General features: G+C 41.9%; 6 protein-coding genes and 1 pseudogene across 7 annotated transcripts; 3 read left to right on the top strand and 4 right to left on the bottom strand.

The window, feature by feature from the left end:
* On the top strand, positions 3,342–12,570 carry UBTFL1 (upstream binding transcription factor, RNA polymerase I-like 1). The gene is made up of 3 exons (XM_021102676.1): positions 3,342–3,425; positions 4,338–4,446; positions 10,534–12,570. The coding sequence occupies exon 3, from the start codon at positions 10,658–10,660 to the stop codon at positions 11,870–11,872; it is 1,215 nt and encodes a 404-aa protein (XP_020958335.1). The 5' UTR covers positions 3,342–3,425; positions 4,338–4,446; positions 10,534–10,657; the 3' UTR covers positions 11,873–12,570.
* LOC100737633 (tripartite motif-containing protein 43-like) lies at positions 30,647–35,905 on the bottom strand. The gene is made up of 6 exons (XM_021063940.1): positions 35,501–35,905; positions 34,411–34,506; positions 33,619–33,849; positions 33,148–33,170; positions 32,219–32,316; positions 30,647–31,140 (listed from the first exon to the last, which is right to left on the bottom strand). Exons 1-6 carry the CDS (start codon positions 35,903–35,905, stop codon positions 30,647–30,649), a joined length of 1,347 nt encoding a protein of 448 aa, XP_020919599.1.
* On the top strand, positions 41,987–48,201 carry LOC100737224 (tripartite motif-containing protein 64-like). Its single transcript, XM_021063939.1, is given in 8 exon segments — positions 41,987–42,281; positions 42,284–42,399; positions 42,914–43,009; positions 43,713–43,943; positions 45,322–45,344; positions 46,593–46,690; positions 47,700–47,984; positions 47,987–48,201. Coding segments are annotated over 8 exon segments (1,359 nt in total).
* Positions 52,476–55,457, bottom strand: LOC100737259 (annotated as a pseudogene).
* On the bottom strand, positions 58,038–64,243 carry LOC100524034 (tripartite motif-containing protein 64). The gene is given in 7 exon segments (XM_005667218.2): positions 58,038–58,255; positions 58,258–58,530; positions 59,546–59,643; positions 60,877–60,899; positions 62,284–62,514; positions 63,220–63,315; positions 63,830–64,243. Coding segments are annotated over 7 exon segments (1,353 nt in total).
* On the bottom strand, positions 91,543–100,395 carry LOC100623257 (upstream-binding factor 1-like protein 1). 2 transcript variants are annotated; one of them, XM_021062625.1, is made up of 3 exons: positions 99,052–100,395; positions 95,732–95,867; positions 91,550–93,488 (listed from the first exon to the last, which is right to left on the bottom strand). In XM_021062625.1, exon 3 carries the CDS (start codon positions 93,368–93,370, stop codon positions 92,162–92,164), a length of 1,209 nt encoding a protein of 402 aa, XP_020918284.1. In that variant the 5' UTR covers positions 93,371–93,488; positions 95,732–95,867; positions 99,052–100,395; the 3' UTR covers positions 91,550–92,161. The 2 variants fall into 2 exon arrangements, with proteins under 2 accessions (XP_020918283.1, XP_020918284.1); XM_021062624.1 differs by lacking the exon at positions 99,052–100,395 and having other exon boundaries at positions 91,543–93,488; positions 95,732–96,664.
* Positions 101,631–108,119, top strand: LOC100623167 (tripartite motif-containing protein 43-like). The gene is made up of 6 exons (XM_021063937.1): positions 101,631–102,336; positions 103,114–103,256; positions 104,456–104,708; positions 105,406–105,428; positions 105,940–106,037; positions 107,171–108,119. Exons 1-6 carry the CDS (start codon positions 101,926–101,928, stop codon positions 107,668–107,670), a joined length of 1,428 nt encoding a protein of 475 aa, XP_020919596.1. The 5' UTR covers positions 101,631–101,925; the 3' UTR covers positions 107,671–108,119.

The raw sequence follows: 112,133 nt of genomic DNA, 5'->3' as shown, positions 1-112,133 counted from the left end.
TCTATATTACCTGGTTTCCATAGAAAACTTTCTCAACACTCTCCTCACCTATTTCATGTAGTACTTCAGTAGCTAACAGACAAATTTCTTTATCAGTTTCTTTTGACAAATAGCATCTCTCCAGGTGATCTCAGATTTTGCATAATTTCATTTTATTTGCCTCCAATGCATCACTTCTTTCCATTTCCACTAAAGATCCTGAGTGCTCTCTGTGGACGCTAAAATTTCAGTGAGCAAGTTATTAAACCTTAAATCTCATAAGCTTAATTTTGCCTCCTTTCAAAGAAAATTTTACAGCTAATATTCTTATTTAGCTTTCATTTCATTGTAAAATACTGGAGGAATTAGCTACTATGGTCTTTTGGACTTGAGTTTTGACTAGAAGGTGAGGAAGATGCTTTGGATACATTTTCTTAACTGTAACATCAAAACTTCTTATCCTAAGCATGTTTCTACATCTTTCAGTTTTGATGACCTTTATGAGAATTAATATCATCTGGGGCTCACTTAAAATTGAGTAATGAAATCGGAGTAAGACCAATGGGAACACTAAACCCAGCTAAACCCGACCCTTGAGTCGTCTCATTCCCAGAAGAGGTAATTTATTTATTTGGCTGGTCACATTTTTTTTGGTCAGAAATTTTTCAGCAGAAGCTTCTTCATACAGAAGATGATCTATGGAAGTAGAAGTAAAAACGGATACAGAAAAAAGAGCATATGGGTAGTTTAAAAAAGGAGATGAGTTCCCCCTGTGGCACAGCGGAAAGAATCCAACTAGAAACTATGAGGTTTTGGATTTCGATCCCTGGCCTTGCTCAGTGGGTTAAGGATCTGGCGTTGCTGTGAGCTGTGGTGTAGGTTGCAGACGCAGTTTGGATCTTGTGTTGCTGTGACTGTGGTGTAGACTGGCAGCTATAGCTCCGATTAGACCCCTAGCCTGGGAACCTCCATATGCCACAAGTATGGTCCTAAAAGCAAAAAAAAAAAAAAAAAAAAAAAAAAAAAAAAAAAAGATGAGGAGTTCCCCCTGTGGCTCAGCAGGCAGGTTAAGAATCTGACAAGTAGCCGTGATGATGCAGGTTCCATCCATGGCCTCGCTCAGTGGGTTAAAGATCCAGCATTGCCACAAACTGTGATGCAGGCCGCAGATGTGGCTCGGATCCTGCATTGCTGTGGCTGAGGTGCAGGCTGGGAGCTGTAGCTCCAATTCACCCCCTAGCCTGGGAACTTTCATGTGCTGCAGGTGTGACACTAAAAAGAAAACGAAGAGATGCACACGTAAAAGGGAGAATGAATAAAGTGAGAAGAGAACATGGCCCACAATAGAATCCTGGGACAGCTGTCATTTTAAAGAAGCATTCTAGAAATGAGAGGAATAATGGCAAAACAAAGCAAATAAATGGTAATGAAAGGGTAAACTAGGTGTTTACCAGTGTGAGCTCAATTACACCAGTACTCTAGGGCTGACATTTATCACTGCAGTTAAAGATGCTAAGAACTAGTGGAGATTCCTCCTGTCACCTGTCCTTCGATTCCTTGCTAGTGACTAAGGATTCAAGATAATATGGTTACTGTTCCTAGACAGTGAAAAAGGCAGAAAATGTGATCTTTGTTCCTAGCACAACTCCTAATGTAAGTTTCGGTCTAGTCAAATTTCTCTCTCTCTCTCTCTTTTTTCTTTTTTGTCTTTCTGCCTTTTCTAGGGCTGCACTCGCAGCCTATGGAGGTTCCCAGGCTAATCGGGGTCTAATCGGAGCTGAGCTGTAGCCGCCAGCCCACACCACAGCCACAGCAACTCGGGATCCGAGCCGCGTCTGCAACCTACACCACAGCTCATGGCAACGCCAGATCCTTAACCCACTGAGCGAGGCCAGGGATCAAACCCGCAACCTCATGGTTCCTAGTCAGATTCGTTAACCACTGAGCCACCACGGGAACTCCCAGTCTGGTCAAATTTCATATCTCTTGATTCTTTGAATTATGTTTTTAATAGAATTTTTGAAAACATTTTATCTTTTAAGTTTCTACTCTTTTTATAGGATTTAATTTCCAGTCACCTAAAATGTTGGTCTTTTAAGACACAAAAACTTTCAAATGAGGGGGGGTGGTTCTGAATTCTGCAAGCATGCCATTGTTTCAAAGGGAAAGGCTTAAATTCATTGTATTCTTACTAGAGAAAATCATAAAGGAAATCATCTTTTTGAAAAGATAGAAAATCTATGAAAAAAAAAAAAAGCTGAAAGAGGAGGGACAAGCTGTGGCCATGTTGAGAGGAGATTAGTAGCAATTGTTTCCTTCAGTCCAATCTTGGGAAAAACATCATCCATTTATTATGTTTCTTTATCCCCAGCCACTGGGAATTCTTCCTTTGTGAGTTTCTCCCCTCACTTATAGTTAATTTCCAAAGATACCCTGGAAATATCCAGGACTAACCCTGCATTAACGTAATCTTTTGAGAAGAAAAATCACATTTATTGGAAGGAAGTTGCCTGCAAGAATTCAAAAAAGACGGTGGAGAAAAATTCGTGTGATTTTTATAGCTTTGTGCTTAGAAAACTAACACAGTTTCTAGAGAGCTGGAGTCCAGGGAAGATTACATGGAATGAAGGAAGTTTTGACTCAGCACAAGTTCAGACTAACCTGACATCATTTCTTAATAATTTTGTAGTAACACTGTTCTTAAGCAACCAGGTAAAAACATACCATAGAGTCTGTTTCTCTGCCTTAACATGCTACCCTTGAAACAAATCTCTAATTCTGTATATACCAAAAAGTGTATCTTTTCTTCTTTTCTTAGGAAATGGGTGGTTGGACTACATAACTTTTTTTTTTTTTTGTATTTTTCTTTCATACTGTTACTTATTTGCTTGTATGCTTACATTTGTATAAACAAGTTTTCAACCATCTTCTGCGTTACCGCTTTACATGCTCTAGATTTTACACTTTTAAGAACCAGTTAGTTTAGCTAAACTATTTTATGGATCTTACTGTCTGTGAAAATTCAATTAACAATCAAGTTAAAAAAAAAAAAAAGAGCATTTTTCTCAAGCCCAACAGAGGCATATAACCCAAGAGAGAGACTCTCAGAAGCTCTGAAAATTATTCTGCCTAAGTGAAAGGCACAGTCACAGACATTTTCAAGACAAAAGATCGTACATCAAAATGACATACTGGCATTTTATATAAAGTTCACCAGAGATTTATAGCCCAGGTAAGCCCGTACAAAGTGAGTAGTAAGTCATTATGACCCTCCCTACAGAGTTAAGAAAGAACTCTCCCCTTTAAAATTTACATTCCCAGCATTAAAAGAAAGTGGGAAAAAAAAAAAGATTTCAGGTGGACACACCCATCTTTGAGGGTCTGGTCTGATTCCTGTGGCTCCAGTTGCACCCTGAACAGCAGGGAGGAAGGAGGCCCAAACACAGGTAGAGAATTTTATGTTTAAATTTTCTTATCCTACCTAAAAATATACATTGTATTTCATCATTATCAATGTCTCATCTTTTTTTTTTTTTCATTAACTAGTGCAGTGGTTTCAAATGGGGGTGATTTTTCCTTTCAGGGAGCAATTGTTGCTATCTGGAAAAAATTCTTGGTTGTCACAACTGGAAGTTATCATTGGTATTTCATGGGTAGAGACCATGGGTTCTGCTAAACATCCTACAAGGCACAGGACAGCCCCCTAAGAAAGAATGAACCACTCCCAAAATCTCATTTGTTCTGGTGTTGAAAAAGCCTTGAAATAGAGAATGGATTAATAACAAGTTTTTTGTTTTTTGTCTTTTTGCCTTTTCTTGGGCCGCTCCCACGGCATATGGAGGTTCCCAGGCTAGGGGTCTAATTGGAGCTGTAGCCACCGGCCTACGCCAGAGCCACAGCAACGCGGGATCCGAGCCGCGTCTGCACCTACACCACAGCTCATGGCAACGCCAGATCGTTAATCCACTGAGCAAGGGCAGGGATCAAACCCGCAACCTCATGGTTCCTAGTCTGATTCGTTAACCACTGCGCCACGACGGGAACTCCACAAGCCTTTTTTTTTTTTTTTAACCAGTAACTTGAGAGGACAGGCAATCAGTTGAAGTTATACATAAATAGAAAGCTAAGAATGAAAGTAAAATGTTGATGGTCTAAGATTTATATGGGATTATCTGAAATCAGCTAATGATTAAAATCATATCTACTAGCAAACAATATTTTGATGGGATTTTGTCACTGTGATTTGAGATGGTCTGCCTTTGCCTTTTCAGATGTAAACATTTTTTCAGTATTGTGAAGAAGACATCTGAATGCATTCTTGGGTTATTTTGTTGCCTATTTATTACCATTTGTTTCAGGTCCCCAGGAGCAGCCATGAACAAGACAGACATGGTTCCTGTCCTTATGAAGGGTAGTCGGGGAGCAAGGCGTTGAACAAAGGCGACAGGACTTCTGTTTACAATTTGGGTCAGTATATGAAGGGGAAAACAGAAGGGAGTAACATGGGAGTTCCCTGATGGCTCCAAGTTAGGGATCTGGGAGCTGTCACTTCTGTGTCTGGGCCACTGCTATGGCATGGCACTGGTGGTTCAATCCCTGGTCCTGGGAATTTCTGAATGCTGAGGAACGGAGGGGGAGTGCACAAGTATAAATAAAGGGATATGTAATGACTGTAAACTTAGCCTGTGTAAGGAGGGAGTGGCATTTGAAGACAGGCTTGAAGGGTAAATAGGGTGGGGTGGGTGGGGGTCCTGAAGGGGGAAGGAGATTGTTACATTTCCGCACAGGGCTGAAAAAAGCCAGGGAATGGAAAGAGCAAGAAACAAAAGTGGAATGAGGTAAGCAGGGGCTTGAATATTCCAAGTTTTGTAGGTTTTCAAAAAGTCTTTTAATCTTGAATACATATGCCTTCCTCTTTTCTATTTTTTTTCAATAATTCGATGGTATAATAGGTTTCTTTTTCCTGTAAGATAATCATTCCCTATGGATTTCATCATATAAACAGTTGTATTTTCTTCTTTTGATTCTGTAATTTTGTTTCCTTCTCTCCTCGCCCCCATCATTTTCAAAAGGGTGCCACCTAGGACCTCCCATACAGTGTTGCGTGGAAGCAGTGATAGCAGCTGACTTTGTTTTTATTTCTGCTTTTAAGGAAAATGCTTCTAATAATTCCCTATTTACAATGGCATTAGTTATAATTATTTTAAGCTTATACTTTCTCAGATTTAAAAAAATTCCCTTTTATTTATACCTTTCTAAATTGTGACAATATGTCACATTATTTTAGATATTTTTTAGGCCCCAATAAATGATCAATATATGTTTGAGAATAATGTTTTGTAACTATTGGATTTTGTATCTGTTAATAAGGTTAATCTTGTTAATTGAGTCGTTCAATTCCCTGATGCCTTTATTGGATTTTTTTCCCTGATTGATTTATTCATAATTGAAATATGTTTATTGCTAACTATAAACATGAATATGTTGATTTATCTCTAGTTTGTCTATCTTTTTTTTTTTATTCTGAAGCTGTCAGATGTCTACATGTTTCTGTTTGGTATATATTATTGAATTTAATTTTTTTTTGTATATTGTCCTTCCAAAACATACTAGATATTTAATATTTTGCCTAAGAACAAACCAAAAATGTTATTTTTCTTTCATTAGCATTTTCTATTATTATATTTTTAAACTTCCTCCATTTGATATACTAGTGTCTCTTCCAAACAGTATGTAACCATTCATTCTCTTTTGTCCTGTATATGTATATTTCTTAACTGGTAAACTTAATCCATTTTTGTTAATTCTAATTAGCTTGAGTCTTTTCAGACTTGCTTCTTTCACTCAGCAATATGCATTTAAAGTCTCTGCCTGTCTATTGCTGGCTTGATAGTTCATTCTATTTAGCATTGAATAACACCCCACTGTTTTGAGGTACTGAAGTTTATTTATCTATTAACCTATCCTGAGGGACTTCTTGATTGCTTTCAAATTTTGAAAATTAGGAATAATGCTACTTTGCACATACATGTGCAACTATTTTTGTAGACATAAATTTTCAACTCATGTGAGTAATAAATACCAAGAAGTATGATTGCTGGATTTTATGTTAACACTATGTTTTGTTTATAACTAAAGCAGCCCTGGGGAAATTACTAAACTCTCTTCCAAAGCAGCTGTATCATTTCCCATTCCCCCAGCAGTCAATGAGAATTTCTGTTTTTCTGTTGTTCTGCATCCCTGCCAGCATTTGGCGGTGTTAGTGTTTTGCATTTTCATCACTTTAAGAAGTATGTAGCGGTATCTTTGTTGTTTTAATATGTAATACCTTGACGACATATGCTGTTGAATATCTTTTCATATGCTAATTTCCACCTGTATATTTTCTTTGATTAGGCGACTGTTCAGGCGTTTTGCTATTTTTTTAAAATAGGATTATTTTCTGTTGAGCTCTGTTGAGTTTTAAGGATTCTTTGAATATTTTTGAAAACAATGTTTTATTACATATGTTCTGTGCAAAGACTTTCCCCCCCGTCTTTGGTTTGTGTTCTCATTCTCTTGACAGTGGCTTTTGCAGGGTAGAAGTTTTTAACTGTAATGCAATCTACTCTATAAATTATTTCTTTCATGAATCTTACCATTGGCATTATATGTAAAAAGTTGTCACCATACTTAAGGTCATCTAGATTTTTTTCTTTGTTGTCTTCTAAGGGTTGTATTGTTTTACATTTAGATATATGATCTATTTCAAGTTAATTTTTGTGAAGTGGGTAAGATCTGTATTTAGATTTTTTGAGGGGTGGGATTTGGATATCGAGTTTTTCCCATAGCATTTGTAGAAAAGCCTATTTTTTTCTATTTTGTATTGTCTTAATTCTTCTGGTATATATATATATATACACACATTTTTTTTTTCTGATCTCTCTAGTCTCTTCCAATGATCTACTTGTCTATTTTTTCATCTATAACATAACTTTGTTTTTTTTAATGGCTGCACCTGCAGCATATGGAAATTCCCAGGCTAGGGGTCAAATTGGAGCTGCAGCTGCTGGCCTAGGCCACAGCCACAGCTACTTGGGATCTGAGCTGCATCTGCAACCTGCATCAAAGCTCACAGCAATGCCAGGTCCTTTTAACCTACTGAGTGAGGCCAGGGATGGAACCTGTATCCTCATGGATACTAGTTGGGGTCCCAACCCACTGAGCCACAACAAGAACTCCTGTAACATACTATTTTGATTACGGTAGGTTTTTTTGGTAAGTCTTCAAATCAGATAGTATCAGTTCTCCAAATTTGTTCTTATTTTTAAATATTGTTTTGGCCATTCTGAGCCTTTTGCCCTTCATAATAAACTTTTAGATCAATTTGCCAATATCCACAAACTATCTTGCTGAAATTTGGATTAGAATTGCATTGAATCTATATGTCAAGTTTGGAAGAACTGCCATCTTCCTATAAATGAACTTCCTATAAATGAACATGGGATATCTAAGCATTTATTTAGTTCTTCTTCCATATCTTTCATCAGAATTTTCTTTAGCTTTCTTCTTATAGATCTTATACATGGTTTTATTAGGTTTATACTCAACATCTTATTTTTGATTTTTTTTTTTTTTTTTTTTTGTCTTTTTGCCTTTTCTAGGGCTGCTTCTGTGGCATATGGAGGTTCCCAGGCTAGGGATCTAATCAGAGCTATAGCCACTGGCCTAGACCAGAGCCACAGCAACTCGGGATCCAAGCAGCGTCTGCAACCTACACCACAGCTCACAGCAACGCCAGATTGTTAACCCGCTGAGCAAGGCCACGGATCGAACCCGAAACTTCATGGTTCCTAGTCGGATTTGTTAACCACTGCGCCATGACGGGAACTCCTCTTTTTTTTTTGTCATAGCATTTTTTCATTCTGCAGTTGACAAGTTTCTTTTCTCTGGCTCTTGTCTATACCCATCACACACACCCTCAAACTCTGAGCTGAAAGCCTCTTCTCAAGATACACAAACACATTAGAAATCCTTGAATTTCTTCTAGAAGTTGTTTTCCCTTTCAGGTTCAGATTCCCACTATGGAGAGACTTTGGGTGCCTCCACTCTTTGTAGTTTCCCTTCATAAGACTGATAATATTGTTAATATCCCCTTTATTAAAATCTCCTGAGCTCTGTTATGCCATCTTTCCTGCATTCCACACTAATGGGATCTATTTTTAAAATCTATAAAACTGTCATCCTACCTTTCACTTCTATTTCCCTCTTCTTCCACTGAGTTTTAATTTTTCCTACTCTGTCTAATAGAACATTAATGTATCTTAGAGTATCTAATTTCTCTTTGGTTTTCCAAACAGTTCTTCTTAAAATCTTTTCTTTTGGTGTTATTTTTACCATCTCCGTAATTTGCAGAAGTAACATAAATTCTTTTCATTTTTTCTGCGTCCTCATCTATGTCCCGGGGTAATAATGAGTGTAAAACATTTGGAAAAATGCCTGGCTCATTGAAGTGCTACACAACAACAGCAGCACAACTGTATTTCCACCTTCATTGCTTTAAACACCTCGTCATATCTTTTAGAATAATTGGAAGGAAAGCATTTCTTCACCTATAGATTCAGATTCCAAATATTCCACTTTTTGTTAGTAAAAAATGATTTTATATAACTTTCCACTTTCTCCTTAGTTAGCATATGCTGAGAAGGCTTAGTTTTAGACCGAAAAATATCATCAGAGACTGTTCAAGGAGCTATCATGAGAATTTGGGACATGTCTTATCATGTCCCATAGATGTTAGGCTACCCAACTAATAGGATAAATGAAGGCAAGGAAATTGTGTACCGTTGTCGGTTCTACTTGTTTAAGTTCTAGTCAGTACCAGGTATTTTGTGGGAGTTTTCCAAAAAGAGCTAATATTTTCACTGTGCCTTAAAATGGGTAAAGTTAACCAAGTAAACAAATATTCTGCAGTTCTCATCGAATCCTTGCCATTTAAGGGCAGAAAAATATGGTTCAATAGAATGCATTTATGTGACTACACACAGTCCTGAAAAAAAATCTATAAATTGGTCATGTACTTATGGTTCAGGTTTTCATGACTAACATGTAAGGCACTCACAGCTGGCACATTTCTGTTTCTAGCTCCCGAATTGTACACTCAGTCCATGGCATTCTGGACTCTTCTTAGAAGGCAGCTATGCTTAAGAACCCTTGGAGTGCAACTTTTTAAGAGAAGTTCAGATTCACAGTAAAATTGAACAGAAAGAACAGAGTTCTCATATGTATATACATATATATATATATATCCTGCCTCCCCAACTAAACACACACAGTCTCTCCCACTATCACATACTGTACAAGGACGGTATATTTATTACAATCAAAGAACCTACACTGACACTTCATTATCACCCAAAGTCTGTAATTTTACATTAGTGTTTACTCTTGGTTTTGAACATTCTGTAAGTTTTGACTGAAGCATAGTGACAGGTACCCACCTTTATAATATGCCAAGGCATCACATTGCCCTAAAAATCTGTTGTGATCACCGATGCTTCAGCCTCCTCACCCTGGATCCCCAGCAACCACGGATTCTTTTACTGTGTCCATATGCTTACTTTTTCCATAATCTTTTATAGTTGAACTCATGAAGTGCATATATTTTTCAAATTAGCTTCTTTCACTTAGTGATTGCATTCAGATTTACTCTAGGTCTCCTATTAGCTTGACTGCTCACTTCTTTTTAGCACTGAATACTGTTCCATTGTCTGGATGAACCACTGTTTATTTACCCATTCATCTACTTAAGGACATCTTGGTTGCCTCCAATTATGACAGTTATGAACAAGGCTGCTGTAAACGTCAATGTACAGGATTCCGTGGAAATACAGGTTCAACTGATTGGGGTAAATACAAAGGGGCATAATTACTCAATTGTACAGTAAGAGGATATTTTGTTTTCTAAGAAACTACCATATTGTCTTTCAAAATGCCTGCACAATCTTGCATTCTATCCACAATGAATCAAAATTCCTCTTTCTCCACATTCTCACTAGGTTTTAGTGATGTCCCTGTTTGGGATTTTGGCCATTCTGATAGATGTGTTGTGGTATCTTATTGCTATTTTATGCTCTATTCCTTTTCAGGCATTTCTCTTTCATTTTAATTTTTTTTCCTTTATTTACTTGTTTATTTATTTTTTACTGTTATTTCCCCAGTACAATTTTTTTTTCTACTATACAGCATGGGGACCCAGCTACATACACATGTATACATTCTATTTTCTCACATTATCATGCTCCATCATAAGTGACTAGACATAGTCTTTTGTTCGATTCACATGCTGTGGTGAAGTTGAATGGAAGGCATGTTGGGATGAGGCCCCAGGACTTTTAATTTTGCAAAAGATTTGTAATGCTCCACATTAATCTCAAGTCAAAAATTGGACCAGCTTTTATTTACAGTTTTAAGAGTAAATTAAAGATAGAAGGTACATGTCCCAGTTGGGGTGCGCCTCTCTTATGTATCACATACAGGAGTAACTTTCCTTTTCTTTCTCTTCTTTCTTCTCAGAAACATAAAATCACTCACACAGCAGAACTTCCAGAAAAACTCACCAGCTGAGAGGGAAGAAGTGTGAGATTTTGCTGAGGTGTCTGAACTTCTGGGACCACATAAGTGCCCCAAAGACCTAGAAATGATGTTGTCTCAAGGGCAAGGTGACTGGTCCAAAGAAGACGTTGAGAAGTTACTGGAACGTATGGAGAAGAACCTTCCATCCAATGACAGCCACACATTCAAAACAGCCCAGTCACTGATGGACTGGGAAAAAGTAGCTTTTAAAGCATTTTCTGGACAAATGTGCAAACAAAAATGGTTAGAGATTTCTTATAACCTGAGAAAGCTTCGGACTCTGTCAGAATTAGTCTTGGAAGCAAAGGAAAATGTTCACAGTTCTCACAAAAGCAGAAAACTCGAGAAGCATCCTGATTTCCCCAAGAAGCCCCTGACCTCTTACATTCGCTTTTTCACGGAGATGCGACCCCAGTACCTCCAAAAACACCCTCAGCTGAGCAACCAGGAGCTGACCAAGGTCCTGTCTGAAGAATACAAAAAGCTGCCAGAGCAGATGAAGCTGAAATATACGCAAGATTTCCAGAAGGAGAAACAGGAGTTTGAGGAAAAAATGGCTCAGTTCAAGGAACAGCACCCTGATCTAGTCCGGAAGTCCAGGAAGTCTGCTGTCCCCAAAGGAAGCCAATCCAGACTCCAGGGCAATGTGCAAAAAGTGAGGTCTCCCCCCAGAAACAAGGTATCCATGACGATGAAGTTCCACGGAGAGCCCAAGAAGCCCCCGATGCATGGATATCACAAGTTCCACCAGGATTTGTGGTCCAGCTGGCAGCTGAAAGGGCTGCCCTATTGGCAGCGCATGGTGGAGATTGGTAGACTCTGGCAGCGGGTCCCCCAAAACGAGAAGGAGCATTACAAGAAGCAGGCTGAGCAACTGCAGAAACAGTACAAGGTGGACCTTGACCTCTGGCTCCAGACTCTGTCTCCTGAAGAATATGCTGCTTACAGAGAGCGAACCTACAGTAAGCGTAAGAACATGAGCATGCCAGGGGGCCCGGACCCCAAGATCAGAAAGATGGATCTGCAGTCCCCATCAGCAGGGAATCTGCAAGGAGGGCTTGGAGGGGACCAGGGCCTTCGAGAGACGGAATCATCAGACACTATTGGAGAAAATGTTTCACAGGCATCAGAGGAACAAAAGGACCTTAAGGAAAGGGAGGAAGGCAGAAACTCCTCAGACAGCAACAGGGATGAAGATGAGGATGGTGTTGTTGAGGGCAGTGGGGATGAAGATGAATATTGTGATGTTCAGCACAGTGGCCCCAACTCACATTCCTAAGGGGACTCCTCTGACGCATGTGCCAAATGATTTTTTTTAATCCCTTCAATAGTGTAACAGAGGACTTCCCACCAAAAGTCTAGGGATCGATGATAAAGGCAGGGAACTCTCCTTGAACGTTTCCCTCTTTCCTGCCTTCCTTCCCACTCTCCTTCCCTCCTCCCTTGGTCCCTCCCTCCCTGCCTCCTATTTTCTGCCCCTTCCTCATCCATATAAAGTAGGACAGGTTGGGAAGAAGAGAACTTGAAACAGTATTCTCTGCATCAGGTTCATAAACATGGCAAGAGGTAACACTACTGGGAGAATAACTGTGAATATGAAATGGTATTCTTCCCCTACTCTACACGCCAATACCACCCATCCCTCTTCATGGAAATGAAATCCATACAATTACGTTTCTTGGAAAACAAAACAAAAGGAAACAGTGAGATGATTGATTGGTTGGGGTGAAAATTGTTGTTCTCATCATTTGCCTATGGCTCATTACTTTTCTGTGGAACTCTCCTCGTGGACCCCTGTACTGGAACTGCAGTGGGGACTATTTGACAGGAGGTAGGGTAGGTGACTTTGAGAAAATTGCAAAATCTTTTTATCTCTTTTTCTTTCTTCCTCAACCAAGGAGTAGTTCATTAACCAACTTGGAGTTGAAGAAATTCATGTGGGAAGCAGTATATCCCTATGTATATTTAAATTCTGATCTGCCAATAAAATATTTCTTTCCGATTTAGAAAATAAAAATTTTAAAAACTCGTGTGTTTCATTTTTTTTAATTTTATTAGAGTATTGTTGACAACAATATTTTATTAATCTCAGGTGTTCAGTAAATTGAATCAATTATACATATGCCCATTTTTCCCATATAGGTTTTTACATAATATTGTGTAGATTCTCCTGTGCTATAAGTAGGTCCTTGTTAATTATCCATTTTATATACATTAGTGTGTTTATATCAATCCCATCCTCCTAATTTATCCCTCTCCCCAGTGGTATCTTCTTTGAGAACCATAAGTTTGATATCAAATTCTGAGAGTCTATTTCTGTTATTTTAAGTCCATTTGTATCATTTTTAAAGTTTCCAAATATAAATATCATATGATGTTTGTCTTTCTCTGACTTATTTCACTTACTGTGATAATCTCTAGGTCCCCCTATGTTCCTACAAATAGCAGTGTTTTATTTTTCTTTTATGGCGGAGCCATAGACAATGTGGTACCTATATACAATGAACTATCTACTCTTCCAATGATGGACATGTAGGTTGCTTCCATGTCTTGGACATTGTAAATAGTGCTGCAATGAATATTGAGGTATGTGTATCTTTTTGAATTATACTTTTCTCCTGATATATGCCCAGGAGTGGGATTGCTGGATCATATGGCAGTTCTGTTTTTTGTTTTTTGAGGAACCTCCCTCCTGTTCTCCATAGTGGTTGTACCAATTTACATTAGGAAGATTCCCTTTTCTCCACATCCTCTCTAGCATTTACTGTTTGTAGAATTTTTCATGATAACTATTCTGACTGGTGTGAGGTGATACCTTATTGCGGTTTTGATTCTCATTTTTCTATTAGGGATGTTGAACATCTTTTCATGTGTTTTTTGGCTGTGTGTCAGTATTTTTGGAGAAATGTCTGTTTAGATCCTATGCCTATTTTTTCTTTTTTTCTTTTTTTGAATAACAGACTGCATGAGATGTTTGTGTATTTTGGAGATTAATCCCTTGTTGGTTGCTTTGTGTGCAAAGATTTTCTCCCATTCTGTGTGTTGTCTTTTGTTTTGTTTGGGGTTACCTTTGCTGTGCAAAAGCCATTAAGTTTAATTAGGTCTCATTTATTTATTTTTGTTTTTATTTTCATTACTCTAGGAGGTGAATCATAAAAGACAGAGCTGCAAATTATGTCAATGAGTGTTTGCCCATGTTTTCTCTAGGAGTTTTAAAGTATATGGCCTTATGTTTAGGTCTTTAATCCATTTTCAGTTTTTGTTTGTATATGGTGGTAGAGAATGTTCTGACTTCATTCTTTTACAAGTAGCTCTCCAGTTTTCCCAGCAACACTTATTGAAGAGACTGTGTTTCCTCCACTGTATGGTATTACCTCCTTTGTCCCAGATTAATTGACCATAGATGCATGGGTTTATTTCTGGGCTTTCTCTCCTTTTCCACTGACCTATATTTCTTTGTGTGTGTGCCAGAACCATGCTATTTTGATGACTGTAGTTTGTAGTACAGTCTGAAGTCAGGAAGCCTGATTCCTCCAGTTCCAATTTTCTTTTCAAGATTGCTTTGGCTATCTGGAGTCTTTGTGTTTCCCTAAAAATTTTAAAGTATTTTGTTCTAGTTCTGTGAAGAATGGCATTAGTACTTGACAGAGATTGAATTGAACCTGTAGATTGCAGTGGGCAGTATAGTCATTTTGACAATAATGGTTCTTCCAATCCAAGAGCATGATATATATTTTCCGTCTGTTTGTGTCATCTTTGGTCTCTTTCATCAGCCCCTTAGAGTTTTCAGAGGACAGGTATTTGGCCTCTTTATATGGGTTTATTCCTATGTATTTTATTCCTTTTGATGCAATGGTAAATGGGATTGTTTTGTTAATATCTCTTTCTGATCTTTCATTGTTAGTTTATAGAAATGCAACAGAAGAGCTCCTGTTGTGGCACAGTGGTAATGAAGCTGACTAGTATCCATGAAGACATAGGTTCAATCCCTGGCCTTGCTCATTAGATTAAGAATCTGGCATTGCTGTGAGCTGTGGTGTAGTTTAATGCGTTGGCTCAGGTCTAGCATTGCTGTCGCTGTGGTGTAGGCCAGCAGCTGCAGCTCCAATTAAAGCCCTAGCCTGGGAACTTCCATATACCATGGGTGTGGCCCTAAAAAGACAAAAAAAAAAAAAAAAAAAAGGAAAAAAGAAAGAAAGAAATGCAATATATTTCTGCGTATTAATTTTTTATCCTACAACTTTACCAAGTCCTTTGAGGAGCTCTAATAGTTTTCTGGCAGCATCTTTAGGATTTCCCTATGTAGAGTATGATGTCTTCTGCAAAAAGTGATAGTTTAGGGAGTTCCTGTTGTGGCTCAGTGGTGAACAAATCCGAATAGGAACCATGAGGTTGCGGGTTCGATCCCTGGCCTCGCTCAGGGGGTTAGGGATCCGGCATTGCTGTAAGCTGTGGTGTAGGTTGCAGACGTGCTTGGATCCCGCATTGCTGTGACTCTGGCATAGGCCGGTGGCTACAGCTCCAATTCGACCCCTAGCATGGGAACATCCATATGCTGCAAGAGCAGCCCAAGAAATGGCAAAAAGACAAAAAAAAAAAAAAGAGTGATAGTTTAATTTGTTTTTTTTTCTGATTTAGATTCTTTATTTCTTTTCTTCTCTGATTGCCATGGATAGGACTTCCAAAACTGTTCAGTAACAGTGGTGAAACTGGACATCCTTGTCTTATTCCTGATCTTTTCTTTATAATGATTTTTATGTTTACAGTATTCTGTCTTTTTTCTACTGTACAGCAAGGTGACCCAGTTACACATACATGTACACATTCTTTTCTCACATTATCATGCTCCATCAGAAGTGAACAGATAAAGTTCCCAGTGCTGTACAGCAGGATCTCGTTGCTTATCCATTCCAAAGGCAATAGTTTGCATCTATTAACCACAAATTCCCAGTCCATCTCACTCCCTCTCCCTCCCCTTGGCAACCATAAGTCTGTTCTCCATGTCCATGAGTTTCTTTTCTGTGGAAAGGTTCGTTTGTGCCATATATTAGATTTCAGGTATGTGATATCATATGGTATTTGCTTTTCTCTTTCTGACTTACTTCACTTAGTATGAGAGTCTCTAGTTCCATCCATGTTGCTTTATTCCTGATCTTAGTGGAAATGCTTTCAGCTTTTCACCATTGAGAATGATGTTAGTGGGTTTCTTACATATGGCTTTTCTTATGTTGCGGTAGATTACCTCTCTGCCCATTCTCTGGAGAATTTGGTGCTACATTTTTGAAGCTTTTTCTGCATATATTGAGATGAACGTATGGTTTTTATCCTTCAATTTGTAATGTAACCTATCACACTGATTGATTTACAGATATTGTAGAATCCTTGCATCCCTGGGATAAATCCCACTTGAAAATGGTGTATGATTCTTTAAATATTTGTTGGATTCAATTTACTTATATTTTGTTGAGGATTTTTACCTCTATGTTCATCAATAATATGGGCTGGTAATTTTCTTTTTTGTAGTGTCTTTGTCTGGTTTTGGTATTGGGGTGATCTTGGACTCAGAGTGAGCTTGGAAGTGTTTCTTTTTCTGCAATATTTTGGAAGAGTTTCAGAAGAGTAGGTGTTAATTCTTCTCTAAATGTATGATAGAAATTTCCTGTGAAGCCATCTGGTCCTGGGCTTTTGTTGTTGGAAGTTTTAAAAATCACAGTTTCAACTTCAGTACTTGTGGTCAGTCTATTAATATTTTCAATTTCTTCCTGGTTCAGTCTTGGAATGTTGTACCTTTCTAAGAATTTGTTCATTTCTTCTTGGTTTCCATTTATCAGCATGTAGTTGCCTGTAGTCATCTCCTATGAGCCTTTGTATTTCTGTGGTGTCAATCATAATTTCCACTTTTTCATTTCTAATTTTATTGATTTGCGCACTCTCTTTTTTTTCCTTGATGAGTCTGGCCAAAGGTTTATCAATTTTGTTTATCTTTTCAAAAAACCCGTTTTTGACATCCCAGCAAAGTTCCTGGATGGTCGCAGCCTCCTGGCGCTGAGCACTTTTCCTGCCCGGCCAGCTCAGCCCTACGGACCAGGGAGAAGTTTCCCTAAAAAAAATGCCCGGCATGCTACAAGGCCCTGGAGCTGCTCAGAGCTGCTGCATGAGGGAGTAAACTTTTTTGGATAAAGTGGGGTATGGGGTATATGTGTGGTGCTCTGTGAGGGGCTACATGGAACCCCCAGCCTCCACAGAAAATGATTTGAACAAGCCTGCACTTTTTCAAGATGTCCTACAGTTTCACCCTTTTCAAGCACTCCCATAGAATGCTTATGGGATTCTGCATGATTTCTTTGTCCATGAACTTGTTGCATTTAATAAGCTTCACTGTGGGGGATTAAGATGGTGGAAGAGAAGGACTGGAACCCAACTTCTCTCCTAAAAACAACAAAATTCACAACTAAAGCCTGAGCAACCTTCACCCAAATGGACCGGAAGCCTTAAAAAAGATATCCTACTCCAGAAGACAAAGAGGAGGCCACAGCAAGAGGTAGGAGGGGTGATTTCACAATATAAACAAACCCCATACCTCCTGGGTGGGAAGCCCCACAGACTGGAAACAACTGGTTCACAGAGACTCACCTACAGGAGTGAGAGTTCTGAGCCCCACATCAAACTCTCATGTGTGGGGATCTGGCACTGGGAGAAAGAGCCCCTGGAGCATCTGGCATTAAGGGCCAGTGGGGCTTGTGTACAGGAGTTCCACAGGACTAGGGAAAATGGAGACGCCATTCTTAAAAGGCGCACACAGACTTTCATGTGCACTGGGTCCCAGGGCAAAGCAAAGTCTCCATAGGAATCTGGGTCAAACCTGACTGCAGTTCTTGGAGGACATCCTGGGAAAACAGGGGGTGACTGTGGCTTGTTGTGGGGGAAGAGCATTGCAAGTAGAGCTCTTGGGAATCTTTATCAGCATACATTTCTCTGGATGTGGCCTTTTTGGGAAAATCTGGCCCCACCCATAAGCACTGAGAAGCTCCAGGGCAAACAACAGTCCAGGTGGGATCACAGCCCCACCCATTAGTAAACAGGCTGCCTAAAGAGCCCCCAGGCCCACAGCCACCTCTAATCTCACCCAGAGACAAAGCCTCAGACCAGAGGGATAGGAATCATCTCCACCTACACCTACCAAGGGGCGGGCATCAGTCCCTCCCTTCAGGAAGCCGGCGGCAAGTCCCTGTACCAACTTCAGCCACAAGGGGGGCAGATACCAGAAGTAAGAGAGGTTACAACTCAATTATCTGTAAAAAGGTCACCACACCAAAAACCTATAATAATGAAAAGACAGAGAACTATAACTCAGATCAGGGAGAAGAAAAAATCTCAGAAAAACAGATAAGTGATCAGGAGATTCTCAGCCTCCAGGAAAAAGACTTTAGACTGTTGATGCTGAAGATAATGCAAGACACTGGAAATAAACTGGAGGCAAAGATGGATAATTTACAGGAAACACTGAGCAAAGAGATACAAGATATAAAACTTAAACAAGAAGAGATGCAAAATACAATAACTGAAATAAAAAATTCATTAGAAACAGCCAACAGTAGAATGCAGGAGGCATAAGAACAAATAAGTGAGGAGGAGGAAAGATTAGTGGAAATCATGGATGCAGAACAGAAAAGAGAAAAATTGAAAACAAATGAAGTCTCAGAGAACTCCGGGACAATGTTAAATGCGCCAACATCTGTATTATAGGGGTACCAGAAGGAGAAGAGAGAGAGAAGGGGACAGAAAAAATATTCAAAGAGATAATAGCCAAAAACTTCCCCAACATGGGAAATGAACCACTCACTCAAATCCAGGAAGCACAACGAGTACCATATAAAATAAACCCAAGGAGGAACACTCTGAGACACATATTAATCAAACTGACCAAAATTAAAGACAAAGAGAAAATATTGAAAGCAGCTAGGGAAAAGAAACAAATAACATACAAGGGAACCCTGATAAAGTTATCAGCAGATTTTTCAGCTGAAACTCTGCGATGAAGGGAAAAAACCTACAACCAAGATTATTTTACCCAGTAAGGCTCTCATTCAGATTTGAAGGAGAAATCAAAAACTTCACAGATAAGCAAAAGCTAAGAGAATTTGGCAACATTAAACCAGCTTTACAACAAATACTAAAGTAACTTCTCTAGGCAGAAAAGAAAAGGCTGCAACCAAAAACAAAAATATCACAAATGACAAGGCTCACCAGTAAAGGTATATACACAGTAAAGACATGAAATCATCCATGCACAATTATGCCACCAAAATCAGAAATCATGAGAAGAGGAGGGTACAAATGCAGGACAATGGAGATGCACTTGCAATTAAGAGGCCAACAACTTAAAACAATCTCCTTTCTATGTAGACTCACATCAAAACTTCAGAATAACTGCAAACAAAAAATCTACAATTGATACGCAAACAAATAAGAAAAATCAACTCAAATATAACACTAAAGATAGTCATTAAACCACAAGAGGAAAGAACAAGTGAAGGGAAGGAAAAAGAGCAAGAAAAACAAATCCAAAGCAATTAATAAAATGCCAATAAGAACATACATATCAATAATTATCTTAAATCTTAATGGGCTTAACACCCCAACCAAAAGACATAGACTGGCTGAATAAATACAAACAAGACCCATATATATGCTGTCTTCAAGAGACCCACTTCACTTCTAGAGACACATACAAATTGAAAGTGAGAGGATAGAAGAAAATATTTCATGCAAACGGGGATTAAAAGAAAGCTGGAGTAGCAATACTCATATCAGAAAAAAATAGACTTTAAAATAAAGAATATTTTAAGGAACAAAGAAGGTCATTACATAATGATCAAAGGATCAATCCAAGAAGAAGATATAACAATTTTAAATATCTACACACCCAACATAGGTTCACCACAATATATAAGGCAACTGCTTACAACCTTAAAAGGTCAAATCAACAATAACACAATAACAGTGGGGGACTTTAACATCCCACTTACAGCAATGGACAGATCAACCAGACAGAAAACCAATAAGGAAACACAGGCCCCGAATGATGCATTAAACCAGATGGACTTAATAGATATTTATAGGACATTCCATTCAAAAGCAACAGAATACACATTCTTCTCAAGTGCACATGGAACATTCTCTAAGATTGATCACATCCTGGGCTACAAATCCAACCTCGGTAACTTTAAGAAATTTGAAATCATATCAAGCATCTTATCTGACCACAACACTATATGACTGGAAATCAAAAACAAGAAGAAATCGGCCAAAAAAACACAAACACGTGGAGACTAAATAACATGCTACTAAACAACCAATGGATCACTGAAGAAATCAAACAGGAAATTAAAAAATACCTAGAAGCAAATGACAACAAAGATATGACACTCCAAAACCTATGGGATGCAGCAAAAGCCATTCTAAGAGGGAAGTTTATAGCAATACAAGCCCACCTCAGGAAACAAGAAAAAGCTCAAATAAACAAGCTAACTTTATAGCTAAAGCAGCTCGAGAGAGAAGAACAGACAAGACCTAAAGTTAGTAGAAGGAAAGAAATCATAAAGATCAGAGCAGAAATCAAAGAAATAGAAACAAAGAAAACCATGGAAAAGATCAATGAAACGAAAGCTGGTTCTTTGAAAAGATCAACAAAATTGATAAATCCCTAGCCAGACTTATCAAGAAAAAATGAGAGAGGACTCAAATCAAAGAAATTAGAAATGAAAAAGGAGAAGTAACAACGGACATCACAGAAATTCAAAGGATCATAAGAGACTACTATATGCAACTATATGCCAATAAAATGGAAAACCTAGAATGGACAAATTCTTAGAAAAGTACGATCTTCCAAGACTAAACCAAGATGAAATAGAAAAGATGAACGGACCCATCACAAGAACTGAAATTGAAACTCTGATTAAAAAACTTCCAACAAACAAAAGTCCAGGACCAGATGGCTTCACAGGCAAATTCTATCAAGCATTTAGAGAAGAGCTAACACCTCTCCTTCTGAAACTATTTCAAAAAATTTCAGAGAAAGGGGTGCTCCCAAACTCATTCTGTGAGGCCACCATCACCCTATACCAAAACCAGAAAAATACTCCACAAAAAAAGAAAACTACAGGCCAATATCACTGATGAACATTGATGCAAAAATCCTCAACAAAATACTAGCACACCACGTCCAACAATACATTAAAATGATTGTACATCATGATCAAGTGGGATTTATCCCAGGGATGCAAGGGTTCTTCAATATCCGCAAATCCATCAGTGTGATACACCACATTAACAAACTGAAGAACAAAAACCATATGATCCTCTCAATAGATGTGGAAAAAGCCTTTGACAAAATCCAACACCCATTTCTGATAAAAAAACCCTTCAGAAAGTGGGCATAGCGTAACCTACCTCCACATAATAAAGGCCATATAAGACAAACCCACAGTGAACATCATTCTCAATGGTAAAATGCTTAAAGAATTCCCGCTGAGATCAGGAACAAGACAAGGATGTCCACTCTCGCCACTACTCTTCAACATAGTTTTGGAAGTCCTAGCCCCAGCAATCAGAGAAGTAAGAAAAATAAAAGGAATCCAAATTGGAAAGGAAGAAGTAAAACTATCACTCTTTGCAGATGACATGATACCATACCTAGAGAATCCTAAAGACTCTACCAGAAAACACTTAGAGCTCATCCACGAATTTGGCAAAGTCGCAGGATACAAAATCAATACACAGAAATCAACAGCATTTCTATACACTAACAATGAAGGAGCAGAAAAAGAAATTAGGGAAGCAATCCCATTTACCATCACATCCAAAAGAATAAAATACCTAGGAGTAAACCTACCTAAATAGACAAAAGACCTGTACTCTGAAAACTATAAGACACTGATGAAAGCAATCAAAGATGACACAAATAGATGGAAAGATATACCATGCTCATGGATTGGAAGAGTTAATGTTATCAAAATGACTATACTACCCAAGGCAATGTACAGATTCAATGCAATCCCTATCAAATTACCAAGGACATTCTTCACAGAACTTGAATAAAATTTTTAAAGTTTGTTTGGAAGCACAAAAGACCCAGAATAGCCAAAGACATCCTGAAAAAGAAAAATAGAGCTGGAGGAATCAGGCTCTTGGACTTCAGACTCTACTACAAAGCAAAAATCATCAAAACTGTATGGTACTGGTGCAAAGACAGAAATATAGATCAGTGGAACAGGATAGAAAGCCCAGAATTCAACCCACACACCTACAGCCAACTCATCTATGACAAAGGAGGCAAGAATATACAATGGAGAAAGGATAGCTTGTTCAAGAAGTGGTGCTGGGAAAACTGGACAGCCACATGGAAAAGAATGAAATGAGAACACTCCGTAACACCATACACAAAAAATACACTCCAAATGGATTAAAGACCTAGATATAAACCCAGACACTATAAAATTCTTAGGGCAAAACATAGGCCAATCACTGACATAAATGACAGCAACATCTTCTCAGATCCACCTCTTAGAGTAATGACAATAAAAACAAAAAGAAACAAATGGGACCTACTCAAACTTCAAAGTTTCTGCACAGCAAAGGAAACCCTAAATAAAAAGACAACCCACAGAATGGGAGAAAGTCTTTGCAAGTGAATCGACTGACAAGGGGTTAATCTCCAACATTTATAAACACCTTCTGCAGTTCCATACCCAAAAAACAAACAACCCCATCCAAAAATGGGCAGAAGATCTACTCAGACAATTCTCCAAAGAAGACATACAGACGGCCAAAATACACATGAAAAGATGTTCAACAGCACTCATTCTTAGAGAAAGGCACATCAAAACCACGATGAGGTACCACCTTACCCCAGCCAGAATGGCCATCATCCAAAAGTCTACAAACAAGAAGTGCTGGAGAGGGTGTGGAGAAAAAGGAACCCTAGTACACTGTTGGTGGGATTGTACATTGGTGCAACCACTGTGCAAAACAGTATGAAGATGCCTCAGACAACTAAACATAGAACTACCATTTGGTCCAGCAATCCCACTCCTGGGCATCTATCCAGAGAAAACCATAACTCACAAAGACACATGTATTCTGATGTTCATTGCAGCACTGTTTGCAACAGCCAAGACATGGAAACAACCCACATGTCCATCGACAGAGGAGTGGCTCAAGAAGATGTTGTACATATACACAATGGAATATTACTCAGCCATTAAAAGGAATGAAATACCGGCATTGTTAGCAACATGGATGGACCTAGAAATTATCATGCTAAGTGAAGTCAGCCATACAATGAGACACCAACACCAAATGCTTTCACTGACATGTGGAATCTGAAAAAAGGACAGACTGAACTTTGCAGAACAGATGCTGACTCACAAACATTGAAAAATTTATGGTCTTCGGAGGGGAGAGTTTGGGGGGTGGGGGGATGCTCTGGTGTTGTTGGATGGAAATCCTGTGAAATTGGATTGTTATGATCATTATACAACTACAGATGTGATAAATTCATTTGAGTAATAAAAAATAAAATAAAAAATGATAAGCTCCAAAATAAATTTTTTTTAATAATGTTTTTTGTCTTTTTAGGGTCACATCTGTGGCATATGGAGGTTCCCAGGCTAGGGATCGAAATGGAGCTGTAGCTGCCAATTGGATCCGAGCTGCATCTGCAACCTACACCACAGTTCATGGCAACATTGGATCCTTAACCCACTAAATGAGGCCAGGGACTGAACCTGGGTCTTCATGGATACTAATCAAATTTATTTCTGCTGAGCCACATGGGAGCTTCAAAAAATAAGTTTTTAATTTCATTGACCCTTTCTATTTTTTTTGCTTCATCTCTATTTCTGCTCTGATCTGTACGACTTCTTTCTTTCTACTAACTTTGGGTTTTGTTTGTTCCTCCTCTAGATGCTTTAGGTATAAATGTAGGTTGTTTGTGATTTTTCTTGTTTCCTGAGGTGAGATTGTTTTGCTATAAACTTCCCTCTTAGAACTCCTTTTGCTGTCTGCTATAGGTTTTGGACTGTTGTATCTTCACTGTCATTTCTTCTAAGTATATTTTGATTTCCTCTTTGATTTCTTTAGTGAGCCCTTGGTTTTTTAGTAGTATATTCTTTAGCCTTCATGTGTTTGTGGGTTTATTCTGCAGGGTTTTTTTTTCTTGTGGTTGATTTCTAGTCTCATAGTGTTGTGGTCAGAAAAGATGCTTGACGTGATTTAAATTTTCTTAAATTTACTGAGATCAGATTTATGTCCCAAGACGGAATCTGTCCTGAAGAATGTTCCATGTGAAATTAAGAAGAATGTGTATTCTGCTGCTTTTGAATAGAATGTTCTATAAATATCAGCTTTGTCTATCTGGTCTAATGTATTGTTTATAGCTTGTGTATCCTTACTAATTTTCTGTTTAGATGATTTGTACATTAATGTCCCCCACTATTACTGTGTTACTATAAATTTCTCCTTTTATATCTGTTGACATTTGCCTTGTATATTGTGCTGCTCCTACGTTGGGTGCATATATGTTTACAACTGTTATATGTTCTTGGATTGGCCCCTTGATCATTATGTAATATCCTTTTTTGTCTGTTGTAACAGTCTTTAAAGTCTATTTTATCTGACATAAATACATAATACTCCACTTTCCTCTGACTTCTATTTTCATGGAATATCTTTTTCCATCCTGTCACTTTCAGCCTGTATGCCTCTAGATCTGAGGTAGGTCTCTTAAAGGCAGCAAATATACAGATGTTGTTTTTGTGTTTATTCATCCAGCTTATGTCTTTTCATTGGAGCATTTAATCCTTTTTACATTCAAGCTAACCATCAATATGTATGTACTTTTTACCATTTTCTGAATTGCTTTGGATTTGTTTTTGTTTTTTGTTTTTTTTGTCTTTTGTCTTTTTTGTTGTTGTTTTGTTGTTGTTGTTGTTGCTATTTCTTGGGCCGCTCCCGCGGCATATGGAGGTTCCCAGGCTAGGGGTCCAATCGGAGCTGCAGCCACCGGCCTACGCCAGAGCCACAGCAACGCGGGATCCGAGCCGCCGCGTCTGCAACCTACACCACAGCTCACGGCAACGCCGGATCATTAACCCACTGAGCAAGGGCAGGGATCAAACCCGCAACCTCATGGTTCCTAGTCGGATTCGTTAACCACTGCGCCACGACGGGAACTCCTGGATTTGTTTTTGTATGTCGTTTTTTCCTTAACATTCTACGTTGAATAATGCTCCAACCCCATTTCCCCCAGTGCTGTAAATGTGAGCTCTGAATGAATGTCTAAGTCTTCCAAGTTCTAGTCGGTTTTTAATAGGTAACCTTAGATAGTTACCATTTCTTTACAATTTGCCCGTCATTAAACACAATAAACAGAGAAGATAGATTAGTAAAGGACAAAACAGTATTACAACGGATGATTCACAGACATTTTGAAAACAGAAAATAAAAAATTTTAAAGTAACTTTTTAGAGAGAAATCTTTTGAAAGCTTTATTATACTATAGACTTACATATATTTTCGCTTTTTGAAATAAATATTAAAGCTTATTTTGAGTTTATATTGAACAAGAGGGCAAATGGTGCAAAGTTAAGGATGATATTAAAATATTTATATTTTCTTGACTCTAGATTCTTATAGGCACTTTTGGTATTTCAGTAATACCGAAACTGTAGACACTTTTGGTATTTTGGTAAGGATAACAATATGCTTTCTTTCTCTTAGGACTATGAGGAAATATCTGTATTTAAGTTAACTCTAAATAGCTGAAATTTTAAAAGTATTTGGGAAACTCTTTTGTAAATGATACCACTTGCTTCCCTCCCCAACATTAAGTTTGTAAAATTAGCACCAAGGACGTCATTCCCTTTATTTCAAGTAATAGGTAATAGAAGAGGCTCTTGCTACCTGGATATAGTAAGTTTTATAACATGGTCTAGATAGTAAATTTAATTAACCAGTATTAAAATACCTCTCATAACATATTCAGGAAGTATACTTAGTGGTGGAAATACAGCTGTGGATATACCAATCAGTATGAGACGAAAACAATTAAATCAAAAACCAGTGCTCTATTGTATGATAGTAACATGGGAACATACAATTTCCCTGCCCTACTATCCCATTCTTTGTGGTCCAAAAAATAAACCATGCTTTTTAAAATTTACTTTGCTAAAAAAAATTTAGTCCTTGTGTCCACACTCGTTAAGTACTGAAGTGCCTCATCTTTCTCAAGTTCTGTATGTACACCAGTGTCGCTTTTTGGCCTATCTAATCATTTCCCAATTTCTTTTCTGAATCAATTTCATTTGATTCAGAAAACTCACAAATTTTTTTTTTTTTTTTGTCTTTTCAGGGCTGCACCCACGGCATATGGAAGTTCCCAGGCTGGGGGTCAAATAGGAGCTGTAGCCACCGACCTACGCCACAGACACAGCAACACTGGATCCTTAACCCACTAAGCAAAGCCACGGATCGAACCTGCAACCTCATGGTTCCCAGTCGGATTTGTTTCTGCTGTGCCACAACAGGAACTCCCAGAAAACTCACAATTTTGAGGAGAAGTTTACCTCACTTTAATACAATATTTTCCCCAGTGATTGCATGTATTACCTAGTTCTGTGGTGTAGACTATTATCTCTCCTGTGTTTGCAGCCTGCTTCATTCACTTTTAAAGTTGACACAGCAATGCTGACCCACTGAGTGAGGCCAGGGATCAAACCTGCTACTAGCTGATTCTTAACCCTATGAGCCACAACAGAAACTCCTAAAAATTATTTTTTAAGCTCCGCATAAAACATAAAATACAATTTATCAGGCAACTGCTTTGAGTCCTTGTAATGGATAGGAATATCAAAGGGATGAATAAAATCAGAGAGCTAAAATTAAGCACGTGTTAATTCCAACACGCGTGCCAAGAAAAGGTAACAAAACAGGAATAGAATCGCTTCACTAAATTGATAAACAAGGTTATTTCATTGGAAGATCCTTACTTTGCTGGAATTTTTCCCAGGAGAGTCTCCGGAGCTGCTCTGTGGTGGATTTTGTACTCACCCAAGGAGCTGTAGAAACGATCTAAGCTGGAGAAGTAGGAAGGCAAAGTCGGCTCAGGGATCAAGGCTTCCAAGTGTGGCAGTGGGAGCTTTCGAAGCCTGCAGAGCCAGGCGAGCCCCAGATGCCGGCTCTCAGGTCTGGAGAAGAATGTGGTTTGGCTCCTTGAGGCTCCTTATATTGGGTTTCTGAAGACCACGCCCATTTGCTCAAGAGAGTGCATTTCACCTGTCCTCCAGTGGGCGTTCACTCGGATGATTAGATCCCTTAAACCTAGGACAAGATTGACTTAACACTTTGGATAATCTTCACAAACACATTACTGAAAACATCATTTCATCCAGAGAAACTGATTATACCCCTAACCCACCGACAAAAGCACCTTGATATCTGCCATTGTGGCTATCAAAGGCCTTTATTTTTAACTTACCAAAGAAGTTGAGAAGATTATTTCATCACTTAGAGAATTTAGTAAATCTCTTGGAAAACTTGGAAAGGTGTTCCCTGAGGTTTGTTTAATAAGTGCTATCCTGGAGAAAGTGCTTTATTGTATTGATTGACTGACTTTTGAATTTTGAAGTAAGCCTTCAATATAAGAACCCCTGTGGCCATCCCTCCAGAATGGAGATTTCTCCTGCCCTCACCTCCTGCTGCAGACCAAGCCCCCAAGCCCCCAACCCCCCAACAGCAAGACAGGAGATTCTCTGCCTGGTGCTCCCCCACCAGGCGCAGCAGGGACAGTAGAGACCCAGCTCAGAGACCCCTTTGGATCAAAGTCATTTACAGGTGGCTTTAGAATAAAACAGAAACAATAATGACCATAATGGGACAATTAGGACAAAAAAAATCTTCTTGAAGGAATAACACATATTTCCCACCTACCTTTCCTGTTTATTTCCCACCAAGCAACCAACTCTGAGAATGCAGCTTTTGGAAAGAGCAGGAATCATGACCATGTTTTGTAAGTCTTTCAAGACACACATCCCATATGTATCCAGAGTGGTTGATCCTAAGTGTTTATCAAGAAAGTTTTAAAAATGATTTTGAATTGTGAAAGTGCAACCTCTCTCTCATGGGGACCCACTGTTGATAAAAGCAATCCCAAGGTCATTATTTTTTAATTCTGAACCAATTTCCCTAGTGCCCTCCTTTCTAAGTGAAGTATGGTGATATATGTTGATTATTACAATAATACTACAATAATATATCTTGTTCCAACCAAGTCATAAAGTGTTTTTTGTAACGCTGACATGAAGGTGATTTTATTTCTCTGCTTTTCTGTATGTTACAAATTGCTGCAGTCACAAAAAACAGAGCACCAGACACAAGCATGCACTTTCGTCTTGGGGAGACCCTGGTGACTGGATCTCAGAGGAAGAGCTTGATGATAGAGCTCACGCAGAGTTCCCAGAGAGGATTAGATTGGGCTTGCGGATGTGCATTTAATTGGAAGACTACCCATCAGGCAGCAGCTCTGAGGATAAATAAGTGTAAACTCTCTAGCTTAAAATCAGGGTAAAAGACGTACATCTGCAAAATCCCTTCGTTGGTAGCACTTGCATTCGTTTAGCGTCAGATTGAATGATAAAAGGAGGTGTGAGATGCTACAAACTAGCTGCTGTCCTCACTTCCCACCTCATAGTCTAGCCGTGTGGAGCTGGCATGTCAAGAAGCCATCATGAGGTCATGAGCAACTAAACTTACCAAATACAAACATAAGTCTTCTTGTTCCATTGCAGGTATATATATATTTGCTTTTTAGGGCCGCACCTGTGGCATATGGAGGTTCCCAGGCTAGGGGTTAAATTGGAGCTTACATCTGCCAGCCACAGCCACAGCAACGCAGGATCCGAGCCACGTCTGCAACCTACACCACAGCTGATGGCAATGCCCCATGGTTAACCCACTAAGTGAGGCCAGATATTGAACATGCAACCTCATGGTTCCTAGTCAGATTCATTTCCCCACTGCACCAGGATGGGAACTCCAAGTTAAACAAATCTTAAAAGCTTCAAAATGGAGTTCCCATCATGGCACAGTAGAAACAAATCCAACTAGGAACCATGAGGTTGTGGGTTGGATCCCTGGCCTTGCTCAGTGGGTTAAGGATCTGGCGTTGCCGTGAGCCATGGTGTACGTCACAGACGCGGCTCGGATCCCGCATTGCTGTGGCTCTGGCGTAGGCTTGGTAGCTCCAGCTCAGGTTAGACTCCTGGCCCGGGAAACTCCATATACCGTGAGTTCAGCCCCCCAAAAAAAGACAAAAAAAAAAACCCCAAAAACTTCAATACAATGGTACATTCTATCATATGATCTATATGATCCATAACTACCGTATGATCCAGGAATTCTACCTCTCAATATTTATTAAAAGAAAACAAAATATCAATGGGAAACAAATATGTATCTCAATGATCACCGTAGCGAATATGATTTCCTTGTTCTTTCATCAGAAGTTAATTTGGCTTGGGAGTTCCTGCCGTGGCTCAGTGGTTAACGAATCTGACTAGGAACCATGAGGTTGCAGGTTTGATCCCTGGCCTTGCTCAGTGGGTTAAGGATCTGGGGTTGCCATGAGCTGTGGTGTAGGTTGAAGACGTGGCTGGGATCCCACGTTGCTGTGGCTCTGGCGTAGGCTGGCGGCTACAGCTCCAATTAGACCCCTAGCCTGGAAACTCCATATGCTGCAGGAGCAGCCCAAGAAATGGCAAAAAGACAAAAAAAAAAAAAGTTAGATTGGCTTTTTCTCTCGCTTGTGTGTTACAGAGATTTCTATTTAGTGAAGGATTCAATGCATAAATTGCTAGAAGACAGCTACCTATGTTTTAAAATATCCAAAATATGCAATTTTTTCTATTAATGTCATTTTGTAAAGATATGTGTACGTATAATTATTGTGTCTATAATAGACAATCTGCTGAAACTATGAATTTGAAACATAGCCTAAATTACATTTTTGTTAATAATCTGTAATTTTTAATGTGATTTTTGGTTACCTTTAAAATGCTTAACAGTGGTATAGGCTTTTAAATTTATTTTATTTTATTTAGGTCTTTCTGTCTTTTTAGGGCCGTGGCATATGGAGGTTCCCAGGCTACAGGTCAAATCAGAGCTGAGATCTACACTACAGCTCACAGCAATGCCAGATCCTTAACCAGCTTAACCCGCTGAGCAAGGCCAGGGATTGAACCTGTATCCTCATGGATGCTAGTCAGCTTCGCTAAACGCTGAGCCACTACAGGAACTCCGGATTTTTAAATTTATGACCTTGTACCTCTACTCATTTACTCAACTAGATCTATTTCATATAGGTAGTTTTGTGCTTTCTGTTTAGAATTTGTCTGTACATACTGCAGACATAAACCCATCTTCTGAAGGGTAAACTGGATATGAAGGTCTGTAATAGAATGTGAGTTTTACAAAGTATAAAATATGCTGAGTCCATACATTAAGAATCCCTAATTTACTCCAAAAAATTTAAAAACTGTACCATAAAGAAGAAATTTTAAGACTGAGCCAGGAAGGAATGTAATTTAGTTGATGCATAGAAGGGAAAAGAGTATTTCAAGTCTACCAATGAGAAGAATCCTGTGATCTTGCCTTAACTCATTAAACTAGGTAAACATATCCAGGTGTTCTTTTACTTTCAGTTACCCTCAAACTCAGGAAAAAATATAAGACATAAAATAAAGAATGTGCCATATGACCCAAGTTGGCCAAAAATAAAATAAATGAAGAATGCACAGTATGCCAAGAGAGATTATTTTTATTTGAAGAAAACTGAAAAAGCTTATACACTTAACACATCAAGCCTTTAACAAAACTCAATCAATACATTTCATAAAGGAAGGTGACGTTACAGAAAGTCAAGCAGGCACTAAATGAACAATCTCAGCTATGGACATTCCCTCCGACACCCGTGGTCACATTTCCAACTTGTCCCTGATCATGGGTGTCCAGAGCAAAGAAAAGCTTTGAGAGAAGAGGAGAAGGAGCAGGAGAGGAAACTACAAATGAGGGAACTGGTGGCCACATCGATAAAGCTCACGAGACCAGCTTCATGATCCAGGAACACCCCCACCTGGCCCAGAGGCCTTTGGACATATTGAGGGGTTAGTGGGGAGGAGGTAAAGAGACTGCACTGCTGATTCTCTTGGATACAAAAGAGGAGAAAAATGCCCTCTGACTCAAGTGCCATGTCATTCTTCTTTGCCCAGGAATCATTGCAAAGTCCAATGGCCCAGTTGCAACAGCCGGCCACATTCACCTCCCAGTAATGTTGACCGGAAGTGAACGACTCAGCTCCCCAGGCGAGGAAATATTTAAGTCTTGTTGGCGTGTAGTCCACACCAGGACGATCCGGACCAGACAGCCAGCGCTGCAGATCTTCAAACACAGGGACGTGACGAGTGACTGTTTCCTTATCTGAGGCGAAATATACTGCAGGACGAAGGGAAAAGTCATATTAACAAGGAGTGTTGAAAATTCCTAATGGACATGAGCTTTATGTAGTGTTTGGGTTTCCCAGCTTATTACTAGAAATAAGAGGCAGGCCAGCAAGAGAGCTCTAGAAGTCTTTTGTTGTCCAAGGTCTATTAGTCTGTCTTCATGATTATATTTTAACCAGACAAAATAGAAGAAATCTTAATTTAAAAAAAAAAATATATATATATGAAGAGGCATATTACTAAATTTGGGGCATTATTTTCCTTGGAACATTTGAAAATGGCAGTTTATAAACTATTGACAGTCAGAAATAAAACAGTCAGAAACTATCTCCTCAGAAAATGCACAATAATTAACAGAATAATTATTGTAACTCCTAAAGAGTGATTAATTTTCCTGACATAATATTTTTAACATATTCAAAACTAAAATAAAATGAAAGAAAAATTCATATTTCTTGACATGGTTTCTTTGTGAGAATTTTCTGCCATCATATTCTATAAAGAAAAGGTATAAATACGATGAAATAAGTTGTCAGCTTACTTTGCCAAAGTTGTGTATAAACTGTGTATAAATTTTCACATTATGTTTGTAATAATATTGCGGGTATAAGGTATTTGTATAGGATATGAATAAAATATATTCTTGGATGTATTCCAGGGAATATATTTTGTAGACCAGTTTAAAACTCTCTAAGCATCTCACAACCAGTGACAACTTCACGGACCCACAACTTGGAATGTACTTAAGGTACCAGCAGACGTATCTGTTTCATATGAGCAGTCAACACTGTATCTCACATGAGACTCATATGAGACTCATACGAGATTGCAGACTATCAAACACCTTTCCTATCACTTACCCTCCAGAAACTCTTACAACAACTTAGCATAAATGGCTTTTTTCCAGATACCAGTCAGTTCTTTTCATTATGCATTCTTCTTCTATAAAGATACATTTGCTCACAAAAGTTCCTAGCAAAGATTCCACAGATGGAACAACTGGGGGAAAGAGAACCCACAAGACACTAGCCGAGGGGAGTGTACAGCTCTCCCAGAGGGCTGCCTGTTACCTTGGAATTGTTCCAGCCAGCCCATCAGTCCAGTGATGGGGCAGGAACTGAGCTGTGGGACCACAGGCTGGGGCACGTGCAGCTGCAACTTCTCACTCCTGCCAGGAAGAAAATGGAGTTACACTTTAGGAGCACAAAGAGTTCATCACAAAGATTACAGCACATCCCTCTGGAGATAATTCATTTAAATCCTCATAATTAGCATTCAGGGTCATGAATGTAACTCCCCAAACTAGGGAATGCAGCAAATGGCCATTTATTTTAGGAAAATTTTCAGAAGGCTATCCTATGTCCTAGCACCGCAATCCTAGCATCCAATTCAGATTAATCGAGACTGCATCTGGTTCCTCTCAGCCCATCACAGAGCTTTGAAAAATGGCTTGAAATTGGGGACATTTGAAGAAAGGCACTGTGACTTTTAATGCCCATCCATCACCACTCAAGTGCTCGGTGTCCATAACCACAGCCAGAGGTGAGCAGCTTAGCTTGGCAGGGATCCTCTTCCCGAGGACTGACTTGCTCCAACTGCACCACAGTTTGCCTTTCCAAGTTCCCTGTGCTACACACAGAAACCTCACACCCTGATGATCCGCCTTGTGTCCACTTTCTCCCTGATTCCACAGGAGGTTTCTCTGAAATCCCTATTTCTTGCGCATAATCTTGTCCTGACCTTGGGCATATTCTCCCTGACTTTTCCCATTTCTAAAAACGAAAAGCAGGGAGGATAGTCGTGACCTCTGCATAGAATCCCTGCCCAGCTCCAATTTCGGGAAAACAACCAAGGGAGCTCTTCCTACCTTTAGAGAAATGAGAGCATACATGTGTTATGAAAGAGGTTATGGTGTCATGATAACTTATACTCCCAATTCAGCATCAACCGACTCATCACAGGGGCAATTCCCAGAACTTGAAAAGAAAGGCCAACTTACCTTTTCAACATGATTTCAAAACGCTGTGAAGAGAAACAGAAGAGATCGAGTTTTAGCACACTTCACACAATACACAGCGGAGTCTTAGTCTCTTATTATCAAGGGTGAGTGCATCCAAATTTCAGCCCATTATAACATGGAAGCAGTAAGGGGAGGTGTGTTGTAGAGATTTCCAAATTTCTCACTATTCTTAGGTCCAGATACTGACACATATATCCTCAAAGGAGCTTCTGTGGTTCAGCAATTGAATGTATATTAGGAGAATTTAAGAGGAATTATTCTCCAAGATTGCTTTTGCCTACTTTCCACAATCCCTAGTTATCCTTGTATTTTACAAAAGGGTCCTTGGTCATTAGCATTCCCCAGACATGTAAACGCATATCCCAACATCAAAGAGCATCATTCCCAACACATGGTGGAAGCAGAGAGATGATGCATATTAATCAGGCAGCACCATTCCTCAGTCCTTACCTGGATCATCTGCATGTCTGGTTTATGGCACAAATCCTTGAGTTCCTCATATAATCCTCTTAAGAGATTCCCCATGAGGTCCATGTTGTATTGACTTTCTTGGAGTTGTTGAAAAATCTCTTTGCTCTCCTCGTCTAGTCTCTGCAAATAACGTTTCTCCTCCTGGTCAAGGAGGCGACATACCTTCCAATAGTCAGAAACGACCGTCTTCTTCCACAGAGTCACATAATCCTAGATTGACAATGAATAAATTAAGTCATATAATCAGGTATATATCATCCAATGCAGTTATCTACTATTTGTATTCTGGTACTTAGAAGTTTGGTACATTCATTTTGAGCAGAAATTTGGGGACTCCTCCTATTTTTAAAATTCAACTCATGTTTTATTTGATTGCACCTGATGTCAAAAACTTGATTACAACCACTTTGCCTCAAATATCTACATTTTCTTAATAGGTACAGGTGATTTAATCACTGTGATCTAGAGTATAAAAAGAATTCTAGCTATTCAATATATTTAGTTTGTCTTATTTCAGATAAAATCTAGACTGACCCTATGCTTTTAGGAAATATTATCAAATATATTATTATTAAATCTTTTACCTTGGTGTTTTGATTTTAGAAAGAAATCCTAACAAAGGGAAGTACTTCATTGTACATGATTAGACAAAAGCCTTTGCTCTTGGAGCCACTCCGAGCAGACTCTAAATGTGATTTTTAATTCACGATTTTCTTGAATAATCCCTACATGTCCCAAGCTAGTGCTGAATGAAACCAGTTTCCTGCTTACCTCCCAATTCCTGATTTTGCTGGTTTCTCTGCGGAGATTTCTTTCATTTTGCTGTATCTTTACCCACAGAGACCTCATTTGCTTCAGAAGTTTTTGCTGCAAAAGAACCAACAATGTGTGTATCAGAGAAGCTGTTACTGAAAATTGCATACACCAACAGATGAAGGTCTGGGAATATCTCATCAATGATCATTAGAGAAGGCAAGGGGCCAACTTACTTTACTGTTAAGCCCAATTGTCTAATACGCAGGACTTTAAATTTTTTTTTTTTTTTTTTTTTTTTTGCTTTTTAGGGCTGCATGTGTTGCATATTGAAGTTCCCAGGCTAGGGGTCCAATTGGAGCTGCAGCTGCTGGCCTACCCCAGAGCAAAAGCAACTTGGGATCCAAGCCCCATCTGCCACCCGCACAACAGCTCAGAGCAAAACCAGATACTTTACCTGCTGAGCATGGCCAGGGATGTCACCTGAGACCTCGGGGATACCAGTACATTTCCTTACCAAGGAGCAACAAGTCACTAAAATGAACAGTTCGGTCCATATTGGTCTTACACTGACTCACCACAATTCCAAACATGATCAATTTCATCATCACCATCAACTCAACTTGTAAGATTCTAAAATGTAAAAACCTAAGTACTTAAGATTAAAAACAGATTGAAAACAGGAGTTCCCACAGTGGCTGAGAGGTAAGGAATCCAACTGGTATCTATGAGGACACAGATTCAATCCCTGGCCCAGCCCAGTGGGTTAAGGATTTGCATTGCCGTGAGCTGTGGTGTAGGTTCTGGATGTGACTCAGATCTGGTATGGCTGTGGCTGTGGCATAGAGCTACAGCTGAAGCTCCAATTCCCCCCTAGCCTGGGAATTTAAATATGCCGTGTGGGAGCAGCTCGAAAAAGTAAAAGAAAAGCAAAAGACTGAGACCATTTTGTATGCAATACTTTTCTAGGTCTTGGCATATAGTCCAGGTGAATATATAATGATTTCTATTCTACACGAATGAAGACTAATTATCTTCACTTTCTTTTGCACTCTTTCCCACATAAAGAGTCCCCCAGATTCAAACGTTCCCCTCAGCCATTGCTTACCCGGTATTCTTCAGCCGTCCACTCAATGGAGCAGTGAAGGTGAGCCACATGCTCCTTTGTCTTAGAGCAGGGTAAACAAAGCACATCCTTGGTGACCTCACAGTAGAAGTTCTTGGGTTTCATGTGTGTCTCACAGGTCTGTTCTTCAGGGCTTGGCAAGTCATAGGGTCCCGTTCGCCTGGCTAGGAATACTCGTGTCATCAAAACGATGTTGGTTTTCAAGTTCATTTGATGGGATTTTTCTTTGCACACAGGGCAGCGAGGAGGGTGTTGGGCTTCCTCCTCCCAGCTGAGACAGAGACAAGGCATACAGAAGCTGTGCCCACAGCCTAGAGTGACTGGGTCTATGAAATATTTATCACAGAGAGAACAGGTGAATTCATTCTGGAAGCTTTTGGAACCCATGATTCTGAGGAAGAAAAGAAAGAGAACATGATGTTGCCATGTGTCCTGAAGAAGTGTCTTTTCAAACCCAGTAAAAATATCAAGAGGCACGAGACTTATTTGCCTCCACTCATACTGGTAAGCTCATGTATAGGGCAGGACAGGCAAAGTATTGCATACAACAGAGAGAGGAGGCTGAGTGCTAGAATCCTCATGATATTCAGAGGGCATATTGATGTGACCAACACAGCGTCTCCATCAGGGTTCCAGCTCTCTAGTACTATCCCAATTCCCCCCTGCCAAGAGTGTGGGTCACAGTTCACCTAAACACCCCCCCCCCCATCACTCTGCCATTGCATTGATCGGTTATGTGGCCATTTGATTCTATTTGGCCAATCATGTTTGAAAAGATTATTCTTAGGCGGATTTTTTTTTCAAAATCTTCTTCCATCAGTAATAGAATTATGAGCAGAGTCCACTCTTTTATGTTAATGTGGACAGTGTTTTATGAGGATGAATGGGGCTGTCACTGTTTGCCTACAAAGCGCCCTCTTCTAGAGTCCAAAGCATACAACTGGAGGGTAGCAGAGAAGTGAAGGAGCTGGGTTTTTGACAATGCCATCCACGTGATAAGTTAACCGACTCTAAGACTGACAGTCAATCAATGGAAGAGGAAATCAAGGAAATAGAAAATTCACTTCACAAACTAATAATATATTCAGGGCAGAATCATCAAGACAGATGTGAAGACCCTTTGGAAAAAACCGGATCCGCCCAAAGATTATCTGTGAATAATTTCCTCACTTTGTTACCATGATGTCATGTCAAAACTGCTTATTTGAATTAAATAAGACATACTTTCAGTATCTTGCATTGTGACTAAATATTTTGTTTATTGATAGGATTACTATTATTTTCCCTGTCTATGAGAACTAGAATGGGAATGGCTACATTATTTCGAAGGCTGAAATTTATTTTTGTTCCAAAGTAGCCAGATAATGAACTGCGTAATCCAACAATTTAAAAAGCAGCCTTAAAAAATACCTTTTGACAAATGAATAGCAATGACGTGATGGTGCACAGATACATTTAAAATTTAAATTTTTTGAGAGAAGAAAAGCTACTTAACTTTATTGTCCCATATTACCATTAAAATTTCACTTTTAGGTTAACATTGCAGAAATCGTTGTACCTTGATCAGTGCTCACCTTTGGGTGGGTTGATAAAATGTTTCCCTCTTGTTCAGAACTAATTCTGTGAAATTCAGTTCAAGGCTTTCTTGGGCTCAACTCCTGGCAGCAGAAACTTTCCAAAGTCTCCACAGCCCAGCCAACTCCAAACACTGGGGCTCTGGGCTCTGGAGAAAAGGGAACTGAGCTCCTGGAGGGTTTATATACACTCGAAAGACCACTCCCACTTCCTCCAAGTGATTGTGTTATCAAACTCTGAAAAGGTATAGGTGCCCATGATTGGATTTTTGCAGAGTTAAACACATCAAGTCGAGGACTGAAGTAAAACCTTTTGACACTTGCTTAACCCAATCACCACAATCCAATCTCTGGTAAAATGTCACACCTTGATGTCACACAGTGTAGTCCATGAAGTTTTTTTTTGATTACTTAATGAATTTTATTACATTTATAGGTATACAACAATCATCACAACCAAATTTTACAGCATTTCTATCCCAAACCCTCAGTGCATCCTCCGACCCCACAACTTGACTCGTTTTGGAAACCATAAGTTTTTCAAAGTCTGTGAGTCAATATCTGTTCTGCAAAGAAGTTCATTGTGTCCCAAAAAGAAACTCAAAATGGATTAAAGATCTAGATATAAGACCAGACACTATAAACCTCTTAGAGGAAAATATAGGCCAAACACTCTATGACATAGATGACAGCAACATCTCAGATCCACTTCTTAGAGCAATGACAATAAAAATAAAAAGAAACAAATGGGACTTAATTAAAATTAAAAGTTTCTGCACAGCAAAGAAAACCCTAAACAAAATGAAAAGACAACCCACAGAATGGGAGAAAATCTTTGCAAGTGAATCGACTGACAAGGGATTAATCTCCAACATTTATAAACACCTTCTGCAGTTCCATACCCAAAAAACAAACAACCCCATCCAAAAATGGGCAGAAGATCTAAACAGACAGTTCTCCAAAGACATGCAGATGGCCAAAACACACAGGAAAAGATGTTCAACCTCACTCATTCTTAGAGAAAGGCACATCAAAACCACGATGAGGTACCACCTTACCCCAGCCAGAATGGCCATCATCCAAAAGTCTACAAACAAGAAGTGCTGGAGAGGGTGTGGAGAAAAAGGAACCCTAGTACACTGTTGGTGGGATTGTACATTGGTGCAACCACTGTGCAAAACAGTATGGGGATGCCTCAGACAACTAAACATAGAACTACCATTTGATCCAGCAATCCCACTCCTGGGCATCTATTCAGAGAAAACCATGACTCGCAAAGACACATGTATTCCGATGTTCATTGCAGCACTGTTTGCAACAGCCAAGACATGGAAACAACCCAAATGTCCATCACAGAGGAGTGGCTCAAGAAGATGTTGTACATATACACAATGGAATATTACTCAGCCATTAAAAGGAATGAAATACCGGCATTCTTAGCAACATGGATGGACCTAGAAATTATCATGTTAAGTGAAGTCAGCCATACAATGAGACACCAATACCAAATGTTTTCACTGACATGTGGAATCTGAAAAAAGGACAGAATGAACTTCTTTGCAGAACAGATGCTGACTCACAGACTTTGAAAAACTTATGGTCTTATGGAGGGATGCACTGGGGTTGTGGGATGGAAATCCTGTGAAACGATTTTGATGATCATTGTACAACTATAAATGTAATAAATTCATTGAGTAATAAAACAAAACAAGACAAAAATAAAATAGCATTTTAGAATCTAAAAAAAAAAAGTTGCCAGTTACTTTAGTTCCCTCTCCTTTTTATCCCCTCTCATTTCAGTCCACAAATCGGAATCCACCATAATGTGATTCAACCCCTGGGCTAGGAACTTCCATATGCCACACCTGATGCCCTAAATAAATAAATAAATAAATAAATAAATAAATAATTTCCTTCATGCATTTTGTTACAAATAATTATTGCTTATTATATTCATATTTGCCGTAAGTATACATACTGATGTTATATATGTCATATATAAAATTATTTTGTTTAAAGTTATTTACCAAAGTCTGAGTCCAAATTACAGATTTTATTTTTACATAAACTAGTAATTTGATAATAGTCATAAAATAGTGAAGGTAAGTAAAATTCTAGTACATGAAATTCCACCTTATATTACATATTCGTTTATTTAAACTACATTTAGTTGCTTAGTTGCACTTTTTTTTCCCCAATTTTTAGGGCTGCACCCGCGTCATATGGAAGTTCCCAGGCCATGGTCAAATTGGAGCTAGAGCTGCCGCCCTACACCATAGCCACAGCAACGCCTCTGTGACCTACACCACAGCTTGCAGCAATGCCGGATCCTTAACCCGCTGAGGCCAGGGATCAACCCGCATCCTTATGGATCCTAGTCAGTTCGGGTTCGTTACCTGCTGAGCCACGAAGGTAACACCCTTAGTTGCACTTTTTAAAATGAGAAATATATACCATGCAGATGTATCATTTATTCCAAAATTTTTTGTTGTGCCTAGTCAGAGAAACAATGGATAGAGACTCCTGGAGCTATTTAAAATTTTTAAAGTAAGAAAACACAATTTAAAATTGTGATGTCATTGCTTGAAGAATAAAAAAATCATGTCGTGAAATCCTCACTTTAGTTAAAATGTACTTTCAAAGAACTTTTGTCCAGTCAAACTTCTTGCATTTACCTTAAAAGAAATGTATCTTCTTTTAGGGTGTCAGCCCCCAAGAACTGTCTTCTCCCTGCTGTAAACCCAATCAGCCATTTTCACACCTTTCTGAGTAACCCCATCAATTGTCCATTTCCCGTTGAAGACGGAATCCAATCTCCAGAAGGAGGTGTGGCTTCGGTAAGTCTTGGCCTTTAAATAGCACCTTTGTCCAGAGGTGCTGACTTTTCCAGGTAGACGGAGGGCAGTTGCAGCTTCCAGGCTTCGAGAGTTCTTGTGCACCCTGACATCCACAGACTTCCAGGACGTGCAGCCTTCCAGAGGTAAGACCCCCTCCCAGTAGACTCTGCTGAGGAAGGCATTGACCATAAATATCTTCATGGCTAATTTTCCGATTTCTCTCATCCAAATGCTTTCCACTTACCTGTTGGCATACTTAGTTCTTATCCAAGTTTAATAAAATGACATCAGGGAATTCCCGTCGTGTAGTGCACAGTGGTAAACAAATCTGACTAGGAACCATGAGGTTACAAGTTCCATCCCTGGCCTTGCTCAGTGGGTTAAGGATCTGGCGTTGCATGAGCTGTGGTGTAGGTTACAGACTTGACTCGGATCCTGCGTTGCTGTGGCTCTGGTGTAGGCTGGTGGCTACAGCTCTGATTAGACCGCTGGCTGGGAACTTCCATGTGCTGTGGAGCGGCCCTAGAAAAGGGAAAAAGACAAAAAAAAAATAAAAAATAAGATGACATCAATATTTAAAATATCTGTAGCTAGAATAATTGTGATATGTTGGTATTTGCAGTATTCACATTAGTCATTTTTTTACTTCATTACCTTAGGATATTAGATGTTTTTAGTCTTAGAAGAATTTTCCCCAATTATTTTTAGTTATGGAACACATAATACCCCTAAATTATTCAACAGAATGCATACACATCATGGTCTTTATGCAGATCAATTTAAGAGTTAAATGTGTGGATCAATTAGAATAAGTTGTTGTAAGGTCTTATTTGCTACCTGTTAAAGTCTTCCATCTGCAGTCTAGATTTGAAAAAATGCTCAGAATAAACCCAATCAATTGGTAAGGACTGCAAGAACTAGCATTGGGAGTTCCCATTGTGGCGCAGTGGTTAGAATCCGACTAGGAACCATGAGGTTGCGGGTTCGATCCATGGCCTTGCTCAGTGGGTTAAGGATCTGGCGTTGCCGTGAGCTGTGGTGTAGGTCACAGCCGCGGTTCAGATCCCGTGTTGCTGTGACTGTCTCATAGGCCCCGGCTACAGCTCCAATTAGACCCTTAGCCTGGGAACCTCCGTATTCCGTGGGGCAAAAAGACCAAAAAAATAAATAATAAATAAATACAAAGAAATAGCATTGATCCCACGGGGAAATATTAGAAACAAAGGGGGTGTGATCATGTGTCCATTAAATGCGTCTCTGGATACTCTAGCGTAGAAAGGAAATTCCCATATTTATCCTAATGGATTAATTTCTCCTGATTATCACTGCAGCTTGAACACTCACCACTTCAAAATGTGAAGTGTTCAAAAGGCCTAAATTTAATCCGGGAAAAAGATTTTCCTGTATTAGAAATAACATAATTTTTTTTACCATTTTTCTTAAGAGGAAGAGTTTAAATTGGAATCCAAAACTCACCATTTATAATTTTAGGACTCCATAGTTGAAGTCAACACTGACTAAACAACTTAAATTATACATGAAAAAATTTATCTCTCTTTAAAAAGTGTTATCTGTCAGTGGGGAGGGCAGGATGCATAGAGACAATTAGCATAGAGAAAGTGTGGGCAAATATACCTTCCAGTCAGGGACTCATGGAGGAGGAGAAGCAGGAGAGAAGAAAGACACACACCCACAGGGAGACTGAGATTCTGTATGTGCTTCTATACCAATCAGCCAATAAACATCCAATAAACATAATCTGGAATCATCTTATATTTTACCTTCTGTGCTAATATTAAATTTTCCAAAGATGGTATGATTGAGAATGGTTTCATTTGAAATAAAAAAGATTCCAAGGACACACTTACCTTATTTTATCATTTGTATCCTAGGATGAACCCAATCTGCCTATATTCTCCATTTACAGTTTTGCACTGGGGATAAGCAAATGGGTAAATTAGAGAGTTCAAGCTTTGTCCAAAGGGTCTTTTTTTCTAACCAGGGTAGAAGCATGACTTTTTGCTTACTGTCTGTCTTTCTCTTTAATTTTCAGAAACATGGATTCAGAAGGATTCATGCACACCTTCCAGGATGAACTCAAATGCTCCATCTGCATGAACTACTTCATAGACCCCGTCACCACAGACTGTGGGCACAGCTTTTGCCGTCCCTGCCTGTACCTCTGCTGGGAGGAAGAACAAGCCCCAAAGAGCTGCCCTGAGTGCAGGGCAGTGTCAGAGAAGCCAGATTTGAAAACCAATATTGTACTCAAGAGGCTGGCTTCCCTTGCCAGACAGGCCAGAGCTTCCCACAGCAGCAGCTCTGAGGAGCAGCTCTGTGGGACACACAGAGAAGCAAGGGGCTCTTCTGTGAAGCTGACAAGACCCTGCTGTGTGGCCCCTGCTCTGAAGGCCCAGAACATGCTGCTCACAGCCACAGTCCCATCCAGTGGGCTGCTGAGGAACGCCGGGTAGGTGATGCTTCCGGGGCAGCTTGGAATCTATGGGCTCCTACATCAGACCAAAGTTGATGCGAATGACAATGCAGTTGAAGTGAGTAGAGATGGTGGGGCTGGTGGTTGTTCAATGCAGAGCCCAAGACATCCGTGGAGCTTTTCAACACTCTGACCAGCTGCCCAAATACGTGCAGTTGCTGCATCCTGGGACATGTGGCAGCACCAGGAATACAGGCCGCTCGCTGGTGGAAGCTTGACGATTTCTTAGTCAGGTTGTAGAAAAGGCTGAGTCCCAACTTTTAGGAAATGGACTCCACTATCTGTAAGTTCCCACAGTTCTCTAGTATATGTCTTATCATTTCTAATACCCTTAATATTAGAATCAAATTCAATGAATGTGGGAAAATATGACTACTTCATTCTAACGCGAGATGACTGGTTTCTCAACAACTACCGTTATCATAAATGAGAGGATGGAATTTACAGTATTAACCCTCCATGTCACTTAAAGCTCATGGGTATTTTGCAGGAGATGCTTCTAAAGAGAATGGACTCCTTATGGAAAATGACCCAAGAAATGCAAAACAATCGGAATCAGGAAACGAAGAAAATCCGGTCATTGGAGGTAAGAAAGAGCATGTTGTATTTTCTGTATGGAGATGGATACAATTCTAGCTTGACTTTTAGCGAAATTCAAGTTTCTACGTAAAGGGTAGTGGTCTTTTCCCTGGAAAATTAGCAGTTGCAAATGACCTATCGGTAATCATAAATATACAGCCAGTCCGAGCTAGTTCAAAGAATGCTAGAATATGGGGAAACCAGGCCATGAAAAGTATTACTAGCCCAAATTTCGAAGGTTTGGACAAACCTCTTCAGACACGGAGTATAAGTCTCCATTGCACGAAGTGTGGCTGTGAAGGAGAGAGAGAGGAGGACAGAGTAGCGCCTAGAGGAGAAATCGAGAATTTTTCTAAAACTATATAATGTGGGTTTTACCTCATTTTTAAACTATTTAGAAAGTTCAAGCAAGAGCCAAGAGGAAACAAGATTCATGTAAGAGGTGAAATAATTGGTGGGGTAAGAACTACGAAAAAGTCCTTGGGGAGAGAGTCTGGGAGCCCTCAGAGGGCTGGATTCCAACAGGGGAAGAGACTAGAAACATAGAGAAAGGGTGGACAGGAAGGACCTTAAAATACACTTAAAAGACACTTTGAGGTGTGAGGCAGAACGTTTATCCGGAACTTTCTGGGTGACTTCAAGGAAATAATATTGGAAGTTGTCTGTTGAGAGTGAGGATAGGTAATTCTTGGAATCCACCGTCTCTGCAGGACTATGTGACCTTAAGGAAGGTGATGATTAAACTTCAATACCAGAGGATGCACCTGTTTCTCCGGGAGGAGGAGCAATTCCATCTGGAGGCGCTGGAGAAAGAGGCGAAGGAGACTGGCCGAGACCTCAAGGAGAGTGTTTTCAGAATGACTCAGCAGAAAGAAACCCTGAAAGAAATGTACAGCATGCTGACTGAGCTGTGCCGCAGTCCTGACACGGAGCTGCTCCAGGTGAGAAGGGGGTTCCATCCTCGGAAAGGAAGTATTTCTCTGGGCAGTGTTGCCCTGCCATTGAATGTCACCCGCATGTACCCTTACTCTCAGATAAGGGATGATGCTCCTTGAATCCCATCAGGGCATGTGTCCAGTCGCTTAGTTCCTGACACGCTGGTAATTGTTGGGAGTTTTTTGCCCTTTTCCTCATTGACGTACGACAAAAGTATTTCAGTGTGATCAGGGATAGTATCCCCACGGATGATCCAATGGCAGCAAAATTCTGTGAACAGGGGAAAGTTAATACTGTTGTAGTAATTTTCAAAATACAGACTTCGAATCCATTGTCATGCTCTGTTATCCTACGCTTCCTGAAGACATTGAGGTGTTGCCTGTTTTCTAGGCAAGATTTTTAGAATTGATAATACATTTTAATGCACACTATAATCAGTTTTCTATGGTTCTTTTATTTGCTTTTTTGTCTTTATTATTTTAACGGCTACATCTGTGGTATACCTGTGGCATATGGAAGTTCCTGGGCCAGGGTTCAAATTGCAGCTGCAGCTGTGGTCTAAGCCACAGCCATAGCAATACCAGATCTGAGCCGCATCTATAACCTATTCTGCAGCTTTATGCAATGCTGGCTGGATCCTTAACCCACTGCGACAGACCAGCGAGGAACCCACATCTTTACCACCACCATATTGGGTTCCTAACCTGTTGAGCCACCATGGAAACTCCTCTGATTTGCTCTGATCATCATAAGTAGTGCAATTGCTCTTTAGGAACAAAGAGGGCATTGGAAACTCCCCTGTTGTTGCGTCATTACATCCACTCTTCCTGACCTCCTTCCCTCCTTCCCGCACCCCGAGGAAGCCAGTTATGTTCTGGTGTGGGTCCTGCTATTAAGATAGCCTCTGACTTTCTAAAATTAGGTTGTGATGATGGTTATACAGTGACAAATATAGTAAAATTCATTGAATTAAAAAATAAGGAGTTCCCATCGTGGCACAGTGGTTAACGAATCCAACTAGGAACCAGGAGGTTTCCGGTTCCATCCCTGCCCTTGCTTAGTGGGTTAAGGATCTGGCGTTGCCGTGAGCTGTGGTGTAGGTCACTGACGGGGCTCGGATCCCACGTTGCTGTGGCTCTGGCTCTGGCGTAGGCCGGTGGCTATAGCTCCAATTGGACCCCTAGCCTGGGGACCTCCATATGCCGCAGGAGCAGCCCTAGAAAAGGCAAGACAAAAAAATAAAAAATAAAAAAAGGGGCATGTATTTTTAAAAAAGATAGCCTCCGATGTTTCCTTAGAGGAGAATTAGAAAAAAAATAGCACGCACCTAAAGATGCAAAGAGACAGAACTCATGATTAACATGGTCTTCTTTTTCATTGCAGGACTTGGAAAATGTGCTGGAAATGTGAGTATTCACTAAGAATTTCTGATTTCTGAAAAGGTTGCTTTCTTTTGATAACGTGGATGCACAGTCATCACTCGGTACCTTGGGCAATTGGTCCAACCCCCCTCCCCCACAGCAAACTCGAGGAGGCCCACTCCCTTATACAAAATGGCACAATATTTGCTTGTCACTTGCAAGAATCCTCCTTTACTTCATCTCCAGACCACTGATTAACCACTAATATAATGTGAAATAAGTTATGTAACTAGTTCACTTGTGTGAGGGGTTTTCAAGTTTTCTTTTTTGGAATCGCCTAAAATGTTTTGTTTTATTTTATTGACAATTCACAGATGCAGTCCATGCCTGAACCTGTATGGGTGCCACCCGAAGATATGGGTGACCAACTATACCTGTTTTGAGCTAGTAATATCATCTTCGTAGATATTTTCTATTGTATTCTAGAATCCCCAAGGCCTTCTATTCCTTGATCTCCAAGGTCCTTTCTCACTTGGCCAAATTCAAACACTACTTGAAAGCCAGCTCACATTCTGGCCTTTGGCCACCCACTCACTGCATCCTTTCTTACTGAAAGGGATTTTTCGGAGCTCTCACAAAGGAAGCACATACCTGAGGGAGTCAGAAGGTGCAAAAGGCAGGATAGAGGCAGAGTCCCTAAGAATGGGAAGAGGACCTGTGATTTTGTTGTAGTGGTAGCAGCAAGTGACTCAGCCTGTTCCATCATGACAAGCCCCCTTGCTGGCAGGACTGCAGAGGGAATGGCTCCCCAGTGCCCACTGGCAAGTTAGACCTTCAGGACCATGGCAGACAGGCTGGAACTGGAATCTTGCTGGGCTGAAGAGAGAAACCTGTCTGGCTCAGCGGAGTCTTCCTTTTAGACACTGATTGCATCATGGGTGACGGCTTGCTGACTCAAGTTCAAAAGTTTTGCCTGATTTTTCTGTTCTCTGTAAAATGCCTAGGATCTTTGCTTTACCCGAGATGGAAGAAAGGAGGCAAATGAATCTCAGTCATTCTAGAAAGGGAATAATGTCTAAGGGAAGTGGGGAATTTGAAATTTGGTATAATTCATATGTAGGGAAAAATATGTCAACTTGTTTATGTCCCCAAGAGTATCGACTATGATACCTGCCCAAGGAACCCCAAATGGGAGAATTCTGATGAAACAGCTTGGATTAAAAACTGCTCATTTTGTAATGGTTGTGTGATTAGCCTTTGGTCCTGACGTCTAACGGATGTCCTTCTTTACAGGACTGAATTGGTACAGATGCAAAACCCTCAGCCAGTGAACCCAGAGCTCACCTGCTGGCCTGTTACTGGGATGCTGGATATGCTGAACAACTTCAGAGGTGAGCGTCAGCCCTTTGGTGATCGGGTCAGTTCTTTGGTGGTTCTGGGAAGGAGGCTTCTTTCATTGTAATTTTGTTTTTTCTGTCTTGAACAAGGCACATAGTTTTCCAAGGTTCCTATGTCTTTTCTGCCTGTTTATTCATATTAACAATAAATAAGTCTGGACTTTAGAGCAGATATTTAACTGCAAATGCAAAGCAGGATACATATTTTTAGTTACCTCTTACATTGGCTGAGCAAGAGAACCACCAGGTTGGTCAGGTCGTTATAAAGAGAGAGAATATTTAGTCCTCAGCCTAGCGATGACTTTGGATGTTCATTCAGTTTTATCTCGCTCTTGAAATGTTAAATGTGACACTGATGGCTTTTACTTTGTTCTTTATTACAATTTCATTCATCATGCAATGTACAAAGTATATTTATTATCTCTAAGACCACTAGCTTTTGATTTAAAAACGCCTAAAAATGCCTTGGGCAGAGTAATTAGATCAATCTGAAAACAATGGAGAGGCAAAGGATATGTGAGGAGATTTTGCCAGAATTTTCTTCTCAGAAGTTTCCAAACTATTCATTGCTGGATGTCCATTAAATTTTTTACCTTTGAAAGTGTAATATGTAGAAACTATAGCCCGATCTATACCCATAATAGCAAAGTGCTCTCTCTATATTTGAAGGGATTGCAGACAAAAGAGACAAGAACAATTTTGTAAAGAAGAAAATTTCACGGGTGTCCTGAAATATACTAACGAGTAATGGACAGTCCAACAATTTCACACCATTCACATGTCTGAAGGACTTCCTTTTTCCATATAATCTGAGGCGTTGCTGTGTGCTGTAGAGATAGTGATACCTCTTGCTCTTCACCGAAGAGCCAGTCTGGACTCGCTGCTGTCTTTTCCTTTTTCACTTCCTTGGAGGAGAGAAAAAGGAAAGACTCACTGGGGGGAGAGCCCCTGCCTGCCTCTCAGGATGTGGGATCCCTGCTGACCTGCTTGTCTCTTTCCGCAGCGGAGAACGTTCTGAGTCAGAAGATGAGCATTCACAGCGTGAGGCTCTCTGAGGATGAGGCGAGTGTGGTGTTTGAAGACGACCCCCAGGGCGCGTCCAGCGAGCCCCCGAGCGAGGAGAGATTTGTGGCCTGGGGGGCTCAGGCCTTCACCTCCGGGAGGCACTACTGGGAGGTGGATGTGACCCGGTCCTCCAACTGGATCCTGGGAGTCTGCAAAGACATCTGGACAAGCGACACCGACATCAGTGTGGATTCTGAGGATGCCTTTCTTCTGTTCTCTATGAAGTCAATGATCAATATACTCTCTCCACCAACTCCCCGCCCTTAATTCAGTACGTGCAAAGGCCCCTGGGTAGGGTTGGAGTGTTTCTGGATTATGACAATGGGACCGTGAGCTTCTATGATGTTTGCAAAGGCTCCCTCATATATAGTTTTCTTCCTTCCTCCTTCTCCTCCCCTCTGAGGCCTTTCCTTTGCCTTCGATCCCCAGGGAACTGTTGAGTTCTGTGACCATGTATTTGATGAACTTCTGCATCTGAGGAACCTACTGTCCTGCACCCTCCTGTGGAGCAACCGGATGATACCTGACTGTCTCTGAGCGCATTGTCACTTAAGGGAACACAGTTATTGTACATTTATGCAATGGCATGGCCACATTGAATGTAAAAACTTGTTAATAAATTTTCTTTTAATAAAAATTATTCTTTATGGAGTACTTTGTAGAATATAATCAATGGCTTTTTTAAATAATGGTTTTATTAAAAGTTACGTACAATGAATTGCCCCCTCTTTCAACTATATAATTCAGTGTTTTTTAATCAACGTGTGGAAATTTGTGAAATCATACTAATAATTCCAGGACATATCCATCACCCTGGAAAGAAACCAAGGCCCGTTACCTTCCTTCTTGCTCTCCCTCCCCATTCCCAAGTTCCTGTCTGACCATCTTTCAGTCTCTATTGACCTTTATATTTTATGCTTTATATAAACAGAATCACATCTATGTGTCTTTTTGTACCTGGTGCCCTTTTGCTGAACACAATGCTTTCAAGGTTCATCTACATTGTAAGCGATGTGTTTTAGTTGCATATCTGAACCAGATCGGGGTAGAAGAATGAAGTGGAATACATACCAGGTTAGTGGACTCTGAACCCTACTCATCTAGTACATCTCAACAAGTTTTTACAGGACATTTTCCATGACTCCATAGACCAGTACGGTTCCTCTAATTACCTACTCTCTGAGCATATACCACCATCTCATCCTAATACTCAGCAAAATTTCCTCAAATTAGTGGATACTTTTACCACTTGACCAAAATTCTAAGACAGCAGGGCCAGTATTTATTTCTCTCTCTCTCTCCCTTTTTTTTTTTTTTTTTTTTTTTTTTTGCTTTTTAGGGCCGCACTTGCGGCATATGGAGGTTCTCAGGCTAGGGGTCCAATCGGAGCTCACACCCAGTCTACACCACAGTCACAGCAATGCTGGAGCCAAGCCGCGTCTGTGACCCACACCACAGCTCATGGCAACGCCGGATACTCAACCCAATGAGCGAGGCCAGAGATTGAAACCACAACCTCATTGTTCCCAGTCAGATTTGTTTCTGCTGTGCCATGATGGGAACTCCCAGCATTTATCTTAATTACTACTTTGTTTCCATTATCCAGTGCAGTATTTAGAACATAATATACAATAAATATAAAGTGAACCAATGAAGGAATACAAGAATCAAAGAATTACTACAAACAAATATTATTCTGGCATTGATATAGTTTTCTAATATGTACCTAATATAATAGACATAAAACACTAGAGGATAATGTCAGCGAAAGAGAAGAAGATGCACAGCCTAAGAAAATTCCATTACTTTGAGGTTTGCAGTAACTATTGCATAAATTACTACTAAGCATAAGGTAGAATAATACCCCTAGCAATGGAAAGGTGAAAACCAATTTGCATTTGAAAGAATAATTCAGATGATAGAAATACAGAATTCTATGATATAATGCAATATGTAAAAAATATTGTCATTACTCTGTAATGCTTATTATACACTGATCACCTGGAAGCAATTATTTCTTTAATAATGAATAATTCTAAATACTACTGCTGAGGCTTGCATGCGAAGTTCGAGCTCTTGTTGTTACCCTGTATGACTGGAACCTTGTAAGTTACCCCAAATCCTACAAATGCTGCTGCCAAACGGTCAACACCATTGGTCCAAAGATGGCAGTGTGAAATTACTGAAATAGACAGAGAGTAACCTCCTGCCCAAGAGCTGCCACACATTTAAAACAATCCAATCACTGATGTGATGGGAAAATGTCGTCTTTTAAGACATTTCTGGAGAAATGTATAAACTTGAATGGTTAGAAACTTTTGATAATGTTCAAAAAATTTTCACTTTATGGTGCTGGGAAAACTGGACAACCACATGTAAATCAATGAAACTGGAACACACTCTCATTCCATACACAAAAATAAACTCAAAATGGCTTAAAAACTTAAACATAAGATAAGACACCTTCAAACTCTTAGAAGGGAACATAGGCAAAATATTCTTTGACTTCAACTGTACAAATGTTTTCACAGGTCAGTCTCCCAAGGGAACAGAAATAAAAGCAAAAATAAGCCAATGGGACCTAATCAAACTGACAAGCTTTTGCACAGCAAAGGAAACCATACACACACAAAAAGACAACCTATGGAATGGGAGAAAATAGTTTCAAATGATGCAACTGACAAGGGCTTAATCTCTAAAACATACAAACAACTTATATAACTCAACAGCAAAAAATCCAACAACCCAATTGAAAAATGGGCAAAAGACCTGAATAGACATTTCTCCAAAGAAGATATACAGATGGCCAACAAGCACATGAAAAAAATGCTCAACATCACTGATTATTAGAGAAATGCAAATCAAAACTACCATGAGGTACCATCTCACACCAGTCAGAATGGCCGTCATTAATAAATCCACAAATAACAAATGCTGGAGAGGGTGTGGAGAAAAGGGTACCCTCCTGAACTGTTGGTGGGAATGTAAACTAGTACAACCTCTATGGAAAACTCTATGGAGGTACCTCAGAAAACTAAATATAAGACTACCATATGACCCAGCAATCCCACTCTTGGGCATATACTAGGCCAAAATTTCCTTGAAAAAGACACATGCACACGTTTATTCACTGCAGCACCACTTACAATAGCCAAGACATGGAAACAACCTAAAGGTCCATTGACAGATGAATGGATTAAGAAGATGTGGTACATATACACAAAGGAATACTACTCAGCCATAAAAAAGAACAAAATAATGCCATTTGCAGCAGCATGGATGGAACTAGAGACTCTTATACTAAGTGAAGTCAGGAAGAGAAAGACAAATACCATATGATATCACATATCTGGAATCTAATATACAGCACAAATGAACTTTCCATGGAAAAGAAACTCATGGACTTGGAGAATAGACTTGTGGTTGCCAAGGGGAAGGGGAGGCAATGGGATGGACTGAGCATCTGGGGTTAATAGCCGCAAACTATTGCCTTTGGAATGGGTAAGCAATGAGATTCTGCTGTCACACTGGGAACTATATCTAGTCACCTATAATCGAGCATTATGGAGGATAATGTAGAAAAAGAAAATATATATGTATGCATGACTGGGACTCTTTGCTATACCGTAGAAAATTGACAGAACACTGTAAACCAGCTGTAATGGAAAAAATAAAAATCATTTAAAACCTTTTTTTTTTTTTTAACTTTAAAAGAATTAGTCCTAGAAGTTAAGGCACAGGTTAAAAGTCCTTACAAAAGAAATAAGAAAAAAAAAAAAAACCCTCAAAACATCCTAACTTACTCAAGAAGTCCCTGACAACTTGCAACTACTTTTTAAAGGAGCTGTACCCTTGGAGTTCACGCTGTGGTGCAGTAAGTTAAGAAGCCCACTGCAGCAGCTTGGGTCACTGCAGAAGCATGTGTTCCATCCCTAGCCAGGAACTCTATTCAATACTCTGCAATAATCTACATGGGAAAGAATCTGAAAAAAGATGGGTATGGATATATATATTAACTGCATCACTTTTTTTGTATAGTAGAAATTAACGCAACATTGTAAACTCATTATATTTCAATAAAACTTTAAAAATTAAAAAATCCCTATATTCATGGATGGAATATGAAAGAAAAAATCAGAGTAAGAGGGAAAAGTAGAAAAAATGAAAGAAGAAGGGTAGAAAAATGAAATGGGGGGGCAGATGGGGCTCTGACTCCTGTGTCAAGGGCATGGGGCTCACATACACTCCCTGGTGCCTCAGCTCTGACCCTGTTCTTTTGAATCTTCTTTCTTAATTAGCTGGGGGAGGCTTCCGCAGTGAGGGCCCAGTGGTGGCCCATGCCTCTGTCATGGTGGCTTCCACCTGAGTTCCCTAAGGCCAGTCCTGTGATGGACTCTCTACCCACAGGGCTAGCTAGACTCCTGAGGCCGCCCTGATTGGATGGAGCCCTGGCCTGGCGCTCTTTGCCTTCTGTGACCTTCCACCAGCACCTCTTCTCTTCCTGCCTGCCCAGTCTTGGCACTTCTAGTCGGCTCTGCCCTCAGGTCACGCTCCCTGCAGTATGACCACCCATCCTGGGTGGAGCAGAGGGCTGTCCAGTCTTGGTGTTCTTTGCAAACAAATTGGGGCAAAAGTGGCAAAACGAAATAGGAGGTTTGCCCACACACCTAACAATGATGCCAAGGATATTCCCACTTCCCGAAGGGCCCCTTGCTCAGATCCCGGCAGGGTGGGGGGTAGGCCTTGGTGCAGGACTTGTGGTGGTGCAGCACCGGCTGGCCGCCATCACCGCAGAGGAAGCAGTCATCTCAGACTGCTGCTTCCCCTTGCTGGTCCTGAAGCACCTTCTGGTTTTCTTCTTGGTCTTTTTGCCCTTTTCCTCGGAGGAAAGTGATGCTGAGGTCTTTGGCCTGTCGCCAGAGAACCCACTGCCGTTGGAAGCAATCTGGTGCTTCATTTTCTGAATATTTGGGGGGCACATTTGAGGGAGGGCAAACTTCAGCCGGCCACCACCTGTTATTGCCAAGCTTCACCCAGATGATGTCCGGAAGTGCAGCTTCTTCCAGGCCCTACAGTCGTTGCAGAACCAGCTGCCATCCAGCATCTCCATGTTGAGGCAGTCGGGGTGGAGGGTGGCCAGGCAGGACTCAGGGCAGAGCAGGCTTCCCACGTTGGAGCCCAGGAAGCACCAGCTCATGCTGACGGGGGCTTGGTGCCTCTTGTCCTTCCAAGCAGTGAAGCGGGCCTTGCAGATGCTGCTGCTGGACCCAATCACCGAGCGGCCCGCTGCCAGTCACGCACTGCGGCTGCAGTAGGCGACCAGGCAGCAGACGCACCGCATCGTTTTACCTTTGCATGGCCTCGCCTTCGCAGGGTTGGATGCATGGCAGCTCACAAAGATGTGCGGGGTGGCGGGGGGTGGGGGAGCAGCGGAAGCCCCGGCTCTCAAACACCATCAGCAGGAACCTGCGCGCGCAGGCCTCGTGGTGGACCTTCCTGCGCTGCTACGCAAGGCAGCACCGACGTCCGTCTTACTCTCCTTGCACACCAAGCACGAGGGAGCCCCTGAAGCGCTCTCGCCGCAGGTGAGTCTCCGCTCTGGCCAGCGGGAGAGGCCCAGGCAGGGCAGGTGGAACACGCTGCAGCAGGGGCCCTGGCACAGCCCCAGGCTGCCCTTCTTCTCCACAACCTGACACCCCTGCTCCTTCTTGGCCCTGACTCCTCGCTCAGACCTTGTAGAGGACAAGGCCATCTCAGTGAGTTTTATTCGAATTCTAGTCCGGGGACTCCAAGGGCTTCTCTCCCGGACCGTCCATGACCTCGTTCTCAGTTAGCGATTCAGAAGGAGAGGAGGTTTTTGAAGCCGCCCTGGGGGCGCAGGGCCGGTGCTGGGGGCGTGCGGGGGTGGAGCCGCTTCTTCAGGGGTTTGCACACTTCCTGCTGAGTGTGTGCGGCCCTCTGGTCGGTGACCTTCTCTCTCTGCTGAAGACTGTGCCTGTCCGTCCTGAGTCTCTACCTGGGGATGTCCTCAAAGGAAATGTCTTCTGTAGGGTCCTGGGTCCTTTCATGTGTGTATTTCCCCCCCCCCCCATTTAAGTTACCAGATTCTTCCTCCGACTGGAAGGAGGCCACAAGGCCAAACCTGGTGCTTTCTGCTTCTCTGTGAGCCCGTCCCACTGCATCCCCAGCAGCTCTTCAATCTCCTCGCTGGTGGTGTCCTGGTGCTTGGTGACAACCTGGTCCCTGTGCTTCTGATGGAAGACCAGGAACTGGGCTGCCTCCTGGCTCTCCCTGCTTTTTGGAGGGGAGGCCAGGGCCCCCGTGCTCCAGGGAGGAGCCCCCACTCCTTTCTACGGGGGCAGCTTCTGCTGTTTTTTCTGGAGAGGTCCTTCCTGTCCCAGGGTCGCAGTCTGGGTTCTCAGCAGTGCTAGAAAGCTTGGCTGTCCACCTCCTCTTGACAGGAATGCCGTGCTCTCCTGGTGGATGTGGAGCCATCAGCAGCTTCTTCCGGGACTCCTGAGAAATCCATGGCAACGCCTGACTCCTTAGCCACGTGTGGTTTTAGACGGAGCTGGTCTCCCATGTAGAGGTGGGTGAACTTGGCTTTCTGCTCCTCTACCAACATGCTCACAGGTGCTTCTGCCTGAAAGATTGCCCATTTTCCCACTGGGCCCTCAGTTTCCCTCAATTAATTTTTTGTTTTGTTTTGACTTTTTAGGACAGCCCCCATAGCATACGCAGGTTCCCCAGCTAGGAGTCAAATTGGAGCTGTAGCCTCCAGCCTATGTCACAGCCACAGCAACACCAGATTCGAACCACATCTGCAACCTACACCACAACTCATGGCAACCCTGGATCCTTAAACCCACTGAGCAAGGCCAGTGTTCAAACCTACATCTTCATGGATGCTAATATGTGATACTTGCTTGCTCTCTTTTTCTGACCTTTCAGTTTGGTGTAGCGGGCAGAAGTGGATCTGTGGAGACCATGCGTGGTCACTGGGGGTGACCAGACACCTTGCAGCACACCAGTTCCCCAACTTTGTACTTCAGCAGCTGGTCTTTGTCTCTGCTGCTGTTTGCACAGGAGTCTCTTCATCTGAGAGGCTGGAGATCCTGGGCACCAGGGCTGTTTCCACAAGGCCCTGCTCCAGGAAGGAGTCATATTTTATGCTTCTCTTTCTGTTCCTCCTTGCCTTATTTTCCGGTTTTGGTCCACTTTCTTCTGAGTGGGACACAGAGGCAGCACCATCGCCACCTATGGACGATTCATAGAAAGGTTTCACATTCACGTCTGTTTTGGTGATTTTCAGCTTAGTTGGTAGAGAGCCATTGTTGACAGGGGTGGTGTTGGGTGGTGTTGGGTGGTTTTCCCAGCCCCTTCCTTTCCTGGGACTCAAAACGCCACCTGGATTCATGAGCGCTAGGCTCTCTGTTGAAGACACGGAGGTGAGATCTTTCAGCGTCTCATCTGGGATAAAGGGAAGCGTATCGTGGCCCTGAAACTTCTGCACGACCCCCTCTTGCAGACTGGCTGAAAGCTGAGCTTTGCTGAGAAACTTGGAGCACTTGTGACTCATGTCACAGTTGGAAGTCTTTCCATTTGCGTTGCCAGGGATTTCTGGTGCCTGCTTCATCATCATGCACTTTACAACCTTTGGAACAGAAAGAGGGCTTTTCTTGAAGCTAAATTCCATGCAGCCCAGACGCTCCTTTTCTTAGTTTTTCATCTTTTTCTGTTTTTTTTTTTTTTTTTTTTTTAAGGTCTACACCCAAGGCATATGGAGGTTCCCAGGCTAGAGGGAGTCGAGTTGGAGCTATAGCTTCCAAACTACACCCCAGCCACAGCCACACAGTATCTGAGCCTCCTCTGCAACCTTTACCACAGCTCGTGGCAACCGCTGGATCCTAACCCACCGAGTGAGGCCAGGGATGGAACCTGGGTCCTTATGGATACTAGTTATGTTCCTTAACCAGTGGATGCTGCCCTTCGTAGATCACTGTCAGTATGGTGCATCCTGCGGAGGCAGCGGCGGTGGCTTTCCCGAGCTGCAGTTCTGCAGGCTGCCAAGGGAAGGGGGCCCTGGTGGGCGTGAGGAGGGGGGGGTGGGGGCGGAGGTGGCGGGGAGCTCTGCCAGGCCAGGCTCTCCCCTTGCTGTGGGTCCTGCCCCCCCCACCCCACACCTCCCTAGCAGCCCCCTGACTGGGTAATTTTGAATGTGCAGGTGTCTTTGGCCAGGAGATTATTCTCCATCCATTCTAGGACTTCATAACTGTCATCTTTGGACCGGTGGTGTTAGCCGCTGGGGCAGCACCATTTCTAGGATTTGAGGCCAATTACAAGGTCCCAGTTATGCAAGCTGCGCAACATGAGATCAAACTTCTTCACACTCAAGACTCAGGAGGTGAATAATTTCTGGACGTTCTGTAGTGTGTGTTCTATGTTTCTGCAGCAAAGGGAAGAAAAGTGCTTTCTGCTACGCCATGAATGAGATAATTGCCCTCACCAGTTATACGTCAAGTCTATAACTTAATTTACCCTTAAACTAAAATAAAAAGTGCCTGAACTTCTAGCTTGAAATTTATGTTTGGTTTTCAGATGCATCATCTAAACTCCTCAAAATCCCTGTCATCTCTCCAGCCTGCCTTCCACCCAGGGCTTAGCATAAAGGGAACAGTACAGGAAAAATAAGTTATTTGATGATGCAATCTAGATAAGAGAAATGGCCCAGAGAAGTGGAATAAAATGATCAAAATGAAAAGAAAAATTGGGGGAGTTCCCATCGTGGCTCAGTGGAAATGAATCTGGCTCGTAACTATGAGGATGCTGGTTAGCTCCCTGGCCTTTTCAGTGGGTTAAAATCCTGCATTGAGATGAGTTCTGGTATAGGTGGCAGATATGGTTCCTAACCCGTGTTGCTGTGGCCGTGGCATAGGCTGGCAGCTATAGCTCAGATTAGACCCCTAGCCTGGGAACTTCTATATGCTGCAGGTGGGGCCCTAAAAAAGCAAAAATAAATAAATAATGAATAAAAATAAAAAGAAAGAAAAAGAATTGGGAGTTTCCTCGTGGCACAATGGGTTAAGGATCCAGCATTGTCACTACAGTGGCTCTGGTCACGGCTGTGGCATAGGTTTGTTTAATTTCTGTCCAGGGAACTTCTGCATGCCATGTGGAAAGAAAGGAAGGAAGGAGAGGGAGGAGTGAGGGAAGGAGGAAAGAAGAAAGGAAGAGAGAGAAAGAGAGAGGGAGAGCGGAAGGATGGAAGGAAGGAGGGAGGAAAGAGAAACGGCCAAAAGCAAAGGACTTTCACTCCAGGGTGCACCGAATGGCTTCCTTTGAGCTGCAGGCCCGAAGGTACAGCGGAGCTCCTGATTACATCATGTAAAAACAGCACAAAATACATCCAGATCTTGAGTTTTGTGAGTTGGAGATTCTAAGTTGAACTTGAGGAAATTATGGTCTTATGTTTTACGTTCTTCTGGACATGTCATGAGAATGAATATTTTCTTGTGCAACATTGTGCTTCTGCTTTCAAATAAACAGAGTATAATGGACATTTTATTTTATTTTTTGGCTGCTGCCAAGGCACGTGGAAGTCCCCAGACCAGAGATAGAATCCAAACCACAGCTGCCACCTAAGCTGCAGCTGCAGCAATGCAAGCTCCTTAATGTACTGTCCTGGGCCAGGAGTTGAACTGGCACCTTCGCAGCAACCTGAGCAGCTGCAGTCAGACTCTCAACCCACTGAGAAACAGTGGGAACTACAAAAGTGCTTTTTTGGGGCCACCCTTAGGGAATTTGGAACTTTCTGGGCCAAGGATCAAACCCGTGCCACAGCAGTGGCAACGCCTCATCGCCTCATTATTTCACCACTACGCCACCAAACTCCTTTTGTTTACTAAGCTGAGGTCTATACCACTTCACTCGTCTACCCAATGATGTTCAAATGCACAAGTAAAACTCTTTGCTTAAAATGTAGATGTACCTTGTGGTGTGTAACTTTTATTTCACTAAGCTCTTATATAAAAAAGAAAATCCATTGATTACATACTAGGAAATGTGCCTTCATAAAAATTTATTAATAGATAATTCAATTAACAAATGTATACATTCAACAAGGTCGTGCCACTTTATAAACATACAATAGCTATATCCCCTTAAAAGACAATGTTCTCAGAGACAGGTATCATCCCTTGGCCTCAGATGAGGGTTCAAGACAGTGGTTCCTTAGATGCAGAAGTTCATCAAATACATGGCCACAGAACTTGACTCCTTATGGGGAACTAAAGAAAAGATAAGGCCTCAGAGGGGAGGAGAAGGAGGAAGGAAGAAAACTGTATATGAGGGAGCCTTTGCAAACATCATAGAAGCTCACGGTCCCATTGTCATAATCCAGAAACACTCCAACCCTACCCAGGGGCCTTTGCACGTACTGAATTAAGGGCGGGGAGTTGGTGGAGAGAGTATATTGATCATTGACTTTCATAGAAACAGAAGAAAGGCATCCTCAGAATCCACACTGATGTCAGTGTCGCTTGTCCAGATGTCTTTGCAGACTCCCAGGATCCAGTTGGAGGACCGGGTCACATCCACCTCCCAGTAGTGCCTCCCGGAGGTGAAGGCCTGAGCCCCCCAGGCCACAAATCTCTCCTCGCTCGGGGGCTCGCTGGACGCGCCCTGGGGGTCGTCTTCAAACACCACACTCGCCTCATCCTCAGAGAGCCTCACGCTGTGAATGCTCATCTTCTGACTCAGAACGTTCTCCGCTGCGGAAAGAGACAAGCAGGTCAGCAGGGGATCCCACATCCTGAGAGGCAGGCAGGGGCTCTCCCCCCAGTGAGTCTTTCCTTTTTCTCTCCTCCAAGGAAGTGAAAAAGGAAAAGACAGCAGCGAGTCCAGACTGGCTCTTTGGTGAAGAGCAAGAGGTATCACTATCTCTACAGCACACAGCAACGCCTCCGATTATATGGAAAAAGGAAGTCCTTCAGACATGTGAATGGTGTGAAATTGTTGGACTGTCCATTACTCGTTAGTATATTTCAGGACACCCGTGAAATTTTCTTCTTTACAAAATTGTTCTTGTCTCTTTTGTCTGCAATCCCTTCGAATATAGAGAGAGCACTTTGCTATTATGGGTATAGATCGGGCTATAGTTTCTACATATTACACTTTCAAAGGTAAAAAATTTAATGGACATCCAGCAATGAATAAATAGTTTGGAAACTTCTGAGAAGAAAATTCTTGCAAAATCTCCTCACATATCCTTTGCCTCTCCATTGTTTTCAGATTGATCTAATTACTCTGCCCAAGGCATTTTTAGTCGTTTTTAAATCAAAAGCTAGTAGTCTTAGAGATAATAAATATACTTTGTACATTGCGTGATGAATGAAATTGTAATAAAGAACAAAGTAAAAGCCATCAGTGTCACATTTAACATTTCAAGAGCGAGATAAAACTGAGTGAACATCCAAAGTCATCGCTAGGCTGAGGACTAAATATTCTCTCTCTTTATAACCACCTGACCAACCTGGTGGTTCTCTTGCTCAGCCAATGTAAGATGTAACTAAAAATATGTATCCTGCTTTGCATTTGCAGTTAAATATCTGCTATAAAGTCCAGACTTATTTATTGTTAATATGAATAAACAGGCAGAAAAGACATAGGAACCTTGGAAAACTATGTGCCTTGTTCAAGACAGAAAAAACAAAATTACAATGAAAGAAGCCTCCTTCCCCAGAACCACCAAAGAACTGACCCGATCACCAAAGGGCTGACGCTCACCTCTGAAGTTGTTCAGCATCTCCAGCATCCCAGTAACAGGCCAGCAGGTGAGCTCTGGGTTCACTGGCTGAGGGTTTTGCATCTGTACCAATTCAGTCCTGTAAAGAAGGACATCCGTTAGACGTCAGGACCAAAGGCTAATCACACAACCATTACAAAATGAGCAGTTTTTAATCCAAGCTGTTTCATCAGAATTCTCCCATTTGGGGTTCCTTGGGCAGGTATCATAGTCGATACTCTTGGGGACATAAAGCAAGTTGACGTATTTTTCCCTACATATGAATTATACCAAATTTCAAATTCCCCATTTCCCTTAGACATTATTCCCTTTCTAGAATGACTGAGATTCATTTGCCTCCTTTCTTCCATCTCGGGTAAAGCAAAGATCCTAGGCATTTTACAGAGAACAGAAAAATCAGGCAAAACTTTTGAACTTGAGTCAGCAAGCCGTCACCCATGATGCAATCAGTGTCTAAAAGGAAGACTCCGCTGAGCCAGACAGGTTTCTCTCTTCAGCCCAGCAAAAGATTCCAGTTCCAGCCTGTCTGCCATGGTCCTGAAGGTCTAACTTGCCAGTGGGCACTGGGGAGCCATTCCCTCTGCGGTCCTGCCAGCAAGGGGGCTGAGTCACTTGCTGCTACCACTACAACAAAATCACAGGTCCTCTTCCCATTCTTAGGGACTCTGCCTCTATCCTGCCTTTTGCACCTTCTGACTCCCTCAGGTATGTGCTTCCTTTGTGAGAGCTCCGAAAAATCCCTTTCAGTAAGAAAGGATGCAGTGAGTGGGTGGCACAAAGGCCAGAATGTGAGCTGGCTTTCAAGTAGTGTTTGAATTTGGCCAAGTGAGAAAGGACCTTGGAGAGCAAGGAATAGAAGGCCTTGGGGATTCTAAAATACAATAGAAAATATCTACGAAGATGATATTAATAGCTCAAAACAGGTAGAGTTGGTCACCCATATCTTCGGGTGGCACCCATACAGGATCAGGCATGGACTGCATCTGTGAATTGTCAATAAAATAAAACAAAACATTTTAGGCGATTCCAAAAAAGAAAACTTGAAAACCCCTCACACAAGTGACCTAGTTACATAACTTATTTCACATTATATTAGTGGTTAATCAGTGGTCTGGAGATGAAGTAAAGGAGGATCTTGCAAGTGACAAGCAAATATTGTGCCATTTTTGTATAAGGGAGTGGGCCTCCTAGAGTTTACTGGGGGGGAGGGGGGTTGGGCCAATTGCCCAAGGTACCGAGTGATGACTGTGCATCCACGTTATCAAAGGAAAGCAACCTTTTCAGAAATCAGAAATTCTTAGTGAATACTCACATTTCCAGCACATTTTCCAAGTCCTGCAATGAAAAAAAGACCATGTTAATCATGAGTTCTGTCTTTTTGCATCTTTAGGTGCTTGCTATTTTTTTTTTTCTAATTCTCCTCTAAGGAAACATGGGAGGCTATCTTTTTAAAAAATACATGCCCCTTTTTTATTTTTTATTTTTTTGTCTTGCCTTTTCTAGGGCTGCTCCTGCGGCGTATGGAGGTTCCCAGGCTAGGGGTCCAATCGGAGCTATAGCCACCGGCCTACGCCAGAGCCACAGCAACATGGGATCCGAGCCCCGTCAGTGACCTACACCACAGCTCACGGCAACGCCAGATCCTTAACCCACTAAGCAAGGGCAGGGATGGAACCGGAAACCTCCTGGTTCCTAGTTGGATTCGTTAACCACTGTGCCACGATGGGAACTCCTTATTTTTTAATTCAATGAATTTTACTATATTTGTCACTGTATAACCATCGTCACAACCTAATTTTAGAAAGTCAGAGGCTATCTTAATAGCAGGACCCACACCAGAACATAACTGGCTTCCTCGGGGTGCGGGAAGGTGGGAAGGAGGTCAGGAAGAGTGGATGTAATGACGCAACAACAGGGGAGTTTCCAACGCCCTCATTACCCAGTCTCGTTCCTAAAGAGCAATTGCACTACTTATGATGATCAAGCAAATCAGAGGAGTTTCCATGGTGGCTCAACAGGTTAGGAACCCAATATGGTGGTGGTAAAGATGTGGGTTCCTCCCTGGTCTGTCGCAGTGGGTTAAGGATCCAGCCAGCATTGCATAAAGCTGCAGAATAGGTTATAGATGCGGCTCAGATCTGGTATTGCTATGGCTGTGGCTTAGACCACAGCTGCAGCTGCAATTTGAACCCTGGCCCAGGAACTTCCATATGCCACAGGTATGCCACAGATGTAGCCGTTAAAATAATAAAGACAAAAAAGCAAATAAAAGAACCATAGAAAACTGATTATAGTTTGCATTAAAATGTATCATCAATTCTAAAAATCTTACCTAGAAATCAGACAACACCTCAATGTCTTCAGTAAGAGTGGGATAACAGAGCATGACAATGGATTCGAAGTCTGTATTTTGAAAATTACTACGACAATATTAACTTTCCCCTGTTCACAGAATTTTGCTGCCATTGGATCATCCGTGGGGATACTATCCCTGATCACACTGAAATACTTTTGTCGTACGTCAATGAGGAAAAGGGCAAAAAACTCCCAACGATTACCAGGGTGTCAGGAACTAAGCGACTGGACACATGCCCTGATGGGAATCAAGGAGCATCATCCCTTGTCTGAGAGTAAGGGTACATGCGGGTGACATTGCAATGGCAGGGCAACACTGCCCAGAGAAATACTTCCTTCCCCGAGGATGGAACCCCCTTCTCACCTGGAGCAGCTCCGTGTCAGGACTGCGGCACAGCTCAGTCAGCATGCTGTACATTTCTTTCAGGGTTTCTTTCTGCTGAGTCATTCTGAAAACACTCTCCTTGAGGTCTCGGCCAGTCTCCTTCGCCTCTTTCTCCAGCGCCTCCAGATGGAATTGCTCCTCCTCCCGGAGAAACAGGTGCATCCTCTGGTATTGAAGTTTAATCATCACCTTCCTTAAGGTCACATAGTCCTGCAGAGACGGTGGATTCCAAGAATTACCTATCCTCACTCTCAACAGACAACTTCCAATATTATTTCCTTGAAGTCACCCAGAAAGTTCCGGATAAACGTTCTGCCTCACACCTCAAAGTGTCTTTTAAGTGTATTTTAAGGTCCTTCCTGTCCACCCTTTCTCTATGTTTCTAGTCTCTTCCCCTGTTGGAACCCAGCCCTCTGAGGGCTCCCAGACTCTCTCCCCAAGGACTTTTTCGTAGTTCTTACCCCACCAATTATTTCATCTCTTACATGAATCTTGTTTCCTCTTGGTTCTTGCTTGAACTTTCTAAATAGTTTAAAAATGAGGTAAAACCCACATTATATAGTTTTAGAAAAATTCTCGATTTCTCCTCTAGGCCCTACTCTGTCCCTCCTCTCTCTCTCCTTCACAGCCACACTTCGTGCAATGGAGACTTATACTCCACGTCTGAAGAGGTTTGTCCAAACCTTCGAAATTTGGGCTAGTAATACTTTTCATGGCCTGGTTTCCCCATATTCTAGCATTCTTTGAACTAGCTCGGACTGGCCTGTATATTTATGATTACCGATAGGTCATTTGCAACTGCTAATTTTCCAGGGAAAAGACCACTACCCTTTACGTAGAAACTTGAATTTCGCTAAAAGTCAAGCTAGAATTGTATCCATCTCCATACAGAAAATACAACATGCTCTTTCTTACCTCCAATGACCGGATTTTCTTCGTTTCCTGATTCCGATTGTTTTGCATTTCTTGGGTCATTTTCCATAAGGAGTCCATTCTCTTTAGAAGCATCTCCTGCAAAATACCCATGAGCTTTAAGTGACATGGAGGGTTAATACCGTAAATTCCATCCTCTCATTTATGATAACGGTAGTTGTTGAGAAACCAGTCATCTCGCGTTAGAATGAAGTAGTCATATTTTCCCACATTCACTGAATTTGATTCTACTATTAAGGGTATCAGAAATGATAAGACATGTACTAGAGAACTGTGGGAACTTACAGATAGTGGAGTCCATTTCCTAAAAGTTGGGACTCAGCCTTTTCTACAACCTGACTAAGAAATCGTCAAGCTTCCACCAGCGAGCGGCCTGTATTCCTGGTGCTGCCACACGTCCCAGGATGCAGCAACTGCACGTATTTGGGCAGCTGGTCAGAATGTTGAAAAGCTCCACTGATGTCTTGGGCTCTGCATTGAACAACCACCAGCCCCACCATCTCTACTCACTTCAACTGCATTGTCATTCGCATCAACTTTGGTCTGATGTGGGAGCTCATAGATTCCAAGTTGCCCTGGAAGCATCACCTACCCGGCGTTCCTCAGCAGCCCACTGGATGGGACTGTGGCTGTGAGCAGCATGTTCTGGGCCTTCAGAGCAGGGGCCACACAGCAGGGTCTTGTCAGCTTCACAGAAGAGCCCCTTCGCTTCTCTGTGTGTCCCACAGAGCTGCTCCTCAGATCTGCTGCTGTGGGAAGCTCTGGCCTGTCTGGCAAGGGAAGCCAGCCTCTTGAGTACAATATTGGTTTTGAAATCTGGTTTCTCTGACACTGCCCTGCACTCAGGGCAGCTCTTTGGGGCTTGTTCTTCCTCCCAGCAGAGGTACAGGCAGGGACGGCAAAAGCTGTGCCCACAGTCTGTGGTGACGGGGTCTATGAAGTAGTTCATGCAGATGGAGCATTTGAGTTCATCCTGGAAGGTGTGCATGAATCCTTCTGAATCCATGTTTCTGAAAATTAAAGAGAAAGACAGACAGTAAGCAAAAAGTCATGCTTCTACCCTGGTTAGAAAAAAAGACCCTTTGGACAAAGCTTGAACTCTCTAATTTACCTATTTGCTTATCCCCAGTGCAAAACTGTAAATGGAGAATATAGGCAGATTGGGTTCATCCTAGGATACAAATGATAAAATAAGGTAAGTGTGTCCTTGGAATCTTTTTTATTTCAAATGAATCGCATTCTCAAGCATACTTAAATTACTTGAAAAGCTTAAAAATTAGGGCAGAGGGTAAAAGACGGGATGATTCTGGAGTTCTGCGCATTAGCTGATGGACACAGAAGCACAGAGAGAATCTGTCTCTCGCTCTTTCTTCTCCCCCTTCCTCCTCCTCCACCTTCTCATCCTAATCCTTCTCGTCCTCCTCCTTGTCCTTCTACCGTGATCTCCTGACTGGAACACACACTTGCACTGCCTCTATGCTAATGGTCTCTTTGCCTCCCACCTGACACAATTTTTTAAAGACAAATCAAAATGTTCACATATAATTTAAATTTGTTTAATTAGTGTTGGCGTCAACACTGACTTGGAGTCCTAAAACTATACACGGTTGAGTTTTGCTTCCAACTTAAATCGCAAAAACTCTTCCTCTCCACAAGAAGGTAAAACATTGTTATTTCTAACACAGGAAAACATTTTTCCCCAGACTGAATTCAGATCACTAAGCGCACTTCACATCTTGAACGGGTGAGCTTCAAGCAACGACCATAATCAGTAAAAATTAATTGACTGTTTTTTAAACGACCAAAAACGCTAGGATGAACATGGGGTGTTCCTCCCTACACTAGAGCATCCAGAGATGTAGTTAATGGGCGTTAACCATGGAGATATGTACGGTCAATGCCTTCCTCAGCAGAGTCTACTGTGAGGGGGTCTTACCTCTGGAAGGCTGCACGTCCTGGAAGTCTGTGGATGTCAGGGTGCACAAGAACTCTCGAAGCCTGGAAGCTGCAACTGCCCTCCGTCTACCTTGGAAAAGCCAGCACCTCTGGACAAAGGTGCTATTTAAAGGCCAAGACTTACCGAAGCCACACCTCCTTCTGGAGATTGGATTCCGTCTTCAATGGGAAATGGACAATTGATGAGGTTACTCAGAAAGGTGTGAAAATGGCTGATTGGGTTTACAGCAGGGAGAAGACAGTTCTTGGGGGCTGACACTCTAAAAGAAGGTACATTTCTTTTAAGGTAAATGCAAGAAGTTTGACTGGACAAAAGTTCTTTGAAAGTACATTTTAACTAAAGCGGTGATTTCATGATATGATTTTTTTTCAAGCAATGACGTCCCAGTTTTTAAAATGTGTTTTCTTACTCTACTTTTATTGCTTTTTAAATTTATTTATTTTACTTTTTTTTCTCTTTTGTCTTTTTAGGGTCTCACCCGAGGCATATGGAAGTTCCCAGGCTAGGGGTCCAATCGGAGCTGTAGCCGCCGGTCTACACTACAGCAAAGCAGGATCTGAGCCTCGCCTGCCACCTACACCACAGCTCACCGCCACGCTGGATCCTTAAGCCTAAGAAAGGCCAGGGATCAAACCCCGTGTTTCCTAGTCAGATTCCTTTCTGCTGCGCCACGATGGCAACCTCTTACTCTACTTTTAAAACTTGTAATAGTTCCTGGAGTCTCTAGACATTGTTTATCTGATTATGCCCCAAAATAAATCATTCATTGGAATAAATGATGCATCCGCAGAGTATACTTTTCTCATTTTAAAAAATCCAACTGGGGAGTTCCCGTCGTGGTGCAGTGGTTAACAAAGGTTCGATCCCTGGCCTTGTTCAGTGGGTTAAGGATCCGGCATTGCCGTGAGCTGTGATGAAGTTTGCAGACGCGGCTCATATCCCCTGTTGCTGTGGCTGTGGTGTAGGCCAGTGGCTACAGCTCCGATTTGCCCCCTAGCCTGGGGACCTCCATAGGCCGAGGGAGCGGCCCAAGAAAAGGCAAAAAGACAAAACAAAACAAAACAAAAATCCAACTAGGAGTTCCCGGGGCTCAATGGTTAACCAAACTGACTAGGAACCATGAGGTTGTGGGTTTGATCCAAGGCCGCGCTCAGTGTGTTAAGGATCCGACGTTGTCATGAGCTGTGGTGTAGGTTGCAGACGCTGCTCGGATCCCGCGTTGCTGTGGCTCTGGTGTAGGTCGGAGGCTGTAGCTCCCATTCAACCCCTAGCCTGGGAACTTCCATATGCCCAGGGAGCAGCCCAAGAAATGGCAAGACAAAAAAAAAAAAAAAAAAAAAGAAAGTCCAACTAAGCACCTGAATGTAGTTTAAATAAATATTTGGTGGAATTTAATGTGCTAGAATTTTACTTACCTTCAATGTTTTATGACTATTATCAAATTAATAGTTTATGTAAAAGTAAAACCTATGTTTTGGACTCATACTTTGGTGAGTAACTTTAAACAGATTAATTCATATGTGTGTAACATAAATACATATAATTATATCAAAATATGAATATAATGTAGTAAATACTTACACTATAATCATGTGAATAATTGTTTTTAACAAAATGCATGAAGTAATTGCTTTTTTTTTTTTTTTTTAGGGCTGCAGATGCAGCATATGTAAGTTCCCAGGCTAGGGGTTGAATCAGCGCTATAGCTGCCAGCCTACACCACAGCCATAGCAATGCTGGATCTTTAACCCACTAAGCGAGGCCAGGGATTGAGCACACATCCTCATGGATACTAGATGGGTTCGTTTCTGCTGAGCCATGATAGGAACTCTGAAAATAGGATTTTTTTTTTTTTTTTTTTTTTTTTTTTGTCTTTCTAGAGCTGCACCCACTGCACATGGAGGTTCCCGGGCTAAGGGTCCAATCAGAGCCGTAGCCGCCAGCCTACACCACAGCCACAGCAAGGCCAGACCCGAGCCCTCTCTGTGACCTTCACCACAGCCGGATCCTTAACCCTAAGCAAGGCCAGGGAGCCAGCCTGCATCCTCATGGGCATCTCATGGATACTAGTCGGGTTCATTAACTGCTGAGCGACAACAGGGACTCCAGATTTTTATTGATGTATAATTGACACATAACATTATATAAGACTCAGGTATACAACATAATGTTTATTTGTATGTATTAAGAAAGACACCACAGTTTAGTTAACATTCATCAAACTATGTAGTTACAAATTCCTTTCCTTCTGACGATAACTTTTTTTTTTTTTTTTGTCTTGTTGTTGCTATTTCTTGGGCCGATCCCGCGGCATATGGAGGTTCCCAGGCTAGGGGTTGAATCGGAGCTGTAGCCACTGGCCTACGCCTGAGCCACGGCAACGTGGGATCCGAGCCACGTCTGCAACCTACACCACAGCTCATGGCAACGCCTGATCGTTAACCCACTGAGCAAGGGCAGGGACCGAACCCGCAACCTCATGGTTCCTAGTCGGATTCGTTAACCACTGCGCCACGACGGGAACTCCCTGATGATAACTTTTAAGACCTACTCTCTTAACACTGTTCAAATATGCAACCAAACATTGTTAACTATAATCGCAGTCCTGTACACTGTAGAATATTATTTTAAACATAATACAGGTGCCATATTACCTGTATTTTGCTGACACCTATCACAGTCTAACAAATCTCCCATGCTTACATGTACATTGTTTCACTAAGTTATCTAATGTGGGGGAATTTGGGTCCAATTTTTATAAATAGATAGAAATAATCTAGGAATTTCCATTGTGGCTCAGCAGGACACGGACATGACATAGTGACTGTGAGGATGCAGGTTTTGATCCCTGGCCTTTCTCAGTGAATTAAGGATCTGGCATTGCCACCAGCTGTGGTATGGGTTCCAGATGTGGCTCAGATATGGTGTGGCTGTGGCTGTGGCACAGGCTGGCAGCTGCAGCTCTATTGGACCCCAGCCCGGAAATGTCTATATGCCTTCAAGTGCAGTCCTAGAAAGAAAAAAAAAAATCGAGTCTCACTAGAAATTTGAAAAGTGAAAATAGGAGTTCCCCCTTGTGAGTCAGCAGGTATCCTTGAGGATGCAGGTTCAATCCCTGGCCTTGCTCAGGGGGTTAAACGATCCTGCATTGCCAGTAGCTATGGTGAAGTTCACAGGCGCGGCTTGGATCCGGAGTTACCGTGGCTGTGGCATAGGCCTTGGCTACAGCTCCGATTCAGTCCCTGGCCTGGAAACTTCCACATGCTGGTGCAGCATCCCCCACCCCCCAAAAAAGCAAAAGTATAAGTCAAGTCACCTTTTAAGATTTATCAAAATGAGATCCGTCGTGGCAGTGGTTAACGAATCGACTAGAACATGAGGCGGGTTGGTCCTGTGCTCAGTGGGTTAACGATCGGCGTGCGTGAGCTGTGGTGTGGGCAGACGCGGCTCGGATCCGCGTGTGGCTGGCGTAGGGGTGGCTACAGCTCGATTGACCCTAGCTGGAATCATATGCCGAAGGCAAGAGATAAACAACAAAAAAAAAAAAAAAAAAAAAAAAAAAAGCATAAAAAACAGTATATACAAAAAGATTGGATATAGTTAGAAAAAGAATGTGTGTGTGTACACACACACACACACACACACACGTATATATATGTGATTGGGTTAAGACACTGGGAGCAGAAGTTGACACAACAATGTAAATCAACTATATTTTAATTTTAGAAAACGGCTAAAAAAATCCCCAGCATATCTTAGAAAGACATAAATTAGTTGGTCTTTTATTTTGTGAATAGGATTGTAAGTTAATGTCTCATTTGACTAGAAGTTATACTTCAAGTAATGTCTCCTAAAGATGCTAAGGAAAAGAAATAGTATACATATTATTTAGGTATGTGTATATATGTCTATGAGGACTTTTCCTGAAATTTAATTTTATAAAATTGAAAATACCAAAAACATGAACCAGAGTTGTCTACGTTGGGGAATCCCCCTCTGGGCCCTTTCCCATGAGTGGCTTTTCACTTCTTTCTCTATGTACATGCTTTTGATCTTAGTATAAAGGGAATATTTATGTCATTTCTTTAATTAATTTACTTAGCTCTATTTAAAGTGGTTTTAGCATTGGAGAACAATGGAGGAGAAATTTCAGTGAGTTCCCATATGACTCTGGATCCCCACTTTCTCCTACCCTCAACCACCCCAGGTGCTCCTGTTATTAACAGCATGCATGACTCTGGTACTTTGGTTATAACTGATGGACCAATATTGATACATGTTTCACAATAAAGTCCAGCAGTTCCCTTTGTGGCTCAGTGGGTAAAAGACCCAGCACTGCCACAAGCTGCTGCATGGGTCATAGGTGCAACTCAGATCCCATGTCGTCCTGGCTGTGGCATAGGCCAGCAGCTGCAGCTCTGATTCCACCCCTGGCCCAGGAACTTCCATAAGTCACAGGTGAGGCTGTAAAAAGAAAATAAATTAAGTTCACCTTGGAGTTCCTGGCGTGGCTCAGTGGTTAATGAATCCAACTAGGAACCATGAGGTTGAGGGTTCAATCCCTGGCCTTGCTCAGTGGGTTAAGGATCCAGCATTGCCATGAGCTATGGTGTAGGTCGAAGACGTGCCTCAGATCCTGCATTGCTGAGGCTGTGGTGTAGGCCAGCAGCTACAGCTCCGATTAGACCCCTAGCCTGGGAACCTCCATATGCCATGGGGGCAGCCCTAGAAAAGACAAAAAGACAAAAAAAAAAAATTAAGTCCACCTTAGGGTTCATTCTATGGGTTTTCATAAGTACTGAAAAGAAGTGGTTAGAGGACACGCTTCTGCCTTTTCTCCCAACTGTAGCAGAAAATCATTTAGTTTTTCACTGTTGAGTATGATGCTAGCTGCAGGGTTTTTGTAAATACTCTTTAACAAGCAGATGAAGCTCTCCTCTTTTCCTAGTTTGTTGAGTTTTTCTTTCTTTTTTTTCTTTTTCTTTTCTTTCTTTTTTTTTTTTTTTTTTGTCTTTTTGCCTTTTCTAGGGCCGCACCCATGGCATATGGAGGTTCCTGGACTAGGCGTCTAATCAGAGCTATAGCCGCCGGCCTACGCCAGAGCCACAGCAACACAGGATCAGAGCCATGTCTTCGGCCTACACCACAGGGCACGGCAATGACAGATCCTTAACCCACTGAGCGAGGCCAGGGATCGAACCTGCAACCTCATCGTTCCCAGTCAGATTAGTTAACCACTGAGCCACGACAGGAACTCCTTTTTAACTTTTTTATGGCTGCACCTGTGGCATGTGGATGTTCCTGGGCCGGGGGGTAGAATCAGAGCTGCAGCTGGGACCTACGTCACAGCCACAGCAACACCAGATACAAGCCACATCTGTGACCTATGCAGCAGGTTACTGCAATGTTGGATCCCAATCCCAGGATCCCAGAAAGGCCAGGGATCAAACCATTGAACCCACTTCCTCAGAGGGAGAGGGTCACTGAGCCACGAGGGGAACTCATGATTAATTTAATTTTAACATTTTGATGGATATACGAGTATTATTTAAAAATTGGAACTTTTCTGTTTCAATCAATGGACAGGAGGAGAGAAAGGCCTGTCATATAGAATGCACTATTGACCCTAACACTCCCAGTGACATCTGGCAGGGATTCTCTTTCTGGAAAGAGATTCACACACTGGCAGGGTCAGCAACCAGGACAGGGAATAGGGTTGAATCCATATGCCCTATTGAGCTAAGTTAAATAACTGTTCCTATCTCAGCTGGAGCTCTTGCACCCACTGCGTGGGAGACAGTGGAATTATTCATGTTCTAGATGTTTCTACTGGACTGTGTGTGTCGGTTACAGTTTATAAAATGAGGAAAGCATCACAGAATCTAGCTTTGACTCATGGTCACTGGGAGCTTCTGAAAATGGGACGGGTCAAGCTGTCAACTGAAGTAAATAAATACACTTCTCATATATTAAAAAAAAATCAGGAGTTCCTGTCGTGGCGCAGTGGTTAACGAATCCGACTAGGAACCATGAGGTTGTGGGTTCAGTCCCTGCCCTTGCTCAGTGGGTTAACGATCCGGCGTTGCCATGAGCTGTGGTGTAGATTGCAGACGCGGCTCGGATCCCGCGTTGCTGTGGCTCTGGCCTAGGCCGGTGGCTACAGCTCTGATTCGACCCCTAGCCTGGGAACCTCCATATGCCGCGGGAGCGGCCCAAGAAATAGCAACAACAACAACAAAAAAGACAAAAAACAAAACAAAACAAAAAAAATCAAGGTGAACTGAAAGGAGACGTTCATACATTGTTTTCTCTTAGTCTCTGATTTTGAGCTTTGACTATGATGTGCCTGTTTTTCCATCTTGGTTGGAAACAAAATACAGATGATCTTTTATCTCTTCATTTTCTCACCTTTGGATAAATTTGAAAAACACAGAGTAATATCATCTAAAGGGGAATTACCTCATGAAAATATATGGACTTCCATCTTTATATTTTTTAAAGCTTTTTCTGGGAATTCCAGTGAAACAATATTCTGTCAAGGAAATTTGGCAAATTAAGAGCAAGCAAAGGAGTTCCCGATGTGGCTTAGTGGTTAACAAATCCAACTAGGAACCATGAGGTTGCAGGTTCGATCCCTGGCCTTTCTCAGTGGGTTAAGGATCCTGTGTTTCTGTGAGCTGTGGTGTGGGTCGCAGAAGCGGCTCGGATCCCAAGTTGCTGTGGCTCTGTCGTAGGCTGGCGGCTAGAGCTCCCTTTGGACCCCTAGCCTGGGAACCTCCATATACCACGAGTTTGGCAGAAAAGACAAAAAACAAAAAACAAAAAAAAAATCAATATTTTTTGGCAGAAAAGACAAAAACAAAAAACAAAAAAAAATCAATATTTCCATTGTGCATATATACTGAATAATAGAATGAGAGTGTATGAGATAATACGCAGGGCACGAGGAAAAGGGACAGATCTTAGAGAAGACCCAGCAACAGCTATTGTGTGTGTAGCTGTAGATGAAAAGGAGCAAATCAATTGTATGCTTCTAAAAAGAAAACAAAAAACTCTCGGAGGGAAGAATTTCATGGCGAACTCATTGAAAAGTACAAAATTTCAGAGAATTTTTGTTTGGACAAGGTTGAAAAGATCCTTAAAAGAGAAGAAGGCTGTCTCTCTCTCAGAGCAGTAAGTCATATTATTGTGCAGTTTGGGAGAACTGTGTTGAAACTGGAACATGAATGAGTCCTCTTTCTTATAGAAGAATCAAGAAAGAAATGCATGCAGATTCAGACAGTTAACCAAATATACTGGGTGGTAAAAGTCACTGCAATTAGGACTGAAATATAGTTCCTTAAATGAAGATACGAAATTGTTATATTGGGTATTCTTTTAATTTAAAAACAACATCTCCACTGATTACAAGTGTGGACTCAAGGTGTGACCTTTTTACCAAGAGATTGGATTATAGTGATTGGATTACGTAGGTGTCAAAAAGTTTCACTTCAATCCTCGACTTGATGTGTTCAACTCTGCAAAAATCCAATCATGGCCGCCTATACCTTTTCAGAGTTTGATAACACAATCACTTGGAGGAAGTGGGAGTGGTCTTTCGAGTGTATGTAAACCCTCAATCAAAGGGCTCGGTCCATTCTTCTCCAGAGCCCAGAGCCCAGAGGACAGAGCCCAGAGCCCGAGCCCCGAGCCCCGAGCCCCTGTGTTTGGAGTTGGCTGGGCTGTGGAGACTTTAGAAAGTTCCTGCTGCCAGGAGTTGAGCTGGAGAAAGCTTTGGACGGAATTTCACAGAATTACTTCTGAACAGGAGTGGAACACTTTATTAACCTGTACCCAAAGGTGAGCACTGAATAGGGTAAAACTGATTTCTGCAATTTTCACTTTGAAGAAATTTTAGTGGTAATCTTGGACAATAAAGATAGGTTTTTTTTTATCTCAAAAAATTTTATTTATAAATGTATCTGTGCACCACCACATCATTGCTATTTTTCAAAAGCTTCCTTAAAGATGATTTTTTAATTATTGGATTAAGCATTAGCTCAATATCCGGCTACCCTGGACAAAAAATATATTCTCAGCCTTAGAAATGTGTAGCCTTTCCCATTCTAGTTCTCATAGACAGGGAAAATAATAGTAATCCCATCAATAAACAAAATATTTAGTCACAATGCAAGATACTGAAAGTATGTCTTATTTATTTTAAATAAGTGTTTAAATGACAGATGGTAACAAAGTGAGGAAATTATTCACAGATAATCTTTGGGCTGATCCGGTTTTTTCCAAAGGGTCTTCACATCCATCTTGATGATTCTGCCCTGAATATATTATTAGTTTGTGAAGTGAATTTTCTATTTCCTTGATTTCCTCTTCCATTGATTGACTGTCAGTCTTAGAGTCGGTTAACTTATCACGTGGATGGCATTGTCAAAAACCCAGCTCCTTCACTTCTCTGCTACCCTCCAGTTGTATGCTTTGGACTCTAGAAGAGGGCGCTTTGTAGGCAAACAGTGACAGCCCCATTCACCTCATAAAACACTGTCCACATTAACATAAAAGAGTGGACTCTGCTCATAATTCTATTACTGATGGAAGAAGATTTTGAAAAAAAAATCCGCCTAAGAATAATCTTTTCAAACATGATTGGCCAAATAAAATCAAATGGCCACATAACTGATCAATGCAATGGCAGAGTGATCGGGTGGGGGGGTTGTTTAGGTGAACTGTGACCCACACTCTTGGCAGCGGGGGAATTGGGATGGTACTAGAGAGCTGGAACCCTGATGGAGACGCTGTGTTGGTCACATCAATATGCCCTCTGAATATCATGAGGATTCTAGCACTCAGCCTCCTCTCTCTGTTGTATGCAATACTTTGCCTGTCCTGCCCTATACATGAGCTTACCAGTATGAGTGGAGGCAAATAAGTCTCGTGCCTCTTGATATTTTTACTGGGTTTGAAAAGACACTTCTTCAGGATGCATGGCAACATCATGTTCTCTTTCTTTTCTTCCCTCAGAATCATGGGTTCCAAAAGCTTCCAGAATGAATTCACCTGTTCTCTCTGTGATAAATATTTCATAGACCCAGTCACTCTAGGCTGTGGGCACAGCTTCTGTATGCCTTGTCTCTGTCTCAGCTGGGAGGAGGAAGCCCAACACTCTCCTCACTGCCCTGTGTGCAAAGAAAAATCCCATCAAATGAACTTGAAAACCAACATCGTTTTGATGACACAAGTATTCCTAGCCAGATTAACAGGCCCCGATGACTTGCTAAGCCCTGAAGAACAGACCTGTGAGACACACATGAAACCCAAGAACTTCTACTGTGAGGTCACCAAGGATGTGCTTTGTTTACCCTGCTCTAAGACAAAGGAGCATGTGGCTCACCTTCACTGCTCCATTGGGTGGACGGCTGAAGAATACCGGGTAAGCAATGGCTGAGGGGAACGTTTGAATCTGGGGAACTCTTTATGTGGGAAAGAGTGCAAAAGAAAGTGAAGATAATTAGTCTTCATTCGTGTAGAATATAAATCATTATATATTCACCTGGACTATATGCCAAGACCTAGAAAAGTATTGCATACAAAATGGTCTCAGTCTTTTGCTTTTCTTTTACTTTTTCGAGCTGCTCCCACGCAGCATATTTAAATTCCCAGGCTAGGGGGAATTGGAGCTTCAGCTGTAGCTCTATGCCACAGCCACAGCCATACCAGATCTGAGCACATCCAGAACCTACACCACAGCTCACGGCAATGCCAAATCCTTCACCCACTGGGCTGGGCCAGGGATTGAATCTGTGTCCTCATAGATACCAGTTGTATTCCTTACCTCTCAGCCACTGTGGGAACTCCTGTTTTCAATCTGTTTTCAATCTTAAGTACTTAGGTTTTTACATTTTAAAATCTTTCAAGTTGAGTTGGTGGTGGTGATGAAATTGATCATGTTTGGAATTGTGGTGAGTCAGTGTAAGACCAATATGGACCGAACTGTTCATTTTAGTGACTTGTTGCTCCTTGGTAAGGAAATGTACTGGTATCCCCGAGGTCTCAGGTGACATCCCTGGCCATGCTCATCAGGTTAAGTATCTGGTTTTGCTCTGAGCTGTTGTGCGGGTGGCAGATGGGGCTTGGATCCCAAGTTGCTTTTGCTCTGGGGTAGGCCAGCAGCTGCAGCTCCAACTGGACCCCTAGCCTGGGAACTTCAATATGCAACACATGCAGCCCTAAAAAGCAAAAAAAAAAAAAAAAATTTTAAAGTCCTGCATATTAGACAATTGGGCTTAACAGTAAGTAAGTTGGCCCCTTGCCTTCTCTAGTGATCATTGATGAGATATTCCCAGACCTTCATCTGTTGGTGTATGCAATTTTCAGTAACAGCTTCTCTGATACACACATTGTTGGTTCTTTTGCAGCAGAAACTTCTGAAGCAAATGAGGTGTCTGTGGGTAAAGATACAGCAAAATGAAAGAAATCTCCACAGAGAAACCAGCAAAATCAGGAATTGGGAGGTAAGCAGGAAACTGGTTTCATTCAGCACTAGCTTGGGACATGTAGGGATTATTCAAGAAAATCGTGAATTAAAAATCACATTTACAGTCTGCTCTGAGTGGCTCCAAGAGCAAAGGCTTTTGTCTAATCATGTACAATGAAGTACTTCCCTTTGTTAGGATTTCTTTCTAAAATCAAAACACCAAGGTAAAAGATTTGATAATGTATTTGATCATTGGAATAGTTCCTCAAAGCAAGGTCAGACTGTAGGTGAAATCTTATATAAGACAAACTAAATAGATTGAATAACTAGAATTCTTTGTATGTTATAGATCTCAATTACAAAGTCACATGTACCTATTAAGAAAATGTAGATATTTGAGGCAAAGTGGTTGTAATCAAGTGTTTGACATCAGGTGCAATCAAATAAAACATGAGTTGAATTTTAAAAATAGGAGGAGTCCCCAAATTTCTGCTCAAAATGAATGTACCAAACTTCTAAATACCAGAATACAAATAGTAGATAACTGCATTGGATGATATATACCTGATTATATGACTTAATTTATTCATTGTCAATCTAGGATTATGTGACTCTACGGAAGACAACTATCATTGCTGAATATTGGAATATATGCCAGTTCATTGACCAGAAAGAGAAACGTTATTTGCAGAGACTAGACGAGGAGAGCAAAGAGATTTTTCAACAACTCCAAGAAAGTCAATACAACATGGACCTCATGGGGAATCTCTTAAGAGGATTATATGAGGAACTCAAGGATTTGTGCCATAAACCAGACATGCAGATGATCCAGGTAAGGACTGAGGAATGGTGCTGCCTGATTAATATGCATCATCTCTCTGCTTCCACCATGTGTTGGGAATGATGCCCTCTGATGCTGGGATATGATATGTACATGTCTGGGGAATGCTAATGACCAAGGACCCTTTTGTAAAATACAAGGATAACTAGGGATTGTGGAAAGTAGGCAAAAGCAATCTTGGAGAATAATTCCTCTTAAATTCTCCTAATATACATTCACTTGCTGAACCACAGAAGCTCCTTTGAGGATATATGTGCCAGTAGCTGGACCTAAGAATAGTGAGAAATTTGGAAATCTCTACAACACACCTCCCCTTACTGCTTCCATGTTATAATGGGCTGAAATTTGGATGCACTCACCCTTGATAATAAGAGACTAAGACTCCGCTGTGAATTGTGTGAAGTGTGCTAAAACTCGATCTCTTCTGTTTCTCTTCACAGCGTTTTGAAATCATGTTGAAAAGGTAAGTTGGCCTTTCTTTTCAAGTTCTGGGAATTGCCCCTGTGATGAGTTAGTTGATGCTGAATTGGGAGTATAAGTTATCATGACACCATAACCTCTTTCATAATATATGTATGCTCTCATTTCTCTAAAGGTAGGAAGAGCTCCCTTGGTTGTTTTCCCGAAATTGGAGCTGGGCAGGGATTCTATGCAGAGGTCACGACTATCCTCCCTGCTTTTCGTTTTTAGAAATGGGAAAAGTCAGGGAGAATATGCCCAAGGTCAGGACAAGATTACGCGCAAGAAATAGGGATTTCAGAGAAACCTCCTGTGGAATCAGGGAGAAAGTGGACACAAGGCGGATCATCAGGGTGTGAGGTTTCTGTGTGTAGCACAGGGAACTTGGAAAGGCAAACTGTGGTGCAGTTGGAGCAAGTCAGTCCTCGGGAAGAGGATCCCTGCCAAGCTAAGCTCCTCAACCTCTGGCTGTGGTTATGGACACCAGCACTTGAGTGGTGATGGATGGGCATTAAAAGTCACAGTGCCTTTCTTCAAATGTCCCCAATTTCAAGCCATTTTTCAAAGCTCTGTGATGGGCTGAGAGGAACCAGATGCAGTCTCGATTAATCTGAATTGATGCTAGGATTGCAGTGCTAGGACATATTTTCCTAAAATAAATGGCCATTTGCTGCATTCCCTAGTTTGGGGAGTTACATTGTTGGCCCCTGAATCTAATTATAAGGATTTAAATCAAAGAGTTTTCGGAGGGAGGTAGATGTAATGATTGTGATGAAAACTTTGATCTCTAGAAGAGTAACTGTTTTCTTCCTGGCAGGAGTGAGAAGTTGCAGCTGCACGTGCCCCAGCCCATAGTCCCACAGCTCAGTTCCTGGCCCATCGCTGGTCTGATGGACTGGCTCCACCAATTCCAAGGTAAGAGGCAGCCCTTGGAGAGCTGTACACTCCCTCTGTTAGGGTCCTGTGATTGCCTTTTCCCATTGCTCCATCTGTAGATTCTTTGCTGGGAACATTTATAAACAAATGTACTATAAATAATGGTAAATATAACTCCTAAACAGTGATTACTTTTCCTTACATAAGGATTTTGCATTTCATACATGCAAAGTTACAATAAAATGAAAGACAAATTCTTATTATAGAAGAGTAATGCATAATAATGCATAATGAAAAGAGCTGATTGGTATTTGGAAAATAGCCATTTATGGTAGGTTCCAGTAGGGTTTCTGGAGAGTAAAGGGTAGAAAGATAACTGATGGTCCACAGGGCACTAAGGTAGAGTGTTGAATGCTCACATGAAACAGGTAACTGCATGTACTCTGGGTACATTCCAAGTTGTGGGTCATCGAAGTTACCACTGCTTGTGAGATGCTCAGCGTTTTAACTTGGTTTACAATATTGTTTGTAATACATCGCTTTTACAAAGAGCCTATTTAATTCACATAATGCAAATGCTTTTATGATAAATTTTATTAAAAACATAATATTAAAATGTAGACACATCAGCAAAGTAAGCTAACAAGTTATTTCATTAGATTTAATCATTTTTTCAAGATATGCTGGCAAAAAATTCTCACAAAGGAACCATGACAAAAATATGAATTTTTCTTTCATTTTGTTGTAACTTTGCATGTGTGAAATGAAAAATCCTTGTGTAAGGAAAAGTACTCACTGTTTAGGAGTTATAATTACTATTATTTTAATTATTGTACATTTTCTGAGAAGACGGGCATGCTACTTTTGCTTCTGAATATCAATATTTTATCAATTGCCAATTTCAAACATGCCAGGGAAATAATGCCCACAATTTGGCAATGTGCCACTTCTCTCTATCTAGTGTATGTGTGTGTGTGTGTGTGTGTGTGTGTGTGTAGTGTGTGTGTGTATAAACACACATATGTATAAACACACACAGATGTATATATTTAAAAATTAAGATTTCTTCTATTTTGTCTGGTTAAAATATAATCATGAAGACAGACTAGTAGACCTTGGACAACAAAAGACTTCTAGAGCTCTCTTGCTGGCCTGCCTCTTATTTCTAGTAATAAGCTGGGAAACCCAAACACTAGATAAAGCTCATGTCCATTAGGAATTTTCAACACTCCCTTGTTAATAAGACTTTTCCCTTCGTCCTGCAGTATATTTCGCCTCAGATAAGGAAACGTCACTCGTCACGTCCCTGTGTTTGAAGATCTGCAGCGCTGGCTGTCTGGTCCGGATCGTCCTGGTGTGGACAACACGCCAACAAGACTTAAATATTTCCTCGCCTGGGGAGCTGAGTCGTTCACTTCCGGTCAACATTACTGGGAGGTGAACATGGCCGGCTGTTGCAATTGGGCCATTGGACTTTGCAATGATTCCTGGGCAAAGAAGAATGACATGGCACTTGAGTCAGAGGGCATTTTCCTCCTCTTTTGTATCCAAGAGAATCAGCAGTGCAGTCTCTTTACCTCCTCCCCACTAACCCCTCAATATGTCCAAAGGCCTCTGGGCCAGGTGGGGGTGTTTCTGGATTATGAGGCTGGTCTCGTGAGCTTTATCGATGTGGCCACCAGTTCCCTCATTTGTAGTTTCCTCTCCTGCTCCTTCTCCTCTGCTCTCAAAGCTTTTCTTTGCTCTGGACACCCATGATCAGGGACAAGTTGGAAGTGTGACCATGGGTGTCGGGAATGTCCATAGCTGAGATTGTTCATTTAGTACCTGCTTGATTTTCTGTAACGTCACCTTCCTTTATGAAATGTATTGATTGAGTTTTGTTAAAGGCTTGATATGTTGGAGTTCCTGTCATGGTGCAGTGCTTAACGAATCCGACTAGGAACCATGAGGTTGCGGGTTCAATCCCTGGCCTTGCTCAGTGGGTTAAGGATCTGGCGTTGCCATGAGCTGTGGTGTAGGCCAGTGGCTACAGCTCCGATTAAACCCCTAGCCTGGAACCTCCATATGCCGCAGGAGGCGGCCCTAGAAAAGGCAAAAAGACAAAAAAAAAAAAAAAAAAAAAAAAAAAAGACCAGAAAAAAAAAGAGGGGTGGTGGGCTTGATATGTTAAGTATGTAAGTTTTTTCAGTTTTCTTCAAATAAAAATAATCTTTCTTGGAATACTGTGCATTGTGTTTATTTTTCTTTTTTGGCTGCCCTATTTTTAATTTTATGTCCTACCTTTTCACTTGATTTTGATGGTAACTGGAAGTAAAAGAACTCCTGGATATGTTTACCTTGTTCAATGGGCTGAAGCAAGATCCTGGGATTCTTCTCATTGGTAGACTTGAAATTCTCTTCTCCCTGCTACTTATCAACTAAATCACAGGCCTTCATGTCCTAGTCTGAAAATCTCTTTTTCTGTGCTACTGTTTTTAAAGTTTTTGGACTAAATGAGGGCATCTTATTGCACAGATGCAGTACATCTTATACCTGTCATTATAAAACTCATAACCTACTACTGGCTTTCACATCTCGTTTACCCTTCGAAAGATGGTTTATGTCTGCAGTTTGCACAGACAAGTTCTGATCAAGTAGCACAAGACTGTATAAGTGAAATATATCTAGTTGAGTAAATTAATAGATATACAGGGTCATAAATTTTAAAATGTTATAACGCTGTTAAAAAGCCTTTTAAATATAACCAAATCAGGTGAAACAATAGAGATTATTAACAAAAATGTAATCTAGGCTATGTTTAAAATGTATAGTTTCCGCAGACGGTCTATTACAGACACACAATAAATCCATGAACACATATCTTAACAGAATGACATTAATAGAGAAAATTGCATATTTTGGATATTTTAGGAATTTTTAAAAGGAAAGCTATAGTCAGAAATCTCGAATTTTCAGTTTGCAGATGAGACATTAAACGTTTTTCCTGGGTAAGAGGAAGAATGCTCAAGACAAAAAGTGCGCTTCAAATGTTTCTAAAGTTAAGCAAATCTTAAAAGTTTCAATACAATGGTACATTCTACCATGTGATCTATATGATTCATAACTACAATATGATCCAGTACTTCTAATTCTGGATTATTTGTTTGAAGAAATCAAATATGTATAAGAAAACAAATACGTACCTCAGTGATCATGGCAGCGAATATGATTTCTCGTGCCCCTTCATCAGCAGTTAGTTTGGCATTTTCTCCCCCTTGTGTGCTGCACTGTTATGTATTGAAGGTTTCTATGTATAAATTGCTGGAAGACAGCTTTCTGTATTTTTGAGATTCAATTTATAAACATACTCAGGTGCCTTGGCTAATTTCCCCCCAGGTTATAGGTAAGAGAGGCAAGTACCTCAGAGAACTGGGTGAGTAGAAGCAGACAAGCAAAGAAAAAAGTTAGAAATATTCCCCAGGTGGAGTTCCTGCTGTGGCACAGCAGGTTAAGGACCAAGGGTTGTCTCTGTGGAGGCTCATGTTACTGCTGAGGCTCTAGCTGTATTCCCAGCCCTGCACAGTGGGCTCAGAATCCTGCACTGCCACAGCTGTGGTGTAGGTCACATCTGTGGCTTGGATTCAATCCCTGGCCTGGAAACTTCCATATGCTACAGATGTGGATGAAAAAAGGGGGGAGAGGGAGAAAGAAAGAAAGAGGGAGGAAGGAAGGGAGGGAAGGAAGGAAGGCAGGCAGGAAGGAAGGAGGATAGGTTCCCAAGGAATGATACAAACCTGTCTGATGTTTATGCAGGTGCACTATCATATGAGGAAAAGACTTTGATGAAACCAATTCAGGTCATTGGCAAACACCATAATAAACCTGTGGCCCCCATAGGAGAAACTTTGCAGGAACCCTCTTTGCAGGAATGGTCAGAGCCACTGTCCATGAACCAGCCTCTGTACCTGGAATTCAGTGCAGGAACTGTCGCTGCAGTGATGGACAGGCTTGGCCACTTTTGAGGTGAGTGCAGCCTGTTGGTGGGACCACCCTTCCACGTCCTTCAGTAATGGTTTCGCATCAGCACTCTGCCTCTTTATTGGTCTGCAATTTAGGAGAGGAAAGCAGCCTGTGAATAGGCATTTATACAGTGTTCCACAATGATAATATGGACATTTACAGGAAATTTTAATTTCTTTTCTAATGTTTTTTGCTTACATAAAAAAAAAAAAAAACAGGAGTTCCCGTCGTGGCGCAGTGGTTAACGAATCCGACTAGGAACCATGAGGTTGCGGGTTCGGTCCCTGCCCTTGCTCAGTGGGTTAATGATCCGGCGTTGCCGTGAGCTGTGGTGTAGGTTGCAGACACGGCTCGGATCCCGCGTTGCTGTGGCTCTGGCGTAGGCCGGTGGCTACAGCTCCGATTGGACCCCTAGCCTGGGAATCTCCATGTGCCGCGGGAGCGGCCCAAGAAATAGCAACAACAACAACAACAAAAGGCAAAAAGACAAAAAAAAAAAAAAAAAAAAAAAAACAACTTCTGAGTGGGGTTTGTGTGTTCTTTAGTGTTAAAAGTAGAGCCGTCAGTTTCTTGATGTTGCCGAGGATTCCCTCATACTCAGATGAGTCCTTCCATTTCCTTGTCATGTGCTATTCTGTGTGTGACTTCTGTTGTTTAAAATTATTTTGGTGAGGAGTTCCCACCGTGGCGCAGTGGTTAACAAATCCGACTAGGAACCATGTGGTTGTGGGTTCGATCCCTGGCCTTGCTCAGTGGGTTAAGGATCCGGTATTGCCGTGAGCTGTGGTGTAGACCAGCAGCTATGGCTCCGATTGGACCCCTAGCCTGGGAACCTCCATATGCCTCAGGAAGCGGCCCTAGAAAAGGCAAAAAGACAAAAAATTAAAAATAAAAAAAATAAAATTATTTTGGTAAAGTTCGTCCACTCTGTTGCATGTAGTAATTGTTTTTATTTATTTCCTAGTACTTTACTACATGAGTATGCCACAATTTATCCACTCTGCTGCTGATAAACATGTTTATTTCCAATCAGGAAAGCATAAATACTGCTACCAGGGAGACACTGCGCATATCTTTTTATTGATCATATGTACCTTTGCTACTAGGTGTGTAACTAGGAGTGGAATGGTTGAGGCATAATGCATAAGTTATGCTTAACAAAGAGTTTTCCAAAGTGACTCCCAGTTTAGACACTTTTAAGCAATAGATTATTATGTTGCTTCCTCCATTCTTTTGCCACCACTTGCCATTACATTTTCACAGTTTTTGCCACTTTGTGGTTTACATTGTGGTTTTAATTTGCATTTACCAGATGACAAATGCAGTGGAACATTTTTCATAGATTTATCAGCCATTGGATATGCCTTTTTGGTAAAGTGAATGATCAATTCATCCTTCCCTCCATTTTTCTACTACTTTTTTATTTTTTGGCCTCATCCATGGCTTGCGGAAGTTCCCTACAGGCCAGGGATACAACCCACACCACAGCTGCAGCCAGAGCCACTGCAGTGAATCCTTAACCCTACTGCACCACCAGAGAATTCCAATTTGTCTTGTTTATGTTTTGTTGTGTTTTTATTGGCATTTGGGCTTTTTCCTGTCTCCTCTATAGAATTATTTGCTGGATGTAGATATGTCAAATACCTTCTCCCATTACTGTCTTGCATTCTCAGTGGTCTCTCAATGCACAGAGTTCTGAATTCTAGTGCAGTCCACTTTATCTTCCTCTATGTTTAGTAACGTAGGAAAACTACTTAGGAAAACTTTCTCTGAAAACGACCTACTCTTAAACTTTTCTGAGAGCTTTACTTTTTTTTCCAGTTATGATTGCAATAATGTAGAATTTTTTACGCCATGTGATGAAGGTTAAGACACATTTTGGATCTGGCGTTGCTGTGGCTCTGGTGCTCCAATTAAACCCTTAGCCTGGGAACCTCCATATGCCATGGGTGTGGCTCTAGAAAAGAGAAATAAATAAGTAAATAAATAAATTTACATTTTAGTATAAACAATTCTAGTCTCCTCTTTCATGACTTTATGACACTGTATGCTTTTCTTAAATTGAATGGATTTATTATTTGTGGGTTTTTTATGTTTCATTTAGAAACAGTTTTCACTGCATTTACTGTTTCATCTTTTCTGAGATCAAGGGCTCCTGCTTTTTAACAGTAACAATATGAATTTTTCTTTTAAAAAACAAAAGTGTCTAGAGAAAAATGTAAGTGGTGCGACAGAAACATATTGAATCAAAGATAAGTTGCAAAGGCTTCTGGTCCCTGGATCATGCAAAAGTCCTTCAGATGAAGTCCTACAGCCCAGAATTCCTGGTCACTTGGGCGGGAGTGAGAACAGAGCCGGCCTTCAGACCCTCTTACCCTGCAAGTTTGGAGACTTCCAGCCCCAGCCTCTCCTCTGTTCAATGTCCCGCTTGGAGATGGACCTTTCCAAGTCCACGTGGGAGCTTAGGCTCTGTCCTTGGTTCTGGCACGATGGCTCCAAGGAGCTGCCTCCTTCTAAAGAAGCCCACAGTCTTGAAGAAAGCCATGCCTTGTAGGGAGAACGTATTCTGATGGCGAATCAGAGCATTCAGGGCCATCGCCGGATCCCGTGGGCTCTTGCTCTCAACCACAGAGAGTACCCGACTGAGGGAGAAGGGCTGGGCCGTAGCAGCGCTTGGAAACCCGGTTTCCAGGAGTTTGGCGAGAGATGCTTGTCGTCCCACTGATTCCAATTTGGTCTGGAAAAAGCACGTTAAGTCTTTAAAAATAATAAGCTCTCATATAAACCTAACAGGGTTCAAAGCCCAGGGAAATGGGAAAGAATCTGTTTCTCAACCTGACAAGGAGGTTGCAGTAATTGCAAATAAAAGCAAACTCTAGGTCTTTCCCTTAGAGATTGAGATGTAACTATGGTCCACATTTTGGAAAGATTATCTGCCTAGGATCCAAAACATTATCGCAATGTCCTGGCCTCTCTAAAGAGCAACGCAACACTGACAGGGATAAAATACCTAAACCTAAGTCTGACACTTCATACTGTGTAGACAGCCATAGACAGCTGATGATGTACTTGTGAGAAGCAAACACTGCTTTCCACGGATCAATAGGATTTCAGCAGAAGGGCAAGGGTATTTTAATTGGGAACAGCTTGCCTTATGGTAATGTGATCATTAAGTACCTACCACTGTGCTACTTCTATATAGATACTCTTTTTTGCGTGTTTTGTTTGTTTGTTTGTTTGTGGTTTGTTGGTTTTTTTTTTTTTTTTTTTTTTTTTTCTCTTTAGGGCTGAACCCATGGCATATGGAAGTTCACAGGCTAAGAGTCCAATCCAAGCTACAGCTGCTACAGCTACAGCCTCAGCAGATCAGGATCCAAGCCACTTCTGTGACCTACACCACAACTCAGGGCAGCACTGGATCCCCGACCCACTGAGTGATGCCAAGAATCAAACCAACATCCTCATGGATACTAGTCAGACTCATTTCTGCTGCACCACAATGGGAACTCATTTTCTTCTAGAGCCCATACTGTTATCTCTACTTCTAATTATATGAACATTTCTTACATGTTCAAATAATCCCACGCCAGAAGTGTAAACACCTCCATAGTGTAAGTGTAAAAACATGAGAAATCATATTATGTGTTTACCCACTGCAAAGAGAAAGCCATCATTTTACTGTATTGTTTTGCTCATCCTTTTATTTTCCCACATTTTTATTTTTAAGCTTTCCAAAATGTTATGTATCTATAATTGAATTTTGCTTTGCGATTTAAGTTGACAATTTTTTCTTTTAATAGGAGAGTTAAATGCATTTTCTTTTTTTATGGCACAGCCAAAAGAAAAAAAAAAAAAGGATTGAGGGAACTAATACGAACTTACATGGATGACTATACACTAAGTTAAAAAATAATTTATATACTCATGTGTCCACATTATTGTAAAAAAAAAAAGAAACAGCAATATATGGAAATACCCTCAAGCAAACTGGGTACAGACCTTAAGACATATCCAGATCGAGTAAATAATTCAATAATTTAACTTTATGCAACCCTGAAGGCAGGCAGCTGGAACTGTCAACCACGGACAGGGAGCCTCAGCTGCGCCCAGGCAGCAGGCGGCCCGAGATCACCGTCGGGCCTGGGGTCACAGGCGTCACCACCACTAAGAGGTGCCAGCCTCCCTCTGATATGCGGCGAGCGCCCCTGGGACCAGGGCCAGGGGAACCCGGCACCAGTTAGTCTCGGGCTCGGCCGGGCTCGGCTGGGGCTCAGGCGGCCTCGGGTGAGCTCGGACGGGCTCGGGCAGGCTCGGGTGAGCTCAGGCGGGCTCGGATGGGCTGGGAAGGGTTTGGAAGGGCTCAGATTTTCCAGGTAGGGAGGAAATCCAAAGGCTCCCCAACGCGGGCTGGGGCCGAGGCTCCCTGGCCCGAGGTCCTCCCCTCTCCATCCTGGAACTCTGCCTGCCCCCAATTTTTAAAATATGATGCAACTTCCGGGAGTTCCCTTATAGCTCAGTGGCTTAGGGATCTGGTATTGTTGCTGCTGTGGCTCGGGTTGGTGCTGTGCCTGGAAACTTCCACATCCCAAAGCTCAGCCCCCCCCCCCCAATATATGCAACTTCAGATCTTTTTCTCTTTGTTAAAAACAGCTATAGATATTTGCCCTCAAAAATCTCCATTAGTGGTACTATATTTTAATATATGTTTTAGTTATTTTTATAGGGTCAGACCTGCAGCATATGGAATTTCCCGGGCTAGGGATCGACTGGAACCACAACTTCGGCCTACCTCACAGCCACAGCAATGTAGGATCCCAGCTGCTTCTGCGACCTGCACCACAGCTCATAGCAACGCTAGATCCCTAACCCACTGAGCCAGGCTAGGGATCAAACCCACATCTTCATGGATACCAGTCAGAGTCATTTCTACTGTGCCACAAGGGGAACTCCAAATATATTGTTTAAATTTTAAGTAATATGTCAGATAATAATCATTCTGATTAAATTGAAACTAACTACCAAGCCTCTCTGGACATCAGGCACTAAAATGAACCCACTTCCCTCTCATAATCTCTCTTCTCCTGAAGTAGGAGGGGGTCACGATATTGACAACTGACTATGAGACATCTCAGTTTCTCCACACTGTCCAATATGTAATATGTATTTGATAAATGAGGGGAAAACTAACTGAAAAGTAATTAATCATAAAGGAGTGAAAGCCCCATTTTACAGATGGGGAATCACAGTCTCAGCGAGATTAGGGGTTGATCAAGACCATTTAGCCAGCTTTTTCTGCTACACTATGACCTCTCAGAGATTCAGGACAGAGAAGATGGAAGGAAAGAGAAGGTTATATGGAGAACAAAAGGGTGGCACTGGGGATGCTAATAACATCTATTGAAATTTCTAAGTACCTGAGGACATGCCTTCTTTTATTTACTCCTCTTAACAACAGTGTGAGTGAGATACTAGATACAGATGAGAAAATGAAGGCTTCAAGTATATTACAGCAAAAATTAAGAAGTTCTTTTAGTCAAAGGAAACCATTATAGAAGTTCCCTGGTGGCTGAGAAGTTAAAGATCTGGAGTTGTCACTGCTATGGTGCAGGTTCGATCCCTGGCCCAGGAACTTCCACATGCGGCAAGTGCAGCCAAAAAATAAAAGCCAGAAGGAAGGAAGAGAGGGAGAGAGAAGGAAAGAGAAAAAGAGAAAGAAAGAGAGAATGAGAGAACAAAAAGAAAGAAAGAAAGAAAGAAAGAAAGAAAGAAAGAAAGAAGGAAAAAGGAAGGAAGGAAGGAAGGAAGGAAACTATTAGAATAGTAAAAAGGCAAGCCATGTAATGATGTAGTGGGAGAGGTTATTTTAATACATTTATTCCACAAGAGCCTTATATCCATAATATGTGGTTGTCCGATTGTTCCCGCACCACTTGTTGAAAAGATTGTCTTTTCTATATTGAATTGCTTTTATACCTCTGTCAAAAATCAGCAGATCATGCTGATTGTGGGTAGATTTTGTGGGTATATTCTGGGGTTGACTATTCTGTTCCATTGATTTATATTTACATAATGTAATTATTGACATCTTATGACTCAAGTCTACCATTTATTGTATGTTTTCTTCTTGTTTCTTCTGAGTTTTTTCATCTCTGTTTTACTTTCCTAGCCATTCTCATGGATAATAGTCAGGTTCCACATGCCATGGGTGCAGCTGAAAACATATCTTGAGGTTCCCTGATGGTACAGTGGGTTAACGATCTGGCATTGTCCCTGCTGTGGCCTGGATCAATGCTGTGGGATGGGTTGATCCTGCTCCCTCACTCATGCCCTGAATGAGGAGTGACTCATGCCCTGAATGAGGAGTGCAGGCGATAGGCATGGAGAATGGAATTCTAGGACCAGGGGTTCAGCAGGCAGACACAGCAAGACATAGCCAGAAAGCAGGCTGTATAGGAATCAGAGTGCAGTGGGGAAGCCTGGGAGCAGGTTTAGCAAAGGAACTAGAGCCCTGGGTGGGGTGGGCATGGAGAGGAGGGCAGTGATTCCAATCAGTCTTCCCCAGTGTGCCCGAGCCTCCAAACACACACACACACACACACACACACACCCAGCTTTCACGGGTGTGATTCCAGATTCCTCTCCTGGTTGCAGAAGAGGCATGGAGCCATGTGATAGGTGAACCTGCAGGGACTTGGCTTCAGAGGCCAAGGCAACCACAATTAATTCTTGCGACTGAATTTGTGGCCTGGACATTTCAGCATTGTCATCACCTACTAGTCTGCTAACTTAGGGTCCCACGGCCCTAACCTGGGGACAGACAGAGCTCCTGGAGGTTCCTGAAAAGTTCTTAGGGGGCTGGTACTATCCGTGGCTGGAGAAGTTGAGATGGCCATCTGCAGCATTTGCAGATGGCATGTGAATTATCTTTCAGTTGAAAAGGATATTAATCTGTGTTATTCTATTATTCTTATTTAGGTCTTGTAGAATAAAGCTAACTAATTTTCTTCATACCTCATGAGAATACTAGTACTTCAGATTGCTTTTCTTTTGCATAAAAACTTGACGTCAGCCCACAAAATGGGTTAGAACTGATCTACAGGAAAATTGATGTTTTGTTGTTTAACAAGAGCTTATTTCTGCATCCTACATGGTGGGTGTGGTTTAAAGAAGAAATAGCAGAATAAATAAATGATTATGTGGCCCACATCAAAACACTTCCAATCTTTTGCAAAAATTTGTAGTCTGGTATTCATTGTCAAAATGTTATTCAATGTATTTATATTTTATTGTCACTTTTTATTATATTTTTATTTAGACACACATAATTAAACTTTTATATTAGTTTGTTACATTTTAAAAACATAAATCAAATAAATTGCCTTTAGCTTTATATATTTTCTTTGGAAAAAAAAATTTTTGTAGTGTTGATGTGGCATATGAAAGTTTCCAAGCCAGGGATTGAAGCTGCACCACAGCAGTGACCTGAGCCACTTAACCCACTGCACTACAAGGAAACTCCAGTTTGGAAAAAAATATTTAACTACACATAAAATCAACCCCTGGAAAAATATTGTGTTTATAAAGTTAGACTTTGTCCCCAGATTGTACAGGGGCCATACAAGGGAACATGCACCTTGGATTTCTCCTGTGGCACAGTGGGTTCATGATCTGGCATTGTCACTGCAGTGGTTTGGGTCACTGCTGTGGCATGGGTTTGATCCCTAGCCTGAGAATATCCACATGCTTCAGCTGCAGCCAAAAGAAAAAGGAGGGGAGCACATGCCCCTCCATAATCTGGCTCAGGGCTTAGGGTCATGCGGGTCCAGGGCAGATGAAGGCCAAGTTCACCAGGAGGCTTAGGTACTGCCCCTGGTTCCAGCATCCAGCTACCTGAGGGAGCCTGGCTCCAATAAGTCCAGCTCTAGGCTCCATGGTAATGAGGAATTTCCGGCCTCCTGGAGCAAAACACTGAGATCCGCATCTCACTGAAGCCGCCTGGGCATCGCAAAGTTATTAGTAGGAGGAGCCAGGGGCCTGGGCACCCTGCCCTTTGAGCTGCAGGGCCTCAGACACCTGCTTACTTAGAGTACCTGGTGGTAGGAGAGCGCTCCCATCTCCTAAGGACTGCATCTCAAGACGGTCTAAGGAGAAGGCTTCTGCTCCATTAGCCCTGAAAAATCCCCAGGAGTAGCCAAGGCCCCAGGACCAGCAGGAAATTTAGGGCCTAAAAGGAGCAGTTTTCGGGAGCTCACAAAATGTCCTGGGTGCATGCAGCAGCTCCTGGCAGTACCAAGGGATCCTGGTGGCTTCTTAAGGGACTGGGCACAAGAGGAAGGTGATCTGGGTGGCCTCACAAAGGCAATCTGCCCACAGGGAGGGCTGGGCCCCTGGAGGCTCAGCTGCAGGAAGGCAGGCTTCCCACAGGGACACCGCTTCTGGGCCAGCAGGGTCCTGGGAACCTCTGCGGTGGTGATCCTGGGCTCCCTGTCCCTCCCTGCCTCTCTGCCTCTGCAGGTGCTCAGACTTCGACAGCTCCATGTGGTTTGCTCCAGAGAGAAAGCTTTTCTGTGGGAACCCGAGCAGGCTCCCATACTTAGCAGGACTGCAGGGAAAGCAGAGAGCAAGGCTCTGTTCACCCAGAGGTCACCAGTGGTGCATGTGCGGGAGGGAGGGTGGGAGTGGCAGGGGGTCCTAGAGCCACTCCCCTCCCCTGTTTTTTTCAAACACACGGAGTCTACACCACTCACCTCCAGTCCCTGCAGTACCAAGGACAGGGGCGGGGGTCACAAGGCTGCTCCACTCCTGGACAGAGCAGGCAGATTAGGAACGCCTCACATCCCAAATTGTTCTAGAATCGGAGCCCCAATGAAAGAGCAGCTCAGGAAGAGAGAATCCTGTAAGGTGGATCCCTGGCATCTGCATTTTTTTCCGTGAATGCCCAGCGCTGATCCGTTTAAGGTGAAAAAATCAAAAGTTTAGGCTGAGAAGGTTCTGGAAAGCAAGGTCTAATTCAGTGAAGCATCTTAGTCCCGAAGCCAACAAGGCAGAAATGCCTCTGGGGATGAGTTGCTAGATTTCTGGCTTCAGTTGAATTTCTAGGGTGAAAGGAAGAAGCCGTCTGGGCCGGCAGTGAGCAGTGCCTCCCACTCTTCTCAGGGAGTTTTTTCAAACTATTTTTAGATTTGGCAGGAAAAGAGAAATCAACATAACACTTTTGTAACACTCTTGTATATGGGAATCAACTGTGAGCCAGGCATTTTCTAAGCACTAAATCTAATCTTAAATTAGATTCTATGTGATTGCAGTTTTACTCCCATTTAGGAAGGGGTTGGGGCAGAAACCAGAATAAATTGAGACATGGCCTCAAAAATTAGTGCCCAGGAGTTCCCATCATGGCTCAGGGGTTAGCAAACCCGACTAGTAACCATGAGGTTGAGGGTTCGATCCCTGGCCTCGCTCAGTGGGTTAAGGATCCGGCGTTGCCATGAGCTGTGGCATAGGTCACAGACGCGGCTTGGATCCCAGGTTGCTGTGGCTGTGGCATAGGCCAGCGGCTACGGCTCAGATTCAACCTCTAACCTGGGAACCTCCTTATGCCGCAGGTGCGGCCCTAAAAAACAAAAAGACCAAAAAAAAAAAAAAAAATTGTGCCCAGAGGCAAAGGGTACTGATAGAAGAAGAAACTAATTCAAATGGAAAAGTTCAGATTTTAATATTTTAATTTATAATTTTCGATAACAGTACAAAAAGTCTCATTGACAGCTAAGAGGATAAATATACAAAGGGAAAAGCCGCTGCCCCCATGCCCCGCCCACTTGCAAGACAGGGAAGAGACAGCGCCTCGCTTCGGAGAGCAGGGAGGTTGACAGCAAAGGCAATTGTCCCACGCGCAGTCCATCAAATCTTCCAATCCCCAGTTCCCCTGCAGGAGTCCCGAGGGCCAGGACCACCGAGAAGGGAGGAGTCACAGGCCCCTGGAGGTCCCTGACACCTCTGGCAGCCAGAAGGTGAGGAGAGCAAAACGTCTCAGTCCAGGCGACACAGTCGAGTCCAGGGCGCCCCCCACAGGCCATTCAGCGCATTGTTTGTTCCAAGCTTCAATGCAGGAACTTTCTCTGGGAGGAGACCTGGGGCAGAGGGAGGAGCCAGAAACTCCTGCACCAGAAGCTTCTTTCCAACAGGTCCTACTCTGCATTGAAGACGGAAGGGAAGAAGGCAGGCAATGAAAAGGGACAGGGAGAGGAGCCCTTCCATTTGAAGCCGATGCCATGGCCTTTGGCTGGAAAGTTCTCTGTGCCGCCCTTTTGATTGTGAACAAAGCTCAGTTGGAATCTGAGTCCGAGGAGTCCTCTGAGGAAGAAGAGCTGGAGCTACTGTCCTGAGACTCACGATCCTCATCTTCATCCCTGTTGCTGTCTGAGGAGTTTCTGCCTTCCTCCCTTTCCTTAAGGTCCTTTTGTTCCTCTGATGCCTGTGAAACATTTTCTCCAATAGTGTCTGATGATTCCGTCTCTCGAAGGCCCTGGTCCCCTCCAAGCCCTCCTTGCAGATTCCCTGCTGATGGGGACTGCAGATCCATCTTTCTGATCTTGGGGTCCGGGCCCCCTGGCATGCTCATGTTCTTACGCTTACTGTAGGTTCGCTCTCTGTAAGCAGCATATTCTTCAGGAGACAGAGTCTGGAGCCAGAGGTCGAGGTCCACCTTGTACTGTTTCTGCAGTTGCTCAGCCTGCTTCTTGTAATGCTCCTTCTCGTTTTGGGGGACCCGCTGCCAGAGTCTACCAATCTCCACCATGCGCTGCCAATAGGGCAGCCCTTTCAGCTGCCAGCTGGACCACAAATCCTGGTGGAACTTGTGATATCCATGCATCGGGGGCTTCTTGGGCTCTCCGTGGAACTTCATCGTCATGGATACCTTGTTTCTGGGGGGAGACCTCACTTTTTGCACATTGCCCTGGAGTCTCGATTGGCTTCCTTTGGGGACAGCAGACTTCCTGGACTTCCGGACTAGATCAGGGTGCTGTTCCTTGAACTGAGCCATTTTTTCCTCAAACTCCTGTTTCTCCTTCTGGAAATCTTGCGTATATTTCAGCTTCATCTGCTCTGGCAGCTTTTTGTATTCTTCAGACAGGACCTTGGTCAGCTCCTGGTTGCTCAGCTGAGGGTGTTTTTGGAGGTACTGGGGTCGCATCTCCGTGAAAAAGCGAATGTAAGAGGTCAGGGGCTTCTTGGGGAAATCAGGATGCTTCTCGAGTTTTCTGCTTTTGTGAGAACTGTGAACATTTTCCTTTGCTTCCAAGACTAATTCTGACAGAGTCCGAAGCTTTCTCAGGTTATAAGAAATCTCTAACCATTTTTGTTTGCACATTTGTCCAGAAAATGCTTTAAAAGCTACTTTTTCCCAGTCCATCAGTGACTGGGCTGTTTTGAATGTGTGGCTGTCATTGGATGGAAGGTTCTTCTCCATACGTTCCAGTAACTTCTCAACGTCTTCTTTGGACCAGTCACCTTGCCCTTGAGACAACATCATTTCTAGGTCTTTGGGGCACTTATGTGGTCCCAGAAGTTCAGACACCTCAGCAAAATCTCACACTTCTTAGCTCTCAAGATGCAGCAGGTGACTGCCTGCAGTGTGTGTGATTCTGTTTCTGGGGAGAAAGAAAAAGAAAGTTACCCTCCTATGTGATACCTGAGAGAAGCACATGCCATTTGGAATATGTCCTTTCTGTTATTTAATTAACATTTTAAAATGTAAATGAAAACTGGCCCAACTTCTGAGCTGAGATTAATATTGAACATTAAAAAGCATTAAAAAGCTTTTTCTGCAAAAATAAAAATCCCTGGCCAAGGATTGGATCTGAGCCACAGCTGCCACTGAGGCCACAACTGTGGCAACACCTGATCTTTTAACCCACTGCACCTGGGTGGGACTGCACCCATACCTCCATAGTGAACCATGCTGCTGTAGTCAGGTTCTTAACCCACTGAGCCACAGCAGGAACTCCTAATATGTTATGTTATATTAGATATAGCATAAGGAAAATTAAAACTCAACGGAAGATGAGAGATACACAAGTGAAAGGTAGGATGACAGTTTTCTATGTATTAAAATAGATGCCAATAGTGGGAAAAGCAGAAAACAGCACAGAGCGCTCAGGAGATTTTAATGAAGGAAATACTAACATAATTATCACCCAGCAAAGGGAACCTACAAGCAGTCGAGACACCCTAAGTCTCGCCACCATGGGAAGATGAACCTGAAATGGAAAGCAACTTTTAAATGAAATTCAGGAATGACTAATATGTTTGTATATCTTGAGAAGAGCTTTTCAGTTCAGAGAGTTTGAGGGTGAGGGTGTGGTGGGCATAGAGGAAGCCAGAGAAAAGAAACTTGTCACCTGCAGAATGAAGAAATGCTATAAGAAAAAGGAAATGTACGCACAGCACACCTCTTGGAGGAGCTGTGCTTTTTTATGAAAAGATGGTAATTGATACAACACATCTAATCAACACACAATGGAAGTCCGATAGGATGATGAAGGGAAGAGAAGTGTAACCGTGTGCGGTCAGGGTCAGTGCGGGAAAGGGCTAAATATTTCATTTCCGGAACAGTCAATGGACAGTATTTATATGAATTAATATTAAAAACAATCATACACAGTGAGACTGCGACTCTGTTTGGTAGAGATGTAAAGATGAGGAAAACATATCTCTCATCAGAGACTCACGGATGTGAACAAATAAAATATCAAAAAAAACTGGCATTATGGAGAAATGTGCTGGTACTTTTGGAGCTGGCAGAGAAAGCTCTCCTCTGCATTTTGTCTCCTACACCCAGGCACAAAATAGTCTTCTTACCACCCCCTGAGAGAAAGTGGTAGCATACACACACACACACACACACACAGACACACACACACAGTATATCTAAACTCAACGAAGTTAGCTACGTTCAATATTCCATTTTATTCTCTTAAAGAACTCCCTGGTGGAGCAGTGGGTTAAGGATCTGGTCTTGTCACTGCTGGTTTGATCCCTGGCCTGGGAACTTCCTCATGCCACACACCCAGTCGAAAAACAAAAAACAAAAACAAACCAAAAAACCCTCCCATCTTTCTCCAAGAAAAATAATTCGCATTATATTCATCTTTGTGTAACGACAATCTTCATTTCTGAGACTTCTAACAAGTGGCTTTTCTCTTTGACATTGACACCTTTGCCTGAAGTGACCTTCGTATAATGGGTGTCCCCTGCTTAGACTAGCAGATTAACATATTCTCATTCATGTCAGGTTGACTGTCCTGTTGGAAATGTTTCCACATGGCAAATACATACATCCCAAGTTAAAATAAAAATCAGTGCCATCGAATATACTGTGCTTTAAAACAGAGGACCGAAGGTTGTCCAAACGCCCCTTTAGATCAGAGCGAGTTCCTACTTGTCTCTGCATTCGGCTATGCAGTGTGTCACCAGCGTTATCTTTTCACATCCATCAGTTCCTGGATTGTCACTGGGACCTTTAAAGACCAAGGTTGCAACCTTTCCTGAAGAAATAGGACTCTTCACATTCTTCACAAGTTTTTGCACTCAAGTTTTAGGTATCACGCCAAATGTAAAACTGCCTATCTAGGATTTCCCGTCCTGAAGACCACTCTGCTTTTGCAGCCAAGAAGTCATGTTAACAGAAACATTTACACTCATTTCTAAATTTCAGACATTTGTAGATATTAAAATTCTATAGCTCCAGAGTGAACTGAAAATTAATTACATAATTCTTATGAACTAGGACTATTTCACCTGCTTAAGAAATTCTTACGTTGGCTGACTGTTAAATATTTTTATTTTCAAGGAAAAGAAACACGTATTCCTCTATGCAGAACTCTTTACTAACCAGAAGATTATAGAATCGGTCTCATCAATACCGGGTGGAAAGTCCATCCAAATGGGTCAGGACTTCTGTGTTATTCAGATGGGGCAGCAGCTGAAACTCGTAGAGTTTTCCACGGTCTGGCCAACTCCAAAGGTTTCTGAACGAAATAAACATTGCTTTGGAAATGGCTTAATATCAGGATTCTGAAGCCCCGCCCTGATTAGGTTACCTCAGTTCCCTTGCATACCCCAATCAACACTGACTGGATTAACACCTTTCCTAATCTCCTAAGCAACCCACTTCCAAAGTTTCCAGGGACTGGTTTATCCTATTCATTGATTTTTATAATAAACACCCATTCATGTCTGATTTTGAGGGTCCCATGTGCTTCTCCAATTCCCTCCGCACTTGATTATCCTACTTCATCCTTCCATGGCTCCATCATTTCTGCCCCCTTTTCACTCAGACCTAGGAACGAATAACACATCATGTTAGACTGGCCAGTTTAAATCCCTTCAGTTCTGATCAATTTTTGCCACTCTGGATCGCTTCGTATACTCAAAGGTTAGATTTTGAAACACTATTTATAGGTCAAAAATTGGAGAGAACAGGGCAAACCACAATAAAAGACATTAGCACAAGGAGAGCATATGGTGATAAACACAACCTGTAGGGTATCAATAAGCAAGTGATATGAAAGCCAATGCTTATAATTAGACACAAATTGTTTCTTTCAAAATAGTAATTAAATTCGGATTATTTAAGTATGCATCCAATACAATTTAAAAAGGCATTAGGTATTGATTCTTGCTGACAGAACACTTAAAAGTAGTCAAAGGCAGAGTTCCTGTCATGGCACAGTGGAAACAAATCCAACTAGGAACCACGAGGTTGGAAGTTCAATCCCTGGCCTTGCTCAGTGGGTTAAGGATCTGCTGTTGCTGTGAGCTGTGGTGTAGGCCGTAGACGCGTCTTGGATCTGGCGTTTGCTGTGGCCATGGTGTCGGCCAGTGGCTACAGCTTTGGTTCGACCCCTAGCCTGGGAACCTCCATATGCCACAGGTGTGGCCCTAAATAGACAAAAAACGAACCAACAAAAAATCAAAAACACACACACAGAAAAGACTAGTCAAAGGCAGGGCTCACCATATGGGCTTGAGTAGGCAGTCCCCACTAATTAACACAAAAAATCCCCTATGAAATTGTAGTGATTTCACACTTGAACTCAGTAACACTTCTGGATTGTTTCATAATGTATGCTTAATAGAGATGTTCTCGAGTGTGTTTTTAGACCAGTAGTAGCCGCAGCAGCTGAGACATGTTGAGAAATTTAATTCTATAGCTTCATCTCAGAGTTACTGAATTGGAAGCTCTGCTGGCAGCGTCCAGGAATATCTGTTGAAGTCAACCCTATAGTAAATTGCAACCCTTGCTGCAATTTGAGAAACACTAACCTAAAGCTTGTCTTCTCTCAGTCCATCAGTACACACACACACAGTCATGTATATTTACACTCATGTATGTCAATCAAATATCATAGAGAAGAACATTTAGTTCAGCCTCATCCAGATGCTTCTGCTTTCCTTGGTGCTAATACTGAGAAAATTTTCAGCACAAAGAAAAATCATCACCAGTTGGGCATCCTATTTAGAGGTGGGGTAATTTTGGGGAGTGTCTGACTTATCCTTCCTAGCAATTGGTTTCTTTCTTTCTGTCATCACCTCTGATTCTTGGGGGAAAATGTCAATCTTCTTTGTATGTTGGTCTTTTGCAAATTAGAGACCAACTGTTAGTATTGCTAATATATATATATTTTTTTGTCTTTTGTCCTTTCAGGGCCGCACCCGCGGCATATGGAGGTTCCCAGGCTAGGGGTCCAATCGGAGCTGTAGCCACCGGCCTACACCAGAGCCACAGCAACACCAGATCCGAGATGCATCTGTGACCTACACCACAGCTCACAGCCATGCCGGATCCTGAACCCACTGAGTAAGGCCAGGGATCGAACCTGCAACCTCATGGTTCCTAGTTGGATTTGTTAACCACTATGCCACGACGGGAACTCCAGTATTGCTAATATTTAATCTTTAAGGATCAGTCTCAGTGCACTGGGCACAGAGACATTGATGTCAGAACTGCTGCTTATCATGAGAACGCTGCAGGTTCTACTTCCTTGGACATTTGTTTCACCACAGCAGCTTTCACAAGACGGGACACAGTGCACCCACACAACTGTTTCTCCTGCAGCTGCTGGTCTACACCAGAGCCACATCAGCAGCGTGGGATCTGAGGTGAGTCTGTGACCTACACCACAGCTCATGGCAATGCCAGATCTTTAACCCTTAACCCACTGAGAGAGGCCAGAGATCAAACCTGCATCCTCATGGATACTAGTCGGGTTCTTAACCTGGTGAGCCACAGTGGGAACCCACTTTGTTTGTTTGTTTGTTTGTTTACTCTGCTCCTTAAGAAATAGAAAAATTTGGAATTGCCATTGTGGCTCAGTGAACCCAACTAGTATCCATGGTTAACGAACCCAACTAGCATCCACGAGGATGCAGATTTGATCCCTGGCCTCGATCAGAGGGTTAAGGATCCAGCATTGCCATGAGCTGTGGTGTAGGTTGGCACAGACATGGCTCGGATCCCAAATTGCTTTGGCTGTGGTGCAGGCCGGTGGCTACAGCTCCAGTTAGACCTCTAGCCTAGGAACCTCCATATGCTGTGAGTGCAGCCTAAAAAGACAAAAAGAAGGAGAAAGAAAGAAAGAAAGAAAGAAAGAAAGAAAGAAAAAAGAAAGAAAGAAAGAAAGAAAGAAAGAAAGAAAGAAAGAAAGGAAAGAAAGAAAGAAAGAAAGGAAAGGAAAGGAAAGGAAAGGAAAGGAAAGGAAAGGAAAGGAAAGGAAAAATTTGGCTCAGAATGCTCCAGACTTATCATGTTTCAAGTCCAGGGACCTCCCTAATATTTCCCCTCAATCTCTGGGTCTCACATTTTCTTGGACAGAATTAAAATCAGTTCAAGTCCTGGAACCTACCATAGACCTAAATTAGCTGCAGCTTCTCAGTCTGCCTAGATTCAGGTAAAAAATAATTGCCTCTCTTTGATTTCAATATTTAATAATCACCAAAATGTCTTCTAAGGAGATACAGTTAAAGGTATTGGATATCACAATTGCCATACTGTCCCATTATAACTTTTCCGGAGTCTTCGTGTTCATCCCTATGGTGCATGGTGACCTCTCTTCAAATACCTACTTTGCTATTTCCACAAACACAGATTCCCACTCCTTTTTTTTTTTTATTATTTCTACGTAGTTACTGTTGTCTATATCATAGTCTCACCTGAGCAGAGGAACCTGGACCTCAGTCCATGGTGGAGCCGCTGGTGGAGCTGTTGTGTGGAAGGCTCATGGACAGGAGCAGGGATTACAGACAGAAAGACCTGGTTGAAGTTCCACTCTGCGCCTCACCAAGGGCTTGGATTCTTTTCCTAAGTCTACTGCCAGTGTTTCCCATCCTCCCCAAGTGGCTGGGTGTGGGTGCAGAGTCCTGCCTGCTGCACTTCTGGTCCTCATAACTAACCCTCCAGAGCCTGTATTTAATAGGACATTGTTGTCAACTCTCAGAGCTTTAAAAAAGGCAGATGCCTCACAGACAGTGCAGCCCTGGTCCTGGGGAACTGGCCGGAGACCTGGGGTCCTCTCGGTCAATCAACAAAATAAAGCGCTTCTTCTATGACAGAACCTGTTTAAATAAGCCTCAGGGAACACATTTCCAAGTTTTCCAAGAGATTTGCTAAACTCTCGAAGCAATGAAATCGTCTTCCTAACTTCTTGGGTAAGCTGAAAAAAAAAGTCCTTGGTATCCAGAAGCTCAGATATCAAGGCGCATTTGAGGGTGAGTTTGTGATACAATCAAAGACTCTTGATGAAATGACGTTTGCAGAGATGTGTTTATCAAGATTATCCAAGGTGTTAAGTTAATCTTGTCCTAGGTTTAAGCAATCTAATCATCCGAGTGAATGCCCATTGGAGGACAGGTGAATGCAATCACTTGAGCAAATGGGCGTGGTCTTCAGAAACCCAATATAAGGAGCCTTGAGGAGCCAAACCGCATTCTTCTCCAGACCTGAGAGCCGGCATCTGGAGCTCGCCTGGCTCTGCAGACTTCGAAAGCTCCCACTGCCACACTTGGAAGCCTTGATCCCTGAGCCGATTTTGCCTTCCTACTTCTCCAGCTTAGATCGTTTCTACAGCTCCTTGGGTGAGTACAAAATCCACCACAGAGCAGCTCCGGAGACTCCCCTGAGGAGAAAAAAAGCAAATTTCCAACTTTCATGTATCAGCAAATTGAGGTCTTTTCCAATGAAATAGCCTTGTTTACCACCTTGGTGAAGTGATTCCATTCCTGTTTTGTCATCTTTTCATGGCGTGCCTGTTAGAATTAACATGCGATTAATTTTAGCTCTCTGATTTTATCCATCTCTTAGTTATTCCCATGCATTTCAAGGACTCAGAAAACGGTTACTTGATATCTTGTAATTTTGTGTTTAATGCAGAGCATAAAAATAATTTTTAAAACTCTTTAATTCCATATATGTTGCCTACTACCATCAACCTTAAAGTGCAGTAGGCTGGAGTTTCCACCGTGGCTCAGCATTAACGAACCCGACTAGTATGAGGATGCATTCATCCTGGCCTCGCTCAGGGAATTAAGGATCCGACATTGCTGTGAGCTGTGGTGTAGGTAGAAGGCTGGATCTGGCATTGCAGTGGCTGTGGTATTGGCCGGCAGCTACAGCTCTGACTGGACCCCTAGCCTGGGAACTTCCATATGCCTCGGGTGCGGCCCTTAAAAAAAATGAAAGAAAGAAAAAAAGATGGAGTTCCCGTCATGGCACAGCGGTTAACGAATCCAACTAGGAACGATGAGGTTGCAGGTTTGATCTCTGGCCTTACTCAATGGGCTAAGGATCCCACGTTGCCGTGAGCTGTGGTGTAGGTTGCAGATGCGGCTCGGATCCTGTGTTGCTGTGGCTCTGGCTGTAGGCCGGTGGCTACAGCTCCGATTCAAGCCCTAGCCTGGGAATCTCCATACGCCTTGGGAGCAGCTCTAGAAAAGGCAAAAAACAAAAAACAAAAAAAAAAAAAAAAAAAAGAAAAAAGAAAAAGAAAAAGGAAAAAAAAGTGCAGTAGGATGATGTACACAGCAGAAATAATATTCTACGTTCTAGAACTAGGTAATGCACACCATAATTTGGAGAAAATATTGTTTTAAAGTGATGTATACATTGTCTCCTCAGAATGTGAGGTCTTTGAAATTTTAAAGAAACTAGGAAATGACTGGTCAGGCAGAAAGGGGAAACTAGTAGAGAAATATGAGAAAGTTGAGGAAATTCTTTATTTGACTGGTACAGTTAAACTAGGACCCAATTTTTTTTTAGCAAATTAAAAAGCGTGATTTGTTTTGGTGCTGATTACTATAATTCCACACAAATTTCATCTTATCACAATGTGAAGAGGTGCTTGGTAATAGTTTTAAAGACCTGGAAGGTAAAGCCATTCTCTTTCATTTTTTTTGTTTGTTTTGGTTTGATTGATGAATGAGGTAAAGATAAGAAGGAAGGCAAATTAAACCGATTAGTGCATTTACATAAATAGATTCTGGTTAGAATAGGGCCCAATTTGATGATGTTTGTTTTCCACGTCCTTAATTCTGAACATATTCAGAAAGCGTTTGGGAAGTTAAAGTGTTTGGGGATGGTATTCAGATTGAGATATTTTTTAAAAGTCCAAGGAAAAATGCCTGGCAATTACAGGAATTAATAAAAATACAAGCTTCGTGAGCATCCTGTGCTAAATCAGAATGACTGGCCTTGAGCATCATGATTGATTTTTTTAGAGCAATTGGGACACACCACCTGGAATTTAAAGTAGGTCAAACTCCTTAACTTTAAGGTATCTGGAGGAAGAGAAGACCTCCACAAAACTGAGGTTCCCCCTTAGATAAGGGGAAGGGGACAGGAAATAGATAGGGTTGGTTAAGCGGCTGAGAACATTTTCTGTAGCTCTTGAGAACTCTCTTTGTGTCTTAAGCAAAACCCAGCTTCTTCTGTTCCAGAGGCAGTGTATTATTGAGTCACAGCCTGAGCCCAACTTCACCTTTTTCTGTCTTTGGGGCAGAGCAATAAACTCCTGATTTTCTTCCCTCAGAAAAATGGCCTCAGACATCCCAGCAGCCTTCCAGAAAGAGCTCACCTGCCTCGTGTGCCTGAATTACCTTCTAGACCCAGTCACCCTAGGCTGCGGGCACAGCTTCTGCTGGTGCTGTCTCTGTGTTTTCTGGGACCAAGCTGAAGAGCCTGCCAGGTGCCCTGTGTGCAGGCAGCAATCAGAACAGACCAACCTCAAGACCAATTTGCTTCTGAAGAATTTGGTGTCCATTGCCAGAAACGCCAATCTGTTTCAGTTCCTGAAGTCAGAGGAACAATGGTGTGGAACCCACAAGGAGATAAAGGAGATTTTCTGTGACGCCGACAAGAGCTTGCTCTGTTTGCTCTGCTCTCAGACTGACGAGCACGGGGATCACAGACACCTCCCCACTGAAGAGGCTGCTGAGGAGTACTGGGTAAGTGATGCCTCGAGGGCACTCGGAAAGCTGGACAGTACAGCCAAGGGGTTAAAAGATATGATCATCGTGATGGTGATTAAGTGCCAGGTACAGAGGTAGTGATAAAGCTGTGAAGAAAACACAGCCGATACCTGCTTTATGGAACTTGCATCCAATGGCTGGGTGGTGAAAGCAATGATCATTATTATTTGGATGGCTCAGTATTATGCTGAAGGCACTGAAAACCCTTCATTTTGAGGGAGTCTTTGGCTCTAAAAAGTGCAATGCAAGGTTTTTTTTTCCCATTGGGTACAGGTTTCCTAAACCTGGACAGAGAAGGAAGACAGAGTACATTGGAATGAGCAGGGGACAAGCATCACCGAATCCAAATTCCGATGCAAGATGCCACACTATCTGACAATTAGCCACACTCAATGAAGTGCTGGGTTCCCTTGAGGATCTGGCATCGTCACCCGCAGCAGCTTGGGTCGCTGCTATGGGATGAGTTCAATCCACTGCCCATGAATTTCCACATGCTTGGGGCGTGGCAAAAAAAACTCAATTAAGTCCTTTTCCCTGGGCATATGATTCCCGGATGCTGTTGTTCTGCAGTGTGAAATTTCCTAAAATTTATGGTTAGTGAGAAAGCACAGGGACACATGATGATCTCTTCTGGTCCTTCTGTTTTCCCTCAATGACCCAAGTCTTAAATCTCTTGGTACACTCCATCCTTTGGGCTCTGAAACCTCAGCCTATTTGCTTTTTCTGGGCCTAAAATTCATTGTTATTTTACAGGAGAGGCTGGCAAACCAAATGAGATCTTTATGGGAAAAGATCCAAGAAATTGATAGAAGTCTCCAGAAAAACAGCCAAGGAACTGATTCTTTGATGGTAAGTACAAGGATATATTTCTCTTTGAAACAGGTTGAGGCAGACATGCGAGGAACTTAGCCCTTAATAATTTGAGCTCAAATCCTTCTGTGTCACGGAATTCTGGGGAATGGGTTGGACACCATTAAAAATATATTCCACCCATTATTTCAACCTAAACATTCCCTGTCTCTTGGGCTTTTTAGCACCTAGTGGATTGGTAGCTACAACAAAAGGTCCATTAGAAGAATGTGCAATAAGTCCTAAGGCAAATGCACAAAGAGTGATATGAGAGATTCCGTACCAATCATTCAGGATCTCAGGGAAAATTCCTCAGGTTTAAGGTCAATCCCAGTTCTGAAGCTTAAGGAGGTGTTTAAAAATCCATGAGTTATTTCAGGTAGAGAATTTTGGATGTCATAATGTTCCAGAAAGTAAATGGCATGTCATTGAGAACCATAAGTGTCTGTCTGATTAGTACCGGAGCCCAGGTGATGCAAAGGAAATGTGAACTGCAATTTAAAGAGTGTACTCATCATGGGGAAACATTCTAGGACACTAGCTAGAGCATGACATTGGTTCAAGGACAAAATGTAACACGTTAAAGAAAAAATTCAGGAGAAAAGAGAGCAAAGAGAAAGACTGAGATGGAGAGTGAGAGTGATCCATATATACCGAGAGGGAATAGGCCCTTCAGTAAGGACGACTGACCATCCCTATAAAATGCGAAGGAGCCTGAGGCCTTGGAAAGAGGCCAGAAATCTGTTCATAGAGAAAAGGGGCGGGGGACATAAAGCAGGGGCTATGAGAATGGACTTCTGTTTGAGGTCAGGTAGTGAGAATTTTGATTTCTCCTGAGGACATTAACCCTGAGAGTAATATGGAACATGGCAGCTAAGAGAGAATGTCAGGCTTTGGATTGTGAGATGAGACACAAATTTCATTACTAACATTGATGCAGAATATTGGATATATGTGTCACCCATAAATTTCAATTGCATGCATGAGTGCATGAGGTGTTTCAGACTTGACATGATGCATATGAAAGAAATGGTCCCTAAAAAGCTTTTCTAGAGATGTTTCAGGAACTCATGAAATGTATGGAAGTGGATTGAAGAAAGGGTGGGTTTGGTTCTTCATCTCATTTTTGAAAAATGGAAAGTAAGTGAAGGAGAGGGGAATGAATTTGCTGTCTAAGAAGAGGGGCTACAAATTGGGATGGATGTTCTCTCTCGGGAGAGAACCTGAATCGAGCACACTAAATATTGTTGACATCCATCTCCCAACAGTTTTACGCATATCAACGTGGAGACATGATGAGGAAAGTTTATCAGATGGTACCACCATTGTTCCAGGAGGAAGAGATTTACTACTTTGACGGTATTATAAAAGAAGGCCAAAAGTTTTATAAGCTGATCCAAAAAAGGCAAGAGGAAATGATTGGAAAGAAAACAGTCCTCAGAAAAATCTACAAAGAGCTCATGAACATGTGCAACAAGCCAGATGTGGAGTTGCTCCAGGTAAGTACTGAGGACTTGTTTAAAAATACAATAGCTGAAAGTCACACCTTCGACTTCCATTAGATGTTACCAGGAATGTATTTCTTCATCTCCTGGATCTAATGGGGAGGGAGGAGATCGCTCCTAGTTGGAAATATTATAGATAAAGTGTAACTCATCCAGATTGTAACTGAGCAAGTGTTACAAAACTGTGACTATGGAGCCCCCCTGGGGAATATATCCTTCTCACGATTTCCTCTCGTGGCTTGTTTCTATAAAAACCAGAAAGGAACAAGTTACTTACTGTCATTCAATTTTTTGGTCTCCAGTTGGACAATAAAATAAATCTGGGAAATGTTCATATATACATTTCCACCTTCTGTTGGGATAGCCTAGGTTTGAGTTGCTTTGTTTAGTTTGGAGCATGTTACCCTTTGGGGACAAGCCCTAGGGAAGACTAATTTACAGAGAGCTGAGAGGTACAGCAATGCATAATCCCTACCCTCTTCCTCTCTCTCTGACACTCAGGTTTGTTAACGCATCAAGATTTGATAATGTCAATATGTTGGGCCAGGGTTTTCTTTAGGAAGGGAAAGGAAAATTTCCCAGGCTGTCCTCTGATAGTGGCGATTAAAATTTTTGTGCAGTTTTCCCAACCCACATACGGGTTGGTTATTTATGAAGAAGTCTAATCTTTTTTTTTTTTTTTTTTTGACAGGAATTGGGAGACAAACTGATGCGGTAAGTCTGGTCTTCTGATGCTGATTGGGGAACTGTGAGGGCTGTGGAAGAAACCAAGCTGCATTTAACAAAGGGAACACATAACTCACTAGATAACACTACCTTGCTTGTGTGCATGTGTCTGGGCCTGTTTTGTTGAATAAGATTTCCTGTTCCCTCTGAATCAGAAGTTAGCATTGTTTTTGCTCCTGTGGCTGACAGAGGTACATGTTGTCAAGCTCAGTGCCAAAGTTTCTAAAACACGAGTTATTTTTGATTTTAGATTTCAAAATCATAAAGACACTGAAGTGCAAGGACTAGTTTCCCCCAGGCATTAGGTGAGAGAGGCAAGTACCTCTGAGAAATGGGGGTGGAATCAGGCCAAGAAGAATAGTGAGAAAAAAGTTTCCCAAATGGCAAGATCCTAATGGATTTTGATGAAGAATATTGAGCTGAAGCCTGGCTTTTCTTAAAGGCTGCGTTTAAGAGTCTTGGGCAGAAGAAGTGTTAATGGCTATCTTTCTCGCTGCAGGAGCGAGGCAGCACAGCTGCACATCCCTCGGCCTCTGCTGCCAGAACTCCATGCACGACCCATGTCTGGGCTGATGGATTGGCTCAACCACTTCAAAGGTAAGTGTCAGCCCATTGTTGGGGCCACCTTGCTAGCTTCTTCAATAACCGTTTGTGTAGACAATCTTTCCCTCTTCATTTTCACATTGTACAGAGGAACAACCTACAAGTAGGCAGATAGAGACATATTGAGTCATAGGGTCACTGTAATGCGGACAAAATTCATGCAGACTGGTGCAAAGGTAGATGTGATTCAGACCTTGTCAATTAGCAAGAAATCTGACAACTAATTTGTATAATGAAAAAAAGGACATGCTCTAGAAATGGCTCCTTGAGCGAGAAATAGCATCCCAGACAATGTCAGTTGTTCACTGAATCCTAGGAAACAGATTACTACTAATCAAAGATATTCCAATTTTCAAAAGTTGAAATGCAGTTGTTTAGAGTTTAAATACATTTTTGCTTGAAAGGTTTTTTTTAGCAATTGCATGTATGATGTGTTTTTCCATTGTCATAATCAGAAAAAATACATAAGTCATAAAAATTAAGTGCAGATAGTAGGAATTTGTGAACAACCACAGGAAAGCAAATTGGTGGTTGATGAGCCATAGGGAGCTCCGTGATAAAACTAACCCTGGAGGGCAACTGGAGCAGGAAGTGGAAGTCTAGGCCTGGGGCTGGAACCACCTTATCAAAGGCAGAAAATTCTTACAAGGACACAGTCTTAAGAACCAGCCTTAGGTTGATTTCTTCATTGTCTGTTTGTTGACCTACCTGGAGAATCACAATCATCCTGGTAGAGTGGCCATCAAGTCTTCAGTCTAAGATGTATTGTTTTCCCTGAGCAAGGGTGGTGGAGGTGGAGGTGGGTTGTATTTCCACGGTCATGGAGGTGATGGGTGCCCAGGTGTCATCTTTCAGAGGTCGTGAAAAGTACCAAGCCAGAGGCAGCCGTGACCTCCGTCTCCTTTACAAGCTCCGAACCTTTAGGAAGTTTTTCCATAGAAAGTAGTTCTCTCTTTCTTCAGTGGATATGCTGACAAGCCTTGAATCCAATATTTTCCAGTCAGAGCTGCCCTTCTAATTGTAATTTTTGTTTCCCTCAGAAATACTCTAGGTAGACTCTCTTCTCTGGTAGAGAATTTTATTTTTAACGTCAATTTTGACTGGAATGTTCTCTCATCTCTCCACAGTGAAAATTTCCTTCAGTAACGAAGTGAGCAATCAGCACATCAGGGTGTTTGATGATGTGAGAAGTTTGAAGTACAGGGATGACGGCCTCTACGTGTCTTTGGACGCCAGCCCGTCGAAATATTTTGCGGCATGGGGAACCCGGGCCTTCACCTCTGGCAAACAGTACTGGGAGGTGGATGTGGACAGCTCCTGGGACTGGGCTGTGGGCGTCTGCAGGGACTCCTGGCTAAGGAAGTTTGACGGCCTACTGAGTGACTCCAACAGGGACAGCTTTCTCCTTGTGTGTGTGAAGGAAGACAACCACTACCGTCTCTGGGCCACCGCCCCGACCACGCCTCTGTACATACAGAAGCCTGTGGGCAGGGTTGGCATGTTCCTTGACTTTCACACTGGGAGTTTGAGTTTTGTGGATGTGGCCAGGCGCTCCCTCATTTGGAGGTACGAGGATGGGGTGTTCACTTTCCCTGTCAAGCCTTTCACTTGCACAGGCCACCTGTAAGGAGAGCTGTCAGGACCCAGACTGGAGGCTCAGGCCTCCTTCTCTGAGGAGCCCTTCTCCTGCAGCAAATAAGGACACCTCATGGTCTTTAGGCTCTTTCTACTCTATTGTAACTTCCTTTTATTGCTCTTTGTAATGAAGTGAGTGTTAAATGCATACTTTTGTTGGTTTCCCTCCATTTTCTTGTCAATAAAATCTTGTCTTGGAGCCATTTGTCTGGACTATATGATATGGTTGGTCACCTGTTTTGTGAACTTGCTGGACTCACCGAAATATGAGGGTTTGCTTCCCATTTCTTGGCACCTAATCCAGGAAGCCAGGGCTTGCACCACATGGGCACACCTGGTCACCTCCCAGACACAGGTCAGCCTGAAACCTCTCCTGCCTCTTGGGTCTAGTCCACCTTACCCACGCGCACCCTTAGGGCAAAAAATGATGTGACAGAGAAATCTCCAGAGAATGGGGTAAACATTTCTTTTAGAGAACCCCAACTTTTCAGGTCCTCTCCTTTTACAGTATTATGAGGGACAAGAGATGAAGTGCCTCTTGTATCCACTGCTGTGTTCTGAGCATGTTACACATTGACTGGGACAGGAAGGACAGTGATCAAATCCTTATAGGAAAAAGTTAATGGGTGGGACAGTTTTCTTATTGGGAAGAAGCTTTCCAGTAAGAGTCAGGGACTAGAACACAAAGTTTATAAATTTTCAAGGAGTTATGGCTCAGCGGTAATGAACCCAACTATTATCTATGAGGATGTGGGTTCGATCCCTGGCCTCACTCAGTGGGTTAAGGATCCAGTGTTGCCATGAGCTGTGGTGTAGTTCAAAGATGCAGCTCTGACCGGCATTGCTGTGGCTGTGGGATAGGCCAGTGACTAAGGCTCTGATTTGACCCCTAGCCTGGGAACTTCCATATGCCACAGGTGTGGCCCTAAAAAGCAAAAAATAAACTTTAAAAAAATAAAAGGAGGGTAAACTTGGTTAGAAGAAACAATCAAGGCAGATTCACACACCATTAAAAAAAAACCCCAAAGTTTAAATTTTCAGAATTTGAAGGTGGAGGTCAAAACCTGATTAGATTATGCGCATTGAGTTTGAGCCCAATCAAGTTTTAATTTTCTTCAGAAAAGTGCATCTGGGAGTTCCCGTCGTGGCGCAGTGGTTAACGAATCCGACTAGGAACCATGAGGTTGCGGGTTCAGTCCCTGCCCTTGCTCAGTGGGTTAACGATCCGGCGTTGCCGTGAGCTGTGGTGGAGGTCGCAGACGCAGCTCGGATCCCGCGTTGCTGTGGCTCTGGCGTAGGCCGGTGGCTACAGCTCCGATTCAACCCCTAGCCTGGGAACCTCCATATGCCGCGGGAGCGGCCCAAGAAATAGCAACAACAACAACAACAAAAAGACAAAAGACAAAAAAAAAAAAAAAAAAGAAAAGTGCATCTGCAGGTGGGGGCTGTATTCGTGTAGATACCAGGCCTGTGTGTGACTGTGTCTATTACAATCATGGTGGTCTCACGTCATTTTTAAGTTTTTTCTATTTAATTTACGATCATTGCCTAGGTCATGCAAAGGATGGTAGGGCAGGGGACATTATCTGTTTCCATTTTACCATCATACAACAGAGCATTGTATTTGGGGTTTTTTTGTTGTTGTTGTGGTTATTTTTTTAGGGCCACAGTTGGGGCATATGGAAGTCCCTAGGCTACAGGGCGAATCAGAGCTACAGCTGCCGGCATACACCACAGCCACAGCAACCGGGATCTGAGGTTCATGTTGAACCTACACGATAGCTCACAGCAACGCCAGATGCTTAACCCACTGAGCAGGGCCATGGATTGAACCTGCATCTTCATGGATGCTAGTCAGGTTTGTTTCTGCTGAGCCACAACAGGAGCTCCACATTGGTTTTTTTATTTTACTGCTCTTGTCCCATACTGAACTGTACACTCACCATATATCTCCATCAAAATATACTTCCAGAATTTATTATTCTTAATACTGGGTGGTTAAATTTACTATCTAGCTTAGGTTATAGACCTTACTGCATCCTAGTAGCAAGAGTCTCTTATCTATCATTTGAACTAAAAAGAATCATGCCTTTAATGTGAATTTTACACATTCGGTGTTGAGCAGAGAAGTGGTATAATCTGCGGCATGGTTTTCCAAATACATTCAACATTTCAGCCACTCACATTTTATTTAAATACAGACATGTCATCATAGTCTTAGGAGAACAAAAGCATATTTTTATACATGCAACAACACCAAAAGTGTCTATAAAAATCTAGAGGTTGGAAAATTTACGTTAGACATTTTAAATATCATCCATATTTTTGCATCACTTGCTTTCTTGTTCAATAGAAACTCAAAAATATGATTTAATCAATATTTATTTTTAAAAGTTATTTAAAAGTCTACTATGTATGATAAAACTTTGAAAAACTGATGTCTAAAATGTTTTGTTTTTTTTGTTTTTTGTTTTTTTTTTTGTCTTTTGTTGTTGTTGTTGTTGTTGCTATTTCTTGGCCGCACCGCGCATATGGAGGTTCCAGGCAGGGTCGAATCGGAGCTGTACCACCGCCTACGCCAAGCCACAGCAACGCAGATCTGAGCCGCGTCTGCAACCTACACCACAGCTCAGGCAATGCGGATCGTTAACCACTGAGCAAGGCAGGATCGAACCGCAACTCATGTTCTAGTCGATCATTAACATTCGCCAACGGAACTCCTGATGTCTAAAATGTTAAAGCAATTTATTTTTCTTGTCAAAACACTTATGAATCATCTATTGTAGAATTCTATTTGGTCCTTTACTATCCTGTCTTCTCTGCTTATTCCCGGTTTAATGACAGGCAAAGTGTGAAGAAACGTTAATTATCTAAGGTTACTCATCGCGACCTCCCTGTCTACTCCATTGTCTAGTTTGATGCTGATGCTGATCTCTGGGTAGTTTCCGTCTCTTATTTCTTCTATCCTCCACTCTCATTTCACCAGTATAACCAATTCCTTGCATTACCCTCCTGTTTTAAATGCCCAGAATGCTTTCAATTTATTTGGGGGGTTTAAATTCTTCACGATCCATTTCCCCTCATCATATTTCTATTTGGTTAGTTTTTTTTGTGTCTGTTTTGACCTCATGCACAGTGAGTGAAAATTCCCCGATCAGGTATCGAACTCCAGCCACAGCAGTGATGCTGTGTGCTTTAGCCACTCGCTGACCTGGTAAGTCCTCCCCTTCATATTTTAAAGCCTTAAAACCAGGAGTTACAAGGAGAATCAGTTCCAAGGAATGAATTATCCCTTAGAAAATGAAATAAATACAGTAATCTCTTCCAAAATAGACTGTTACTTTTTTTGTCTTTCCAAGAGGAAAGGATAATTTTTTTCTTCTTTTTTGTTCAGAGTTTTTGGTTAACACATAACTTTGAACTGTCAATCAACCAGTTTGAATATTTATTGAAACTTGTTGAAAAATTTTTAAAGGTATATCTATAAAGGTGTTGCAAATATATAAAGTATTTTATAAACAAAGTAAATATATAAAATAAATTCTGGAAGTGTATTTTGATGGAGATATATGGTGAGTGTACAATTCAGTATGGGACAAAAGCAATAAAATAAAAAACCAATGTGGAGTTCCTATTGTGGCTTAGCAGAAACGAGTCTGACTAGCATCCAGGAAGATGCAGGTTCAATCCGTGGCCCTGCTCAGTACCTCAGCATTTAAGTACCTGTGTTCTCAATTGATTCAACACAATCATCCAATCTATTTGAAATATTTAACTTTTATCTTTCAGGTGTGATGGATGAACCAAAAAAAGATAGCTGAGCCTTCTCCCCAGGACGATTATTATACAATTAGAAAAACAAGACAAAGTAATTTTTCCAAAACAATTTTTGGAAAAAAAGCTTAAATCAATTATAAGCTTTAATGAAACACAACTGAAGTGCTTACTGTAAAAAATATTTAAACAATAAATTACTAATAAAATTTATAGAATATAATCTGAGCCACATATGAAGTTTTAAATTTTTAGCATTCACATCATAAAAAGTAATTTAAAACATCTGAAATGAATTTCAACATATTTAAGCTAATAGTATCTTCAAAATTATCATTAAAAACATAATGCTGAATGTATTAATGAGAATCTTTACTTTTTCTGTACTAAATTTTTGACATCCAGTACTGGTAACATAGCTCAATTCAGACTAGTCATATTTCAAGTGCTTGATAACCACAGGTGGCTACCCTATTAGATGCTATGGCATTAGACAAACCACCTATTACATGGGAGGCACCATGTTTTCAAATCCTCAGTGGACAGACCAATTTCAAGTAGTCTTAGGAAGGGGAAGATGGATTAGAACCACCAACTACAAGATTCATAGTAACAGAAGAGCATTAGAAATGGTGTCACGGGAGTTCCCGTCGTGGCGTAGTGGTTAATGAATCCGGCTAG

Source organism: Sus scrofa, chromosome 9 (genome assembly GCF_000003025.6).
Source record: "Sus scrofa isolate TJ Tabasco breed Duroc chromosome 9, Sscrofa11.1, whole genome shotgun sequence".
NCBI classification, from domain to species: Eukaryota; Metazoa; Chordata; class Mammalia; order Artiodactyla; family Suidae; genus Sus; species Sus scrofa.
This window is presented reverse-complemented; position numbering and strand designations above follow the sequence as displayed.

Bases quoted from the DNA above. Each gene is read 5' to 3' on its own strand.
- UBTFL1 (XM_021102676.1), top strand. From the start codon at position 10,658: ATGATGTTGTCTCAAGGGCAAGGTGACTGGTCCAAAGAAGACGTTGAG.
- LOC100737633 (XM_021063940.1), bottom strand. From the start codon at position 35,905: ATGGGTTCCAAAAGCTTCCAGAATGAATTCACCTGTTCTCTCTGTGAT. The intron at 34,507-35,500 runs GTAAGCAATGGC...GTTCTTTTGCAG, and splicing joins GGACGGCTGAAGAATACCGG to CAAAAACTTCTGAAGCAAAT. The intron at 32,317-33,147 runs GTAAGTTGGCCT...TCTTCCTGGCAG, and splicing joins TTTGAAATCATGTTGAAAAG to GAGTGAGAAGTTGCAGCTGC.
- LOC100623257 (XM_021062625.1), bottom strand. From the start codon at position 93,370: ATGATGTTGTCTCAAGGGCAAGGTGACTGGTCCAAAGAAGACGTTGAG.
- LOC100623167 (XM_021063937.1), top strand. From the start codon at position 101,926: ATGGCCTCAGACATCCCAGCAGCCTTCCAGAAAGAGCTCACCTGCCTC. The intron at 103,257-104,455 runs GCGAGGAACTTA...ACACTAAATATT, and splicing joins AAACAGGTTGAGGCAGACAT to GTTGACATCCATCTCCCAAC. The intron at 106,038-107,170 runs GTAAGTGTCAGC...ATCTCTCCACAG, and splicing joins TTGGCTCAACCACTTCAAAG to TGAAAATTTCCTTCAGTAAC.